Source organism: Aphelocoma coerulescens, chromosome 14 (genome assembly GCF_041296385.1).
Source record: "Aphelocoma coerulescens isolate FSJ_1873_10779 chromosome 14, UR_Acoe_1.0, whole genome shotgun sequence".
In the NCBI taxonomy this organism is placed as follows: Eukaryota; Metazoa; Chordata; class Aves; order Passeriformes; family Corvidae; genus Aphelocoma; species Aphelocoma coerulescens.
In genome coordinates this window covers 11498027-11601600 of record NC_091028.1, presented here as the reverse complement: position 1 = coordinate 11601600, position 103574 = coordinate 11498027, and the positions used below count along the sequence as shown (strand labels likewise).

Below are 103574 nucleotides of genomic sequence, written 5' to 3'. Positions count from 1 at the left end.
TGGTGGGGGGAGAAGAGGAGGCAGGTAAATAACCCCAGATAATTGAAGTGTAAGGCTTGGCTGATGCCCACGAAACAAAATGTATTGAGCGAATGTTCTTCCATCACCAGCCCTGCTGCTCTGTTGTCTGAGTACAGAAATGTAGAAAGTAGAGATGGAAAAGGACTCCCAGACCTTTTCCCATCTGGTTTTGTAAATGATAAAAGGGCATGAATACCTTCCAAATTCACTGGGAAATGAGCAGGGTTCAGTTGCTCAAAGGAGCAGATACTAAATGAAGCAAGTGTCTTCATTTTCTCCCCTGACTCTCTGTGTTTTTCCAGGCACTTAAACACATTACAGTATTAAAAGGAAACTTGTTCGCCCCCTTTCAGGCTCTTGAGTTGGGTGTCTGGAGACAGGCTGACAGCACTGAGACATCCTTGGAGATGAAACTCAGTCCTTGTTTTTGTCTTTCTAAGCTGCCAGTTCTGAATGCTTTCTGGAACAGATGTAGATTAAGCTGATTTGTGCACTCTCCCCACTTGTGTAAAGATACATTTTCCAGACTGTTTTTTAAAGCTGCTGTAGGGATCAGTGGCTGCATCATAGAGGATGTACAAGGTTGTAGGCTAAGATATGACATCAGTGATAAAAGCCATGGGAGGAGTGTCTAAAGCAGAACAACTCCTACTGCAGCAGGTGAGGATCAGCAGCACGAGCAAGTCTTAGGATCAGCTCCAAAGGGAGTCACTCACATTCCTCTGCTGTTTGTGAACCAGAGGAACTCAATCTCCCAGTTCCAGATTTTGCTTAAGTAAATAGTTCTGCTGATGATTTTGTTAGGAGTGGGTGAGGGCCTTTTGTTACCAGATTTAAACTGGTTTTCATGGCACTGGTCAAAATAGTTTCTCTATGATGTGGCAGTGGCACAGCACCAGGCTCCAAGGAAAGCCACCAGCAGCACCCTGTCACTGCTGTTCTCATCTTGTTGGGACTGTCAGGGCTGCAGGTGGAGAAAAGGGAGCTTTCCTAATTAATTTTTTCTCCCCTTCTTACAGATTCTAGTTTTACTCTAAGAAGAGATCAGTGGTTCATACTCACCCCCAGACCTTCCCATATTTCTTGAAGCACTCACTGTCAAAATCCAGGAAACCCTGTGGAAAGCAATTTAACAATTGTCGTGGACTAGCCTGGATTGAAAGAGACCCACAAGGACCATCCAAGTCCAACTCCTGGCCCTGCACAGGACAGCCCCAAAAATCCCACCATGTGTCAGAGTGTTGTCTGAATGCTCCTTGAACTCTGGCAGAGTTGGTGCTGAATTATCTCAGAGAGGATGCAGTGGAAGGAATGATGTTGGAAACAGTAGGTGGGGAGGAATAGCTCTAAACTAATGTTCAGAGCTGCTTTATGAGCCTTCCTTCCCTCCAAAGCCATGATGAAGCACAAGTGTACGCTGTGCTTTGAGGGAGCTGTTTGCCAGGGCCCTGGCAAAGGGCAGATGGAAATCAGCCACCCAGGAGTGCTCCTTTGGGGATGCCCCTTGGTCTGTGCCACTGAGCCTTATCCCACTCTGGCCTTTGCACAAGCCCTGAGTGACAGAGGAGCTGGCGTTTGGAGATAAGTTATCTTCACTGTGTATCTGTTCAGCTACAGCTGTGCCCACAAAGGTGGGGTTGCTGGAGCCAGGGAGGACTTCAGTCACTCACTTTGCGATATTCCAGGCACGTCCCAAAGAAAGGCAGAGGTCTTGGCCCAGGAATGCCCAACTTCTTGAACAGTCCAAATGGCCAGGTCCCATATCTGTGGGACAGAAAAGACAGCAGTGTTACATCACTGTGGCACTGGGGCTGCAAGCTCTCCTAAACCTGGAGGCTGCAGCAACGTCCCTTTGGAGATGAGGGAGAGGAGGCTGATCCAGGAGGTGGAAAAAAAGCAGTCCAAGTGAAAATTGCCCTGTAAAAAACTACTTAATGACCATGGTAAGGCTCACACAGAGCTTTGGAGGGATCCCTTTGGTGTGAAAGCAACTGTTTCCACCAGAGCGCCTGTGGAGACAGCATCTGAAGTCTTTAGCAAAAGTCCTGAGAGGAGCTCATTGCTAACCAAAGGAGAGGCAGAAAAGGGAGCTGGAAGAAGGAACACCAAGCTTACATGTTTTTATTGATGAGAAATCAAAGCAGTGCCAGAAATTATGTCCCAAACAGGGCTTTTGTCAAACTGCACTTCAATTCCATTTATTGTTCGCCCTCCCTCAGTCCAGCATTAGCTCAGTGGAAGTCTTGTCTTGATGGTTTTCTCTTTAGATTTTATTGACAGCCTTGCAGATTTCTCTCCTCTGAAGCACCCTTCCTGGCAGCTCAAAAGTTATTGCTTCTACCTTGGGGCTTTCTCTTTCTCAACAAGGGCCTGGGCTGCAGCCTTTTGAAGCTCATCTTCAGCTGTGTTGAAAGAGCTCCTCAAAATATTTGTTTTCAGTTAGTAGCTGCAGCTTCCCAAGTGAGCAGTTCATTGTAGAAGGGTTATAAAATGGGGAAGGTTTGGCAGGGGATGCTATCAGAGATCCTCTTCAGGCCAGGAGGCAGCAGCTGCTCAGGCAGGATCTTGGGGATGCTTATCTGAAAAGCCAAAATCTAGGCTGAGACTTAAGGGAGGTCTCCCTTACAATTAACAATGCTTTATTAATTCTGGGGACTCCAAATGGGATCAGTTTCCGCCAGCACAGCTTCTGCCAGAGCACAAAAGCAGATCCCACCTTATGGTCCAAACAGGGCAGGTGAAAAATGGGGAGCTGGGTGGATTCAGGTGAAGAAAGATTTCACAGAGCTCAGTTTGTCAATGTTTAATCTTCTTTGTCAAAGGTTAATTCAGTACTAGGAATCAAATGTTTGTGGATTCTCATTTGTAATGTTTATAGGTAGCCAGGGCTGCAGGAGGACCAGGAAATGTCAGGCTGGGGTGGTTACAAAGCCCAGAAATACTGTAGGAAAACAGGCTTAAACCACTTGAAACATGGCCAGGAAAATGTAGAATAACACTCCTCCAACTAAAATGTGTCAGGGTTTTCTGCAGACTGAAAAGGACCATTCAGTGTAAAGCCAAGGAATGATCATTACTTCTTCCTACCATGGATGTGAACAAGAAATGCCTGATATTCCCTCATGTGTGAACTGGAACAGTGTTGACCCAGGTGGACAAGAAGCATCTAAACAACCTCTCTATGCCAATGGGCAGTGAAATTTCTATTTCAGCTCTGATATCAGAGCACAGAGATCTGGGCTTAGTCCCTTTTGCCACAACAGAATTACCAGTGCCTGCAGAATGTGGAAGTCTGGTAACCAGCAATCTTAGATGGCCACAGAGTTACTAAACTACGAGTCTGGGTCAAGACTGAGGGTGGCTTTTTTGGTTTTGTTGTTTTGATGTGGTTTGGTTTGGGTTGGTTTTTTTTAATAGTCAGCCCCAAACAGGCTTTCGAGTGATCCAAATCACAGGAAAAGGTTTGAAAAATATGGCTAAAACCTTCTGAGCTTGCTGAGCTGCTGTGGCTGGAGCATTGCCAGGGCAGACAAATGGGCTGTGCTGGTGTGCCCCACATCAATCGCTAGGGTTTATGGCTGGCAGTGCTCTGCCTCTGCCTCAGGGCTTGTCAGTACTGCCCAGTTTGTCCCGGCAGCCTCGCTGGCAGGGGCTGCCAGTGGAGACACTGTCCCAGCAAAGGGGTTTTTAACCAGCCCTGCTCTGCTGCGGTGCTGAATGACACCAGCAAAGCCAAGGAAAGCATTTCCTCACTAGCACGGTTCCCCTGAAGCACAGAGGGTGCATTTCTGCTGTGGGATTTTGTCTGGAAAGCCAGGAGCAGGTGGCTGACCTTGCTCTGGGCTCCACTCCTTCCCCCAGCACGGGTGGCTGTGAGGAGGGACATGGGATGCAAATCAAGCCTCTGCAAAGGTCCCCTCCTGGTCCAGGTGCCTGTGGGAGCATCTTACCTGGGCACCAGGGAAGGAGTCAGGAGAAATAGAAACTGATCCTATGAATATTCTTTTCCTGGTACCTTTGTGCTGCTCTCCACCTGTGCTGCAGGGTCATCCTCTGCTGGCTCACCTGCAGAGCAGCCTCAGCCTGGGAGGCACAGCTGGATGTCTGTGAAAAATAACCTAATGGATCAGGACCCTGGCTGAAACCAGCACCCTTCCAATAGCTGGCATTGTTATTATTCAATTATTCCTTTGATGCTTAGCAGCAATCTCATAACTGGATGGGAGTACTCCAAACCTAGGAGCAAGATCACACACCTGTACAGTCTTTAGACTTCTCTGCTACATCCCAGAGCCTGGTTAGGTGCTGGAAAACTGGAAATCACACCTACTGTTTGCTCTTCAGCAGATTAGTTGCATGAAAGTGAACAGTGGCAAGAAGAACGAAATGGCAGGAGCAGAGAATGAGTAAAGAATATTTTACTCACACTAGCAGGAGGGCCACGAAAAGAAGCAGAAGGGCCCATGTCTCTGTAGAGAAAGAAGGTAGGAGGTTCATTTCAGTTCTTCTCTGATTGGCTCTGCGTTCTGCCTTGACGTGCTTGTCCCACGTCTGTGGGGAGCAGGAGTGCTTCACACTGTGCAACCTTTTTTTATACTGTCATATGAGTTAGGGGCCCTCCTTCTGTCATGAAGGAGGAGGAGTGGAAGGCAAAGGTAGAAAATTCTGCTAATCTGAAAAACACCATTCATGTGATAGACAACTGCCTCGGTGAACTGTCTAAGGTTCAAGTTATTTAATGCATATGTTGCCAAACATTTCAGCTGGTTTCCCTGTTGTAACTAATCTCTGACTTCCCATTGAGTCATGCCCCTGGGCTGCTACACCAAACTAAATAAAAGCAGGTTACAATGAAAAGGTAAATCCCAAAGCAGGTGTCAGGGCTGGTTCACAAAAGGAAAAGAGAAGCGAAAAGGTTATTCATATATTATATGACAAGATCTTTTCTGGCAGATGAATCAACTTTGACAGAATTTAAGATTTTGTTTGAAATATCTCTCTTTCTGTGTTGTGAAGTGCAAGCGCTGCCTGTGGTGGGTCAGAAGCAGCTTCTGACTAAAGCAGGAATTTGTCCCCTGTAAAGGCTGTAGAAGTTCAGTCCACCTTGTTTGCTGGCCTGTGGCCAGGTGTTTTCTAAGAGAAATGCTGTCACTCCACAACCATAAGCAGTTAAAGTGCCGCCCTTTCCAAAGCACCACTCACGGCTCACGAATAAAACCCACACCCACCCTTCTGCAGCAGCTGGGGAAAAGGCACAAGAAAGGGGAGAACAAATTTTGTACAGGCTCTCCAGTAAGAACAGTGCTGAAAAGCAAGAGCAGGTGTGGGTGTGCTGAGAGGAGATATGATGTGGAGAAAACTGGGCTGTTTGGGGGGTGTTTGTTAGTGGGGATCAAGCCAGGGTAGGAGTTTCTATGGTTTGCGTAGATGTGCACTATGGCAATTTAAGGCTTCATTCAGAGCTCTAAAATGAGCAATTCCCTTTGTATTAGCAGAGCTGCTGTCTTCTTTACTGTCTGCACTGGAGGCAAGTGGGTGGGTGTTTTAATATTTTGGCACCTCAGAAGCCTTGTGTTTGTGAGGATGTGGCTGTGACTGATGCTGCAGAGACTGAGCAGCAGATCTCAGTCCACATTCCAAGGAGCATTGTCTGCCTTATCTCAGCATTTGTATCTCATTTCACCTTTGCCCAGCCTTTGCCCAGACCTTCGGAGGCAGATCAGTTGTAGATTATTTGGTAATAAACATAGTCTGCTTCGGTTTGACATGAACAGACAAGTTCATGACACAGCTCTCCAAGCCTGTGCTGGTTCCTGCCTTTCTAGATTCAGAGATGTTGCAAGAGCATGTGGTTCAAGAGGTGTTTTCTCTTCAGGAACTGGTCACAGCAGTGATTGGTGCTCCAGGGTTCCTCTTTGCCCACTTAGCCTTGAAATTTGAATTTACTGGGCACCAAATGTTCCCAACTCACTGTGTTGTGAAATAGGTTAACACAGTTTATTCAGGAAGTAGGATTGCTGTAGGGCTCCCCATAATCAGTAAAATTAAGCCTCAATCTTTGTTCTCTTTGGGTCTATTTTAGGGGTAATTATAGTCTTTGGGAAAATTTGTATGAAAAACCAGAGGTGCGTGTGGTTTTGCATTGTGACCTGATGATCTCTGCCAAATGGACTGTGCCTATTGACATCAAACAAACAACACAGCCCCACCACCCCCTCGAGAAAGCTGATGGATAAACAGAAAAAAAACGGGGTGATGAATCCATGCCAAAGGAAAGTCAATGACCCAGGAAAGACTGACTGATTTTCACACGTAAATCCAGCTCAGAGCCAGTTTATGCCCAAATTTGCACTCTGTTGAAACTGTAAACCCACAAATGTGGTGTCCCCTAAGATGCTTGGGGGTGCAACACAGTTGTCCCTTCACCCTACCAAGTCCTTTATCACGTCCCACTCCTCACCAGCACAGGTTTTATGCCCATCCTCTGCTTCTCCTGGGCCTTTCGAAGTCCACTGCATCCCACCATGGGTTTAGGGGAGCCCTCCAGGTGTCTGGAGCAGAAGCAGAGTGCTCAGGGGCATGAGAATGTGCAACCCCCGATTGCAGCTTTGGGAACACCCTGCTGGTGACACCCCGAGTCCCATTCATGGGTGACAATGACACACATAATGCTCACCCCTTGTCATTTAGGCTGTCACTGACAGCCTGGTCACAGGCTGAGGGTGAGAGGTTAAAAAGCCAAAATTTGCAGCAAATTCAGAAGAGAACAGAGCTGCTTTCTCATTTCTAATGCCCCTAAGAAGCTCAGATTAATGGATTAATGGCTTTCAGGAAAGCAAAATAACAACGCTTTATTTGCAGCATAATGAAGGAAGTGCTGCTAATCCAAGCTGTGAACAAGCTGTGATGAGCAGGAAGGATTTTTGTGGAATAATGACTGGGGGATGGGCAGAAAAATAGAGGAACGTGCATTTCTTTCACAAGCTGTGAAACCAAATGATGTAGGGTTGGAAGAACATCATGGAATAGCAATTATGACTGGGGCACAGGTGTGGAGAGGAATGAGCAGTTCAGAAGAGAAAGAACTATTGAGGGGAAGAAAAAAAGCCCCCATGGGTAACATTTTGTGTTCCTGATGAAAAGGACTGCATGGGTACAGGGAAGGCCAGGCTGGGTAAGTCCAAATCTTTAGGTCTAACTCATTTTCAAGTGTGATCGTGAAAGACGTTCTCCTGAGATACTTTAGGGAATTTGTTTTAGATCCCCAGGGCTGGACCAGTAGAGACTCTGCAGTGCTACTCAGAGTATAAATATTGCTGGGAAGTTGTGTCATTATGGAGTACTTTCAACTCTCTAGATACAGATCATAAAAATTGCTGCTAATCACGCAGAGCTCAGCTAATCTGTGTATGGGAGAAGGCAGATTTCTGCTCTGGAGAAACACCAAACTGGCAAGCAGTGACATGGATTTAGCTTCAGTGTTGATAAGTAATTTAAGATATTCTGAAAGAACAGTTAAGAGTAGTATTACCTTGGGTTGAACGAACCACATTCATTTTGTTTAACCTAAGTGTAAACAAAACCCAAGTTCGTAACTCAGGCTCATTTTTCAAGAGGACAAACCAGTGGAATATCTCAGGACTTTCACTGCAGACTGTCTCTAACGTCCTTTTTGAAGTCAACAGTGCTAATATTATCAGCCAGGTATATGTCAAGAGACTTTCCACTGCCTGAACAGCTGCATTGAAAGGATGCTCAGAATAAATCAAACAGGTAGGAAGTGAAGGAGGAAAACAACAACAACAAAGGTTTTGCAGTCCAAGGTCCACTATTACATGTTTTTATGTTCTGGCCATAAGATCTCCTTGTTTCTGTGCCTGACTCAGAGCAGCCCTGTGCTAGAACACAGTGACTAACTGGAGTCCAATTAAGGTGGTTCCAGCATATCAGTGGCACTTTTCACCCCTTTAGGGAGGTGCCCCCAAATCCCTTGGTTAGTCTGACTAAACGGTAGCTGGGCTGGAAGGAGGCTGCTGTGAGAATAAATGCCAGGTAGAAGAGCTGTTGAATCAAATTACGATGTTGGCACAGAGACAAATGGGAATAATTCAGACACGAATAACTGCTAGGCTGGAAATGAGCACAGTCCTGGCCTGGAAAGCTCAGGAGTCTTCCCTTCACAGGGTTAAAAGAAAGGAAAAAAAAAGGTCAGATAAAGTAAAATGAGGCGAGATAAGGCAGCTGCTGGTGGGAGGAGGGAAAATTCATTAAATTTACAGAGCTCTTCTGCTAGAGCAGTGCAAGAAGCTCACTTTCTGTACAGACAGAAGATGTGGGGAGGCAACTATTTATTTTCCCTGATACACAGTGGTTTAGTTACCCACAGAAAAATACTTCATAATGAAGGCTACATTTTTTTTTTCCATGGTGAAAATATTGATACACCACTGCTGGAAAAAAACCCCAATGTATTTGGAGGGTTCTCTAATGCTACTTTATGTAGTTCTGTGTATAGATGACTGATACGCTCCTGCACATAGATTTCCTTGGGATTTAAAAAGCTCACAAAAAAACCTCAACAAAAACGTAATTAATTCCCCTGGATGTTTTGTTCCATATACTGAGCTTTGGAATTACACAGAAACTAGGACATTTTTCTGATGTTTTTTTCAGTTAAAGTAATATCCCTGATATGTCCCAATCTTCCTTCGCAATCTTTGCAATATATCATTATATTTCTTTTCATTCCAAGAAATGACAGCTACAAAAGCTGTATGAAATCTGGATGGCTAATTAACTCTGAGCACTGCATTCTTTTGCCCAATCCAATACAATCTTTAGCCTTTCTTCTTCAATACATTCTTTAACCTTTAGAATGAGTTAAGAAATAATAAAATACCCTGCCAGCTCCACCCATGACTTCTTACCTACAATGCAATAAAAGACAAGGTTACATCCCACAAGGGAACGGCAGCAAAAATCCCAGACAAACACAAATACAGATGAGGGACAAATGCAAATGTATGGGAGATGTATTTCTAGTACAAGGTGTAAGATCACGTTATTTCCTGGATATTTTAGGGAGGATGCTTTGATGGGGAAACTGCATCAGAGTGGTGCTTTGTTGCGCCATCATTTTGGCAAAGTCATCCCAAGAAGTGTCTGCACATGTCAGTGCCCAGCAGACTTCTGCTTTGGGATCTCAGAGTTCTGCTTCGGGGTGTCAGTTCTGCACCGGGATGTCACAGCCCGCTGAAGTCAAGGCACTAGACTCTTTCAGAGCAATGGATCTTTTAGGGGGTGACAAATCATCGGGTGTGTGAAGGACTTTGTTATGCAAAGCAGTGCCTGAGATTGTGCCCAAGGCAGGAATAACGTCATGTCTCCAGTCGGTGTCCCTGCCACCGCTGCAGCCTCCCACAGGGTGACCTGCTCCCATTAGCTCAGCAGGTTCAGCTCCACTGTGGTTGGAGTTACACAGTTAGTAGGGATCCTGAGACTCCAGTACTTGTAATAAATGAAACCAGAATCCTTTCTCAGGGTGTTTTACAGGCCACAGATCACTTGCCTCCATCATTTGACACAGGGTGGTTACTCTTCCGTGGCTGGGATAGATGTGGCAGCTCTCCTGACAAAGATGTGCCAAAATGTTCAATGTCAGGGATGTCACACCTGGAGGTTCATGGAAAGGGCTCTGTGTCATAACAGAGATGGTTGGGATTCAATGCTTTTCACCTAAATAGAAGTGTCTCCAAATTGCCACTCCCTCCATCAGCTACCTGATCTGCTCTCAGCAACCTGCAAAGCTTGAAAAGGATTATCTTGGCATTATTTTCATATCACACGTCAGTGCATTCTGGTATGTTCTTTTTCTCTTTAGTTTTCTAAACAGAAGTTTCTCAGGGTCTAAAGTTTCAGCCTAAAATCAGGTGCTTTTTTTGTTGTTGCTATTTTAAAAAACAGTCCCTAAAATTATCTTACATGAGCAAAATACAGGCTTGTTGTTTGAATCACTGTGATTAATCCTTTTGTAGTTTGTAAGATAGTCTGTTAAAAAAAAAGAAAAAAGTTCGATCGCCTTTCTTTATTTCGGATTGGAAATGATTCTGAGGGGTCAAAGGAATTTAAAGTACTCAGTGGCACCAACCTGGGTCAAAGGGTCCTTGGAACTGGCTTATGTGAACTCAGAGGCTCACATGAATAGGTCCTCTGGGATGTCACAAGTTCTGATCCCAGGTCTTGGTGTAAAAACCTTTCTCTCAGCCTGACTTGCCCATGCAGTTTGCCTGGTTGAATGCTTACCCAGTCACTAGATGATGTGGTGATGTTCACCTCACTGAGCCTGGAAACCCCTAATAGAAGCATGGGAGAGGCTTCTGAGTCCCACCAGAAAAATTTCCACCAGTCCCAAGAAACTGGGCATCTGGTTTCTCTGGAGCAAGAGACGTTTATTTGATCCTTCTGTGCTTTTATGCCATTTTGTCCCCCTCTGGCTTCTGACTTCACACCAGCTCTGCATCCCTGGCAGGAGGCACCTTGCCTGTAGGCAGAAATGCTTGGCTTGGCTGATGGGGACATCTCCAGCCCCAAAGCCCCACATTTTTCAGGGACTTATTTCCACAGCAGGCTGTTCCAGCTATTCTTTTGATTAAGGGAGAAGTTTATTTTGGAGAATAGTTTGGCGTGTGCTCACCAGAGCGCTCCGGCTGTGGTTCCACGCTGGTTGGTACCGACACCTCAGAGATGGATTCAGGTGCAAATCTGACAAGACACGAATAAATGGCAGGGACAGAAATAGTGGCTTTAAAACACAATTATTCCCTCAGGCTGTTGCTCCTGCCCAGCAGCGTGGCAGGTTCTCAAGGAAAAAGCAGCGAGAGGGAAAGCAGCTTCAAAACCTTTCTCTGAAGTTTCATGGCCTCACCCTGCAATCCTTACACACCCAAGAAACCCTTACATCTGTGACCTGAGTTAGCAGTGCTGAGTGCCTGAGTGGAGAGTGGAAATCAGATGTTAGTTAAGATATTGATTACTACAAACATTTCGGCCAGTGGCCCTTGTCCATCTCCATCCTGACTTACACATTTCAAGAAAAGCCACTGCTGAAACTCCTGCCATTCCATCCCTTTGAAGGGATGGTTCTTGGTGGCCACTGCTCTTAATTTTCCATGTTAAGTGAGGGAAGGTTCTTTGGAGCCTTCACATTATGCTTTCCTCTCTCCTGCTCCAACACCAGCAGCAGTTCCCACTCTTCCCAATAACCTTCAGCTTCCCTGTGCCTCTATGTATAACAAAGGCAGACCTTTAAAATGTTGGACAGAGACCCAAACTGAAGGGCACCGTGATAAATTCTGGCAGTGGTTTGACACGATGGGAAATTCATTCCTCCCACATAAATTATTTTCCTGTGCTTTTCAGGCTTTAGCCTTTTCCTGTGCATTTTCAGCAATAAACAATGAAATATGACATTATTTACTCGTGAAGCACTAATAATGTGTACACATCATAAAACCTGAGGCTGCTCTGGTGAGCTCCCTGTCACAGCATAAACACAGGGAAGCAGGACATGCTGGGGACCCCGTGCAGGGACAGTCACCTGTCCCAGCTGCTTCCCTGCTTTATTCCTCCCTGAAGCATCACTTACTTCAGGCAGCCCAATTTATTCCCTGCTGACTTAGCTCCCCAAACACATGGCATGCCCTCTGCTTTAGGGTTCATCTCCCTTTATTTTATAAACATCCCTGAGCTACTCTATTGCTACCTGACCTGGCTTGTTTAGTGACACAACCCCAACACAACTCAGCAGGAGTTGGGATATGGGATAAAACCTGAGCCTTGCTAAGCCCTGCTGCAGGGCTTGGGCACGGCTAACTTAGCACGGCTGGCTGCAGGGACAAAGCGTCCGAAGGGATTTTCAGCATGTGTGCATGGATAATGCCATAATGAAGTCCAGATGCTTGAAGTTTTTTGCATGATTTTTTATTTATTTCTTGAGGCCTTTCATGTTGATGTGGCTTGACTTTGTGTCACTGAGCTTTGGGTTAGCTTAGCCTGGCTTTGCAAGTTCAGAAATAGCCGTATCCACACCATGTCCCCGGATCCACTCGGCATCCTTGGCACTTGTCCTTGGCTCTGTGGGCTGGGAGCTGGCTGGATCTGCAGCAGCAGCGTCTGCTTGGAGAAGAGGTTTGTGGGATGTGTTTATGGCATCCCACTGGTAGCATTTCTTATGGTAGGCCAAGCCAGGGAAATTTTAGATTAAATTAAAGGTGAATCCCGGGTTGTCCTGGGTGCTAGCAAGGCTCTGAGCCTGGAGGGATTCCTGCAAAAACCTTGGTGAGGACTTGGATTGACTGTGTGGGGTAGCCAGGCCTTTGTCTGTCATCCGTTTGGGCTTTGGCAGCATGAGGAGCAGGGTTTGCCTTTGGACCCTTCAGAATGCCCAGGAGACGAGAGCTGGCAGCGTGGTGAGCCTGCCTGAGAGCAGTGAGGAGGAACCTGGCCTCCTCCAAATAGGAGGCAGCTTTGGCCGTATCTATTATCATTATTGGAGCTGTCAGCTGCGATTCAATACAGGGCTTCAGATGGATGTATCAGGGCCAGCTTCCTCACTGCCTTAGCGCAGCACAAGGAGCCAGTTCCAGTCTCATTTGTGCTCATTTAATCCATTGATTTCACCAGAGCGAAGGGTGAGGAGCGAGGCAGCAGTGGGCTCTGCAGACCAGAGCTCAGGGCCCTGCCCTGGCTCCACCACTTCACCCTCCATGAGCCATTCCCAGGAGATGGTAGGGGCAGTTGGGGTCCCAGAGTCTTTTGGAACCCCAGAACAAACGCACAGGGACAATTCCTCCAGAATTAGGTCTCTGGGAAGCTGGACCATAACCCTCTCATTTTCTGATCTTTGCTATTTTCCCTCTGCAGTACATTCTTACAGCTTGACAGTTTTGCTCCACCGTAAGGTTGTTCTGAGAAAGGGAGACTGTTCACTATTTTAGCAGAATCAAGCCTGTATTTCTCTGTTTTCCAGCCCATTCCACAGAGCTGTGCAGCAGTCAGTCTCAAACAAGCAGGGCCATGACAATTTTCTCTTATAAAAGTAATGTGTCAGAAGTTAGATCCCTGTGGGGTGCTGAATTACCTCCAGTATCTATGCATTTGCATACAAAATGAGAATATTCAGGAGATGTAGTCGGTCTGCACTAGGAGCAGAGCTAGAGTTTGCTGTCCAGATTAATTAAAGTGCTTGAGATACTGTGAATGTGATTACCTCTTCTTATCTTGTTCCAAAGTCCATGCAATATCTATAGTGTTTCAGAGTTATATATGTTTTTAAAAAAATCAATAGCAGCGGAATTTTCATTATCACCAACCCACAAATAAAGTTGTATGAGAAGCAGAGGAGGGAAAAAACATTGCTGTGGGAACAAGATTCACCTTTGAGCTTGCAAGTGGATTTTCCCTGTAAGAAAAACTATTGGAAATCCCAAAAATTTCTAATTGCAAAGCAAACCAAAAACCCCATAAACCACCATTGTCCCCTCTTGGAGGTGAGGCTTTGAGAAGTGGTTTTCTGAGCACTCAGGATTAGGTACTTGAGGTGAAACAGGTGTTAGGTTTTGGCTTGGCCACCCAATTCCAGCCTGCAAATGCTTCAGTATCCTTTTCTCCACGGACAAGAAAAGTTTAAGGTCACCACAAAGGACCTGGTAGGACCTCAGGGAGTCTGTTCTGTGGCCCCAAGAGCTGAGCAGACACCTCAAACCCTCCCTTCCCCCAAGGCTTGTGGATCTCAAGTAATTACTTTCAAATTAATTGAGAGTGCAGCATCTGAGCTGAGAGGGGCCTTTATACCTGCCAAGGGCATCTGCTGGTGGCTCAGCCCCAGGCTGCTGGGCTGGGCTGGGCCCCTTCAGCCACAGAGGGCTTCAGGCACTGCCTTTGCCATTGTGGCTCTTCCAGAAGCCACAGGCAGAGCCCGGCTGGCTCCGGGGCTGTCACACTCTGCCACCTGCAAGCAGCAAGGTGAGCAAAGTCCCCGGCGCCCTTTCAGCCTGGTGTGATAAACACACAGTCACAGAGGCTTTCTGAGATGGCTCCAAACAGGATCTGCCCTTCGTTATCCAAACGAGGTCAAATTTGTGCCAGCGCACCGCCATGAGTCACGGCAGGCTTCGATTGGGATTTCTGATTCCTCAACAAGGACTGATGAGGCTCCCCTGTAGCTCCCATTAATCTTCTTCCCCGTGAGCTCTGCATGGCTGCAGCTGAGGAGGTTTTGTATTTCATTTGCACAAAAGGTGACAGTGCAATGGCTCTGACAGGCAGGACGTGGATGGGAAGGATCTCGTCTGGGTTTTGGATTTCGGGGCAGTCCTTTGCCATACCTCAGCAGTGCCTTGCAGGAATGCAGGGAGAGGTCTCAGTCTCTGCTTGTGAGACATGAGACAGCTTCTCCAGGGATGTGATGGAGCTGCTCCTCACTGGGCATCTCATCCCTGGGGAATTCCTTAGCATGGCAGCAGGGCAAGTGACCGCCCACCACACGATACCAGTGTCCCTAAGCAGCAAAGCCAGCCGTGCTTTCCAGCTTGGGAGGCTTCCTGCTCCGAGTTGTGTGGTTTAGGTATTAAAGGTCTCCTTAGTATTTCAGGAAGCTTTCAGACCAATTAAATCTTTAATGATCGCTCCCAGCTCTTTGCACAGTGGCTTTACTTTTGCCTTTGTTGCAGACAAAGTGTGTCTGTGTATAAACCGCCTCACACACGGCCAGAACAAGCCAAACCTTTCTCTCCCTGCTCCCTCACTTTGCTCCCCAGACCTGGCTCTGCCAAGGAGAGCAGAAACCAGCAGCCTGTGTTCAGAGTCCCGGGAAGCTGAGGGAATCAGTTTTCTATTGAACCTTTCATTCTACAGATATCAAAACACTTTGTGGAGACAGGGCCTGTAGGGAAGCAGAGCTGCTATTTATGTGATCAATAAAAAGTTTTACACAGAGCCTTGGATGCTCACAAAAGATGGGAAAGAATGTAGCTGAAGCGGCTCTTCACATGAAAACAAGATGTTTATTGGTATTGAAACACCCTGCTAGGCTGAAATCAGATGCCAACGATGTGAGCTCAAGCCAGGCTGGTTTCTTGTTGTGGAGGGGAAAGGAGTGGGCTGGCTTTTTGCATAGAACTTGCTAGAATTTCCCTGTCATTATGGGTAATAATAGAAGGATAAATGCACAGCATGGTGATAAGATTGAGGCTGGAGCCAAGGGGGACAGAGCCAATAACTTTTTATATGTTTTCTGCTACGTGAATTTTTCACACCTTGAACTACTTTTCCTTGATTTTCTTCTTCTTCTTCTTTTTCTTCTTCTTCTTCTTCTTCTTTTCCTATTGAGGCAACAGCCAATAAAAGAAACAAATGGGTTAGAAACCACGTAAGCAATCTCCCACTGAGCTTTATTCCCCACAGGCTCATTGCATCAAAGGGAAAGCAGCAAAATAGGGCGACCAAATGCTACGTTAGAAAGAAAACAAGTTGGCTGCTACCAGCTCTGTCCCCCACACGGGGCAGGTCACATTGCCTGAAGGGGATGTTGCTCTTGTGGGGTCGGGGCAGCCACCTTGGCTGGGGTGAAGAAGAAATCTGGGGGTTTTTCACAAGGCAGCAAAGCTCCTGCCTTTGCTCTGCTTTCATCTCTCCCCACTCCAAATGCAAATACATCTCTCCAGCTGCCCCACTTCTTCCTGTGCCACCTCCACACTTGGAGATGAGGTTTCTTGCTTGCTGTGATTCCTCTCTCAGTGTGTTTGAGACCTGTTTTCTGGCTGGAAGGTGCAGAGACACAATTCATCCTGTGTATCTCCGGCCTGCCCTTTCATCAGGAAGGGTAATTTCATACCACTCACGATGTCTTGCTCTCCTCACTCCACCTTACTGACCTCAGCCATGTCCAGTTAGCAAATCCAGGCCTCCCATACAGAGCAGATATTATTTCCACCTCACTTCAAGCTTACCACACCACCAGTTTTGTTGTGCTCTTTCCAGCACTTGGCAATTTTGCTCCATAGTAATGGGAGCAGCATCTCATAATTAGTGCAAAACCAGAGTACAACATCCTGGGGAATGAGACACGGTGGGAAAACACTGACTGTCCCCAGTGCTTCCTGGGAGATGTCAGCCCTGAGTTTTGAAAGCAATCTGGAGGGAGCAAACGCTGGCCACAGCACACAAATGTAGGCTGGAGATAGTGCAGCACTAAATCTTGTGCTCTGGGAATGAAACCTTGCAGTCAGCACAGAGCAAAAGCACCGAGACCATATGCAACTTTATCAGGGCTCAGAAAGTTGGAAAAAAGACTTTATGAAGGATAAACTCAAGGTTTTCGGTCAGGGCTCATCCTTGCTCTAAATCCTGCTGGCTTCACAGCCACAGTTTGCTCAGTGGGGTGGGAAATGCAGTTCAGTGGGTCTTGCACCCACCACCCCAGCACGAATTCTCACCTTTGCCTCTCTCCAGAGATCTCCTCTCCCACCCTGTGCAGCCACAGCTGTGGAGCTGCTCCTGTGTTTCCTGTGTTACCCAGTCACAAGCAGTGCTGCTGCGAACAGCCTCTGAAAAGAAACAGGGGAAGAGCATTAGGAGATAATAAGTCTTATTAACAGCTTGGAGAATCTGCATTTTAGAGTGAGAACCACACTTAAAAATCAGGAGAGACAAAGGGGCGCCTTGCAAAAGTGAGTGTTGCCTGGGCAACATCAGCATCTGCATCCCCCCAGCCCTGTCCTTAGCAAATATCCTCACCGTGGTCTGTCCTTCCATGCAGGCTCAGATTTACACTTTGCTCCCTCTCACTCACGTCCGCATCTGCCTCTCTGAGATGAATGCACAGGGACTGGCACACAAAGTCTACATATGCTGCTGGCAAGGGATGAATCTTCCTTCAGCCTTTCGTTTTGTCTCTCCTGCTGTGCTCTGCAGAGTCCCAGGTCTGCTTGCACACAGTGCAGGATTCACCCCACACCCATGCCTTCAGACAGAGCTGGGTGCACTTCTGCCCTCCTCTCATGTATCTGGCTGTGTCTCATCTCAAAGTTACATTTATGTAGTAGTTAGGTTTGAGGACAGATGCTTTTCTTCTTTTCCTGCTTTTTTTTTTTCCAACACTGTAAAAGAAAAAGACACTCATCTTCCAGAGTTGGGAGTTCTCTTGACAGCAGAACAGTCTGATGGATGTGCCAGGACATCATTTCATCAGAATCTCAAACCATGACGTTGGCTACTGCCCTTCATTCTTGTCATTTGAATCCTCTTGATGTGTAAAATCACATTAAACTCCTGTAAGAGAGAAGTTCTGCACAACTCCTTGTCAGAGAGGGCTACAGTGGTTCATCCATCTGGTCCTGGGACAGCACAGGCAAATGGGAGCTCTTGGATAGTTCACTGAAATGAAACAAAGTTCTGCAGGTACCTGATCCTCCTCCAGCTTCATTTTCCAAAGGAAGACAAGGACAACTTCTGGTATTTATTGTCTGCAGTTTTCTCCACACAAATCCTTAAAATAGTCGTGTTTTTCTTTCATTTTGCCAATGGCAAAAGGAATTTGTCTTTCTTACACCTTGTACTCTTCTCTGATTGCTGGAGGTTTTTTTAACATCTGGAGCAGCAGGCTGGTGGCCAGATTTTTGAAGGTGGTTAAGCATCGACAGATGCACCTGGGTACCTGGAGGGATTTTCCAAAAGCATTTTGCTGTAATTGCTTATGATATTCTTCACTTCCCATCCTGATCTCTTCCGTAGCATCCCTATTCCTGCCAGCACTGCGTCTCCTACTGCAGACTTGAGCTGGATTTTGCTGCTTTTCTTACTTTTAGTCCCAGAACTCCTGGGAACTCTACAAAGAGAGAAGAAAAATTTGCTGCACATGGTTAGATTTGGGTAGATTTTAGTGTCCTTATAAATACCGATGGGACAATGAGAGGGTTCATGTTTTCATTTACAGCAGCAGAACTTCAGTACAGGCAGAGTCTTATCATAGATGTGATGTACAGAGAAATCAACTGCCTGCCTCCTTTGAAATGCAAAATATTCCTGTGTTGCAACATGATGGCTAAATTTGACAGTGGATTTTGAGCATTTGTGTGGTTTTTTAATTTACAGAGAGCTTCCTTGTCATGTTTGCCCTCTGTTCTGGCGGTCATGTTTGTGTTGATATTAATAACCAGGTAAAAAACTGAGTGAAATTTGCAGGCAGAGCTGCAGAAATTAGCGATCTGAGCTGGTTTCCTCCCCCGGGACAAGCTGCAAGGAGCCACCGCAGCCCAGGGTTGTTATTCCAGAGCAAAGAGGCTGCAATTTCCATCCTGCAGTGCCATCTATAGCGCAGCGCAGAGCACAGCAAGCCACGCTCCAAAATCACACCACAACCCAAAAAAAAAAAAACCCCAAAGGAGGCAGCAGGCTGTGGGAGACCTCCGTGCAGTGAATTAAATTGGCAATTGAGGGGCCATGGCCCATGTTGTGTTGGGCTGGATGGGAGTGGAGGTGTGAGTATCACCTGCCCTCCTGTCTGGCTGACCGCAATTTTTTGTGGGGTTTGCAACACAATTTCATCCCCTTCAAATCAATGCAGAAATGGCCACCTTTCTCCAGGGGACAGCTCAAGATACACCAAATCAGAGGTGTGAAAGCAAAACCCATTTTGACTCTGATGAGCAAAGGGAATTTCTCTTTATTTTTGATTTTTGAACCAGATGTTGTTTTCATGCTCTGAAACCTCTGAAACAGCTGAATGGATTTTCTTCAAACTCCTCACATGAACAAAAATTCACCTTTGGGCTGTGAACAAGCTTAAGAAATTGGACTGTGATGGAGATTATTTTTTTCTTCCCCTCCTCTCTTCCTTTTTTTTTTTGATTTTGAAAGTTAAAAGGATCCTAAAATAGAAGCTGAGAATTGGATTAAACATCTCTCTGTTAACTCTTAGCACTGCTCCAAGTCTGCAATTATCATTTCTTAAGGTGCCTGGCTCCCATCCTTCTTAGATTTCCAGCTGCCACCTTTGTTATTAAAATAACTGCTAGAATAATGTTGAGGACCAGCTCATCTCTGGCTCACTGTGAAGAGGGAGCTTTGCTGAGAAAACTGAGAGAAAGCCCAGGTTTTGCCCAAATTCATGTGCCTCCAAAACTGACCCGTGAGACTGGGGAAGGAGAAGGAGATCGCAGGAGCCCTAGATGGGGAGAAATCCCACTGTGCTCCTCGTGACTCACCAGCATCCTTTGGCTGGAGGGGCAGTGTGTGGCAGTGCCAAGTGCTCTGGCCTGGGCCATTTGGTATTGAAATATGTCAATCATGAGACCTGCAATGTTAACAGAGCAGAAAAATCACCTAGTTCACTGCCAGGAATGAATAAGCACTTCACAGACTTCTTTCCTGACCTAAATCCGGCCAGAAAGGGACATGAGAAATAAAGGGTGTAGTTATCTAAGAAACCTTGTAATACTGTGGAAATCTGAGGTTGTTCCCATCAGTCCTCTGTTTTCCAAGATCAAGCATAAGAGCAGCTTCCAACAGAAAGAATTGTAGAATTATTTAGGTTGAAAAAGACCTTTAGGATCATCAAGTCCAATCGATAATCCAGCACTGCCAGGCTCACCACTGACTCATCCCTAAGTCACACATCTACACATCTTTTAAATATGTCCATGATGGCTGATCCCAAAAACAGCCCCATGAGAAGATTCATTAATAGTCTTGGGAAATGCATATCTACCTTATAACAGTCCCTTTCAGTATTGTATGGGAATATCTAGGAGTGCTGGATGCTTGAGGAATGCTTTTACTGACAAAGGATGAGCAAAAATCATCATCTCCTGCTCTCACTACTAATTTTCCATGCCCCCATTTGTGCTGATGATATGTCTTGCACCAGTAACAGAGCAGACAAAGCCCTGTGTCAGCACAGGAGGAAAGCGGGGTGGGATTTGTGAGTGTCTGAATGAGGGATTTCAGTCACCCAAGAGTGCTGGAGATGGAGGGGGAGCTGTTTGTAACTGCTGGAAAGGATTTGGTGGGAGCAGCCCTTCCTGTGGAGGAGCCGGACAAACTCTGATGTGTTAGTCAGCTTGGCCACTGGCTGTTTCAACAGAAAATGATGTGCTAAATCAAGCCCTGGGAAACAAATTGCACACTCAGAGTGGCTGGAAGGCTGGCTTCTGGCACAGACAGCTGTTCTCAGCAGAGGCACCACCACCTCCTGTAGGACCTGCTGCCAGGACCTGCCTTTGGCAATGCTGGATGGAAGGAGCAAAAGCCAGAGTCACAAGGACAGCCACAGTCACAAGGGTGCTGTGTTTGCTGGCAAAGCATGTGTGTGTTTTTCCAGGGTTTCCTCTGAGGAAAGTGCAGCATGGTGCTGCCTGCTGGAGGTTTGGCATGGGGTGGAAGCAAAGCAGGAGATTTGCCCAAGAAGGGACGGGAGCCTGCTTGGCTAAGGCCCTCCTGACAAGCCAAGGTGTTCCTGGAGGAAGGAGATATGGATCCTGGGGGCAGCATCCCCTGCTTTCGAGCTGAAGGCAGGAAGGGCTAAACCAGAAACTCCCTTTAGCCTCTTAGCAAACAAAATCAGCAGTAACCCCCCGCTATTTACACCTACAGTAATTCCTCCCAAAGTTCTTGCAAGCCCAGTTCAATTTTCCTTTAATTCCTGTGTGTGTATCTGCAAATAGCCGATTACTTGTGCTAGACCCTGCCAATAAATTGTGTGCTTATTTGTTTCCCTTCCTTCCAAAGTCGGTTTGCATTAAGCACCACTGCAGCGTGCACAGGGGTTGAGGTAATGCCTCAGTGGCCTCATAAAACAAGTTCTTATTGAGCATGGCCTCTCTTTCTCACAAAATGAGCCCTTGGAAGATGCAAGCAGCTGGAATATGGGTATTTTCATGGCCATAAAAACTTCATTTTACTTTTATTGCTATTGAAAAGCCCTGGATAGGTGCATTTCTCATCCAGCTGATTAATCTGAGGTTAGAGGCCGCCGCAGCAACAATTACACAGATATGTACCTCTGTGCATTTGGAAGCAGTGTATCTCAACCTCTCTCCAAAAGAAAATCAAAGGCAAAGTGTTGCCAGCATGGAGACACAAAGAATGCCCTCTCTTTTTCATCAGAGACTCCAGCGCAGGCACGCTACGCCCACTTAAGGCTCCTTTCAGCTCCCAACATGCCTCTGGGTTGCCTAGCAATCCTAACAATATTTTATGAGGCCTTATTCCAGAGGCACATTTTGCTAATGCTGAATTTTAGATAGAAGCTCTAGGAGAAGCACGGAGGAAGCCTGAGACAATATCACTCCAATTTATTACAGCCAGGATGCAAGGGGGAGGAAAAATAAAATCTGAAATTATCATGCTGGGCATTTAGCAATAAGGTCTGGCATGAGAGCCTGGGAGCCAGGGCTGCCAGGGGTGGTCCCCATGCCATGGGCAGCACAAATGGGCATCTGTGGCTGTGCCCAGGCTCCAACCACGCACATCCCAAAGGGAATGGATGCTGGCAGCCAGTGTGCCTGCTGCAGGCTTCTGAGCAAACTTCTAATGGGAAGAAATTATGAGGGAAAACAACTTCTGGGTGAATGGGACAGAAAGGATTCAGTACAAGCAGCGGTGGTACCATCCTAATGTTGGGTGGCTCCATTGCCCGGGATCGCGCCCCAGGGTGAGTGATGCTGGGAATTAAAGGGGCTGAAGGCACCAGGGGCTCCAAGATGGCTTGGAGAACCTGGAGGGAGTTAAGACCTGCGGGCATCCACCCAATTTCACTCTAAGTTGTAGAGAAAGTAAAGGTACAAAAATCCATAAATCTGTTTCAAATCACTTTCTCTTGGTTTCTCCTTTTCTAGCCCCAAGCGAACAAATAACCCAGCATAACAAGCCCCCGGGGTTAGAATCTATGCTAGAGCCAACACTTCTGAAGGCTACAGAGTTCCTATTTTTATCTTTTAGTTTGGCTAATGCAAACTTTGCCCATAACCCAAACTTTCTATAAGTTACTTTTAGTGGTTGGGGGTTTTAAATCCTACCTTTGAAAAGGAAAATAATATCCCTAATCTCATCCAAGATTACTCCATAATAGTGATCTCCTGTTAACATAAACTGAATTTGATTCCACTATTAAGTTCTCACATGATTATTATTTTGTTGATGAAGAATGACCTTCGGTCAAATTCAGCAAGAGCTTCATTTTTGTAAAACATGTATTTATAAGAAGAAAATCAATAAGCATGTTTTCATGCTTTCCTATTTCTCTCTCTCTTTTTTTTGGAGAGGTTTTAATTTTTTTCACTTTCCAGGGTGCACAGGTGGGATTTTTTAAGCAGGTAAACATGTCCTCTCCTTCCTGTAAAGCCAGTTCATCAGCATGAGGGAACTGGTGAGTAAAAAGTACTCCAAACTGAAGTGAGACACATCTCATTGATTCTTTTCACTGGCCAAGCTGAAGGACAAATAAATTGGATTTTTAAAATCCTTTCACTTTTAATACAGTATGGGATTATCAGTAATGTGAGTAGCAGTTTACAGCACATTTTTCTAAAGGTGACAGTGGGCCCCGATGGTTGTAAATCCAGGGCTTCCCAGCACTTACAGCAAATGTCCTTATGGCACTAAAACACCTAATGAATGCAAACCAACCAGAAAGGGGAGCACAGGATGGGAAAAGTAGAGACTTTCACACTTAATCCAGGATTTTACTGGAACCATCATTAATGCTGGAAATATAAACAGAAGTTGGGTTTGCTCAGTGCTTTAGAGGTGTCTGCAGAACAGCAGGATATTTTTTGGAGAGTCCCTCCTGCAGCATCTGCTCTCTGCTGAGAGGCTCCAGTGATCCCAAAAGATGCTCAGGTCCCACTGAAAGCAATTATGGTTTACGAGTGCCTTTGCTAGTCCCTACTTCAAGGATAACCCAAAGCCAAGAATAGATCACAGCAACTCAAATTTCCTCTGCTGGGATGCTCCGCAGATGCTGAAGTCCAGGGCTCTTCCCACATGGATCCCTGGACACCTTGGTTGTGTCTGTGTCTGGGCACTGGACTCCTCACCTCTGCCCTTGGTCCCCTGTCTCTTACTTGAGAAAAAAAAGAGCCACAAGAACATCAGCCACCACATCATTCCTTTAGTTCTAATCCATCCAAAAGAGTGTTCACTGTGTACATGCATCCCTTGGATGCTCGAGGAAGGGAGCCTTGACAGTGTGAGAAAGGCTGGATCCAGACTTTTTCCTTATTTTCTTGGCATGACTTGGCCTGGTGGGAGCGGTTTTGTATTTGGAAGGGAAATTTTTGATATCAAGGACGTTAATAGGGGATAGCTGATGAAAAGAGAAAAGGAGGCTGTTTATTTTGGGGGAGGAGAGGAATTTGTTGAAGAAGCACCTGCACACAGCCATTTCCAAATGCTGGGATAATGTAGAGTCTGGGCTGCTGGTCATGGCATAGAGGTGATGTAGCAAAGAGGCCGTTTACACACACAGCATGCTGGGTTTGGAACCAATTCCAGACTGCCCTGACCTTCCCTGTGTGGTTTATGCCTGTGAAAATAGAGGAAGGATGCTGGGATCAGGTGTGACCACCGTGGTGTTGGCAGCACATTAGACTGGCTGCATCTCACAACATACATCATCATAGGTGCGGGTCATGATATAAGATTTGGGACTGTAAACATGCACATCCTGTGCTTTTTGTTAAAATGTTTTGTAAAAATACAGGGCAAGTTTTGTAGCTTTTCTGTCTCCTCTTGCTTCTCAGGCAGGTTGTAAAGAAAGATATTTAAGATCAGCTGCTTCCAACCCTCCAGACAATGCATGGAGCTTGTTTTCAGCAGCAACAGGCATTATACGGTGCAGTTGCTCATAAAAGTCCAAAGCCATATTCCTTTTGGGCTGAAATGCTTTGTGTTTGGTATCAGATTTTATACTTACTGGTTCAGTTATTTTCAGCTGTTGAAAAGTATGTGGTGTTTTTTGCTCTCTTTACATCTATGGATGGTGAGAAAATGAGATCATTCAGAAAGAGCTACAGCAAATAATTCAGACCTGGCTTGTGTTGAGCATTTCACCCGGGTCTAAGTTTCAAGCTAAAACGAAAGTTAAGTTAGCTAAGCAGGTTTAAAGCTCAAAGCACACAGAGCAGTGTAAATTGTATTAATTATTTTAACTACAACCCATGAAATGGTATTGCTTTTGTAAAAGTATCTTGACAACAAATAGTCTTGTTCAAGGCCTTCCTAAGTGGGTTATCACACATCAGACAGGCGCTAGCTTGGGTTCTACAAAAGTGACAGCATTTCTGCATGGGGAATGAGCAGATCATATAATATCTTAGGGAATGGCAGAGCCTGGGCATCAGATGCTCCCAGGTCCTTACTGTATTTCAGAGAGCTTGCTGTGAAAATATATTCTTGATGTGTGATTCAAAAAAAATATCTCTGAAGCCTAAATAAACTGTGATAGAAACATTTCAAGCATGCTGGAGTTTACAGTAAACAGGATCACAGCTGATTTTAAAATGAAAAAAATTCATTACTATTGAAAGCACATTCTCTGCAGGCTGTGCTGCTCTGTGGAGGGAGCTAACAGACACAGCATCTCATTTTGCCCTACGTCTGCAGGCACCAAGGCTGCTGCTCAGCACCCAGCACGGGGCACACAGCACCCTGCAGGAGGTAGCCCAGGCAAGCAGGGTTTGAGCGATGCCCCCTCGCATTAGCTCCCAATGTTTGCCTGCCTTTTTATCTCTTTGATCCTGCTCCCTTCAGCTTAGCAACCTATTGGCATTAGGGAAAAAATGGAGGGTTTGCATCCTTTGTGAGCTTTCAGGACTCTGAGTGCTCCCACCATATTTCTGACTCACTGGTGTTATTTTCTTCAACCTTCTGAAGAAGAAAGAATTCCTCTATCAGTGGATCACCTCCTCCACAGGCCAACCCTTTCTTATCAGCCCATTTGGATTAAAACCTGGCTCAGAGCCACCGTGAAAGATCTGTAAAGTTGTTCTGACCGAGGGAAGGTATTTATGGGTGTCACAGAGGGGATTAGGCTGCTTCTGTGCTCGCCAAACCCTCAGTGCCAGGTCACATCCTCAATGCCACTGCGAGCCTTGCATGTGTCCTCCCAGTCAGAGATCCATGCCATGGCTGCAGTTTTGGCAGGCAGGGACATTTATATGGTTGTCCCAGATCAGGCACAAGGGTCATCACTGAGAGACATAAGGATCGAGCTTGAAAGCACAGATCCTTCAACAGAATTGAGAAAACAGGTAGAAATCCCATGGGAGGCTGAGTTATACACCGTGCGTGTGTGTGCCTCAGACAAATACTGTGATGTGCCTGAATATATTTCAAAACAATGAATTTTATTTAACTTCTTGCAGCTGCTTGGTTAAGAAGAAAATCCTACCAGACACGTGTAAGTGCAACCCCCTTTTTGTTCCTGTGTCACATAATGGTGATTTCCCTGAGACACAAAGCTGAATTAAAACCCACCCAGCTGGAGAAAGAAGTGAGGCTGCTCCCGAGCCCAGGTGTGCTGGGGAAAGCAGCTCCACAGATACAGGGCACATCGCTCATCACTTACACTGCTTCAAATCAGTTTGGACAAAAACCATAGCAGCGTTTAAAACCTGCTTGATGGCTGAGGGAAGGGAAAGGAAAAAGTGTTGTGAGAGGAGAGATGGGCTGGAATTTGAGGGAACACTGCCCTCTTCTTTTGTGTTTAATCAAAGTGTTTGTGCGATGCAGGTGCTGAAGTCTCTGCTTGCTTGCTAATGATGCACACTTACATCAGTGGAAGCCTTATCACCATTAACCCCATTAGATTGGCACCATGCTCAGGAGAAATGCTGGACTGGGCTGGCACAGAGACAGCAGACTCTCTTTTCCTTAGAGTAATTGCTTTCCTTCACTCTTCTCCTCCTCCTTCCCAGGTCAGGGCTGTGCACATTAGGCTGCCTTTCATTGTGAGCATCAATGTGTCGTCTGGCTGCTGGGTAAATACATCAAGTGGCTCCCGCCCAGTGTGAAGCTCTCATCATTCCTTTCTGTCGAAGCTGCTTTTCAGTGATGCTTTGGTCTGGGGGTAGAACAGATTTCCTGCAGTGCTGAAGCCAGGCAGATTCTTTGCTGAATTGGGGCTTGATAAATATGTATTCAGTGTCACGCATCAGAACAGTGAGCAACAGCCGTATGAAACCCCACAGAAATGCAGCATTTCACTTCTAGAAACTCAGTGTTTCTAAGCAGACACCATCCAGCAGATAAATGTAGAAACGTGCCCTTTTATCACTGTTTTTGCAAGATTTGTGTTTGCCCAATGCGGTGGTATCTGGGTGACCATAACAACCCATTACATTCATTTGCCCACAACTGATAGCACGGAACAGATTCTTGCTGTATTGAGACAGTCAGCGATGACACACAGCCAAACAAATATTTGACAAAGGACAGTTGGGTTTCACACCACTCTCTGAGTAACCCTGACTCCATCCCAGCTATTTTCTGCTCTCACAGATGCTTTGTTTGAATGTTTGATTTCTCCTCCCAGTTCAGGTTGTCATGTTGCACAGAAAGGTGAGGCAGGGCAGCATCTCAAAATGGCTCAAGGTGTCTCTACAAAGTGCCAGGAGGGATTATTTCTACATGTGCTTGTGTTGGTGTCACATCACAGTAGTGCCTGAGCATGGTTCTGGCAGCAGCAGGACAGTTTGGATGGCCAGGGATGGCCAAGGTGCCGTTCCCACACCCACATCTCAGGTGGCACAAGGATTGTGCTTGGCTCCCTACAGCTCTTGAAACCTGGCTGGCATCTCCTGGCCATCCAAATATTTTGGTAGGCAACTCACAGAGTCAGGAAGTTTGGCCACATCTGCTGACACATCCATCTAAAACCCTGCCAAGGAAAACAAACCACTATAAAGTCAATCCGGCCATGCAGGGCGAGATAAACTTAATTCAAACAATCTTGAGTGCGTCTACATCAGGCATTTACACCGGGGCAGCCGGCTTGACTTTAAGCAGGATTAGCTGACTGGAGGAGCACAAAGCGTTCCCGTGGCTGAAGGGCCCTTGGTTTGATGCTGTTGCAGGGCAGATTAGAGCTGAGCAGAGCGTTGGAGGCTGCGAGCAGAGTCCTCTGTTAAAAGCTTAGGGAAAGGATGCCGCAGGCAGGCAGGCTGCTGAGACATGGTGCTAAGCACAACCCACCAGGCAGCTCAGAGGAATCCTGTTTCTGTACACCACTTGATCACGTTGTGCATGAAGCTGGGATTTATCTCGGGGCAGTGGTGCTGGCTTAAGCAGCAAATGCCACCCAGAAGAAATTTCCAAGTAGAAAGGAAAAGACTTGTTTGAAAAAATCTCATCCGTTGGTGTGGCAGGACTGTTCCAGTGGCTGCAGATGACCATGACACATGTGGACATGCCCACTGACACCACCAGTTCCACAGCCCTGGAGCAGTGATGCTGCACCAGCTCTGCCCTGAGCAGTTGGGAAGCCTTTGAGTAGGGCAAGGATCTTCACAGCCAGCCTCATGTGTCAGCCCTGGGGTTATTCCCTAACTGGAGCTGCAGAAATCTGTAGCCTGTATTGAATGTGGGAGCAGTAACAGGACCCAGCCCTGCAGTGACACGTCTCTTGGTCCCACATCAGACGGCCACACGGGGCTTCCCTGCACCTCCTGTGTTTGGAACCAGGGCCCCACTCCTGCCCATAGGGGGTTGGCTCCTGCCCTGACCCAGCCTGCCCGCAATGTGTTTTCCCAGGCAGCCCTAGAAACAGTTACTGACAACATCTGGCAACAGCCTCACCCTATGCCTGGTCCTTTCAGGGCCCTCCTGGTCAAATTTGGGATTTTCGAAAAGCTTTAGACATGATCGTAAATCTCTGGTGCTGCTTTCTTTTTCTCTTCTAATTTTTTTTTTGACAGGTCAGGCTGCTCTGATACAAGGTCTCACCCTGCCTGCTGCCACTCAACTGCCTACCAGCTTGGGTCCATTTTTAAGCTCAGCTAACAGCACACTAATCCAGGGGTGGATGGAGTAAAAGCTTGAGCCAGCTCTTGTCAGGCAGCATGTGGCTCTGGCTCTACCTGATGGCCACATTTTGCTTTCTGGCCACAAGCAGTTTGGGGCAGGAGAGGAGCTCAGGCAGACAGCTCAGATCACAGCTCAGACCACCTCCCTCCTCCCCACGCCCCCTCCGTGGATGCCTTTCCTCTCTCTCCTGCAACCTTTTTCTGTGCCCAGCTCGGCTGAATCTCACTGCAGAGCTGACATTGGTGTGGAGGAAGTGGGATTGGTGTTATGTTAGACGGTGCTTTTCTCTCTTCCTCTCGGCTGGTATTGAACTGCAGAGGCAAAGAGCACTTACTGAAGATGGTGTCTCGGGTGAGATGTCTAACACAGGTACCGACTGCTCAGCAGTCATTAAACATCTCAGGGAAGATGTTCCAGGAAGAGGAATGTTAACCTTGTGGTCCTGGACCAATTCCAGCTCGTTTAATTACAGTTTTCATCGCTGAAATTTGCTCTGCACTTTTGACCAGTTATGGGATTTTTTTTCCCCATCTCCTTGAAGCTGTTGAGCAGCCTTGCTACGAGCTGACACATTCCCCACACAAGCTGAAGTAATACAAAACTACAGCTGCTCCCTCTCCCAAGTTTCTCAAATTCATTGTATTTTCTGATTACTTAACTATTCAGGATTCTGCAAAGTATCACCAGCTAACCTATACAGAAACATTTTATCTGTTTAATCCGGATATATGTATATATGGATATGTATGTATAGTGCTGAATATACATGAGCCAAATACATGCTCTTTCGGGAAAGAGCATGACCTTTATCATTAATATAAATATAAATATAATATATAAATATAGTATATAATCAATCATACGGAAATATAAAAAGTAATTTGAAGAAATGCTGTAATGCAAGCTAAACAACCTACACAGTCCCTTATAATGAAAACCGTGAGTATAAAGCTATATAAAAGCACTGCATGATTACATACATTCATATATGAGTGTATCTGTTTATATATAGATATAAACTCTATGAAAGTGCATTAAGGTGTTTCAAACCTCACACCTTTGTGTATGTGGGATGAATCTCCCCCTTCAGCAAGCCTTGGCAAACAGTCCAGGGTTATTAAGGAAGTGTTCACGGCCAGGTTGGATGGGGCTTGGAGCAACTTGGTCTAGTGGAAGGTGTCCTTACCCATGGCAGGGGTGTGGAACCAGATGAGTTTTAGTGTCTCTTCCAAGCCAAAATTCTATGATTCCATGGAGAGGCAGCAAAATGCCACTGAACCCAGCTCATGTCAGGGACCAGACCCCAGCCAGAGGATGGATGTGTCCCTTCCCCACAGAAAGCCTGGAGCAGGTTGGTTTGGGCTTGGGGTGTCTCTCCAGCACAGGGAGTTGTTAATGAGGTGATTCGGAGAGAGAGACTCTTTGTTAGGAACTGCAGTGATAGGACAAGGAGTAATGGGTACGAATTGAAAGAGTGGAAACTTATGTGAAATATTATGAAGAAATTCTTCCCTGTGAGGGTGGTGAGGCCCTGGCACAGGTTGCCCAGAGAAGCTGTGGCTGCCCCATCCCTGGAAGTGTCCAAGGCCAGGTTGGACAGGGAGCAACCTGGGCTAGTGAAAGATGTCTCTGCCCATGGCAGGGGCTGGAACTGGGTGATCTTTAACGTCCCTTCCAGCCCAAACCATCCTGGGATTCCATGTAGAGGCAGCAAAAGGCCACTGAACCAAGCCCATGTCAGTGACCAGAACCGGGCCGTGGGGTGGACCTGCCCCTGCCCACAGAAAGGCCGGATCCCCGCGGCTCGGGGGGTTGTTGGCGCGGCGATGCTGCCCCGGGGCCGGCACGGAGCGGTTTAACCGCCGGGAGCCCCTCGGCCGGGGCCGCTCCCTCGCACCTGCCCGCGCTGCGCTGCGCTGCCCGCCCTGGCCCGCAGGCGGCGCCGCGCGGCCGCCGTTGCCGTTGCCGCCCCCGCCCCGCGCCCCGGACCGCGGCGGGGCGGCCGCGCCCGGCGGAGCTGCCGGGGGAGGCAGCGGCCGGCGCGGCTCCCGCCCCGCCCCGCGTCCCCGCCATCCCCGCCCCGCCGGCCCCGCCCCGGAGGCCGGCACGCTGGCTCGCTCGCTGCCGGGGAACATGGCCGAAGTCGGGGAGGACAGTAGTGGGGCGCGGGCTCTGCTGGCGCTGCGCTCGGCACCCTGCAGCCCCGCCGCCGCGCCCCCTCCCGGGCCGCCGCCCCCGGCCGCGCCGCCCGCCGCCTGCGCCGGGCCGGTGCTGGCGCGGCTGCAGGGCCGCGAGTTCGAGTTCCTCATGCGGCAGCCGGCCGTCACCATAGGCCGCAACTCCTCGCAGGGCTCGGTGGACGTCAACATGGGGCACTCCAGCTTCATCTCGCGGCGGCACCTGCAGCTCAGCTTCCAGGAGCCGCACTTCTACCTGCGCTGCCTTGGCAAGAACGGCGTCTTCGTGGACGGCGCCTTCCAGCGCCGCGGCGGCCCGGCCCTGCAGCTCCCGCCGCAGTGAGTGCCGGGGGCCGGGGGCGGCGGGGCCGGGCCCGCTCCGCAGGGCAGGAACGGCCCCAGGGGCCGGAGAGGGACCCTCTGTCCCGGGGAGGGGACGTGGGGCTGGGCGGAGCGGGAGCTCCTTCGAGGAGGGGACGGTGAGGGGTCCCTCGCCCCACCGCAGACAGTGAGCTGCCTGTGTCCCATGCAGGGGATGTGGGTCTGCCAGGAGAAGGGTCTGAGGTGATGGTGAGGGGCCACAGCTGATGAAGGAAACAGGGGTCAGGGATCCCCCTGCCCACCAAGGGTCAGAGGGCATGGTGAGGGTGTGCCTCTGAAGAAGGTGGAGGGCTTGAGATAGCGGTGAGGGATCTCCTTGCTCACGGAGAGCCTGAAGGGACAGTTAAGGTCCCCTCCCTTGAAGCTGGTCACAGTGGGTGAGGGACACTCACCTGGTGGAGGGCCTGAGGTGGCAGTGAGGGACATCTGCCTGTTGACGACTTCAGCATCAACAAGGGATGTCCTCGCCTTCCCGGCCTTGCTGCTGTCCGTGGCTGACAAAGGGGTCATGTTCATTGGGACTGGGGCTGCTCACTCTGCGGGAACCATGCCTGGGGAAAAAGTGTGAAGAAGTGTGAGCCCCTCACTGCAGGGTATCACCCATGGTCATCGTCCTCCATGCCTGCCTGCAGACAGACTCATGTTCAACTGGTGGCCCTTAAAGGTTTCAAAAAGACAGAGAAGGAGGGACTCTCAGTGGGCTAGAACTTGCTACACCCAAGGCTTGTCTTTGTTGGAAAAGATCTAGTGGAAAAAGTTGGAAACCACTTTGCCAGAGTGCTTACTTAAGGGTTGGCAGGTTAGGTGTTGTTCCTGGTGCCTCTCTGGAGCAGCAGAAAAAAGGAGTCAAGCCAGGCTGGGAGTGATGCTGCTCACCAGGACAGCAGGTGCCCAAGGTGTCTTTGCTTCCTTAAGGAAGGGGAGAGAGGTGCAGAAGGGTTTGCTATGCTACCAGGGTCTGTGTTCTGTTAGACTCTCTTGCAGAAAGAAGAACGAGGTTGATGTTAAGCTATTTCTTCCTCTGAAAACATTGTTTATGGTTGCTGAGTACTGTCCAGCAACTGCCATGCTTCACCCCAGGGCAGCAGCATGGTAGTGGTGGGTGATGTAATTCCTGTGTGCATCTCCTCAGGTTGTACCAGACAGACTGTGCCTAATGCTCTCTCTGAGTGGAAACACGCTGTAAAGGAGACTGGGGGTTTGTTGTTTGTACAAAACATCTCTTTGCATCTGTCACGTTTTGGCTTTGGTACTGTTTACCTCCAGCACCAGGGTCCTGGAGTTATCCCTCTCTTGCCAGCCTGTCGCTCAGGGGAGGGTTTTTTAATTACTCATTTCCTCTGCAGGCTGCTTCATTTTGTATTTAGTAATTTAGTTATAGCTCCCTAGCTGCTCACTCTCTGCGGCGTTTTGGTTTGTAATGTGTTTCATTTTCTATAAGAGATGTCCTTTAGTGTCTGTTTAATTAATCTGGCTTTGTAAAACAAGACCACCTGAAGCCCTGGGCACTTCTGTTGTCATTCCCTCTGGCTCTGGTGTCTGTGCAAGCTCTCTCCTCCCTGCCCTTCTGTTTCTTCACTTGGTTAATTATAAGCATTGTGATAGAAAACTATGTCAAGCAGCAACCTCGTTGCTTATTTCTGTCCCCTTTGCTCCTGACTCCTGGAGTGGGAATGGCAACTTTCCTTCTGCATCCCTTTAAAGGGAGGAGTTTAATGTACACTTACAAACTGTACACAATAAGGCATCCTCATAGCTTGGCTGCTGTTTGAGCTACATAAATAAACTTGGTGCTCCTCCCTTTCTGACTTCCAGAGTAGGAAAATGTTTTGCATCAATCTAGAGGAATTTGCCCCCTTGCTTCTATCAGGTAGACAACTCCTTACTGGCCAGTCAAGGGTTTGTAACCCAGACCAGGAAGAAGAAAATCTTGTTGAAGCTTGGTGTACACAGTCTTGATTGAGGCTTGAAACTCTGCTGTTGTCTCATTATCTCCACTCTTGAAAAATCAGATAATTCCCTCCAAGTCACCCTCTTCACTTGCACACACACAAAAATCTCCTCTCCCCAGTAAACACAAAGTGCCATTTCTTTTCTGTGGAGAAGCCTGTGTGCTTCCTGCCAGCTGATGTCAGGAGTACAGAGTGAGGACAGGTTGTAGTACACAGACTTTACACGATGTTTTCTGCATATTATGGTAACACTCCTGCCCTGTTTGATACAGCCACACCTTCTCTGTGTACCAGCAGGATGTACAGTTTATATTAAATTTCAGGAATTAACGATCATTCCATTCAGTGTTTTAGAGGGAGGTCCTTGTGATGTGGGGAGCTCTTGCTGGTAATATTTTAAGAACCAGTTGTTTGCATGGTTGTCCTCCCTTTTTTTCCCCCCACACCTGTAAAGGACAGCAGAAATGTGCAAAGTGCTGTTTGCTTTGGACCACTGCAGTCACTGCTGCTGTTACATTACAAGCAAAGGAAATGCTTGTGCATCATGAGATCATGAATGGAAGCAGAGGGTTCCAGGAAAAAGCGTCTTTCAGTTGTAGTTCATACAATTGGCTAAAAAATAGTTGCTGAACTCATAAATTCTGTTTTCTGAGGTTCTGTCTCACTTCACTATTTCTGTATAGAACTTCTCTTTTCTAAGTTTAGAAGTAATTCCTGAAACGTACAGAAGATCTTGTCAGGAGGGGCGGGGAAGGAAGGAAAGGGGGAGTTCGAGACATCTCTTGAAGGCTGTACTTACCTCCTGTCTCAACAGCCCTACTCAAAATCGAGGGCTTTTGAAAATCTTTGTATCACTTCCTCCATCATCGTGGTGTGTGTGGATTATCTGCTGTAGCCAGGATTTTACTGCTGGGCAGGAGTATCATATTCCACAGCTGTGTTGTTATGGGAGGTTGTATTTCACAGCTGTGACGACATAACTATACCATATAATTAAACAATAATAACCAACAAAGAGGACATTTCCTAGAGGTTAATGACACTTAGGAACAAAGTGGGTGGAAGAGTGGAGGGCCTATGGTACAGCTGAAGATCCTTAATCAGTTTAATAAGTGCCACACTGCAGCAGACTTTACAAATATGAATCAAGATGAAATGATAGAAGTACTTACATCAAAAATAAGTGCTTCAAATCAAATTAAGGATTTGCTATAAACTCTTTTTATAGCTTGTGATGTTTTTTTAGCTGTGCTGGTGGGAGCTGGAAATCTGTAGATAAATATCTGGGTATTTTTCTATAAGAAAGAGAGGAACTCAAAACTACCAGGAGAATATGCACTAGATTTTAAAAACTATGGATACCAGAAAAAGTGCAAGATAGAGCAGGAACTATTAGCTGGAGTATTTTTTCCTGTTGAAGACAGTAGTTTCTTCAAATATACAGTGTAATCAGGTGTTTACAGGATCAGGCTAATGATGAATTATTAACTTTTTCTTTGTTGTCTTCAAAATTGACTCAGTTTTAAAAATAATTGGCAACAAGAAGTTAGTCACTTTCAGTAACTAAAACAAACATTTGTTTGGTTATTTATTTATTTTATCCCCCAGAACAGAAGGAACTGTTAGCAGTTGAAAGTTAAACTTGCTAACCTGAATTTTAATTAGCTATGAGTCAGGTCTTCAGATGCTCCTAAATACAAAAGTTCTATTGACTACAACCTGCAAATGCTGCTTGAGCATAGCCTGATAATAGCACTTGAGCCTTTTGAGCTGTGAGCTCAATAGATTGGAAAATGATGCTTGTCTGGGAACGTTTCATGGGATATTTGCTTATTGCTTCTGTGACCATTTAGAAATTTTGCAGTAGTGTAATTAATGGAGCCTGAAGTTGGCGTTTTTCAGTGTAAATGGATTGTTTCAGTATGAGCTTTCTAAGCATAAAAGCAAGTTTTTAAACCTGTAGTTCTTTTAGCATTTAGGAAATAAATGGAGGAGCTTTTTTAGTTTGAGAATAAATACAAGGGAAGTAAATATATGGATGTATGAAACCATATTAAAACACAGAGTTAAAATAAAAAAAATATGTATATAACCCCCATTATAAATTGAAAACTTACCATGCATGTCAAGTTTTATTAAGAGCATGCTGCTTTATTTATAATGGGATTTTTCTAGGTGCTCAATAAACTTGACAAAAATAAATACTTCAATACTCTGACCACACACCAAGGTGCTGATCCTGCAGAATTTTACCCGTGCATTAATCTTTCCATACTGTGAGTACACAAGTTCCCTTCGGTGTTTGGGTAGTGGAGGTGTCTCAGCAACTGGGGTTTAGTAATTAGAAAATGGAGAGTTAGATCCAGTTTCTTAGGGACATAGCTGTACAGTCTGTTAGCCAGAAACTCGGCACTAATTCAAGTTTTAAAAAATGCCATATTCTAGAAAAATGGAGATGTGCACAATGCACTGCAGTGTTTTGGTGACCTCACCAACCACTCGAGCTCCATTCTTGTGGTTGGAGCAATGCCATCACGGTGGGTACGAGGGAGGGTGTCCTTACATCTGGGGGCAGCTGCACACCCTGTGTGCACACACTAAGGAAATGCTTTGACCACATAACCACGACTGCAGAACTAGTTGTTTCTGAAATGCTGCATATGTATGTTGTCTCTGGTAACTCGTTAGGTAGTTTTGCTTCTTAAATATTGCATTATCTGCATTTGCAACTTTTCTTTTTTGTTCTTTGTTTGAAATACGCTGTTTGCTGTGCTACAGCTTGTGGATGGTGGTTTTACTCTTGCTAGAAACCCTTTAAAGATTTGCTTTCTTAGTGCTTCATCTTGTATTTTTCATGCTCTTACTTAATTTCAAAGACTGTCTTTGAGAACAGGTTTTTTTGGTGCACAGCAAGATGTGATAAAGGATTACCTGATTTTAATTATGGAATTCATGTCAAGTAATAATTTTTGGCTAAGCAGCTCAATTTGTCATGAGTTATATTAAACGTTTAAGGGAAAGTTTCTCTCATGTGAAACTGCTGCTCAATTTGTTGATTCAAAAATAGCTGTGCTGTAAGTCAGGTTGTGAGTATAAACTAAGGTTATGCAAAACTCAGTGTATGTCCTTATGGATTCTTTTAAACCAGGCTTGTTTCAGCTTAGCTGATGTGTTGATTATGAAAAGATGAATCTAACGAGAACATGCCACACTTGTCTTGTACAGTTTTGTGTGGAGTCTCAGCTATAAAGTCATAAATGTGGATTCAAGTTGTGCTGGTGTAACTTCTTTGTGCTAGCAAACTCTTAATCATGGCATGTATCCTTAGGTGACTGTGGGATCCTTCCTGTGGGTACTGTTGTGTTTTCATATAAATCTAGAGGATGGATGAGTGTGAAAGTTTTTGCTTTTCTGAAAATGGGGACTAAAAATGATGAAATCTGTAGTAATTCATATCTTAGTTATTTAGGTGCCAGCTGTGTGAGCATACTCACTGTAGAGCATCTGTCCTGGTAACAAATCAAAATATGCTGTTTGCTTTTTTTTAGCCCCCCCTTCCCCCGCCAAAAACGTGATAGGCAGCCTTGCACTGAATCATTGAGAGCATAAATGACAACCAGATTAATGTGCTTGTTGTCTTTGTAAGCAAGCTCCCAGTAACTGCTCCGCTGGCCATTTGGCGTCAGAGCTGTTCTGTGGGACGCCAAATTCTCTTGCTCGGTGTTGCAGTTTCCTGGAGGAGTAGATGTGGCAACAGGATGTTGGTAGAGAACAGGAAACTACTTGAATTTGCCACTTATGCCATGCAAATAAAGGCTTATTGCTGGCCCAGGTGTGGTAATTAGTGTCTGTTGTTGAGAGGAGTTCGTGCAGTGGTGGCAGAGAGCGGAGCCGGAGAGGGTTTGGGGGCTGCTGTGTGACAGCGGGGTGACAAAGGGGACAGGCTGGTGAGGTGCTTGTTAAACCACTCCGATCTGACAGTTCCCTCCAGCTGGCTTTCGTATTCTGGGGGGATCTCTGCTAGCACTCAGCTCCATATCAGCTCCTCTGGCATGTGGTGATTTACTTTGAGCTCCTTCTAGCTCGGTGTCTGAGCAGTGTCTGGGTGTTCTGCCGTCAGAGCGACGGGGCTCTGTAACCAGAAATGCTTCACAGACCAAGCTTGACCTCACTGCTGGTTAGACATGATGAGACAGCTTTCCTTTCCAATCCAAGTGGAAATGTGGTTAAAAAAAGAAAAATCATGTGCTTTTGAGCTGGTGGTGTTAATGAAAAGGGAGAAATTTTCTCATATGCTTTTAGTACAGATTCTTTCTTTTTCATTAATAGCCATCCAGAGCACAGAGGCTTCTCTCACATGTAGCCATGCCCAACATCAGCTTTGTTTTATTATCTTCGGTTCAGTCCCTGTACATCCAGGAGTTTCCTGAGGTTGCAGACTCATGACTAGGATATCCACTGTAAAGAAAGAAAAGTATGGAAGTGAAATGTGCAGTAAAGCTTAGTCCACGATGTATCAGGTGGTGGTCTTTGTTCTCTTACTGTTGCATATGCTTTGCAACAAATGCCTAAGAAGTCCCTTGAGCTTCTGCAGTGTTTTCTGACAGGTAAACTTAGGTTAGAATGTTGTTTTATGCATCTGAAATGGCTGATGGGCCCTTATGTAACTGAATGCAAGACTGAACCCAAGGAAAATGTGGAGCTGAAGGTCTGAGTGTCATTTTGCAGTGATTTTTTTGGATTTTTTTTTTTGGACAAATTTGTAAGATGAAAAAGCTGAAGCATTTTTTTTCTGTCTCCTGAATGTGAGCTATGACAAGACATCTTGATGTACTTCCAGACATGGTTAATCGACTAATTGTGAGTACAAATTATTGTCTGGTCTTAATGCATTCACTTCAGTCAATAATTGAGTATTAATCACTGAACTGTTTTTTCAAGTATTTATAAGTCTCCCTATTTCAGTTGACTGCAGACTCCTCATAAAAGCAGATTGATGAGATGCTTATAGAGCAGATGAATTTCTCCCTTAAGTAAATCTGAGTGAAAATTTCCATCCAATTGTATATTCTTTGTTTTCATAGTACAAATACAATTTTACTGACGCCTATTCACTCTTGTCCACAAATGTTTTTTGCTAGTAATTCACATCTTTGGTTTCTTCAGAACAACTCAGTAAATGCATGTGTGCATTCCTTCTGCATGGCACTTAATTTTTATGAAATACATATTTTATTGGACAGTAAAACATTTAAGTATCTTAATGGCCTAATTAATACTCTGTATCCACTTCTGTCATGTGTATTTTGCTCTTCGTTATCCTTCTGCTTCTTTTTCCATGTCCTCGTGCATTTTTTATCATAAAAATTTCAAGCAGTCTTGAGAGAGCAGTCTATTACAAGGCTGTTCTTTGAATATTCAGCAATTCTAAGATTTGATTGATAGTCCCTTCCCTCCCATCCTGTCTATTTTTAGTAACTTAAAAGTGAGTTTAATTTCTTGGGTTGTCGTTTGTTGTATATGCGCAATTTACTTTGGTGGTTTTCCTCCCTCCTTTAAATGTACCAGATATGTAATTTTCATGTTCTTTGAGGATATCTTGACAGTTGGGGAGAAATAATGTAGAAGTTAATTGGGAGCTCTGCCTTAGCTGAAGGAGTAAAGATGGACAGTCTTTGTCTGGTTCTGTTAATATATGCTGTGTGATTAGGATAAGAGGAGGAGTAGAAGGAAACTTTCAGCACACTGTTAGCACTTATTATCCTGCTCCAAGAATCTTCTAGCATAAGAGCCTGTTTTCATGTAAAAGTGCAATCCGCTCCATTTTTTAGGACAGAATGAGGAGACAAAAAGCCTTGCAGAGGTGGTGTAAGCACAGTAGAAAAGGATGTCCCTCCATCTCTCTCTGAAATACAACCTTGGAACTGTACCCCTTTTTTCTGCTTCATGCCACTTCAAGGAGAGCTTTGGGAAATCTTCCCACACAAACTGTTTTAATCTTCTATCTCCCTTTAGGCCACATACAGAAGCCACCAACAGTTTGTCTAAGCAGGACTGGACTCCCTGCAGAGCCAGTTTGTGCACTTGCTGAAGGAATTGTTCTTGAGCAACTTCAGGCCTTTCCTCTCTCGAGGGCATAAGAACTCTGGACTCTTACACACTCGGAATCCTGATTGTGTGGGAGGAGAAAAGGACTAGACACAGAAAGCAAATTTTGTTTCTATCTGATGGGTAGACCAAAAAAGATTTTGCTTTTCATATTCAGTTTGAGGCGTAACCCAAACTAGTAAGGGTAGGCTCTTGGTGTGGGAGATGTGCCAACTGCTATTTATTTATTGATCTTGTTCCTTTTTTTACTTGTCTCATGGCTGGCGTAAAGTGGTGCTGGTGGCTGCCTGCCCACCATGCGTAAAGGGGTGTTGACTGTCAACAAGCCTGGCAATTGGGTAGCTTTGCCTCCTGCCTTGTCCATTCAGCTGGATAATTACTATGGCTCGTCTTTTCCCATGTCTCCCTCAGACACCATCTAATGAGACAAGATAATGAAACTGTTTTAGTCCTGGGAAGACCTGCAAAGGAAGTCAAAGGCTGGCTGCTAATGCCTTTATGGAATATTAAGGCAAGCACTGAAGTTTCCTTCAGGCATAGGAATTCTTAGGAGAAAATCCCTGATTGTTACTGGTTCAATAAAAGGATTGCTATCATTTTTTGTGTGTATTTTGTGTAAACAAGGCGTATGCAAACTGGCTGTTGAAAATAGGCACAGTCAAGTGATTTAAACTTGCACATCATCTGTTTACAATCATGTGTCCCAGAGCAATGCTCACTGCAAACAGCCATGGGATGAAGTTGGGAAACAAGTTTGTTTTGATGGATATTGATTCTGAATCTGAGGTCCCTAGTCTCCAAGTGGGTTCATCCTCTTCTCTAGGATGCTACAGTTTCTTCTCAATTTCTTCCTGCTTTGTTCTCCATTGCAAGAATGAGAATTCCTATTAAAAAAACCTATTGCAGAGAAGGGCCAGAATTGTGTTCCCCAAAAAGCTGATACTGCAAACTGTGAAGTTCGTATAAATCTTCCAGGTAAGGTACATCCGTTAAAGTAAAATGTTTCCCTAGTTCTGTATATTTTCTTGAAGCAAAGGAAAGGGAGTATTAAACTATGCCAGTAATATGACAAGGTAACTCTCTAAAATGTTCCTAATTTAAAAATAATGAAACCACTGTGGTGACAACTTCCACATGTGCTGCGTTTTGCAAGGGTCGTTGTCACTTCGGTTGGTTAAACTCTTTGCAAGGATTAAACCCCTCAGCACAGTTGTATATACTGGCAGGATTTAAAATACCTTAGAAATCTTGTGATTGTTTTATATTGTTTGCAGTCTTAAACCATGTCCTGCTAGGTGGTCTTTCACAAGCCAATTTGGTGCATCATCATCTGAATCATAGTAAAATTATTCTCTTCTTTAGTAGAGGGAGGGAAGGTTGTGCCTGGGATTCTCTTTTAACCTTTATTTTAAATGTCAGTATTTGGAAGGATGCAGGTGGATGTCACTTTTGTAGGCACTTGTGTAAGAGGCTCTGTGTTGCCCCAAATGTTTATTTGGCTCTGAGTCTAGAAGTTGTCAGCTTTTAAAACATTTAAACTACCCTCAGAGCTGTTTTAAAACAGTAATCCTGGCTTCCTCTACTGGGTATTGAATGGGTTGTGAAATGTCTTCAGAGGGAGCGGAACGGACTTATGTGAACATTTTGCAAAGTCTTAACTCCATATGGGTACTTTTTTATAACGTACATAAATAGTACATTAGCTTTTCCAAATCACTTTCTAAATGAACTGAACCAGCCTCAAAGGAAAATACATCATAGTCATGCTCTGCGTGTTAGAGCCCTCTTAGAGAGTCTGATTGAATTCAAAGGTTAGTACCATCCCACACACAGGCTTTTTCTGGCATATATATGTGGAAATTAGGATTTTTTCCTGAGCTTTACTGAGGTGATTTTGTTTTGCACAGCCTTCCCTAATGTGTTTATAGGTAGTTCCCTGGCTTTGGAAGGGTGAGTCTACTAAATGGCTTGTGAGACCTTTCAAGGTATTGGGCTGGCTACTTGAAAGCAAACCCTACTAAGATGAATGGCCCATTAGAAGAAAGTTGATGGCATTGTAAATGAGTTTTTACATGAGAATCAAACTGCTCTAGTGTATCCAGCAAAGATGCTGAAACAAGTGCCTCTCTCTGAAAAGGTTATTAGGAGATTTTATGAACTGCTATTTTAACGATTAGTTTTCCCTTATTCTCTCGGGTATAAAAATTTCCCAAGAGTCTGGATACTTGTACTAATAAAGGAAGAGTCTTCTCAAAGAAATGGAGTTAAAATGAAAATGGGGATAGAATTGAAGTTGCTGCTTGCTTGTGGCAGCAGTGGACAGACTTGTGTGGTGAAAGGGGCAGGATCTGCAGCCAGCTGAAAGTTCCATGGCAGTTAAGCAAAGATTTAAAATTCTTGGTATTGAGTGAGGTATGGAAATGAATAACCAGTGCTTCTTGTAGAGGCCAATTGTGGCCCTGCAGTTAGTTCCATGCTGTCAGTACACATTTAATTCTTGGTGTACTGTTTAATTTCTTATTGAAAACAGAACTCTGTGTAGAAGCTGGTATAGGGAAGTTCCTCTGAGCGTGGGTGCAGGTGGGGCTTTTTTTTGGCACTGAGGTAGGTGTTAATTGTGGTTTATGATTGAGGGGGAAACATAGTTGAGTGTCTCTGCCAAGATGCGCAAAGAAGGAAAATAGTTAATATTGACCTTTTTCATTTTAACCAAGATCAGTGGGACCAGCAGAGGCTTGGAAAACCTCTCAGAAGGGCTCTTGAATTTCACAGAAGCAGGGAAGGAGTGAGAGGTGGTGGCAAAGGCTGAGTCACTTCTTGTGGTCTCTGCTGTGGTAGAATGGAAGCCAGACTTAGGCTCGTATCTTAAGTTTTATCTTGGAGCAGGGGAAAATTGAGTGTGAATGGGGGCTAGGCAGCCTTTTCTGGTGCAGAAACACTGCACCAGAAAGGGGGTAGATGTGTGTGTATTACAGAGCTGGTGTTGGGAATTTCTGTGACATCTCTGAAAAGTAATGTCAGGCTCACTGCCTGGTGCTGCCAGAGTAGCCACGGTCCAGGAGTCTTGAAGCAGCCAGGGGCTACATGTTGTCATTGGGATTGGGAGCTGTGGTTTGGCAGTGCTCCCTTAGGCCTGGGGAAAGTGGGAAAAGAGAAATCCTGCAGGAAGGTGAGACACATCAGACCTCTAAGCCCTTGTAAGGGCTAAGCAAAACATGCTCCTGATCCAAGACTATGCAGTGTCTGCCATTTCAGCCTTAGAGTGTAGAATTTGATGTTTAAGGAAGGATCAGTGCAGGATGAGGTGGCCAGAGCAGAACACAGAATTAAGTGTCATCCTGCATTGTTTCGTAAGAGTTGCCTCTCACTGTGCACTCGAATTAACTTAGTGGGACAGCAAGTTACCATGGGGGTGGATGGACTAACCTTATTTATCACTCTACTATATTTTCCCAATACCATAAAACCTTGGCTGCTGCCAAGCACACACTTGAAATGTATTTATCTCCACAGAGTGCTTTTCTCTTTGGAACTTCTGTTCCACTCCATAGTTCTGCCAATTTGATCTGTACTTCAGCTTTGTTTAGTGGCTGTTATCTGGTGGGGTTGGGATTTTGTTTTGGTTTGGCATTTTTCATTTGAAACATCTCATTGGGATCTAAACTGAAGCTGCTTTAGAACTGAACACTTGGATGTGATACTTACTTTTTTTACCAGTGTTGTCAGAGTGACAACCATCTAAACGAAGCTGTGTGTCCTCTGAATAAGTCCCAGACTTCTGGGAATGAAGAGTCCTCCAGGGCTTTGTGGAGATGCTGCCTTAAGACACATTTTAGCTCTCTGTCAGAGCAGGAGTGACAAGTGTGATGTTCATTCTTCCAAGATGGACACTGGCTGAACAGGACTGAAATCCCCACTTCCATGCAGCCTGTCTTACAGAGGTCCATAGAGGCCAGTCATGAATAGAAGTTGTTCAGAAGTGTTTGAAATATTAGAGCTACTTATTCTGTCACCCAGTCTAAACAGCTACCCAACCCCATGATAAACGGGGTTAAAATCCCTGGAGAGATCCTGTAAATCCTAAATATACATTTACCACATGAGCAAGGTGGGCTGCAGTTGCAGAGAGAAACAATTGATGCTGTTGCCCATGTTGATTTTTGTGGCTCTGGCATGTGTGGTGAGCAGGAGAGGAGTTAATTTTAGCTTGATTAGCAACACAGAAGGGAATCAAGATGACTGTTGTAAATGGCAGTGGGATGAGATCAATGAGGGTAGTTTATTTCCATGCATCTAAGTGGGTGTTCTAAGCAATTTAATTTTTCTTTTTTGTTTGTTTTTAAGAGAACCAAGAATGTTAATGCATTTAGTCCTTGAAATCCTTCTGGGGCTGCAGTTCTGGATACTTTATTGTTGTTGCATGGTCATTGCTTTAAATGAACACCAGGTGCTTGTGTTCTGTTCCCCAGCAGTTGTTTCCCTGCTCTCTGTTACCTGGCTCAGCAGCAAGTGGTGAGTGATTCTCGGTACTGCACTCTCCGTTTTTCTCCTACTCACCTTTGTTTATATTCTGGAGCATGTTCCCAACTGTTTATGATTAAACATTGCTCAAACAGCCAGGTTAAGATTTATTGACACAAAGGAGGCTGGGAGGAGGGAGTGGCTGGCTGGTCATCTGTGTCTACTTCCAGCTGATAGTGATGTTATTGATGTTGTCCACGTGTCTGTGCAATGGCTGTGGTGCGTCACAGAGGCTGCTGTCCAAAAACACCAGCAAGGGACTGATCCTTGTCAGCACAGCCTTCTTCCCTTTGTGTGACACAGTAAAAGCCTCGAGCATGGCAGTTTGTGTAGGTGATGCACTCCTTTCTCTTCAGCTTGGCTTTCTGGAAACATCCCATGGCTCTTGAGGAGGGGACCTCTATTTTTCTCTTGGTAGGAGAGGCTTGCTGATCTCCACAGAAAGAAGTCAGGATTTGAAACATGCTAAAAGGGTTGTGACCTATAGGAGTTTTAAGCAGTTATCCTTTTAAAAAAGACATCTTGAAAAACAATGCTGTTATATGGAATGCAAGGAAGTTCAAAATGGAAGATTGGAAAGTGAGCACTACTTAGGAAAATAAATTAAAATACAGAAATACTAGCGTTAAAAAGAGACTGAGTTCAATAAAAAAAAAGCCTTCTCTGAAACTAAAACAATTTTTTTCCTGGCCCTTCTTAGCTATGTACAAACCAGATAACTATTCAGCTTTTGAAGTGTCTGTATGTAGCATGTTAAGTTTTGGTTATTTATTTTCAAGTCACGGATACTGATAATTTTCAAGTTTTAGGAAAAAAATTAAAACGCAATATTGACAATATACTAAAAAATGAACAGATTGATCAGCCTAACGTGGAAAGGGACTTTTGCACGTATAAGATTTGATAATACAAGTGAGATACAGACACGTGTTGCACGTAATTTACGTTTTCTCTGAAGATCAAATATTTCTTGGCTGGTGCAGAAATGGTTAAGATAGGATCTAGACCTCCACAGGCTGGAATACCTGATTAGAGCAGCCGTGGTACACAGGCTGTTGTGTGCTATATAGAGTCTCTTAACTCTCCTTATTTTTATGTATACAACCACACACACAACAAAATAACATAATAGGCTTGCTGTGTGTTACAGATGGTATCAGGCATCTGCAGTGCTGATAGTGAAACTTTCTGGTGCTGGCAGCCAACTTCATTTAAATAAAAGCCTCGTCTGCTCTTTGTGCCAGCCCACTTCTTCAGTGGCAAACTCTCATATCAGGTTTTTGATGTCAGGCCACTCGTTCTGCCACATAAAACACCTCCCTATTCCCAAGCTTCAAAATAAACAGGAGCTTTATGGTTAATTTTAGCTTCTAAGGACATCTTACTAAATGTTCTCTGCAGGTCTGTCAACACCCCTGAGAATGCAACTGCAGGGCTTTTCAGCATTGTCACTGTACTGAGAGGCAGAATAAATGAGAGAGTGGAATTGACTGGCAGAGTGTGGTGCTGGGGGGGGTGAAGATGTGGTTTGCCATATGACACACAGAAAAAAGTTCACTGTAACTTAACTGTGCTCAGAGACATGAAGTTGTTTATAGTAAGGACTGGACAGCAGAACAGAGCAGCTTCTGTAATGCTGTGGTGGAAGTGGTGGAAGCTCTGGGGAGCCTTTAATAAAAAAAATCAAACAAAACCCCTACCCAATATTGATCAAAAGGTAGATGTCATTGATGCTGCAGATTAATTTATATTGATGTAAAATCACATCTGATTTTTGTGGGTGTGAGCAAGACCTTCTAAGGCTCATACATTTAGCACCTTGGCAGACTTGAGTTAGGTCTGCACTGGCTGTACTCCATGAAATCTGCCCTGTGTGCTGCTGACCTGCAGTGTGCTGGTGTGCAAAGGAATAGGAGCACTCGGGAAGGGAGCAGGAATTTGTCTTCTGATAGCCAGCCCTGTACCCAGCGCTCCTGGTTTGGAATGAATGGCATATTTTGAAGCTGACTCCAATGTTTTGAAATGTGAAGCTGAGGGAGGTACAGTTACAGCACCACCTCTTTGTTTCTCCATGCCCAGTGGATGGGCACCAAGTAACAACCATGTTGTGTTGTCACAAGTATTTAAAAGGTGACTTTGGTGGTGGGCTTCAACAGAGACCCTTCACCTTAATGGTGTTTGTTATAAAAGCCGAGTAATTATATTCTTTTGATTATACCAGGGCTTGGTTTCTGACATCATCTTGCTTGTCATTTGTCTGGAAATAATTGTCAGGATTTTTCTGGATCAATTTTAATATAAGTTTTAGTAGTTGAGGCTTTTCATGTTTTAAATAGATAAGTGAGTTAATCCCTAGTCAGATGTGGATTCAGTTTGTAAATAACTGGTGATAGTGATGGTATTCTGAGAATATCCTTCAGCTTGTTTTTGCAGGCAGTAACGTGAATGAACAGACACTTAGAGCTGGCTTATAGTTGCTGCTGAAAAACTTTAAGAAAGGTCACTTTTGAAAATGCATGTTCCTGACCATTTGTGCTTTGATGGCTTTCTGGAGGAGACTGGAGCAGCTTCTGGTAGGTAGGGGATTTTTTGGCATTGAACTGAGCGGGATTATTATAAGATGCATCCTGCTAAGCTGGGGATAGTAGAATCTGGAGAAGACCTGTTGATAATGTTAATTCTCCAGGCAGGGTGGCAACTTCAGAGAGAGCCTCCTGCTATTCCTGCTGGCTCTCCATTAGCTGATAGAAACACCCTTCTCAGCAGTTTTGGCAATTTCTCCCCTGTTCTTCTATGAGATGCTATTTTGATACTCCATGAATTTATTCCCTGACCTTGCTGCGGTGTTTCATCACACTGAAAAAACAGCAACTGTAATATCTTACCTAGTTTGCTCTCTTTTTCCCTTTTCTGCACTGTTTTACTCAAAGGGGAGAATCTGAAAGTGAAGCTATGCTTGATGTCTCAAATAATTTTTAAAGAGTGAAATCGTAACGTTATTAAAGAGATGTAAGGAATGTAAAATAAAGACATATATACAAAAATACAGCTCTTGATTCTTCACTGCTAATTCTCCAGTGTGAAACAGCCTCCAGTGTTCTCACTTGAATGAAAAATTAACTCAATTTATCCATTTGCTCTGTGACAGCAATTTAAAGGATTGCTAAGAAAGATAAGAACTTGTGGGAAAGATGCGTAGAATAAAATGACTGTTGAAGTTTCACAACATGATATCTGTAGTGCAAACCCTCCTGAAGGTTTTACTTTTAACATCCACTTATTGGAGCCTAAAACTAAAATGCTCATCTTCTTCTGTGTGCTTTTAAAGAAGACAATGTATGAACCAAACCAGCATTTTGTAGTTCTTTGGGTTGGGCTTCTGGGATCTCTTTTCCTTTTTAGCCTTCCTTATCAGCCTGGGGGTGTTTATACTCCTTCCCTCCCACCACCTGCTTGGCTGAGTTTTATTCACTGCCTTTTCCTGGGATGGGCAGTGGCCGAGAGCTTGCTGTTCTCAGTGCTGTGAGGGGGGATGTCTGCAGGGACTGAAGGATCACAGATATTTTCTCTGTGTGCCTGCTGCTGGCAGGGAGAAGAATCCTAGAAGTTTGGCCAAACTTTGCCATGAACATTGCCGTCTTCAAAAGGAGTTTGCTAAAATACCTACTTGAAAATCTGCCTCTGTGTGGAAGTGTTTCTCAATTTGTTTGAACCGTGATGAAATGGCATAGAGGGAAGCCCTGTGCAACTGTGCTCAATAGAAACATTCATTACAGCTAATTTACTTGGTGCTTTTAAGAGACATAGCTATTCATAAGTTGTGGTTTTGCCTGATGCTGCTGGTAGTATTTGTTTTAAGTAGATACACTTGCCTGCACACGCTCTTCACCCATCTGAAATCTTGTCTGGCTGTGTTGGAAACCTTGTTGTAAACTTGGTGATCTGCAGTGTTAGGCAAAGCCCAGTGTAACCTGCGTGCCTTCTCATTAAGGGAAAAAAATCCTTTATCGTGTGTACAATTCCGGCTAAACAGTAACAAGGAGCATAAAGAAAAGGTCTTGTCTGTGACAAGGAAATGGCAATTTTGAATTTTCCTGAAGCACTGTCCTTGTTCAGCCATCTTACTGCACTTGCTTTCTCAAAGGCCGTTCAGTGAATAAGCTCAGGAAGCACAAAGGTACTAAAAAGCATTGATTTTGCAGCATGCAGAGCCTGTGTATCCCAGCTGAGATAACCACAAACCCACTCCTACTCCTGCAGACAGGACCTGCCAGTTGCCATGGGAGGATTGCCATGGGTACACAGCCACAGGAAGCTCCTGTTGGAATGCAGAAAACATTTTTGGTCTTTGTTTTGTCCCCTTGTGCACAGCGAAGTGACTTAGGGTTTGAAATAATTAGGCTGAATTTTAAAAAGACATGGTAACTTCTCTGATTGAGGAAGTTCTGAAAATTTCCAGCCTGAAAGTATCAGCATGTGGCTGATGTGATTTGCCTGATAAAGACCAGAGCTTTTCTCAAAATGAATGAATTGCAGTTTGTTTTCTGAAAGGAGAATGCAGTGTTTGGATCATGTGATGCTTAAATCTGAGTCTGTGGTTACATGCTCTGTCTTTTTTTATAGTCTGTTATAAATCTGCAACATTTTTGCTGGTACCTTCTTCTTTCCTTCGTCTACTTGATAATTTTCCCCTCCACCTTCTTTGTGTTGGTGATGCCAACTGGAAGGCAAGCTAAGGGATCTGATCTGCCTGGCAACTTACTCCCAACAAAAAAGGAAATTAATAATTCTTCCAATTACCTGGTTTGCCTTGCTGTGCAGAGGTTTGGGTACTGTTGGCATGAGGGTGATACTGAGAGAAAATGGCAGAAGAGAAGGAATGGTGGTGAAGGAAATGCCTCTTACAGCAGAGAATCAGATTCAGATTGTGTTAAAATAAATCTACGTGAGATTGAATGACACAGTTGATATCTCTTGAGAGAGGTTATTTTTAAGGCCGAGGAAACCAGTGAGCCATCTACATGAAACACAGAATTTTGCCCAGTTTCCCATTACTTATGCAGCAGGTCCAGGAAAGATGAGGATTTCCAGCTAACTCAGATGCATTTCAGGGGAAGGACAGAAAATCCTTCCAGTAATCTGGAATCACTGGGTAGTTGATAATAATTCCATTGGATCAGATATAAGGAGTTCCTGATGACTTCAGTGTGAGCTTGCCTTTACTAAAACCGGGCTTACATTATTTCTAGTACAGGAACAATACCTAAGGCTTGGGTAAATGCCAGGGACCCCAGAACACTGCTGTTCAGCTACTTGGGCATCTGGTGGAACATGGCAATGGAAATAGTTGGGAATAGTTGGAATAGTCTTTTTCCAGAAAAAGTTCCCTGCAGAAGAAAATTTAAATTCATGAAGTAGAAGTAAAACCACTGTCTTTTGAATTGAACTAATTATTTCAAACATGAGCTCACTCACATATGCACACAGGGAGTTCTGGTTCAGTCTTGGCTGACAGATGAACTCCTTTGTGTATCTGCAGTGTGAAGCATGACAGCATATATTAAATACAGTGAGTGTGCTGCAAAGCATGCAGGGCAAGTGATTTGTGAGTTCAGGGTAACTCTGAGGTTAGGAACCAGTCCTCCAGATCTGAACTCATGTGGTGACTTAGAGAATAGTTATGACCAAACATTACAATGGGTTGCTCTGTCATTGGAGCAGTGGGGGAGATCACTGTACTCCTTTATTTGCAGATGATCTCAGTACTTTTTAAATCTAGTTTTCTGTCAGTTATGTTACAAAGAGTAACAGTGATTTTTCTAGCTTTTCCTCTCACTGAACAATAGTGGATAATACCAGAGGCATTTTTGCAGGGAGCTCTGCAGTTTCTTTCCTTGCCCTGCTGCTGTTTGGCAAATTGCTTGTCTTCCTTTTCTTCAGATTGAGTTGATTTACTTCAGGAAGAACAAAAGTGGATTCTGGACTTCACCATTTACTTGCAACCCTTTGCTTATCTTCATGTATACAACAAATGATTTTACCAGCCACGAGGTATTTCACTGTGTGTTTGATAAAGGACATTATGGGTAGGTCTTCAATAGGATTTCTGTGCTAAAACTGCTCAGAGCAGTAGAGCAGTTGAAAGGGAAATAGCAAATGCTGAAAACTCTGTACTTTTAGACTGCAGTAATCTCCAAAATGAACCAAGCACTCTTAAAACTGTGGTGGTTACACTGTGTATGTCCCGTAGCCTGTAGAGATGTGTAAGGAGAAGCATTATAGTGACTCTTAAATTGCCATGGTGATAAGCACATGCTCGTTTTGTGAAGTGTATTTAGACTAAAAAGAATAAAATATATCTGTCTTCTTTCCTGCAGAACTGTCTGTAGTGTCAGTTCAATTGACTTTCTTGTTTGGAATGCAGATAGCACTACCCAAGTGGATGATATAACTGTTTTCTTATTTGTATTGCTTACCAAGTGCTATTTACGGGAAAAGATTGTAGGGTAGGGAGTGGAACAGGAAATGTTGGATGGTTTTATTATTATTATTATTATTTTATTACAAAGGAGGGGTGAATAGTACCTAATCTCCGGTGACAGCTCAGACAGCTTTCAGAGCTTGTTGTATGGTTTTATGACAATCATTCAAACTGATACTCATTTTAATTCACTTGTGATTGAAAGGTGATTTTTGTACTTGTGCTTTTGCACACCTTGCTGCTTCAGACAGCTTAATTCCAGCAACATAATCATTTTGAGCAAAATACTTGTGTTGATTATTCCCGTTGGGGTGTAAGGGTCGAGTTTATTTTTGTGAAGGTAGAGAACATTGATTTGATTATTTAGTTACTGAAATGGGAGATATCCTTCTCAATATTTTGCAGTTGAAGTGTTTTGTGCTAGGTGATGCAGTGAGGCTTTGTGCTATAGAAAAGCTGAAGTTCTGAAAAGCGTTACTGTCCCTGGGCAGAGTGCAGCATCACAAAGCAACAAGTCTTGGTCAATAAATACTCCCGGATCAGCTGTTGCAGAGGTCACAGCAATTCTCAGAGCCTTGTTTTTGAAGAAATTAGAATCTCAGGTAGTTCTTGTCTCAGTTTGCTTATCTCTCTGTGGGCAGACCTTCAGGGCTTAGATACATGTTTAGTTAAGTGAAGCAAACTCTTATCTTTTTCTAACCAAATTTAGTTTCATTTTTGGTGCACAGGTGCTTAAACTTTCCCAGTGAGTCTTGTATGTTGTCCAAGGCACGTCCTTTCACACTGCTTCAAAGGGTTTTGTGAATAGGGAGTGGATTTAGGATTTTCATAGATGCAGGCTTGTGGTTCTTTGCTTAGCTGGTTACAGAAGATGAAGAAAATTAGTTACAGGAGGTAATTGGGCACTTTTCTGTAATGGCTGCTCTGCACAGCACCTGCGCATTGATTGTAGTCTGAAATTTTGGTATTTATGGTACACATTCGCTGAAAGGGTGACAAGTGTCCACCTTGCCCTCCAGTAGAATTATGTCAGGTATCTTGAAATAGCTGGTAATAGCCTGACAGAGATGACTGACAGCAAATTCTCACTTTTACTGAGAAACACAACGTAATTTTGGAATTTTGTGTGTGGAAATGGTACTGTAATCTTTGGGGTGAGCTATGTGTAATTGGCACAAAACAAACGATTTTCAGAGAAATTACAGGGGACAGAGAAACAGCTGTTTCATGGGGGGGTTGGGATTTTTTCTCTTTTACAAGGGTTTTTGTGGGCATTTTTGGTCAAACTTTAGCTAGTAATGACACAGTTCTGTTTCATCGTGACGTGCTGCTGTGATTAGAGCTCTGGCTGGCCACCTCTGCTGAATCCAAGGTATTTATTGATGGTAGAGATTAACTGCTTCATCCTCAAGAGTTGGACTACTGTCCCTTCACATCACAGAATCACAGAATTGTTTAGATTGGAAAGGACCTCTAAGATCATTGAGTCCAACCATTTCCCCAGCACTGCCAATGCCACCACTGAACCATGTCCCCAAGTGCCACATCTACATGGGGACAGTGATTCTGCCTTGGGCAGCCTGTTCCAGTGCTTGACAACCCTTTAGGTGAAGAAACAATTCCTAATGTTCAATTTAAACCTCCCTTGGCACAACTTGAGGCAGTTTTTTCTTGTCCTGTTGTTTGTTACTTGGGAGTCTGGGCCCTCCCTGGTTGCACCCTCCTGTCAGGGAGTTGTGGAGAGCAAGAAGGTCCTCCCTGAACGTCCTTTTCTCCAGGCTGAGCTCCCTCAGCTCCTCCTCAGGGACCTGTGCTCCAGACCCTTCCCCAGCTCTGTTCCCTTCTCTGGACATGCTCCAACCCTTCAATGTCCTTCCCGAATTGAGGAGCCCAGAGCTGGACACAGCATTTGAGGTGTGGCCTCACCTGACAGTGGACAATCACTGCCCTGGTCCTGCTGCTCGCACGAATGCTGCTGCAAAGTCTAAGTGGTGGTGGGAAAGGCTGAGATATTGAGTGTCAACTGAGTGGTTACAGTATCTGCATGTTTAAAAAGGAAAGGGGCCCTTGCAGCAGAGGGAGACAGTCATGCTTAAGCAGGTTTTTGAATGAAACCTGGAACCTGTGGTACCATTGGATTCAAACTGTAAAAAGTGGTATTTTTAACAGAACACCTCTTGCAACGTTTCTTGCTCGACCTGCATCTCAGCACTGTACCACAGATGCTACTGGTGCAGTTATACCCCCAACATTCAGGAATAACAGGATTTAATAAATTATGACGAGATAAAGTAGACGAAGATGGTACCAACTTGCTGATTACACCACAAGTGTAACAGTTCCAGCTTACTTTTCTGGTTATTCCTTTTGCATGATGAACTGGAATGTTTATATATAACGTAACATACTACATTATGTTTATATATATAACATTTTATATATATATATATAATTCCAAGTTTTATATATACATTATTGTATATTTTTTATATATGTTTCACCTTGGCTTTCTCATGATTTGTCTTCTTTTTGTCACTGTGCTTTTCCTCCATGTAAATGTACAAGCATAAATCCAGCACAGTTTCCTGCCTCCTTTTAAAATCTTTAAATAGCCTTTTCTTGCTGTCATGGAGCAGATCTTAGCAGAAGTCATTTGGTGTTAACAGCACTCAGGGTGCTTTAACAAAGAAGTCAGTGACTGTAATAGCTTCTATTGAACCTGGTACTATGTTTTGGCAATTGCTTCTCCGTTCCCTTTGCAACTGTGAGTAAAAGGTGCTTTGAGGAGGAGGAGAATGTCTGCTTTTTATAGAGCCATGCAGGGTATGCAGTCATTTTGTTGGGGCTTTTTCCCTAACCATCCTTCCTGAAGTCTGCTGTAGGGTGACTGTTTATGTAAAGTCTAGTGTTTCCTAGCACATTATTTTCAGACTCTATGTAGATGAAATGCTTGTGGTCACTGTCACTGGTTCACCACATGAAGGATGCCTTAATAGCATGGGAGCTGTGCTGTCAGTGGGAGGAGCTCGTCCAGGAAACTTTTGGAAAAATCTGTCTTGTGTAAAACAAGCAAACAAAATTCTAGCAACATCTTTTGTGTGACTGTAACCATGTGTGGAATGTGCACTCCTTCTCTTCCCCTTGGTCTCCAATGTATATATAGCATGCATTGAGCCACTGCTATGGATTCTGTGCACTCCAGCAGGCAGCACGGAGCCAGCAATCCATTTTTCTCCTGCCTGTAATCTAAGAAGGCAAGAATTGTTTCTGTGCAGTTTGTGGAGGTTGGGGAGGCTGGTTTTGTGTCTTTAGTTTTAATACAAACTAAAAAGAAAAAGCTTTCTATTCTCACTGCCTTGCAAGGCATCCTAGAGAAATTAGAACCCTTTCCCACAAGGAATTATGTATGTGCCATGCTGTAACTGTGAGTTCAGACCATATGGTTTCTATGGCCAGGGACTGATTGCAGCACATACCTGTCTGTAGCAGGTTATTGAGTAAATTCAGCAGATCTGTAACTGAGGCAGGCTCTTCCTGCCAGTAACAAGACCAAAGATTTTGCAGACCATTAATTCATCCATCTAATCAGCTGGAAATTTCAGAGGTGCTTGAAAGAGTTGCCTCTTGGGCACCCTTGGAAATACCAGTTAACTCCATTATGCTTTTTATGTTGAGTCTAATCTGTGCTTTCGGATTGATCTTTTTCTCATCACGAAAATGTTAAGCAGGAGTAAAAATTGTTATTGCATCTTTGATAGGAATCATGCAACATGGATCAAATAGTATAACTCAGTTTACATAACCTGAAATATATACAGTAATCTTAAGGAATGCATGCTCAGATCTGCTTGGGTTGTCTGTCTTGTCCAGCTTATCTTCTGTAGAAGTGTAATTCTCAAAGGCTTAAGTCCTGCACTAATGTGCCTCACTCCTAAATAGGACTACCTGATATAATTTGAGGTTATCCTCTTGGTTGGAAGGAGGGTAATTAAGGGAACAATAGAAAAGCTCATTAAAACTGTATTCAGGTTCAGTGTCATGAAAAGTGAGCTTCCTGTGACAAGATGATTCCAAAATCATGTTTTTCTGATTCCTCACTGACATGGTTCCCCAGCATTAGGCTGTGTTGATTTGAAGCAGTGGCTTGGGCTGTGCTGGTGCCCCTGTTTGTGTTGCTGCGGTGGTTGTGATAGACTGGAACAATAACCTTAATCCCAGGCACCTTCTCACCCCTGAGGGAAGGGAGGAGTTCTGCAGGAATTTACAGTCTGCTTTGCATTGCATTTCCATTTCTTGGGTCTCAGGTTTTTACATCAGGAAAAGCATAAATTCGGCTACATTACCCCCAGCTTGGCTTTTCAGGCAGTGTCAGTACTGAAGCCAGCACAGAGCAAGCTGCAGGACTTTCTAAAGCTGTGAGCACCCTTACATGTATCCACTCCCTGGTTTTCCTGGGACTGGTTCCTTACAAAATGGCCATGTTCGTGCTAGTTACCATAATCCACAAAAGCTGGTTGTACATCCTGGGTTCTGCTTCAGTGAACTGGGAAGCCTGTCTGTCTAAAAACAAAATCACAGCAGCCAACAAATTGTTTGCTTGTGTAGTCAGCCCGGGCTCTGTTTCTCTCCCCTGGTTGTAGCCTGAGATTGCGGGTAAATCACATGGCTGGATCGGGTGGCTCTGGGGAGGCTCACAGGGAAAAGCACTGCTGGATGGGCTTTTTCACCACGTTTGCTGCCTTAGTTTAGACTTCACATTTCAGGTTGACTCATGATTTTGGGAAAGTAACAGGTTTTCTTGAGATTGCCCGCACTCACAGGCTGATGGGACAGCCTCTCACGGTGGTTTGGTGCAGGTATCACTTTTTAGCTAACGTTGCTGCAGCGTCAGTGAGTGTAGTAGAGTTAAGGAGTTACTTTACCATCACCTCAGAGCAATTTAAGAGATATGGATCTTGCATTACTGGGTCCTTCTGAAAAGGAAGGCTTAAGTGGCAGTGGGCTAGAGCTCGTTATTGCTGTGAGGCTGCAGTGGGGGATCTCCTGGCCTCGGCAGTGCTGCAAAACAGCCTTAGGGCTCTGTGCAGTCAGGCCTGTTGATCAGCAGCAGGCTGGGATTGCACTGAACACTGTTGAACAGGGACTGATTTGTCCTTGACTCAGATGTTGGAAAATGCTGAGCAGTTGGTGTTACAGCAGAGAATTCCATCGCTCTCTGACAGGCAGCTCAGCTTTTTCCCTGATAAGGGCTTGAGAAATGATGAGGCTTTGTTCATACTGGTTTTGAGCCTTAGTCCATGTGATGCTCATTGCAAATGTATGTACTTTGAGCTTTTTCACTTCAAGCAAATCCATGTAGCAGTACAAAGCTTAAAATCCAGGGCAGTGGCTCAACATCCTTGTTTCAGGTTCATCTCAGGAGGTTGGTGCCTGCTGCTGGCAGACACTGCAAGGCACGGACACTGCTGTTTTGAACTATGCCTTCATGTTGAGTCTGCGGGGAACCCTGTTTAGAAGGGTTAGATAAACACAATTAGGCTGCATTGCCAGCAATGATGTTCTTATTTAATGCATTAATGAGTGCAGGTGGCAGGACCTCTGAAGTGAATTAAATGCAATGCAAACTCCTGCTGTACTAGCAGAGCCATTGTGAGCCACTGAATGCTGAGCCAGCTCATTTGAGAGATGAGGTGGGAGATGGGAATGAGCTTCCCATGCCTGAATGATAATTTTGAGCATTATCTTACAGCACAGTCAGCTTGTGCCAAAGAACCAAGAGCAATCGAGTGTGTTTTAGAGCTGCATTTCTGTCAATAGCAGCATTAAGATAAGGTGGTCACAAAAAACAGATTGACTTGTTTGTCACCTTGTTCTGTTACCTGGTAGGATTCAATAATGCACTGGTTAAAAGAATTCTGCTCAGCCCACACCAGCACTTACAGTGCTAGAACAACATCACCCAAATCTCCTCTTTTCCTTCTATAGGCAAGATGCTGGAATCCAGCACAATTACTGTGCTCTGCTGGCCTTTCCCACGGTGAAACCTGGTTTTTATTTCCTGCTGCTTTAACCTTAGTATCAGTGAAATGATCCCTGGAAAGCTTGTATTGATTGCACATGATTGTCTAATTAAAGTGCAATAAGAAGAATTGCAGAACACTCACTCTCACAGCCCTGTGCTCACTGTAGACACTGGAAATTAGAAAGCTTTCTGTTCAGATATGGAAAATGTCACTGCTTATTTCCTTTTGAATTTCCCAGCATCTCCTGAAGGCTGCACTTGTAGATATATTATTTTTTTTTTTCCTGAATAACAATTGGAAAGAAGTGTTACTTAGAGAAGAAATGAGGCCCCCACAGGCTTGCTGAGGCCCTGTTCTAACCCAGGTAGCTGCAACCCTAAAGGGAGGCACTTCTAAATGAATATATGTTAATCTGAAACCTGCTAGATGATCCTTTAGCATCATGTGCACCAATATAAATAGATACCAATTACACAATGTATAGAGGCAAGTCTTTAAATAAAGCTCTCTGGTCTTACCTGGAGGCTGTTTGTTGCTCTTTCTGGACTTTATGGCTGTTTTGCACCCTGTTGCTTGTGGTTTGATGCTTTCTAGTGACTTGGATCTTCCTGAGATGTGTGCAATGAGCTAATTAAAAATAGATCCTAGTCCTTGATACATTTCAGGAACCCAAGAGTTTGTTGTTACAGGAGTGCATCTTGCTTAGTCACGGATTGAATACATGGCCTTGAGGAAATCACTGAACTTACCCAAACCTTCAGTTTGCATCTAATCACTAAGTGATCTATGATTCACTGTGATATATTTACAGAGCTTTATGAATGATCAGTAAATCAACCCAAGACACTGGGCAGAAAGATGCTGAATGGTGGACTCTGAATTAATTCATCAATTGCATACAAAACCTCTTAAATACGTTCAGTATCATCCATGAAACTGACTTTTCCCTTTCTTTTCCTTCCAGATGTACTTTCCGATTCCCTAGCACGGTTATAAAGATCCAGTTCACATCTTTATACCATAAAGAGGAAGTAAAAGAGGAAGCCTCAACACATCCCCTTCGGCCACTTTACCCTCAAATATCACCGCTGAAGATCCACATCCCGGAGCCGGATCTCCGGAGCGTGGTCAGTCCCCTCCCATCCCCCACAGGCACTATCAGGTAAGATGTTCATTCTCCAAAATGTGTTCTCTGACATCAGTCTGTCAGCCCTGTTTCGTTTGGAATCCTTGCTGCAAGAAATACCCCATTAAAAATAACTAGTTAAATCTCTGATGTTCAAAATGATTGAAGACTGCTAAAAAACGTTACGGTGGCTGGCAGTAGGGCACAAAGGATTTGTTTAAGAGCTCAGAGGGTTCAAGGAGAAACGTGAGTGTAAGTTTCACACTATAGAGTTACATATAGAGTCTATCTTTGGCAGTGGAATTAGAAATATTTATTGAGAGCTACCTATGTGCATGGAGAAAAGAAAGCAGGCATATACTTTCTATCTTAAGACTGCCTGCTTTATTTTTATCTCAGTAATATTCTGTTGTTGCTGGGTGGTGCTGCTGTTATCTGAAGTTAGGGACAAGGGTGGCCATTGGCACGTGGTTTCCTGGGAATGGAAGGAAATGGGGGTAGGATGCTGACCATGTACTGAGGGGCTGTAGCAATCTGAATGTACATCTGGGCGAGTATCCTGTTTTGTAAATGATCTGATTCGTGGATGTGCAGTAGAAATAAACTGAACATCAAGTTACTGTATGGAATATTTTCTTTTCGGCAAAGACTTGAAGTTACAGATTTTCATTGAAATCTTTGTAAAAAGGTATAATATGCAAATCCCTTCTGACAGCACTAATTCAGTGAGTAGTATTCAAATTTACATGGCTGAGACTGAGACTTTAGTGTCACAATGAAGCTGGTTTGGGTTTGCATGATCTGGAGGCTTGTTTGGGTTTTTCCGACCGTCTTACAGAGCTGCACAGATGTGCAGTGCAGATATTCTAGAAAGAGGGGGCTGGAGGTAGCTGTGGTTTTAGTCCTCTGTTCAGGCACTGCTTTTAGTTTATATTTAACCTTCTCTTTTTAGATGAAGCTTGTTGCTGGGAGGGGAGGGGGATGGTTCCTTTGCCAGCATATGGTAGTTAGTTTCCATTCAGTCATCTTGTGCAAAGCAGCACAGTGTGGTTTGTGTTACTAACAGAGGCTGTATCTTTTGACTCTGGCATATGCCTGCCACTGGTATTTGATTCCCTGAGAATGTTTCTTTTGCATAAGGAGAAAGTGGAAATAGTAGTGTTGAATTGTGCTCAGCCCCTAACGCAGTGTTTACTAAGGGTGATTAATGATTGCATCCATTTGTCTTGAGCAGAAGCTAATCCAGCCAAGTCTTCAGAAACCTCAAAAGACATCTGAGGTTTCGCTTGCCAAAGCCCTTTCATTTCCGAGTTCCGCTTACAGAGGAGGGGCTGACACGTTTGTAAACATCCCTGCTCAGCCCCTTCAGCCTGCCCCTCTACCCCAGCAGGGTCTTGCAGCTCTCCCCTGTGGGCCAGGCTTTGGGAAGTGATTTGGGTGTTTCTGCCCGAGAAGGGAATGCTCCTTTGGGAGCATGTAGCTATGCATTCTGGCCATCTGGCTTCCAGGACAGCTCTCTGCACTCTTGGTGGCTTCACAGTGCTGGGTGAGCCTGGCACAGCGTCCTCTCTTCCTTCCCAAAGGCAGGGCTGGGAGGGCTGGTGGAGCTCAGCGTGGAACTCAGACCCCTCTCCCATTGTGGCTTTGGGAGGTGGTTGCTGGGTTCTCCTCCTCCTCCTTCCTCTCCCCCTTCTAGTATTTACTTTCCTAATTTGGTGCGTTTGCCTTGCTCCTCCCTGATTGGCCCATGGAAAATTATTGCAGTTTGGAAATCCTGGGCAGGGTGAAATTTCCTTTTTGGAAAGTGGCTCCTGGCCCCCTTTTCCTGCCTCCGCCCTGGTGTAGGACATGGGCTGTACCTGCACTCTCCCCACCAGATCCAGCCCTGCCCTCCTGACCCCCAGCCCTGCTCTGCCTCCCTGTTTACACTGCAGCTTGCTTCCCTGCAGGTTCTCTCCTGCAAGCTTCTGGGGTTTTTTCCAGCCTATTTATTTTCTCTCTGCAAAGTGCAGTGCCTAGAGAGGGAATGAGCTTTAGTTAAACAAAACCAAACCTGCCACCCTCAGCAGCTTTGGAAAGCAAGATTCCTGCTTGCTCCTGGGGAGAAATGTGCTCACTGTTTTCTCAGCTAGGTGTTTTGTCTCCAGGAGGGGCCGTGTGTGTGGATGTGTTTTGAATGCTGTTGTACAGCTGTAAGGGAAAATGTTGGTTGGCAGCATGCTGTGAGGGTTACAAACAGGCATGGATTATTTCTTCCTGCTTTGAGTTCAAAACTCCTTTTTATAAAAATCAGACTTGCGTGTTCCAGAAAGGAAAAGGCCACTGTGGTTTTAAGAACTCAGCAGAAGCAGCCTGCCATTTTGCATAACATATGAAAGGGCAGAGTAGCACCAAATCACGTCTTAGTAGGTTCAAGGCATAGAAAAGCTCTGTGAAAATCATGTGGGGTTTGGTTGAATTCAGCTCTACCTTTTGGGAGATAAAACAGAGTCGCAATTTCAGGAGTTAAGGAGCAGCCTATCAGTACATGACTTTAAGTTTCTGCACCTTGAGTTCAGAGGATCCTCTTTGAGGGACAGTGGTTCCACAAAGTTCCTCACCTATGCTGCAAACACTTACCTTTGCCTGATTTTGTGATAAATGCTCAATATCTACGTGTATGTGACTCTGTGTTACAACCCAATCCCCAGGGTGGCTTCTGCTTGGGTTATTGTCACATTCACAGAGACAAGTTGTGATGCAGGACTCTTTTCCTGGTCTCAGTCCTGCAGAGTTGGAGTTTAGATTTACAGTGTTCTGTTTCCTTTTTACTGTAGTCCAGTCAGTGTTAGTGGCCCTGTAGTAGTAACTTAACTCAGTTTACCAAATAGCATCTCTCTGCAGCCCTGCCCCTCAGAGCTGGGGTGGTTTTAATATTTATGGAAATTAAATTGTTTCTCTGTACTTGTTTCCCTATTCTAAACAGCAGTTATGTTCTCGGTGAGATTAGATAGATAGATATACACACACATACACACACACACTACAATACAGAAATACTAAATGTCCTGCTATGGAGGTCGGTACTATCATTCATATTTTACAACTGCTACTTCTGCCTTATCTCTGCACCAGAATAACTTTGGGCTTGAATGCTTTGTCTTGTATTTGTTTGGGTTTTTTCACAGAAAGGGCACGGATTCTTAGCTCACATACACAGTCTTTATCAGTAAAAAAATGTCTTTGACATGTAGGAGTAAGAGTCCTTAGGACCCTGTGAGAACCGCTGCTTGAAAAGTGCCTGGTGAGGTTCAGTGTTAACAGCTAAACTGGTACATATTTGTGTGTGAACCCGAATTTGTATTTTAACTGGTAGTACTTAATGTGCCTGCCCATGTTTGGCTGTTACTAGCAGGGTTAATAACTAGTTTACAATGTAGTTAATGGTATGAATCTTGAAAGATCAGCTTCTTTTGTTCTATAAGCTTGATTAGTAAACCAGAAGATGTGAGCTGAATTGCTTGGTTTCATAAGCTATGGTCCTTTTTTCACTAAGAGAAATGAGTTCAGTAACACATTGCATGCTCTGATAGCGGATTACTCAGAGGTAGCTGCAATTATCTTGACTTAGCCACCAACTTGTTTTGTGGCCTTTAACAGGTCATTTAAATTCATTGTCTGATTTTTATGCATGCATAGTGTAATTACTACTTCACAAACGTGTGTAGTAGATAAATTATGTATTGAGCTTTCATTCAGTAAAGCTTGACAAGAGTGTGTGTGAACCATGTTCCAGCAGACCTGCAAATGCTAGCTGTGCTTTGATCCAGACTTGGCTTAGAAAGAAGGGGGGCTTTTTAATGGGCTCTAGGATTGCACTGCTGTTTCACAGCTTTGGGATTTACTCTGAACTTGCACATTTACTCTGAAGGTGTGTAGGGGGAAGCTGGATGAAAACTGGCTTCAGTGGATGCACTCACTCACTGGAGCAGGATGCATAAATATTCCCTGCTCCATTTCATTCAGGCTTTGCCTCTTCCCAGAGCACTGTGAGCCACTGAACTGAAGCGCTGCTGAAGAGCTCCAAGGCAGGTTTTTTGCAGGCTCTTTTGCATCGTCTCGGTTACACATTACTTCCTGCGCTCAGGCAGAATGCACAGCTCAGGCAACTCCCATAGTTGGACAGAGTGGTGATTATTTTTAATCACCCAAGTCTCCAAACCACAAGCCAAGGAGGGTGATGCATATACATCACATAAGAGAAGCAACAGTCTATGCTGGGTTGGGGAGCTCCTACGCATGTTTATTGCAGATAATGGACCGTGTGCTAGAGGAGATGTGCCAAGCCGTGTGCTGGAGGAAGGGTTGCAGATGTCACCAGCTACAGGAGTACTTCCTCTTCCCCAAAGAGTATAAAATGTTCACTGAATCCACAGTCAGAGTGAAGTCACTTCCTTTCCAGGGAACCACTGGAGCACTGACGAATAATAACAATTTCACCTTTTGTGGATAGCTCACTTTCTCTCACTTGTGGCTTGTTCGACAGCTTTGGTTTTCTTCAGCATTAAGCAGGCAGGGTAGCTCTCAGATTTCTCCTTTCACATCAAAATCCAGCTTGGTTTGGCAGTCTCACCACTTGTGATCGCTTCTGAAACCTGTCTGAAACATGCAACGTGCAAGGACTTGCCTTTCTTTGAGTTACGATTTTGGGGCTAGGCTGGGGAAGGTGAGAGCAGTGGAGGATTCTCAGCCATTCTTGCTGATTGGTGTATCGTGGAAAGGCTTGTTTCGCAAGTCCAAGGGCTGTACTTTGACCTGATTCTTGCTTATTGCACATAAAAAGCGTCCCTGTATCTTCATGCCCTTTTTTGCAGGCTCATGAAGTGGAGTATTGGGGTAGTCAGAGGTTTGTGCTATATCTCTAACCATAGTCCCTGTGCCCAGGGCAACGCACCTCCAGCTTGCATTCAAGGAAGAGACTGGGGAGAATTTTAAGAAATAGTCATTTTTTCTCTGTACCCAACAGGGGCTTAAAAAATGCCCAGTCAGACTGGAATCTGTATACTGGCAGCATTGCCAGGGCTGTAACTCTTATCCCTGCTGTGTCTCTATACCTGCTTCACAAATGTGCACATGGGAATTTTTCAAAGGCACTGCTGTGTGCACACCATATCCTAAACCAACAATGGTTTTGTTCTTCTTCAGCAGTACAGATTCCAAGTCAGGTGAACAATTTTTTTATGGGATCCCAGGTAATCTTTCTTCTTTGTCATAGAAAGGATAGGTGCTTCTTCCACATACCTGGCTTAAATTTAGCCTCCGTAGCTTGATCCCTCAATTGAGTAATAGGGCAACTTCCCTGCATTCTAGTACCGCCTCTCCTTCTGGTGAAGTTGGCACTGGAATTTGGGAGTGTTTCTGTTTCCAGATTGTTCACAGACTTGTAATATGACCATAAATAAATAATGTAAGCACTTGTTGCTTCATTTTTATTTTTATTACCCCCTAGTCCATAAAATGTGCCTAGTATTGAGAGACTGCGGAAACCTTTACATGAGAATCTCAATGTGCCCAGGGAACAGATCCATCTAGCACAGTGTTCTACCTCAGACATGGGTATCTTGGAGGTCAAATAAGAACACAGAAAACAGAGTAATGCTGACTTAGGTGTAGTTTGCCTCCATTTTCTTGGACAGGAGACTACCTTGGAGCAGGAACTTCCTGACTGTCTTACAAAGCCCCTGATAGCTTCCCTGTCTTTCCCCTTCCCCAAGAACTTGTGTACTGGCCTTTTGCATTCACACAGAGTTTATAATCAGCCCTGTCTTACAGGATGTCATTCCACAGTGTAACCACAGAAGCAGAAGCACTTTCTTTTGTTTTGGACATGCTGCTTAGTTTCATTTTGTGCTCACCATCTCTTCTGTTGCAAGAGGCCAGGAGCTAAACACGTCCTCTTGGCTTTGTTTTCATAGCTCTGTCACTTTGCACCTCAGCTTCTGTCTTAAACAATTTTTTCTTGCATGAAATCCATTCCATGTCTCCAGTCGGCCTACTTATCCCTGTCAGTACCTTCTCTGGATCTGCTCTATCCTTTTTTTTTTTTTTTTTTTTTTTTTTAATTAGAGTGGACAAGCAACACAGAGTGTCCTGGTGTGAATGCACCGTGCACACTGTGGTACGTACTATTTTTGCAGGCTGATTCTTTGGTTAAACAAACTGATTGTGGACATTCCAATAGCAATGGAGCACGTTGTACACACTCTTCAGCAGCTTAGAGTTAATTGCTGCTAGCAAGTGCTGTGAACTTACAGGCTGGGTTCCTCTTGGCAGGAGTTGAAAGTGAATCGTGGTGCTACAAAGAACGTTCAAGCCCCGTGTTTAAAAGGCATCCTGCCACTTACGTGGGTGAGTGTATTGCAGACACTGCCTTCAGCCCTCATCTTTCTGGCCTTCCTGCCAAAGAAGGGTTAAGTCTGAAATGGAAAACGTGCTGCAGAGAACTGGTGTGATTCAGCACGTGGTTGTAGGGTTGTAGTCTGATTCTAAAGCTGAGTGACTGTGGCTCAGTGGCTGCCTGCAGTCAGTGTTTCAAGTTGAGATGCTGAATCCTCAGGTGGATATCAAAGATCTCTGGCACTTGGGGCATTAACCATGGTACCATGGGATTAAGACTGTGGGTAAATGCAGCTTGTTTGCTTCCATGCTCTGTGTCTTTCAGTGGTGTAAAACACTTGCTTCCTCTCCAGAACGCTCTTTTCCATAACAGGCAATCTTAACCCAAATTAGCTTGGATTGCATGTAAGATAAGTTTGCCAGCATGGACAGTAAGCATGGATCACAGCAGTGTGTTAGGATGTCAGAGCAGGGTAAAATTGCAGACCTTGATGTGCTTTTCTCAGTGAAAGGTTATAGTATCAACATGGATCAAGTTATGGCCAAGTATTGATGCAATGTTAGTATCCAGCAAATCATTATTACTGTCCTTGCAGTTGATTTTTGTTTTATAGCACAAACTGGTGTTTGGAGGAAAAAACTCTTTGTTTCATAATATTTTTAAAGGGGGTGTGAGTGCATGCAAGCATCCCCGGCCAGCCTCTGGCTCTGGGTGGTGAAGAGAATTCCAGGAACTCCAGGAAACTGATGTCACTGCATTGTGTTTGCTTGTTTTCTTTTGACTGCACTAAGTTTAATTTTAACTTAACCCTCAGAGGGGTATTTTTAGTAAAACTGTTTCTTCACTCCTTCTGTCCCATGTTGGGAGGGGAACAGGTTGTGTCTCCTTGTTTTTTCCAGTAGTCAGCTCTTTCTGCCTCCCCTCTGAAGAGCTGTGATGATTGACTGAGAGCTTGAACACTCAGCAGCATGTGTTACCTTGTCTGTGCATGGAGTGGGTACACGCTGGTGTTTGTTCTGTCCTCACATCTCATGATTTGATCATTGATCCAGGCTGAAAGGAAGCAGATCTACCTGGACAAAAGGGCTTCATTCTGATAAAAGATTAGTATCTCTTCCAAATCCTTGGCTATCACTGTGGTCATCCCAAGAGGCAGCTGCTTCTTTAGGGGATGGTCATGATTGTGTTCTTCAGTGAGTATCTGCTGGTAGAGGCTGGCTTTTCTAGAAGTTATTAACACCTTAGTTTGGAGGGGCTTTGTCAGCACTCCAGAGAATCACAGCCCTGCAAGGGATGGGTTTCTCCCTTTGGGTTTTTTTGTTTGTTTTTTTTTTAAGCAAGAGATCATACTTAAAATTCAGAAGCTAGAGCTGGAGAGGCAAAAGTGAGCTGCTTGCTCTGCTGATCTTGAATAAAGGAATAAATTCTTTTATCTATTTTTATTTATGTATTTATTAAAAAGGAAGAGAAAAAGCAAGAAATACAGCTCTGCAGAGCATGGATTTATTGGAGAACTTTTCTCTCTTCCATATCTTTGTCTTGAGTTTTGGCTGCTGTCTCAGTGGTTTGCTGTTTGTGTATTTCTGCAGACAAATAACAAAATCAGAAAACTCTGTTTCATCCTATTCCATTTCTAGCCCGTGTGTTGAAATAATTGCTCTGGTGCCAAACACAGAAAGAATCGCTGTGTTTTTGGCTTGTCATTGTTTCATGTATGAAAATGGCTTTCAGTTGTAATTATCTGCACATTATAAGAAGTGTGTATGTGAAGAAGCTATTGAAAAATGACAGCAGAATAATTAAATTCACACCAGCTCCTCATGCGAATACTAAGACATCAAGAGTGTCTTCTGTGGTTTAGTATTATCCATTTCCAAAGCTTGGAGTAGCAAATTTTCATTCATTTTCCTGCACAAAGAGGTCTCTGCTCTTTGAAAGGCTGGATAAGAAATGCCTTTATCGCTGGCAAAGGGGAATCTATAAGTACAGGCTCATCAACATTATGTACCTTGCACGGCCTGAAAGTTTTCCCTTCTGCTGTGCTCCTGAACAGCATCACTTATTAATTCCAAGGACTACTGGTGGGCACTGAAAGGGTTACCAGGTGCTGTATGAGGCTGGTACATGGGACAGGGGTAAGCTGGGGTTCCCTGTTGCAAGGGTTTGTTGTGGTTGGATATTTCTGCTGCCTTTTCTCTGCCCCCCAGCCCCCCCATCCTGTAATTCACTTTTCAAAGAAACCAGTCTGAGTTGTGCTGAGCTCAGCACTGCAGCCATTTGCAGAGACACCCCAAGGAGTAGCGGCACTTCTCCATTTACAGGCTGGAGTGTGGTAGGAAATGGTCATTCCTTACACTGTCAGATTGCTTCTGCACCCAAGGTATTGCCCATTGAGCAAACAAGGGTTGTCTCACTGCTTGCTCTCCATCCCTATGTGTGTGTGTATCCAGACAGCCACCTTTTGAGGAAGGGACCATGTTCTGTGTTTTTTCATACAGCATTTGGTGTAGTGCTCTGATGGGTGTCAGTTACTGCATTTGTTTGTGTCAGTTATTGGACATTTTACCAGTAAGAGGATTGTTTATGCCAGTTTTACTGAATTCTAGTTCCAGCTGTGAGCTTCAATTTGCATCTTTTCATACAATTTGAACTGCTTGTTTTGCTATGTAAATCTTCTGTGTATTGGTTTGCTTTCTTGTTTATTGTTTCTCTGCTCCTAGAAGACATTTGTAATCCTGGGATTTGGCTGTGCATCCTGCTGTTCTGGCACTGCATCCCTCAATTCTGGACAGCACAGGACAAGGGAGAGACAGAAAAAGGGAACTTCAGTTTCCCAGACTCGTCCCTCTCCTCCCATCCTTCCAGGCCAGGTTGGATGGGGCTTGGGAAAACCCTGTCCAGTGGAAGGTGTCCCTGCCCATGTCAGGGGGTTGGAACAAGGTGATCTTTAAGGTCCCTTCCAACACAAACCATTCTTTGATTCTGTGATCCTTCCAACCCCACAAATCAAGGACGTGTGATCCCTAGACAAGCCTTTCTAATTAGTTCTCATCTTGCAGCACGCATTTCTGTGTGCCTGAGTGATATTGCAAATTATAGCCCCCTTTTATGTGTTCGTAGCTTTTTATCATCTTTCACAGCCTGTGGTGCTCAGTCGCCGTTCCTGTAATGCCATCTTGTGGTGGCCCTGCCACTCTGAATGTGCCTTTTCCAGCCAAAACTGATGTTGGGCTACCTCTGTGTGTAGGCAGGGAGTGCTGCTCCCCTTTGCTGGCTGCAGGAGTGTGGGGTGAATCAAGGAAACCCCTGTCCCCAGCTGTGTGGTGTCAAGGTATGGGCTTGTGAAGCTCAGCTGTGGTATTAGACAGGGACCTTCATGGCAGGTCCCTGCTCTGGGTGCTTTAGCTCTGCTACTGTAGAAGAACTGTCAGAAGGATTGATTAAATATGATCTGTGTTACAAGGAGATTGGTGTGTTGTTCATTCACAAGTCATAATAACAAACTATTCCTTTACTTAAATACCCATCCCTGATACACCGTGTGTTGTTTGAAGTTTTAAGTGCTTCTCTAAACACAAAGGAGTTGTTTAATACTTTGAAACACTGCTCTGTTGTGATTGCAGGAAGTGTATGTGGCAGGGAGTGTCAGGATTTTGTAGGAATTCCAATTTTATCTCTGGTGGGTTTTTTCTCGATCTGTCTGGGCTTTGGATAAGCCACAGGGGCAAAAGAAAGGCCGTTGCATCTGCTTCTCCATGACCAGAGAGCTTTACTGTACCTTCGAGAGTAAGAACTGCATTCCTTGTTAATAAATGAAGTAACAACTGTATTTCTTTCTTTTTTGCCTCTCCAGTGTTCCCAACTCTTGCCCAGCCAGTCCACGTGGTGCTGGATCCTCAGGATATCGTTTTGTTCACAACATTACCTCGGATCTGCAGCTGGCAGCAGAGTATGCAGCAAAGGCAGCATCAGAGCAGCAGGCAGATGCATCTGGCGGGGACAGCCCAAAGGTTCACACAAACATTACTTACCCAGCAGTGCTCCTTGGGAGGATTATTAAAACCTGGGGCTTTATTGCTAGTTCTGGTTAGAGTTCAAAGGGGTTTAAGAACACCCTGGCCATAAAGGTGCTGTGTACAGTGTCCTCCAGATGCTTAAGGTCATTTCTTGAAACTGTCCATGGCTTAGTGGTAGTCTCTGCTTGCTTAGATGCCCAAAATGTATTCAAATCATTCACTAAAGTTTTTAAGCAAGAATAATTTTTTTGCTTATTTGATAAATCAAGATCCCATAAAGAAGAGGCACATAAAATTCAGTGTCTCATTTTCTTCTTTTCATTAATGGTATTTTGCAAAACACAGTTGAGAAAGCAGAAGCAAGGGAAGAAGCCAGATCCTTGTCATGAGAAGTCTGTAGTCAGACTTTAAAACAAACATGAAGGCCTGTCAAGTAGGCGTTAAACAAGGAGAGTAGCAAGTGGAATTTAGATTAAAAAATAACTTAGTTAGAATGATAAAATGTAATTTTGGTGAGCTGATCTTCAGATCAAAGTTAAAAGCTCCAGATCCAAAACCACCTGATTTGGGATTGGGTGGAGGAGCACACTACTAGATGGCTTTTTTTTGTAGACTTAATTCTCCCTCGAGACAAGAAGGGTTGTTCTTGATGGACTAATGCAAAGAGTTGGAAATATGAGGTCTAGCAAACAAATTAAAGTTCCTAGAATGAAACAAATCCTGCTGGAGTAGGGAGAGGATGGGATCAGGTTTCATGTTGGGCTTGTTGCTGGGAGGAGGGCTGATAACATACTGCTTGAAACCTTTCTAACAGAGTGTAGCTGGGAAGAACTGAAGGCTTTAATTCATGAACACAGAAAGCAGTGAATGTACCTATACTCTGTATTTCTTGATTCCAATTGCCTGTCTTGACCCTGTTCCTTGTGCTGGTGTAAGCATGTGTGGGAAATTCAATGGGGAATGGAATCAGGTTGAAGGTGGGGTTTGTGTGTGTTTGTGTAGAGAGGGAAGGAGATAGTTTTCATCTGGCTCAGCCCTATAGCTCTGTTTGCACACAAATGCCTGTGCTAAATGGGGTGGTGGCAGCATAAAACAGCAATGGGAGAGCTAATGCTCTCTTAGCTGCCCTGCTGCTCTCTTGACATCAGTGAAAATTACAGCCCAATGTGCTTTTTAAGTTTGGGTTGTGGTACACTGCACTGTAGGAATTCTTTGTTAGTGACTAAATTTTTGTTTGGTTTTTTTTTGTTTGGTTTTTTCTTGCTTAGGATGAATCCAAGCCACCCTATTCTTATGCTCAGCTAATTGTGCAGGCTATATCTTCAGCACAGGACAGGCAATTAACACTAAGTGGGATCTATGCCCACATTACCAAGCATTATCCATATTACAGGACTGCTGACAAAGGCTGGCAGGTGAGTTCTTGGCACTGACAAGCTTTTAAACTACTTTGACAGGGCTTATCTGCTTTGAAATGCATTTATTAAAGATTTGGGGCACTGGGAATAGAGCTGCTTTGACTGTTCCCAGAGTGAATTTGTTTAACACAAGCTGACTAGTTCGTTTGTGGGGGATTAGGTTTTTTTTTTTTGGAATACATTGCAGGGCAATGTAGTGTTACTGTTGGGCTCTCTGGTTCCTCTTTTAATGCTGTAGTCTTGTGTCTTTCATTTTGTACTTTATTTCCCTACATCCTCAGTCACTCCTCTGCCCAGATACTTGCTTAATCCTTCACTTCACCTTTGTTTGGCATGATTTGTCCAAACCAAGGATATCCAACCTAAAACTGAGGCTCCAGTTTTTAATCATAGCACCTTAAGTCATTATAGATGTTTTGTTTTCCCAGTGTATCAAGTGCATTGCCTAAGTCACAGTTCGCAAGTTTTGAATTTGAGTGGGAAACTGGGACTCCATGCACTCCTTGTGGTACTCAAAAGAAACCTGACCAGCTTCACAGGAGAGTTTGGATGTAGTTAACACATGCTAAATCAAACTTCAATGTTCACTTGAGGGCTGCTTCCAAAGTTTCAGGAACCTCAGCTCCACCTGCTTTCAGACTTTTTCTTGGCATCACACCTCTGCCATGGGTGTTGTCATTTGAATGTAATACGCTAATACAGCTGCAAAGGCTCTCACAGCTGCTGATTTCACTGTATGCAACTGGCAGGAGCAGTACTGCTTGGTGCACTTTGAGTGCAGTTGGAATAAATACATTTCTGCCTCCCTGGCTTTTCCCTGCAGTTCTAATTAACTGTGGAATTCACTTCCTGCCCTAACCTGCTCAGCAGAGTTGTGCTTTGTGAACCAGTTGCTGCATCCTGCTTCAGAGAGCTGCATTTCAGCGGGGAGTGAAGTTGCCTTTTTCTCTCCTCTCCAGTGGCATTGTAAGGCATCACCAGTGAAGAGATTGTCTAAACCTGCTAGGAAAGCTTTTGTTTTGTTTTGAAAGTGGAAGAGGGATGAGTTTGTGCCCACTGAGGCTTGCTGAGCCCTTCCCCAGCCCAAAAGCAAGCGCTACGGCCTGTAAGAGATGGGCTGTTGCAATGGAAAAGATAAACAGTCTTGTCATCATCTGGAGAGCTGCAGAGTGCCACACAGCTCATGGATTCCTCCCAGAGCTGGCTGAGGGCATGTTGGCTGCCTTGCATTGTGATTACTGTGAGATGCAGTGTCCTCTAGGGCATGTTTGGACACCTTGGTAATCATTTGGCAGGTGAGCAGTTAGCACAGGCTCAGACAACTTTTTCCTCTTGCCGAGAATAAAGCCTGTCTTTCGAGAGAGTTCTGATGTGGTTTACAATGATTTCCCCCTGCCTCAGCAAAAGCTCTGCTTTCATGGCTTTCCACAGAGAAGTCACTGCTCTGCCTGGCTCCAGATGTATTTAATAGTTAGTACCAAGCAAACCCATCTTTCAACTTGGTTAGGAGAAACTGACACTTTTCCCCAAGTTTTCTGCTGCTGTTCTGTGACTTTGGAGCTGTGTGAGTTGAGTGACTTGTTTCTACCTTCAACACTGATTCTGGCAGGGTGGATTTATTTTTCCAAGCTGTGTGATGCAACCCATTTGTCTTTGTTACATACTTCTCCTTGGCAAAATAATCATCTCATTCCTCTGCTTCCTGCAGAATTCCATTCGGCACAACCTCTCCTTGAACCGTTACTTTATTAAAGTCCCACGCTCCCAAGAGGAGCCTGGAAAGGGCTCCTTTTGGCGAATTGACCCTGCCTCTGAAGCCAAACTTGTAGAACAAGCATTTAGAAAAAGAAGGCAAAGAGGAGTGTCCTGCTTTCGAACACCTTTTGGGCCTCTCTCCTCCAGGTAACTTCAATTTCCTCTCATCTGTGTGCCAAACTCATTACAAAGAAAATAAACTAAAACTTCTCCTGAAGTACAGTGAGTAAACTTTGCTGCTGTTTATAGTTTGAGAGGTGATATAGTTAGTCCTGAGGCATAATCTTAAAATTGTTCTGACTTCTTAAGTGTTTAACAAAAAAAAAAAAAAATCCAGAATCAAACTGCAAAAATGCATCAAATAACGTATCTGTTTTGGCATCATTTCAAAGAAATTCAAAGCAGTTATCGCTGGAGTAAGTGTTTTCAGATGGCAATCTCTGATTTCAGGAAAGCTGTGTTTAGATGTGGATTAGATCATAGTGGGAATAACTTCTGTGGTATTTAAAACACTCTCTTGTAGGGAAGATCAGGTTGATGGTTGTTGTCAGCAGTGAAGCAACGGCAGTTCTGTGTGGCTGCTCCAGTCAGCTCCACTGCCTTGTGCAATGACAGCTTCTCTGAGCCTTGTAACTATGAGGAGAAGATTTGGAATTCAGCACTAGCTGGAGCAGTTTCATGGAACATTCTTCCCACACCTCCTATTTTCTGTCTGTTAAAATGTGGAGGAAACAGGAGGAGAATTTTTCAGCTTTTTATTCTGGTTTGTCAATAAAGAAATGTACAATTCCTCACGTGTTTGGGGCCAGAGGTGGGAACCAAGTGGTTGGGGAGGGATGCAACAGGGAAAAGGGGAAGCAACTGCTCCGTAAGCATATGCAGGGCCAGACACTTGCCTCTACTTGCATCTTTCTTCTTCTCCCTGTCACTCTCAAACTCTGATGAAGGTTCTTTGAGAATGATCTGAAGCTGTAAAACTGATCTGAGCATGCAGCATTTGAGGTTTCTCTGTCAGCAATGGGTCTAACAATGAAATGTTAACCCTACTCTGAAGGGTTCAGTTCCCTCCAGCAAGGAATAACACAACAGTGTTTAGTGCTGGAGTGTTTGTGGGGTCACTGTGTACCTTTCAGCTCTTCCTAGCAGGAAGGATATTGTGGAGGAAAGGCTGTCCTTCCTAGAGAATCCTGTACTGGACAAAACTCAAGTCTCTGCTGGTGTCTTGTGGTCAAAATGCATCTGCACTTGCCAACGCTATGTTTTGGTGTTTCAGGAGTGCTCCTGCCTCCCCTACTCACCCTGGCCTGCTGTCCCCTCACTCTAGTGGCCTACAGACTCCAGAGTGCCTGTCACGGGAGGGCTCACCCATTCCACACGATCACGACTTTGGGTCAAAGTTGGCCTCGGTTCCAGAGTATCGGTATTCCCAGAGTGCACCTGGTGAGTAGCTCTTGTTCCAGAGGGTGGCTGTTCACTTGCCCCATGTACCATGCCAAGGACACCACAGGAAAGCTTCTGCAGTGTGTTATTGGAGGATCCAGGACTGTCTTCCCACTTTGTTGTTAGAGACTGATGGTGCAAGTACAACTTTAAACCATTTTTCTTACTACTCTTTGGAGGAGGGGCGGAATGTGTAGAGACACCTGATCTAACCCTGAACTGGGTGGCTGTAAAGATCTGACAGCAGAGCAGCCATGGCAGCACACAGCTCACTTGCACTCATTTACCAGCCTCTGGATAAGATCGACTTGGCTACACCAAGCTGTGGTGCTGTGGCCAGGGCCTGGTAAATATCTGCTTGTCAGCTGTTCTGACCTGAGGTGTGGGATGAAGTTGGAAGGCAAAGCTCGTAAAGGAAAGCTTGGTTTGGCAGATTTTCTTAATGTTTATTATGGCTTTTATTCACAGAAATGTGCTCAGATGACAAGTAGTGTTTTTGTACATTAGGGAGGAGAAGTTTGAAGGTGGTATTTTTGAAGCCTTGGTATTTTTTTTCTTTTGTTTCCACCCTCTGCCTTGCCAGTGCTGAAGCCTTGAGTAGACTGGAAGTGCATAGATGAAATCAATGGTGGTCTTTTTGCCTCTCCTGTTAACATGTGCTTCTCTCTTCTGTTCAGGATCTCCAGTGAGTGCCCAACCAGTGATTATGGCTGTCCCTCCCCGACCATCCACCCTGGTGGCCAAACCGGTGGCCTACATGCCAGCATCAATAGTGACTTCTCAGCAGCCTTCGTGCCATGCAATCCACGTAGTTCAACAAGCTCCCACTGTCACCATGGTCCGAGTGGTGACTTCCTCTGCAAACTCTGCAAATGGATACATCCTTACAAACCAGGGCACAGCAGGAGGAGCTCATGAAGCTGCAGGAGCAGTGTTGGACTTAGCTGGTGACCACCGAGGTAGCTTTTCACCTCCCTTGCTACTCTGCTAATAAGTCTTGAGCAGGCTTGGAGGGGAGAGTGGTTGAACATTTTCACTCACTGGGCACTGAGCCCTTAAAAAAAATGTTTCTCCAGGTAAAACTTAAACCAAATGAGAGCTCTTCCAATTTTTTGTCTCCACCAGAGAGCAGGACAACTGTGCTCCCTTGTCTCCTGGGGAACAAAACTAAGAGACTTTGGAGCCTGAAAAAACATGCAGTGCTTAAAATTTTCTTATTATATAGAGTCATCTATGGGGGTTGGAAGGTACCTTGAAGATCATCTCATTCCAATCCCCATGCCATGGGCAGGGACACCTTCCACTATCCCACGTTGCTCCAAGCCCCATCCAACCTGGCCTTGGACACTTCCAGGGATCCAGGGGCAGCCACAACTTCCCTAGCCAACCTGTGCCAGGGCCTCCCCACCCCCACAGGAAAGAATTTCTTCATAATGTCTTATCTGTACCTACTCTTTCGGTTTGAAGCCATTCCCCCTTGTCCTGTCACTTCATGCTTTTGTAATTATCCCCAATACCAGTATTATGCCTGTATATTGGCTATGAAAGTGTCTGCATTTTCCAGCCAAAAGAGAGAGCCTGGGAAAGGCTGCAACTCTGCTTCAGGATGGCCTTGTAAATAAATGATTGAGCCCTTCCTTTCTGCAGGCCTGGATTCCTAGAGGAAAGCATGTGCTTCTGGAAGTGCAGGCAGTGCCCCATTAAAAGAATCTTCAAAAACCAGTTAGAACAAAGGCCTTTTTTTGTCCCTAAGCTGGAAATTCCAGCCTTGGGGGATTTAATGAGTTAAATATTCTCTTGCTGTGATCTAGACAACACCTTGTCTGCTCCCCATTTCAGAAGGTCTTAGTGCTACAAGGTCAGTGTATGTTGTACCAGCAGCAAGGCTGGTTTCTCTGACTGCTTTTATGTGGGCAGTGGGACAATGGTCCCTCTCTAAGGGAAGGAAAAAATGACAAAGAGCTTCCCCTCCTGCAGCAGCAGGACCACTGGCATTTTTAGTTCAGCACTGATTATCTTGCTTGAGTTTCACTTGCATTCTCTAGAAATTCCTGTCTCGATCCCATACACGTTCCTGAAGCGCTAACAGTTGCAGCTGCCTGTCACCTGCTCCCTTCTTTCATTCACTAGTTCTTGCTGCTGCATGTTCCTTCCCTACTTGTCCCACTCATATCCTTTTCTAGCCTCTACTTTTCCTGGTTGCTGGATTTTCCTTCCTGAACTCCCTGTTTTCCTTGCCTTTTCTCTACCTATCCCCATCGGCTTGCCTGCAGGTTTCAGCTCAGTGCTTATGTCCCATCTAACTCCACTCTTGTGTGCAAATGTTAAAGTGGGAGAGGCCACCTTTCCTACAGGACTAAGGAGATTGTGCATCCTGCCCTCTCTCTGAGACACACAGAGCCCCTGGAAGAGTGGTGTTCGTCTTCTTTCCTGCGTGCCTGGCAGGTTGCTGTCCTGTATCTGTTTCATACCTGTGAATTGACCCCTTACTTGTCCTGGGAAGTGAGAAAAGTGGTTCAGTACTCTCAAGCAGTTACCTCTGTCCAGGAGCTCAGCTCTCCTTTTTTATTTTTTATTTTTCTTCCATCCTGTTTTTTCCTGTACTTCCACAGCAAAAACTGGCAGCTGTGGGAAGACCTCCTTGTAAATCAACCTCCATGCAGACCTGACAGCAAGCTGCTGCAGACTTTTGGCTCCAGGCATTGTTTAAGATCTTAATGCCTTCTCCTGCTGTGTGGTATTGAAAGTCAGGCCAATTTGTTTGAAATTGCAAAGTAAGCTGTGAGATTTGCAGTGCCTACTGTCCATATCACAGCTGTGATGTGCCAGTAAGGGAGATGATGCCTTTTTAGGGCAAAGGGTCATATTGATGGTTTTGATTTTTAAAAATTTTTCTTGTGGCTTATGCTCTAAGAAAAATGTTCTTGATAGAGTAAGTGTGCAATAGAGGATATTTTAGTGTTTCCAAATACTCATTCTGTGGTGCTGAGGTATTGTAAGCCTGGAGTATGTATCCCTGCTCAAGTGTTAATGAGAATAAAACCTGCCTCTAAGCCAGGGCAGTGACTGATCATTGTCTCTTCTGCTCTCCACAGGCATGGACGAGAAGCCAACGATCGCGTTTGCCACAATCCCTACAGCCAGCCGTGTTATCCAGACAGTGGCCAGTCAGATGGCCCAGGGTGTCCCTGGGCAGACTGTCACCATCCTGCAGCAGGCAGCTCCGGTGGCCCTGGGGCAGCACCAGCTGCCGGTGCGGGCGGTCACCCAGAACGGCAAACACGCCGTGCCCACCAACAGCATCGCCGGCAGCACCTACGGTGGGTCTGCTCCCCAGCTCCTGGGCTGGCAGTGCTGCCCGAGCTTAGCAGGCAGGGTGGAAAGCTGCAAGTGTTTTCTCTTCTTGCTTACTGTGTATCAAGTTATTCCATGTGTCCATCTCAAAGGTATTGCAATTCTTCCGCTTCTGGGGCTGTAAATGTCAGTGGGAGGTACCCTGCCTCTGCTCCCTTTCCTGGGGGAAATGTCCTGCTCTCTGGCAGAAAAGCACAGTGTCCTTCCTTTGCCCTTGGCCGTGCAGTTATTGCTGCTGAGACTCTCTAGCTCTTGAGGTTACTTGTTGAAAGTGTCAGTGATTCTTGTGGAGAGCCTGTTTTCATTTATTTTCTCTTGACCAACAGCCTTTGCTTGCAGCATGCCAAATAATAAAATTTCCATGGTGCTCTTTAGATCTTGTGAAACACGACTCCATAGAGTAATAAGAAAATAACGTACATTCCCATCTTAAAGTCTTATAGCCTGAGAAAAACAAGATCTATTTCACCAGGTGAATGAATGTAGGATTTTTTGTATACACAGTATGTGTTCTAGTCATTTGTCAAGCATGGTGTTTTGAAATTCCATGCAAGCCATGTCTTGGCAGCCTCCTTTTCTTGCTTGCTCAGCACCTCAGATTTTATTCAGTTGAGGATGGGAATATCCAGGTTTCTTATGGCTTTTTTCACTGAGGTGCCAAGCATTTCTGCTGCCTCAGGCTGTGCTTTTTGGGAGTTTGAAATGAAGGGCACTGCTGGGCTTTGGATGCCTTTCACGAAGGTAGGAATGTTTCTACAGAATTTTCTGCCACATCTCTTCATAGTTACCACCTGCCTTGCACTTGAATTGCAAGGATCTCATTGGAACTATCAAAAAATGGTAGTGATAAGGTTTTTATGCAATTATTGTAAGATATTAATAGATCAGATAGGTCAAGCTTCTACTAACCAGCAGTAGTGGGTGGATACAAAAATGCTGCTAGCAAGGATTTTCTTGCTATTTTCTAAGTCCGTGAGAGACTTTTCTCTCTCACAGAAGAGGCAGCAGGGTATGTAAACAGCCAAACACCTCCAGCCTTGAAAAGTCTTGTTTATGGTATAGTAGAAAAATATTTTGACAATGGATGTTTAGGATTTTAGCCAATCACCCCCAAGGGGTGGCTGATCCTTTGTCCAATTAGACTATGAAGAAAAAAGTCTATAAAAGAGTTTGTAAAATAATTAAATAAATCAATCTTGCTGCACAATTCCTGCCTGCTGGATCTTCTCTCCTCTTCCTCCCTATGGCTGTGGGACACAGTGATAGGGCCTAGGCCTGTGGTAATATTAGTGTTTGTCTAATATAGAATCAGACAGTTTCTTATTTTAACATTTTTATGTTAAAATATTTTTATCTCACCAAACTTTTTTAACTGTCATCAAACTGGGAAGTGTTCCAGTTGCATCTGAGGTTTTTTTTGTAAGTGGCAGTAAATTTTCTGGTTCACAAAACAAAGCCTGAGTCTCTTGACTCTCATCTGTACTAAGTTAACTTCTCTTCAACTGTGTGATTTAGGTTCTCTAAGTCACTAAGCTGTAATGGCTGACTGCCCTCATCCTTACCCTAATTTTTTTTCCCCTTCATCCTCTTGATACTCTACAGCTTCCTTCTCATGCCTTGGTAGAAGTTACTGGGCTTTGAGGGCCTTTGTTCTGTTTGCTTTGTTTATTTATCCTAGGGCTGCTTTTTTCATGCATTTAGCAGTGAGCACAGCACTGATGTTCAGTCATTCCATCCTTTGCAAATGAGTCTGGAGGGCAGAGGATGTGCTGTCTCCTGAGTCCCCTTTGGCTTCCTCTCTGATTGATGCAGAGTCCAAAAACTGCATGTGTTTTGTTTTCCAAGCAGTGGTGTGTGCCAAAGTCAGTGTGTAAGCACATTCTCTGTCTGGAACTAGGAATTGTAGACATTTTTACAGAGGGTTGCTACTTAAATCGTCTTTTTTCTCACCACTTTTATTAATGGGAGGGTGAGACCTTGTGTCAGTACTGCAATACAAGATTGGAAGCCAGAAATTCCTGGGTTCAGATCCCAGTTCTGATGGGAACACATGTGGTTGTCTAGGGTAAGCTCTTTCCTGCCCCTTTTACAAGTGGGATGTCAGTACCCTCAATATTTGGATTCTCTTTCCCAACAGCCTGGTTTGTTCTTCCTGGGCGAGCAGGGCTCAAGAGAGCATCTAAACCTCCAAATAAAAGGCCCAGCACACGGGTGTTGCAGTTCTTGAGAAATTCTCTGGCCACCTACAATCAGAAGTACCTCTCAAAGAGATGTGCTGTAATTTTAAGCAGAGCTTGATCCTCCCTTGCTGGGGGTGAATACTTAGCTAGCAATGCCTTGTTTGACAGTGGATAGGAAGAAGGAAGTTCTGTCAGAGGGGTTGGTGCTGTTTTGGTAAACTTGAAAAGCAGAGGTTGTGGAGGGAGAGGGAAGGACAAGGCAAGCCAGGCTTTCAGAATGCACTGGAAAACACCACCCGACCGTGTGCCAGCTGTCGCGTGTTTGACGGTGGGGTTTTGTTTTTTTTCTTTTCTTGGAATAGCAAACGCTTGTTCTGCTTCATCCCACTAATTCTGCTTCTCTTATCCTCCTTGCCAGCTCTTACAAATCCACTGCAGCTCCTTGCAGCCCAGGCCAGCTCGTCCACTCCTGTTGTAGTCAGCCGGGTCTGCGAGCCAGGGACCGAAGAGACTGCAGCAGCCTCCTCCAGTGAACCTGAAGTGAAAAGACCTCGGATAGAAGAGCCCAGTGGAGCAGTGCCAGCCCAGACTGGAGTCATCACATCCACAGTGCCACAAGGACAGGCAACCAGTGAATGAAGAACCGGTGGGAGGAGCTGGAGTGATGGCGGGGTGGGCATGGGATGGCAGGAGCCCTAAAGCAGCTTTCACAGGAAACCAACCACAACTGTAACAGCTCAAAACACAGCTGATAAAGAAAGAGCTCTTTTTAAAGGCAGATTTTTCAATGGGAGGACAACAGCTGTTAGAATCACAAGGTGCCAAAAAGAATGGAAAATCCCTCCCAAGAACTCATATCTGGAACTCTGTTCTGTCTCTACTTACGGGATTTTTTTTCCTTTTTCTTTTTTTTTTTTTTTTTTTTTTAAGGTTCAAAAAAAATACAGACAACTGATTGTATGACTGCTGGGATATTTTTAACTATCTGTTCCCCTTTTGGCTCCAAGGGGATGGGAATTGCAGTTCAGAATCTAAAGGAATGTAATACAAACACAGTCTGCTCCCTGGAAAGAAAACTCCTCACGTTCTATGCCTTAATACCACACTTCTGAGAGCTTTGAACCGTAGCACCATTTTTAAAAGGTCACCTAAGGCAATCAAATGCTGAAAGATGGGTGCAGTATCTCTCAACAACATTAAAGAAACATGGTACCAAGCTTAAAAAAAAAGGCAAATTATTCTGTTTTTTTAAAAAAGAAAATTCTGAAAATGAATGCTTATTTCTATGGGGATTCAGGAGGAAGAGTTACAGGGCTCAGCCACCTGGATTTCCAGATGCAATTTCTCTCCATTCCCTCTGAGGGAATAGGATGACAGAGGAACTGTATTAACTTGGTTCCTGTAAAGATGTTAAAAACAAAGGGGTTTGTATCTTCAATGATCTCTTATAATTATCCATCACTTGCTCTGGACAATAGCCAAAGTATCTTGATGCCTGGGGATCACATGGGGAAGGGTGTCTCCAGGAGGTTCTGTGTGCATTTGATTGATCACAGCTTGTGTGGAGCACCAGCTTTTGTTCAAATTAGCACTGTAGGTGAAGGCATGGGCACTGTCTTTAAGAACTTGAGAAAATACTGGTTGATGTTCTGCACTAAAGCAGTCACCTTCACCTCCTGGTGGTGGTGTGATCTTCAGCTTGATGGACCGTGGTCAGGAGGTCAGAGCTGACCCTATTCCATGGCTAACAGCAAAATTCTGTGTTACTCTTCGGAGAGGGAAGTTTAGGGCTTGGATGAGAGGCAGCAGAGGTCATATTGTGGTTCATGCAAATTCTGTCAGGGTGTAGTAGACCAAGGCAAAAGACTTCTCTTTTATTTTCCATGTGGCAAAAGTCACTGGAGGTCTTAAACAGTTTTACCAGAAGGAATTCGGAGGTTTCCTTTCATTGCTTGGCTCCCTCTCCCATGTCTCCTGCCTTGAGGACCATTTGGGTTGGCCAGTAGGAGGAGGCCTTTGCTCAAACTGTATTCCAGGCTCCTCACATAGTACAAGGATGTTTTTCAAGGAAGGCAGATTTGACTCACTTCAGCCACGTGGAACAGTGGATGCTTGTGACACCTTATGACTGGCAAAGAAATCCACCCCTGCCTGTAGCCTCCAGCAAACCCCTTTGGCTTTGCACCCTTTGCAATCCCCTTGGCTAACATGTCTTCTGGCAGCACAGCAGAGATCTTTTAATTTAGCAAATGTTACGGCTTTGGTTATGGCAAGAGAGACTTAAGAGAGGTGGACTGCCCCTCTGATGGTTTGTCCCCCATCTGTACTGATTTGCTGTCCTGTACAGTCTGACAAGGCAGAGAGGCAAAACCCACTGCAGAAACATTGCAAAAGCCTTTGCCAGTGTGCAGTAAATGATACTGTCAGCATATCCATAGGGATTAGGGGTAAGGCACAGCCCTTTGGTGCCTGCTGGAATCTGAGGAGGAAATCTGCAAGGTAACAGCTGGCATCACTTGTTCCCTTCTAGGTTTCCTTTGTCTTTGCCAAATCCTATTCAAGAGCCAAGTCCCACCACTTGAATAAAACCCAGACATGTTTAATTCTCAAGTCCATTGTTTTGTGAGAAATATTTCTGAAAGAAGGAAAGAATTTCTTGGTCTCGTGATTTGCGGTTACTTTCTGCGGAGAGAGGCACATAAAATATTCATGACAGATCATTTATCTCAGCTGGGCTTTCAGAATTCAGGTGTGTGCCCTTAGTGACAAGTTATTAGATGGGATTTTAGTACTTCAAAATGGTTTTGTGAAGGAGGATTGTTAAGAGACCACAACGTAATTGAAGCAGGCTGGCCTCCAGCTGTCCCTTCTCCCGCTGGGAAGGTGAGGTGTGGCACAGCGGAAAAGCACACGGATTAGCTCTGTTTTCTGTAGCCTTTTCAAAGCCAGGAGTCAATAAAATGAACTTCAAGGCAGAAGGCACAAGTGAGAGTGCAGCACAGTCTGTCTGTGATGAATCATTACTTTCGGGTGACTGCTGGTTTAGATACAGGCACGCCTCTGAAACAGCCCCGAGGCTCGGGAGCGCTCCGGAAGCACAGGAGTCCTTGGGTTTCCAGAGTGTTGGGTGAGTCAGAGCAAGATGAAAAACTAACAGAAAACTGTTCAGGATGTGGAGCTGCCAAAATTCTGTGGATTTTTTCTTTGCTGATGCTTTTATCTTGGAGAGTCTAAATAATTAGGCCCTAAAGTTCTGTAAACTAATCCAGCACCATAGAAGGACGTCAGCTGAGTGACAGTGTTTTCATCCACCATAAAGCTGCTGCTTTATAGATACCTCTTGAAAGTCCATCCTCAGGTTGCATGTGTAGATCTGCCTCCTGAATATGTAAAACAGAGTAACACTTCCTCTCTCTTTCCATGGCTCACAATGCCTGCTGGTTCAAATGGGAGTTCAGGATAAGCAAGTATCTTTGTTCTGTTCACCTTTTCTGCTTGAGGTGTCTGGAACTTGTCATTTCATCCTGTCAGGGGTTTTTTGCTTTATCAGTCTGCTGCATCCCCTTGCTACTGTAGGAAGCAGTCTTGCCACTTGCAGATTTTTTGGTAGGTTTGCCTAACCATTGCTTGGTAAAATAATTGTTCTTGCTAAATCGTGTCAAGAGCTGTGGAAAAGTGTAGTCCTCATCCAGAACATGTGAGATGGAGACATTTTGTTTCAGGCCTCCAGATGAATTCTTTCAACACTGCTCAGTCTGGAAGACAGCACCATTCTTTTTACATACCAGTCCTGATTGCCAGGCTGCAGAGGAGAGAAAATTAATGCGGTAGTAGAATTGAGTCTTGAGCTAGAAAGAAAATGTTTATCTTAATGGTTATATGCTGTACTTGGATTATTTTAAATTGATAGTCTGACTTGCTTTTGTTGTCTAAAAAGTTGCATCTCATCTTTGATTACATTAAAGAAGGTTTGAGGGGAAGAGGAGGAGGAGGCTTCACCGGATTTTCTGCTGTCTGTGTAACAAAGGTCAAGGCATATTGAATATTTAAACTGTGATAACTTAGACCTGGGAAAACTGTAAAGCCAAGTTCTTAATGTGTGAATTCACTTTCCACCATTCCCTATTGATTTTTTTTTCACCTTAGGCAATGACATTGACTAATTTTACTTTGATCACAGTTAGTTTATAGCAACTTTCTTTGCCCCGGTTTGCAAGAGTTGAATGCAGTTGTTCTTTGTTTTATTCCACTGGAATTCCATGTTGTTTGTCTTGACCTTGACTCTTGTGATACAGAAAGCTTTTTAGAGAAAGATCAATTTAATCTGATTTAGTGATAACACAGCACAGTGCTGAGCACAAAATTGAAGTTCATGATTAGCTCATATATTCTTTTCAACTCCTTTTCCTTCCCATATTCCTCCCTCCCTCATACCATTAACACTGTCCCCTGTAGCATATCCAGTCATTTTTATCCACTGACAGGAGCAGCACCTTGCATTAAGCTCTGCCTGAGGACTCAAGGATGAAAATACCTGTGGAATACATGGAGCTCCAGAGCAGGCTGAGAAAGGTCAATTTGGTCACCCTGTATTAATTTTCATGCTGTGTTCTAGACATGTTGCTGTTGGGCAGAGCTTATTCAGGAGAGTGTTTTCAGAGACATGTTAAAGCTTTGTAAGAGGAAAGAAATAATAGCTGAAGCCTTTACAGGGCTTCTGCAATCAATGTCATGGTTTGGCATCAGATTCTGGGGGGAGCAAACTTGATTTTGCGTGTTTAGCCTTGTGTACTGACTTAGAGTTGTCATTCAGAGTTAATTTCTACTTTTTTTTTTCCTTTTTCAGTAAGGAAATGCCCACAATGAAATAAAAACTTAGAGTACAGAAGGCTAGGGACCTGTATCAAGGCAAGTGAGAGCATTTGACCTGAACTTCGTTGCAGTGTGGTGTGGAACACTTTTCCCTGCCTGCTGGGGCTGTTCAGTTGATGTTGGAGCTTTTCATCTGGTTTATCAGGGGGTGTTCCCAGTGAGATATTTGGTATCACTGGTGTGTGCTAGTGTGTAAATGAATGTCAAAATGTAGGGTGAAAGGAGAAGTGTTTCCCTGCTATATCTGGGTTTGGGGATCTTGGATGACAAGGATTTAACCTGGCAATAGTTCTGTACCTTTCCTTCGAGAATCCACTCTCACCACACAAGGTGAAAACTCGGCAACATGAGAAGAATTTCCCATGCAGCTGCATATGTTCCTTGCCTCTGTGAAGAGCCCAGCTCTGCCTCCTCTGCATGTTGCAGATAGGTACTTGAAGATTCCAGTAAGATTTTCCCCTTCTCTTAAGGCTGAACCAGCCCGGTTGTTTTGGTCTCTTCTTGTCCATCAGGTGGAACTGCTGCAGAAGGTCTTGTACTGGGAAGCCCAAAGGCAGAGACATGATCTGGGGAGTGCTGGATGGATTGGAAGAGGAATCCTTTTCCTTGGCCTGGTAGCTACACTTTGCCAGTACAGCCCAGTATCTGTTTGGTCTCTTGCTGCAAGACAAGTGTAAAGTGTAAGGAACAAATCACAGAGTGAACTGGATTGCATTTGTGCAGATGCAACTGTGTTGTCCCTCTCTTCCAAGGGACAGTCCTAGCTTGGGTCTTTTTGAGCAGGAAGCAGCACTGAAGGATCCTGATCACTTTTAAAATATCTGTACTTTAGCTTATCAAGCGGTAGGTTCAATCCAATGTGGAACTTGCCTTGAGTTTCTACCTCATATAAAATCTTTGAGGTTTTTTAAGTCCTGCTGCTAATACGTTGGACTAGGGCATTAAGAATGTACCTCTAAAGGAACAGGACTTGCTTCATAATTTTGCCCTTGCTGCACAGTGAGTTTTTGAGTTTCCAAATGCCATCCTGCAGCAAATGATCTGTCTTCTCTTGCCAGCCAGTCTCTTGGGCAGCTCCTGTTTCTGCTCCTCATCAGTTTTCCGCCTCTATTTGTAGTTATTTCTGTCAACTCCAGAGTCCTTTAATCCAACTCCTAATTTAATTCCATTGCTTGAAGGTCTGCATCTGGTGAGGATTCTTGTGTTAGGTTGCAGTTACATGACTGAACAATCTGTTGTATAACTTTTTGTGTCCTTCTGGGTGAAAAATTATGCCCAAGCTGCTACTATTATAGCATACACTACTGCTGGAAAGTGTAGCTTCCAATGGAGCCAGCTGTGCTGCAGAAAACTGTTACACTACAAGGTCATCTGGATTGCTGGAGCTGATGGGATTGGGAGGCGATGCCTTCCTTGCATGTTGATCTGCACCTGATCAAAACGTGGCTGGGGCATCTCTCTCTGGGCTGCCTGGCAGCTGTCAGGCTGTGATTTGTTAGATCAGCATCTCTCTCTGCTGGGTGGGCTGTTTGCAGGACAGTGCACGTGTTTGTGCACACAGGTGTGGATATATTCACAAACCATAATCAGCAGTGGGAATTTCCTAGCTGTGAGGGTGGGATTTCTTGTTAGGGTGTCTTTCATGGGGCAGTAATACACCAGGGAGCATTTTACTTTGGCCTGAGCAAGACATTTTGAAAAATACTTGGTTTTCTTGGAGCACTATATTTAAATTCCAAATTTTGAATCCGTTTTTGACGTTTGTATTAATATGTTCAGAAAATTCTTTTGATACCTTTTCAATTTGCCAACACTGAACTAAAACCTTTCAGAATGTATGGTTGGTCCTCTCCTTATGTGTCACTTTAAGTTTCAGAGCATGAGGGTAGTTGTGCCAAATCTACCCCTTTGCTCTCAAGACAGAAAAAAAAAAAACATTGACAATTCATGGGTGGCAGCTAAGGAAGAAACCCTTTAAATATTTTTTTTCAGAGAATATTAAATTAGATCTGTGTAAACATAAAATTTATATTTATTAATGTGTGAGTGTGTGGGCGTGTGTGTCAATATAGATATATAAATGGTCCATGACTATTTCTTTCTCTTAAATGGTACTTACACAGACTTTTATGTAGTGTATTGGTAAATTCCTGCACCAGGCACTGACTCTGACAGAACGATGAACCTATTTTTGTAACGAATGTGAGCAGCCAGGGGAAGCAGCTTTACTTCAGTGATTGCTTTCATTCCTCTCGCAGAGCAGAAGAGGCAACTTGGTACTTGCATCTTCCTTGTGTAGGAATCCCTGCTTCTGGTTTTGTCCTGTTTTCAGCAACCCCAATCCACACTGCTTTTCTGGCAAGAAAATCCCCCAAATGCCACTAATGAAAGCTGGAATCCTTTCTTGTGTGCAGTTCTCTCTAGATGCAGTAGCAGGGAGTTCTTTACAGATTCTGCTCTCTAAGTAATGGGACCTTATTTCTAACAGAGGAGATTTATGGGGGGTCCACGAGGATGCTTGTAAGGCTGAGGAATTCCTCCCTGTCAGGTGGCTAAGCTGACACTGGGGCACGATGAAATAGTTCCTTTTCCTCTGTGGTGAGATCATTTTCCTTTTATCATGCTTCTGTCTCTTTGTGGGGTGAGGTGTGTCTATATCACCTCAAAAACAAGCACAGAAGAGTTTTTCTAATGTTTCCATTCACAGGGAGTAAATTTTACTGAACTGGCCAAATTTCAGGTGTGGTTTAATTCCACAAGGATCACTAAATTCACAGAAGGGTATATTTTGAACCACTTGGGTCTTCTGAGAATAAAAGCAAGTGATACTTGACTTCCTAATCCTAATTGCTCTTCCAGAAGCAGAAATTCTCTATGAGGATCTGAGTGAAGGCTTCACCTCAGCAATCAGTGGCTGGTGATGGGGCTTCAGAACTTCAGGGAGGACAGGGTTGGTGATAGGAAGAGTGACCAGAATAGGAGCAGTGAAAGGAAGCAGCTTTCATCCTCATCCAGCAGAACACAGCCCTTGTGAAACCCAGACTTCCCCTAATATTTGGTTGTTGCCTCGTGTCTGCTGCCAGGTTATGCTGTGATCTGGACCTCTCTGTCCTGCTTCTACCCCACCTCAGTTTCACTTAAAACAGTCTGAGACAGAGCCTTCCTTAAAGCTAAGGGCAATGGTGAGGAGAAATGTCTGGTAGCTGAAGAAAAATGAGATTTAAATGGAGCAGAAAAAGTGAGAATTCCTTCTGTTTCACTGTCTTGCTGCTAAAAGTCTGGTGCAGAACATCCTGATGTTCTGCTGATTTATATGCTGCTCTTGGGAGGTGGGCAGGCTGCTAAGTTGGCTCTGTAGCAATTGAATTACTGTAAACCTAAACTTGCTTAATCTCTCCCTGTTTTCTCCCTCAAATGGGCTTGAAGTAGAGGGAACCAGAGTATTGTTTGTAAGATCTTTTTGCTTTAATAGAAAACAGAATGTTAAAAAAAAAAAAACCAAACCAAACTCATTCAAATACAGTGATACAGAAAATGGATTTAAAATGCAAAAATCCTACAAGACCATATGTTGTGTTGGGTTCTGGACATGCTGTTTGTGCTGAGGAGACTGGCCTTGTCCAGCCTGCCAGCCAACCCCCGCATAGCCAAAAAGAGCATTTTAAGAGTCTGTAGCTATCCAAAGGACTGTTATCCAAAAGACTGTTAAAAGCTGTTGAGGGATAAATCAAAAGCTGTGTATGAGCAACGGATGGTAAAGCTGGAAATTCAGATTCAACTCTGAATAATTGCTCTAAAAAGTAAAAACAAATTCAGAAAAATCCAACTCTCCCCCTGTTCTGCAGATGTTCATTCCCACCGAATCCCCGGGGAAGGCTGAGAGGAGAACCTGAAATACCTCAATGGCTTCACAGAAGGGTTTGCTACAGAGATCTGGGCCAGCCTTACCCCTTTCACCTCAGTTTGGCACTTACTTTATAAAATAAGAAGGTGATGGAAAGGGGAAACTGAAGCCATGCTTGCATTTCAGTTCCTGGTGTTGCCTGTGCAAGACACCTCCAGCCAGATGTTTTGGGGTTTGTGGGGTTTTTTTTTTTACAGCTGATATCAAAAGTTGTTGTTGGTTTTTTTTTTTGTTTTTTTTTTTTTTTGTGACTTGTTTTCGTTATCAGTGCTTTCTGAAAAGCAGGTGTGTATCCCAAGGGGGAAGCTCCATGTGGGGCCGTGGATGTGAAGTTCATGTTCTTCCTCTGGCCATGTTGCAGCACTGCTCCTGCGAGATGCTCAACTGCACAGGCAGCCGTGGCTCCCACCAGGGTGGGATCCTGCATCCAAGGAGCAGGACCTGCAGTTCCACATCAAATGGGATACAGTGGTTTTGTTTGTTTGTTTGTTTAATATAGAGCCATACATTTTTTAAGTAATTTGAGATCTGAATGTGATTTCTAATGTATCGAGAACGTTAATATTTTAAAGCTATAACAAAGGTTTAAATTTCTACTTTTTTTTTTTTTCATTTATTTTAACTGTTCTGTTACCTTAATTTGATGTATGTGGTTGGGGAATGTTGCTTCTCCTCTTAGCATTTGTTTCTATAACCAGAAATAAAATTATATATGAAAGAGAAAATGCCCTGAAATTGCTTTGCTGCTTTGGGTGACAGACTTGGCTCCTTCCAGTGTAGCATCACAGGGGGGTTGAGTTTCCTGTAGCAGTGAGGGGACAGTGTGTTTAATATTTTTTTTCCTTTTCTTTTATGTAGGAAGGAAGTCTGTATCTGCACACCTTGCAGTGTTTAGAGTTCAGACACCCCACTTTTGATCCTGTCAGTTATTTGGGCAGCTGTTGGCTCACAGCAGAGTGAACATATGGACATGTGTGTTTGAGATCTGTGATGCTTCCCCTGGGGCTTATAAACTGCTCCTCCAGCTCCAGCTTTTGTTTTGTCATGAAGTGAAACATTGTTATTTTGAACGTTAAAATATTCCACTGCATTCCCCTGTAATTTATAATAATTGTTTTCATTTAAGTGTATGAGGTCAGGAAACAGTACTTTATCTGTCTTGTAGCTAGACTTTTCCCTTCTTTGTCCTCCTCGTGCAGCTACAATTTAAGTTCTGGGTTTATTTTGACTGAATATACTGAGCTCCAAAATTAAATAGGAATATCTTTTAAGTCCTCAACTGACATAAAGTAGCTGTAATTCATAGAATTTTAGAACCACAGAATGGTTTGGGTTGGAAAGAACCTTAAAAATCATCTCATCCCAATCCTTGCCATGGGCAGGGACACCTTCCACTATCCCAGGTTGCTCCAAGTCCCATCCAGCCTGGCCTTGGACACTTTCAGGGATCCAGGGGCAGCCACAACTTCCCTGGGCAACCTGTGCCAGGGCCTCCCCACCCTCACAGGAAAGAATTTCTTCCCAATATCCTATTTAACTCTGCCTTCCGGCAGTGGGAAGCCCTCCCCCCTTGTCACTCCATGCCCTTGTAAAAGGTTTCTCTCCATCTTTCTTGTAGTCTCCCTTCAGCTACTACACGGAGGATTTTTTTTTTTAGTTGACTAATTAAAAAATGAATAACACAGTACGCAGTGAGCAAATATATTTGTCCAGAGCCCTTTTGGGGGGGTGTCTTTTAAAATTATCCTGTCTTTGGCTCCCCACGTGCTGCTGCTCTGCTGGCTGATTGCCCAGGCATGGTGTTAATGAACTTTAATGCCAGGAGAGCACAGGGCAGGGAATTACCAAAGGGCAAAGTGCCAAGTTTTGTCCCCTGGCATCTCCTTGCGGGGCAACGCTCAGCATGGCGGTGAGGGTTTCAGCCGTGTTAGCAGTCGGCAGAGAGAGTCCTGATGGATTTTTAACTTCTGGGAGCGCTGAAAACCTGAGCAGCTGGTTTGAACATCTCTTAGCAGTTTTGGAAAGGTCTGTTTTATGAACAGGTTGCAGGAAAGGCTGACACATCATCTTTTACCATCGCACCCGTAAGAAGCCCCAGCTCTTAGCTCTCTGCCTTGTAATGATGTTTTCCATACATCTGAGTGCCTAGAGCTGCTCCCCTTCGTTCCATGCGGGATGGCTTCAGAGCCAAGCTTCTCCTCAGGCTTCTGAGGTGGGGAATAATAACAGCAACACCTCAAAACGATCCTTGAGCAGCCGCTAGTGATGATTTTGGTCGCACCTTGTCTCCGCGAGCCTTTCCCGCCAGGCGGAACCTTCGTGCAGTAGCCGCCGCGTCCCCCCGGAGCCGGCGCGACGTACCGCCCGCCCGTGGGGGGCGGCTTTGGCCGCGTACCGTGGCACGGGCCCGGGCCCGGGCGGCGGCGGGGCCGGGATGTTCACGGCGGCTGCCGAGAGCTTCCTCAGGCAGGCGAGGTGCGACGGGGGACGAGGGGACAGGGGACAGCGGCGGGAACCCCTTGGGCCGGGCCCGGGTCCTGCCCGGGGCTGAGCGGGGAGCCGGGCGGAGGGGAGGGCGGTGTGTACCGACCCTGCATCCCGGAGCTTCCCAAGAGGGCCGGGAATGGGGGCCCGGGTTCCCGACAGCCCCGACTCTCCCGGCAGGGAGATCCAGGAGGAGGAGCTGCGGAGATTCGGCGCCCGCGTGTCCGCCCTGCTGCAGGGCCCCGAGCCGGGCCCCGAGGCCGTGGATGGGCTGCAGAGGCTGCACCTCACCGTGGCCGCCACCAAGTACCCCCGCAAGTGAGTGGCCTTGTGTGTCTCGGGTGTTCAAAGAAGCAAAGCGTTACCTTCCTAACCAAAAGGAAAGGAAGGGCGTGGGTTAGGGCTTTAAAATAACACCCTGCCTTGAAAACCCCAAGTTCAATATAAACTCAAAGCCCGTCTTTGCTTTTCACCCCCTTACTAAGAAGAAGGTGCCCATCTCCTTTTGCAGCAAGAATAACAAGGGTTGGTCTCACTGAGCCCTCTGTCAAACTGCATTCAGAAGTGAAGGTGATGAGATGGCATCGGTCACTGTCAAGGGGGATCATCCCGAAGCCAAGAATATGCAGGAAATAAACATCTGAATCTTTTCTTGCCTTGTGGTGATGTTTACTGTGACTCTTGCAGGCTCGATGGCAAGTTTGTGGAGCTGTTGCAGACTGTGCTGTGCTCACCCAAAAGTCCTGAGCAGATTCAGGTGTTATGTGCTGCCATCCTGAGAGAGATGTCACCTTGCAACGATCTGATCCTCTCCTGTGATGAAATTCAAGATACAAAGCTCTTGAGCCTGGTATCCTCCATCCTTCTGGCTCAGGTAAATGACCTGTCAAGTAAGAGATCTTCCTTTGTCAATATGGATTTGCTTTTTGATTGTTCCCTGCTCCTGAGCTCCTCCCTGAGCTCAAGGAGAGTGAAAGTCAATTGGAAATATGTAGAGAAAAAGCAGAGGCATTTCAATGTTCATTTAAGGAATCTCACTGTTCTACTTTGCATACGAAAAAATGGCAACTTTTTTGTGTGTAGCACTTAGCAACAGAAAATGCTTAAAATTTTAATGTTTAGACACTGAGGTCCTGGAAGCAAAAATGAACCTTTAGTGCTGACTGCTGGAATAGATTTCAAATTAAGGCTGCTTGAACCTGGAAAGCAAAAGATTTTAGAGTGAATTTATTACTACTTCTTACGATATTGGCTTTCATGTTCACATATAAAAAATATACATAGAGCCTATAAAACATGTAGGGCTGTAAATGCAAATGACACTTCAAAGATCCAGATTCTCCATGGAGAGAAGCAAACATGAGGACCTTCCTCCTGTTTGAGTGCTGCCTGGGGAGCAAGCTGGAAACTTCCTTTTTCCTCTCCTTCTTTTACTTTTATTGTGCCTGTTAAAATATTTTTCTGAAACTTCTCGTTCTGAGTTTCACTGTGTGCTTAGAAATGTCTCCTATGTTTCTGACATTCATCTGAGTCTACTTAACTAAAGGAAGTGAAACAGAAACCAGCAATGTGCTTATGTGCTGCCTTACAAAGCTCCTCTCTCCTGTATCCAGCCTTCAGACTGTCCTGCAGTTCCACAATCCAAAGCAGCCCCATAGTTTGGGACCTGTGAATTCAAATTGCAGAAAATCTCTGTAAAATGTGGTAAAATCATCTGTGCTGGGATTTCCTTTTGTGTTTGATGCCTGCTGGAAGAGACTGTACAGTGTTGGTCTCTAGTGATGGTAGATTATCTTGTCTGTCTTTACCTTTGCTTTATTTTTCAGGGAAATAAGGCTGAAGTGGCTGCTGTGGGGCAGCATGTTGTGAAAGCCCTTGAAAAAAGACTGCCCGAGGGTCAGAGTGCTCGGTTCCTTCTTCCTGTCCTGGCAAATGTCATCAGCCTTTCACCAGAATCTCTAACAGAAGGTAAATCCATAGGAAGGGCTGAGATTGCCACCTGGCTGTGAGCTGGGTAGTGATCAGAAGGCTCTCAGTTGGAAACTGCTGTCAAAAGTGACATCTCTGCTACAAGAAAAGAGAACTTACTGGATGAGATGTATTCCACCTCACAAAACTGGGACTGGGCCTCCCAGTCAAGTCCTGGCTGTGGGTTTGTATAACAGGATCATGTACTCTAGCTGAGGTCTCCAGATGCAGTAGGAGTGTGAAACCGTAGCTGAAGAGCACCAAGCAAAGAGAGGGAGAGGAACAGAGATGTGCCTGTGCATCTGGTCAAGAGAGCAGCAGAAACACCTAGAGGTGCTCTTCATCAGAGAGGCAGCACTGAATAGGTAGTGATGAGTTAACCTAGGAGAGCATTCCAAGCTTAAAATGCTGGGGAGTTGTGAGCAAGGGTGAGTTTCTGGGAGTTCCCTGGGAGGTTTGTGTGCTCTGTGCAGTGTGCAGGAGAAGCTTTGGGGAGGATGTTGGGCTGGGTGCATGGGCCTGCAGAACAGGCAGGATCACCTGCCCCAGCTCCTGCAAGTTCCCAGTGAGGGATTTGTGCCTTTGGCTGCAGAGCTGAAGCCAGACACTGTCTGAAGAGAGTGACAGTGTTTTTACATTCCTCCTAATAGCAGCTGTGGATGGAGACAAAGGAACAGGTATCTCTTGAGTGATCTGGTTCCAGCACTCACTCCCTGACTGAGGTAGTATGAGGAGTACAGGACACCCACCTCAGCATACCAGTTTCTTTATGGATTGCTGGATCAGAAAGTGATCTAGGCTGGAGAAAAAGCACAGCAATTGAGGGTTAGCAGGGACATGTTACAGAAGCTGCTTCTCTGCCCAGCCCAGCAATGACCCTATCACTTCCATTGTACAGAGCAGACCAATGTTGTCAGTAAAAAGCTGGCTGACTGGCTGAGGTATGCAAGCATTCAGCAAGGAATGGCTCAGCCCTCTGGAGGCTTCTTCTCCAGTCCCAGAACCAAACAGGTGAGTGCTGAGTTGCCATAGTGACCTTACAGGGGCATTTGTTAGTCTGTTACCTGCTGGTTTGGGTTCACAGAATCACCTCCTTTTGGAAAATGGTAGCCTAGAAGTGCTGCTGTTCTTCAGCATTTTTTGTGGGACATATGGTTAAGACACATAGGAAAGCAAAGTAGGGGGATTTACAGCTCTGAGATTTAGGACTTCAGCTGTAGAGCCAGAGCTTTTATCCTTGAAATAGTTTTAAGAGAAGAGTCTCTTAGTGACCATGTAATTCAGAGTAAAAGGTGATTGCAAACGAGACCAGTGTCAGAGTAGCAAAGTTGAATGTTTCAGCTGGGGAGGGGGATCTGGCACAGCTGGCTTTTCTCTGGATACCTGCCCTCCTGCAGGACCCCAAACAAAGACTACTTATCTCCATGGGCTCAGTGGGTTTTCCCTGCCCTCTCACTTAGCTTTTCCCTGGGGCTCTGACCTGCTGCATCTTTTCTCTCAGCCTGCTCCTGTCACAGAGGTGGATGGTGCTGTTGCCACAGACTTCTTCACAGTGCTCTCAGTGGCTCAGCACTACACACAGGACCAGTGGCTCAACGTGCAAACCTTCTCCATGCTGAGAAACTGGCTGCTGTGCTATGGGGGCAAGGAGCTGAACACCACTAATCCAGGTAGGGATTGAAGGTCTGCAGGCCACTGTGCCCCAAAGGGGCTGTGTGCTTTCAGATGTTGTATGAGGTGGCTGCATCAGCAACGCAGCAATCTCCTCTCTTTCAAACTGATTAGATATTAGGAAGAAGTTATTCCCTGTAAGGGTGGGGAGGCCCTGGCACAGGTCGCCCAGAGAAGCTGTGGTTGCCCCATCCCTGGAAGTGTCCAGGGCCAGGTTGGACAGGACTTGGAGCAACCTGGGGTAGTGGAAGGTGTCCCTGCCCATGGCAGAGACATTGGAACTGGATGAGCTTTAAGTCCCTTCCAACCCAAACCATCCTGTCATTCTATGATTCCAGGTGACAGGAATGTGGGCAAGAGTTCAGAGATCTTGGACTAGGAGCAGGGAAAGTTTGGGAAGGAATATCACTAAACCTCCTGACTGATACTTAATGATCCTTCCTTGGAGAATTAGTTGTTTGATGAGTCTCCTGTTTTCAGGCAAAGCCTCATGGATTCCTAGGAAGGAAGGCCTGGGTGATGTGAGACAGCATCTCCTTGGTATTCTTGTAACATTCCCTTCTCCCTCAGCCTCCTGTTCTTCACTCTGCACCCGGGGACAGTCAGCTGCCTTTCTGTTGCAGGGCCGCTGTGTGGGTGACATTGCCTGTGAGGAGCTGACACATGTGATGTTTATTGTGCAGGTGACAAAGCAGGAATGGACAGGTCTGTCACATGCATGGTCTCCACTGCACCCACGGCTGGCCGGCTGCTTCCCCCCAGGGAGCGTCTGCGGGAGAAAGCCTTCGAGTACTGCCAGCGCCTCACTGAGCAGAGCAACCGCCGTGAGTCTTGCCATGAGCCCTCCTGGCAGTCTTCTTGGTAGTGTTCTCCAAAATATTTCTGGTTCACTGCATGCTTGGGCTGGGATCTCACTCCCTGGAATCCACAGTTCAACTCCTAGGGATAGGGCCTGCTGCAGCTGCTGGGGCAAGTCACTGACCAGCCCTGAGCTGGGGTTTTGGGAGGGATTTGGAGGCAACAGCCAGGTCCTGCCTCCTTGGTTTGCAGGAGAGGCTGTGGGACTTGGTGCTGATTGGCCTGGAATGAGGATCAGTGTGTGTTCCTGCCTGCCCTGAAGTCGGGGTTAGTGCTCAAACTGACAGCCTCATATTCCTGTGTGGGCTCAAAGCTTAAGTTGGACTCATTTCTCTGGCAGGACCCCTGAAGAAAGATGATGGAGACCTGCAGAAAGCTGTAAGCACACAGAGGTGGGGCTGAAGCTCTGGGAGTTGTGGCTTCCCCCACTCCAATCTTACTCTCTGCTCTCCTGTAGTGTCTCATTGAGGCAGTGACAATCATGGACATCATCTGCAAACAGGACTCCTCCTACGTGTGCCGTGCTGTCTCCTTCCTGAAAGTCCTGCACAGCAGGATCTGTGGGGATGCCTCTTATGCCAGGGCACTGCTGCCCATTGCCCAGTTCTTCCTGAACCACAGTAAGTCTTCAGCTCCCACCCCATCCTCCACAATCCAGTCTTGCCTGCTCCAGCACAGCCTTTTGTCCTGGCAGTTTGCTGCCTGCCAGAATAATTCCATCTCCCCTGTGCTCTGGTATGGATGATCCCACCCCAGGAGACCCAGGAGCTCTTTAGAGAAACAGAACCCAGATCTCTCTTAGCCCCTGGAGCCCTGGCAGGGCTGCTGGGTGGGTTGTGCTCAGCAAGGTGCTCTGTCCTCCCAGGCAAACTGGCAGCTGTGGACTCGGAGGCCATCTACAAACACCTCTTCACAGATATCCCAGCTCAGCTTTTTCACAACCCATCACTGGCCTTCGAATTTGTCCAGTTCTGCAAAGACAACAGCCAGTTCTTCACAGACTCCTCCATATTCAGGCAGAGTTTCCCAAATCTCTTCAAGGTACAGCGTGTTGGAGCAGCAGAGGGGAACGCCTGCTTCACATGCCTTTCCGTGCCCTAGAATTTCCTTTGTGCACCCCAAAGCCCACCATGTGCCTCCATGGCAGTGCTAGGGACAGCACAGGCAAGAAGGACTGTTACAAAATAAGTGTGAGTTCGAAGGGGAGGAGGGTTCTGGGTGTGTTTAGCACTGCCAGGAGAGGAGAGTCTGGGTTGGCAGGACTGCAGAGGGCTGGGAAGCACAGTGAACACAGGACACAGCACTTTGTTTCTGGAAAAGTTTAGTAAGTTGCAGCTTGCCAGCCACTGAACCAGCTGCCAGAGGCCTGTGTTGAGCTTCTAACAGGCTCCTGGGTTTTGACCAAACCCTCAGACTTCTTTGGGTTTGCTTTTCAGATGTGACTTTCCCTTCCCCATTCCATCTGGTCATAGTGTGGAGTTGTCTGGGTGTGTGATAGAGGAGCTGGGATAGTGCAGCAGTTTGTGCTTGTTCCTTGCAGTTCCTGGCGTGGAACAGCCCACCTCTTATCTCTGAGTTTGTGGACCTTCTCCCGTTTCTGCTGGATGCAGGCACGGCCATTGAGATCTTCCATTTGTTGCTTGACCTGCCCTGTTTGACAGCAGCTCTGGACATCCAGCTGAGGTAATGCACCTTCCCTTCCTCCCACTTGTTAATCAGCATCTTGACACTGACCAAAGCCCAGTACCCACTTCTGACCCTCAGCTGTCACAGAGCAAGAGCCATCACTGCAGGGTTAACACAAGGCTGCACAGATGTCAGCCCAGTTTTCCTAGTAATGTGTTGTACATGGGAAGAGAAGGTGACCAGCTCTCACATTTCAGTACTGGACTGTCTTTGGAGCTCAGGGAGCTGTTGTCATTCCCTTCTCCCTATCCAGCTCCAAATGGTTGCCACATATTTGAGGCTGCCATGAGCTACCACCTCAATACAGAGGTGCAATACCAATTCTTCCTTCCCTGCTCTTAGCCCTATTTTTGGCTTTGTTCTGGAGACACACAGAATTTTCTTCCTGAGAGCTTAGGAACTGTGAGCTTCCAGAAGGATGGGGTAGGACTGGAACTAGCTATACCTCTGCTCTTGTCCTCCTGACATTACAGCTCTTTCTGCAGTGCTTAGAAAAGAGAATCATCCTAAAGGCAGGTGTTGGTGGGCTTGGATGACTGAGGGATACAGAGTGCCATTTTCCCTTTCCTGGGCATGACACAGAAGCAAGTCTGGAACTATTGCCTGAATACAGGGGTCCTGAGCTCATCAGGTTGACTCTCTGGCTTCCAGAGAGCCTGGATTAGACCAGCTTGCTGTCCAGTGTTCAGGATCCCAGCTCTGCCCTGGCCCATTCTCACAGTGCAGCACATTCTGTGTGTTCCCTGCTAGGGCAGCTGCTCTTCCTGCCTCCGAGAAGTCCAGCAGCGACCCAGCTGGGAAACCAGCCAGGTGTCTGGAGGCCTTTCGCCATCCCCTCTACAAGAGCATGTTCCAGTATCTTCTCCGCACCAAGTCTGCTCCTGAGGATGCCCCGGAGAGGTAGGAGCCTGCCTGGAGTGTGGTTCAGCCATCCAGCTCTGGGAGGCAGCACTGGGATTACTGGGAAAGGCACAGCCACTCTCAGCTGGCGTGAGGTGGATTTCTCTTCCCTGTGTCAGCTTTGCCAGCACTCGAAGGCCTTGTGGGGGATAGGGAAGGGCAACTGGGAACAAACCTTCAACAGTAACTCTTTCGCCCACAGTCTGGTTCCACTTCGGCAGCTGCTGGGATCCCTGGCTGGCAGCCCAAGGGTGGTGCAGTGTGCAGAGGTTGTCCCTGTCTTACTGGAGCTCTTTTTCGGGGTGGTGGCAGAGGTAGGTCCTTTTAGGAGGAGTTCTGTTCCCAGTTGTGCCATGGGGATCTCTTGTTATGTTGTAGAAACAAAATTGTTAAGATGCTGCAGCTTTCAGAGAGGGGTGCATGAGGGGAGGATGGGATTGATACTGGCATGAACAGCACTGAGGTGGCCACTTCATCCAGAGAAACAGAAAAGCTCTGTGATGTAGCATCAGGTTCACTCTGCTCTCAGTCAGCTGTAAAGGAGAGAGGTGAGAGCACAGTGTGTACCTGATACCTGCTTTGTGCACTGCTCCCCTCATCGATCAGGCAGGTTCTCTGCCCGCTGTCTCACCTGGCTGGTTAGTTTGGGTTTGGCTGCTGGGAGTCACTGGTACTGCTGAAACAAGGGCTGACTTTCAGTTTGCAGATGGGTCTCTGATAAACCAGCTGGTGGTGCTGCTGCTGCAGAGGAGTGACCAGCTCTATGAGATCCCGTCATTTAAAGATGATGTGTACAGGTGAGATGGGACAGGAGGCACAGCCCAACTCCCAGCCCTTCCTCCTGGCATCCCAGGGCAGCCCAGGAGCCTTTTCAGTTGTGGCCCAGTCCCCGCTGTGACACATCTTTGAAGGCTGCACAATGGGGGCTGCACCTTCATCCCTGCTGGGAACATCCAGAGGGTACAGCCCTGTGCCAGTGGCTGGGTGCTGCCAGCCCCTCCTGGCTTTGGGGATCACCACCTTGCCCTGGTCTGAGCTGTGCCCTTTTCTCTGCTCCAGGGTGCTGAGCTCACAGCTGGTGAGGCTCTGCAGGCTGCGCCCTGCACTCGTGGTGGAACTGTCCACGGAGATCCTGGAGTTCTCGGGAACAGTCAGCAACATCCAGAGCAAGGAGGCCATCTTCACCCACATGGTGAGCAGGACCGCCTGCTGCTGCCACAGGCTGCTGCAACTGCACTTTGCTGCTCACCTTCCCTCTCCTTCTCTGTCCTAGCATTAGCTAAGCTAATTTTCTATTCCCTAAAAGTTATTCAGTTCCCTTTCCCTGTGCTCCCTTCTGCCCTGGCCTCAGGTGTGGGCTATTGGCGAGTACCTGTCGGTGTCCTACGACAAGCGCTGCACAGTGGAGCAGATCACGCGGTTCTTCGAGACCCTCGAGGCCGTGCTCTTTGAAATCACCCAGCTCCGGCCACAGGCCGGCACCCCCAGCTGTGCCCCTCGTGCCATCAGTGTCCTCATGGCCACCTTGACCAAGCTGGCAGCCCGCAGCCAGGACTTGATCCCCAGGTGAGCACCAGCAAGGGGTTGAAACGTGCAGATCTCATGCGTCCGAACATGGGTTTGCTGTTATTAATTAATAATTGGGTCTGGCAACTGGTGAACCTGAAAAAGGGCAGAGGTGAGCTGTGGAGGGGCACAGTTTGGGGGAGTGGGATTCATCTGCTGACTAGCACTCTGTCACCTGCACTAGTCTGTTGGAGATTACACGCTTGAGTTGTGATCTGGCTGGGTGCAAAGGTCCTGCCAGTTGATATCCATGTCCTTCTCTCCTTCAGAGTGTCCATGTTCCTGTCCAAGATGAGGACATTTGTGCAGAGCCCTGCTGTCACCTCTGTTTACTGCGAGGAGGACCTAGAGGAGATCCTTATTCGGGCAACTGAGCTCATGAACCTGCTGAAAATGCCCAGCGTGGCTCAGTTTGTGTTCACCCCACCCGTGGCCAGCACACGGTTTCAGAGGGAGGTGAATGACTCCCTCCCTTTGGCCCTCAGGATGGTCACCCAGCTCCTGGAGCCAGCTCCAGGCTCCGTGCCAGTGTGAAGGCAGGAGGTTTCTGGAGTAACTCACTGGACACTGCTGACACTCAAGGCTGAGGCCCTGATCTTAACTGGAAAAGAGGAACAAATGATTGTGAATGAAACAGAGAACAGGAGTAAGGAGAGCTGAGGCTGCTCTTCTGTCTGAGGCTGTTTGTATTTGTGTCCTAGTGCCTGTTGCTTTTTTATCTCCTAAGCTTGTCTTATCCCTTCCTGGTGAGTATGCATTGAAAATCCTGGTGGATTTGTGCAAATGTTGCAGGAGAGTGAATGTGTGCATTAATACCCTGCCAGCACACCCTGTGCCTTTGGAGATGTACTTCTTCCCTCCCTTCCTCTGCCTTGTTTCCCTGTCCCTTTGCTCTCACTACATCTGCACGTGCTGCTTTTCTTGCCTCTCCGTGCAGCAGGTCGAGCAAAGGCATGTGTGAGTTGGAGCATGCAGGAGTGACTCTCACATCTGGGAGCCCTCACCACTCTTCTGTCTCACCATCAGAATGAACACAGAGAGATCCAAGAGACAGCTGTCAGAGCAGGGCTTAGAGAGATTTATTGATCCAGTTTATTGTTGATACAGAGCATTTCTTAACATCCACCGTGTCCGACAGGCGCCATGCTGTGCTCAGTATCTGCACCAGAGCTTTATACACATCTGAGCTGTACAGTATTAACACACAGGGAAGTCAGTCCATCCCACTGCTCCTCCCTGGAGAAGCCAGCCCTCATGCACACTAGTAAATAGCAGGGTTTATTTACAGTCTGTTTCAATACGTGACTGCACTGTGAGTGACACACAGCTCTGGGGCTGTTTTCCAGCTCCAGGGGTGCTCAGTGGGTTGCGCTGGTACTGCTGGAACGTGCCAGGATGCAGCCCCAGCACTGTCTAGTGCAAACCAAGCCTCCCCCCAAGCCCTGGCTCCGGGGCAGAGGGGAGTAAGGAGTGCATGCAGTTTGCCTAGGGGCTTTAGGCAGCCCATTTCAAGTTCTGTGGAGGACAACAGGCCAGCATACCTACTTGATTGAAAGTGAAGTGATTCACCAGGAGCCCTGAGCCTTTGCCCGCCTGCCTGGTAGAGCTGAGTCAGCAGCAGGAGGATGCATTGCTCCCAGTCCCTGGTGGGGCAGCACCCCAGGCCAGGGCTGTGAGCATGGCCCAGCAGAGCAGCAAGGCACTCGTGTCTCAGAGAAGGTGCCTGGTCCATCTTGCCTAGAAAAGCAGGCCAGGGTGTGTTGAAATCCAGTAGTGGAGCATTTCCCTTGCATGGAGTGTTTTGACATCTCTCTCCTCCTGCGATGTGCAAGACTAAGCACAGGAACCAAAACTGCAGCAGTGAGGCGTAACTAGAGCCAACCCTGTTTTAGCATCACAATCCTCAGAGCACTGTTGTTGTGAGATGCCATGTGAGTATCTGATCTGCTGCCAGAGCCTGGACCTCGCAGGGTGTGATGGAGGGCTTTGCTGCAGGCTGTATTAATAGGGTTCAGCTAAACTAGGTCTCAGTATCTGTCTATATGTGGAAATCAGGTCGGGTTTATCCCGTTAATGGTGCTAAAAGCAGAGGGAGGACTCGGCGGGCAGGAAGCCGGGTGTGCGGGGGCCCGGGCAGCCACACGATGGAGCTGAACCCTCGGCTGAGCTGACACCGTGGTCGGCAGCAGGTAGCAGAGCAGTTCCTGGGATATTCAAAACTCCTCCCAAAGGGAGTCTCTGCTGTCCATCATCACCTGTCAGCATTTCAGCAGCACATGCTTGGGAGATGCTCCAAGCAGGGCACGGAACAGGGTGGCCTTGCAATGGGCTGGAAAAGCTGGAAGGAGAGGACCAGGACATGGTGCCAAGCTGTCGTTTCTCTGCCTGGGCTGGTGGCAGTGCCGTGTGCTGCTGGGCTCACTCAGGTTCCTGGTGGCACCAATCCTCTGTGGGGACATTCTGCCAGTCAGTCCTGGGGGCCTTCAGCCGGGGTCCTGGTGCCAGAGCTGGGCAGTAAATCTGCGGAGCAAGGCCAAGGGAGTTCTTCTCTGCAGGGAGCTCTCCCCGGGACTCACAGGAACTGCTGGTGGTGTCAGCCCTTTGCTGTAGCTGCTTCCCATCCCGAGGTGTCTAGGTTTGAAAGACAGGTGTCTGCTAAGGAAGGCAGAAGCCTCCCTTGGAGTGGCAGATGTAACCCCTTTCCCTCTGAGTTATTATAATTTTGAAATCAAGGGTCTTTAGGCAAAGATGTGGGAAAATAGGAATAACAGTTCTTTACTATATATATGTATATATATATATAACTAGTCAAACAAAACAACAACAACTATGGCAGTAACAGCAAACACAAACCCAGTCCCAGCCTTCTCGGCTGTCAGGCTATTTCCCCTCGGGTGCAGTTCCGCTTGCAGCCGACAGGGATCGCTGGCGGCTCCCGGTGAGCAGGGCAGGTGCGATGGTTCCCCCGCGGCTGCAGGGGGCGCTCCGGAGCGAGCTCGGGGAACACGCGGCTGCTCTGGCGCCCTGGGATCCCGGGGAAGGATGGAACAAAGGAGCTTCAGAAACCGGTGGGCAGCTGGTCCCGGAGTCTCGGAAACAGCAGGCTGGACTGGTAGGCTGGAGCGGCAGGCACAAACACAAATCCCGGGTGGCAGACGAGATGTATCCAAAAGGGGAACCCCCCGGGGCTCCAGGCAGGCAGGGCAAGCACGGCTACAGCGTAGCGAAGGCTCGAAGCAGCAGCGGGGTGGGCGGCCACAGCCCCAGCCTCCAGCAGGGCAGGGAAAGCAGCCCTGGGATCCCCGGTGTTGTTCCCAGCAGAAAGGAAAGACGCCGAAAACGGGAACCAGCAGCTCTTCTCTCCGCGGCTTCTCTCTCCAGACGCTGAGAGCGAACTGAACTGCCCGCCAGGTGAAAACAAAAGCCTGGACGGGCCCTTTTGTCTTTTCTTAAGTATGGCTATCTCCTCTCAAGTATGGCCATTTATCTCCTAGCAACATGCTATGGGAAAAAATTCCTTTAACAGAAAAAAAACTAGGACTAAACTAAAACCCCAACATTATCCACCCCGAATTTTTTTTCATACTAACATGTTACATGAAACTTAACTTTTTAACCATATAAATACAAGCATCACCTAAGTTATATACATATGTACATGCTGATACTGATACAAGTACAGAGCCATGGGTAGTTCACCCTAAAACAAGGTCCCCTTGAGGTATGCATCGGGTCTCTCCATCCCTTTGCATCACCCACCAGGTACAACCTGGTCCCTGAGCAAAAACAACCCCACGGATGGGTTTGTCTTTGCTCAAGGCAGACTTTACCCAAACAGTTTTTCCAAGCATACCTCTCATGTGCACCACTGGAACCTTATCCCCATCTGTTGTTTGTAGGGGTTCGGATTGGGCAGGGCCGGCTCGGCTGGTGGAGCCTCGGGTGTTAACTAACCAGGTGGCTTTTGCTAAATGCACCTCCCAGTTTTTGAAACTCCCCCCACCCAGTGCCTTCAAGGTGGTTTTAAGCAGTCCATTACACCGCTCAACCTTCCCAGCTGCTGGTGCATGGTAAGGGATATGGTACACCCACTCAATGCCATGTTCTCTAGCCCAGGTGTTTATAAGGCTGTTCTTGAAGTGAGTCCCATTGTCAGATTCAATCCTCTCAGGGGTACCATGCCTCCAAAGGACTTGCTTTTCAAGGCCCAGGATGGTGTTCCGGGCAGTAGCGTGAGGCACAGGGTAGGTCTCCAGCCATCCTGTGGTGGCTTCTACCATTGTGAGCACATGGCGCTTGCCTTGGCGGGTTTGAGGCAGTGTGATGTAATCAACCTGCCAGGCCTCCCCATACTTGTATTTGGACCACCGCCCACCATACCACAGGGGCTTCACCCGCTTGGCCTGCTTGATCGCAGCGCATGTCTCACAGTCATGGATGACCTGGGAGATACTGTCCATGGTCAGATCCACCCCTCGGTCTCGTGCCCACTTATAGGTGGCATCTCTGCCCTGATGGCCTGAGGCATCATGGGCCCATCGAGCTAGGAACAGCTCTCCTTTATGTTGCCAATCCAGGTCTATCTGGGACACCTCTATTTTCGCAGCCTGATCTACCTGCTTGTTATTACGATGTTCTTCATTAGCCCGGCTCTTGGGAATGTGAGCATCTACATGACGGACCTTCACAGATAGCTTCTCTACTCGAGCGGCAATGTCTTTCCACTCCTCAGCAGCCCAGATTGGTTTTCCTCTGCGCTGCCAGTTTGCCTTATTCCACCTTTCCAGCCAACCCCACAGAGCATTGGCTACCATCCATGAATCAGTGTAAAGGTAGAGCTTTGGCCACTTCTCTCTTTCAGCAATGTCCAGAGCTAATTGAACGGCTTTGAGTTCAGCAAATTGGCTCGATCCACCTTCTCCTTCCGTAGCCTGTGCAACTTGTCGTGTGGGGCTCCATACAGCGGCTTTCCATTTCCGGCTAGCGCCTACAATTCGGCAGGAACCATCAGTGAAGAGGGCATATTGTTTTTCACTCTCTGGTAGCTCGTTATACGGTGGGGCTTCTTCGGCACGCGTCACCTGCTCCTCTTCTTCTTCAGAAGATAACCCAAAAGTCTCACCTTCTGGCCAGTTCGTAATTATTTCCAAGATCCCAGGGCGACTTGGGTTTCCAATTCGGGCGCGCTGCGTGATGAGGGCGATCCATTTGCTCCAAGTAGCATCGGTGGCGTGATGCGTGGAGGGAACCTTTCCTTTGAACATCCACCCCAGCACCGGTAGTCGGGGTGCCAGGAGGAGTTGTGCCTCAGTTCCAATTACCTCTGAGGCAGCTTGGACTCCTTCATAAGCTGCCAAGATTTCTTTCTCTGTGGGAGTGTAGTTGGCTTCGGACCCTCTGTAGCTTCGGCTCCAGAATCCCAACGGTCGGCCCCGAGTCTCACCAGGCACCTTCTGCCAGAGGCTCCAGGACAGACCATTGTTCCCGGCTGCAGAGTAGAGCACGTTCTTCACCTCTGGTCCTGTCCTGACTGGGCCAAGGGCTACGGCGTGAGCGATTTCCTGCTTGATCTGGGCAAAGGCTTGCTGTTGTTCTGGGCCCCAGTGGAAATCGTTCTTCTTGCGGGTGACCAGGTAGAGAGGGCTCACAATCTGGCTGTACTCAGGAATGTGCATCCTCCAGAAACCTATGGCGCCTAGGAAAGCTTGTGTTTCCTTCTTGTTGGTTGGTGGAGACATCGCAGTGATCTTATTGATGACCTCAGTGGGAATCTGACGCCGTCCATCTTGCCACTTCACTCCCAGGAACTGGATCTCTCGGGCAGGCCCCTTGACTTTGCTCTTCTTGATGGCGAAACCAGCTTTTAGGAGAATTTGGATTATTCTCTCTCCTTTCTCAAACACTTCTGTTGCGGTGTTCCCCCACACAATGATGTCATCAATGTACTGCAGATGTTCTGGGGCCTCACCCTTTTCCAGTGCAGCCTGGATCAGTCCATGGCAGATGGTGGGACTGTGCTTCCACCCCTGGGGCAGTCGGTTCCAGGTGTACTGCACACCCCTCCAGGTGAAAGCAAATTGGGGCCTGCACTCTGCTGCCAGAGGAATGGAGAAAAATGCATTGGCAATGTCAATAGTGGCATACCACTTTGCTGCTTTGGACTCCAGCTCATACTGGAGCTCCAACATGTCCGGCACAGCAGCGCTCAGTGGTGGAGTCACTTCATTCAAGCCACGATAGTCCACAGTCAATCTCC

The 103574-nt window shown here is 45.7% G+C and overlaps 3 protein-coding genes across 3 annotated transcripts in view; 2 read left to right on the top strand and 1 right to left on the bottom strand.

Annotated features, from left to right (window-relative positions):
• Positions 1-4751, bottom strand: part of LOC138118787 (cytochrome P450 3A9-like) — an 11640-nt gene extending 6889 nt beyond the window's left edge. Inside the window, exons 1-3 of the mRNA XM_069030000.1 lie at positions 4448-4751; positions 1692-1785; positions 1084-1136 (exon numbers count right to left, since the gene is read on the bottom strand). Of these exons, the coding sequence (XP_068886101.1) occupies positions 1084-1136; positions 1692-1785; positions 4448-4518 (218 nt within the window). The 5' untranslated portion in view covers positions 4519-4751. The remainder of the gene's footprint in view (positions 1-1083; positions 1137-1691; positions 1786-4447) is intronic.
• Positions 4752-30234: 25483 nt separating this feature from the next.
• FOXK1 (forkhead box K1) lies at positions 30235-86910 on the top strand. The gene is made up of 9 exons (XM_069029593.1): positions 30235-30617; positions 56709-56906; positions 67100-67256; positions 68531-68677; positions 70389-70582; positions 71709-71875; positions 72553-72834; positions 74971-75195; positions 77828-86910. The coding sequence occupies exons 1-9, from the start codon at positions 30235-30237 to the stop codon at positions 78046-78048; spliced, it is 1974 nt and encodes a 657-aa protein (XP_068885694.1). The 3' UTR covers positions 78049-86910.
• A 1662-nt stretch (positions 86911-88572) lies between these two features.
• AP5Z1 (adaptor related protein complex 5 subunit zeta 1) lies at positions 88573-97996 on the top strand. The gene is made up of 17 exons (XM_069029743.1): positions 88573-88660; positions 88850-88987; positions 89357-89543; positions 90496-90637; positions 91536-91648; positions 92139-92307; positions 92992-93132; positions 93507-93544; positions 93624-93786; positions 94032-94207; positions 94707-94849; positions 95603-95752; positions 95955-96066; positions 96452-96549; positions 96812-96944; positions 97104-97318; positions 97588-97996. The coding sequence occupies exons 1-17, from the start codon at positions 88620-88622 to the stop codon at positions 97850-97852; spliced, it is 2424 nt and encodes an 807-aa protein (XP_068885844.1). The 5' UTR covers positions 88573-88619; the 3' UTR covers positions 97853-97996.
• The last annotated feature ends 5578 nt before the right edge of the window (positions 97997-103574 follow it).

Bases quoted from the DNA above. Each gene is read 5' to 3' on its own strand.
- FOXK1 (XM_069029593.1), top strand. From the start codon at position 30,235: ATGGCCGAAGTCGGGGAGGACAGTAGTGGGGCGCGGGCTCTGCTGGCG. The intron at 56,907-67,099 runs GTAAGATGTTCA...TTGCCTCTCCAG, and splicing joins TCCCCCACAGGCACTATCAG to TGTTCCCAACTCTTGCCCAG. The intron at 72,835-74,970 runs GTAGCTTTTCAC...TGCTCTCCACAG, and splicing joins CTTAGCTGGTGACCACCGAG to GCATGGACGAGAAGCCAACG.
- AP5Z1 (XM_069029743.1), top strand. From the start codon at position 88,620: ATGTTCACGGCGGCTGCCGAGAGCTTCCTCAGGCAGGCGAG. The intron at 91,649-92,138 runs GTGAGTGCTGAG...CTTTTCTCTCAG, and splicing joins CCAGTCCCAGAACCAAACAG to CCTGCTCCTGTCACAGAGGT. The intron at 93,787-94,031 runs GTAAGTCTTCAG...CTGTCCTCCCAG, and splicing joins CCAGTTCTTCCTGAACCACA to GCAAACTGGCAGCTGTGGAC.